Source organism: Macaca thibetana, chromosome 2 (genome assembly GCF_024542745.1).
Source record: "Macaca thibetana thibetana isolate TM-01 chromosome 2, ASM2454274v1, whole genome shotgun sequence".
Classification (NCBI taxonomy): domain Eukaryota; kingdom Metazoa; phylum Chordata; class Mammalia; order Primates; family Cercopithecidae; genus Macaca; species Macaca thibetana.
Window position 1 is genome coordinate 76080032 of NC_065579.1, and position 134276 is coordinate 76214307.

General features: G+C 42.1%; 1 protein-coding gene, 2 long non-coding RNA genes and 1 pseudogene across 5 annotated transcripts in view; 1 reads left to right on the plus strand and 3 right to left on the minus strand.

Annotated features, from left to right (window-relative positions):
• Positions 1-31072: 31072 nt before the first annotated feature.
• Positions 31073-69401, minus strand: LOC126948366 (uncharacterized). Its single transcript, XR_007723418.1, has 4 exons — positions 68395-69401; positions 67449-67569; positions 44234-44304; positions 31073-31238 (listed from the first exon to the last, which is right to left on the minus strand). It is a non-coding gene; the product is annotated as an uncharacterized LOC126948366 (long non-coding RNA).
• Positions 47627-80229, plus strand: LOC126948364 (uncharacterized). Of its 3 annotated transcripts, XR_007723414.1 has the most exons (4): positions 47627-48427; positions 67259-67386; positions 69422-69567; positions 79965-80229. It is a non-coding gene; the product is annotated as an uncharacterized LOC126948364 (long non-coding RNA). The 3 variants fall into 3 exon arrangements; XR_007723415.1 differs by lacking the exon at positions 79965-80229 and having other exon boundaries at positions 67256-67386; positions 69422-74705; XR_007723413.1 differs by lacking the exon at positions 79965-80229 and having other exon boundaries at positions 69422-74705.
• Positions 78584-79966, minus strand: LOC126948361 (high affinity copper uptake protein 1-like; annotated as a pseudogene).
• A 25799-nt stretch (positions 80230-106028) lies between the features above and the next one.
• Positions 106029-134276, minus strand: part of NCEH1 (neutral cholesterol ester hydrolase 1) — a 98414-nt gene continuing 70166 nt past the window's right edge. The window contains exons 2-5 of the mRNA XM_050780067.1: positions 125853-126081; positions 123283-123352; positions 111572-111743; positions 106029-109433 (exon numbers count right to left, since the gene is read on the minus strand). Of these exons, the coding sequence (XP_050636024.1) occupies positions 108816-109433; positions 111572-111743; positions 123283-123352; positions 125853-126081 (1089 nt within the window). The 3' untranslated portion in view covers positions 106029-108815. The remainder of the gene's footprint in view (positions 109434-111571; positions 111744-123282; positions 123353-125852; positions 126082-134276) is intronic.

Consider the following 134276-nt stretch of genomic DNA (forward strand, 5'->3'; position numbering starts at 1 on the left):
TCCTGGACATGTCAGAGGCAAATCTAGGGGAGGATCTAATGCTAGTAGGGTGGTTTTTGCTGTGAGTGACGTGCATATCAGTATAAGGAAGGAAGTCTGGGGCTAGCCTGGCTTCTCGATAAGTAAATCGCTTCCCTGAATTGTTTTGTGTCTTTCTTATGCTGTCACAAGAAGGGCAGAACATAGTCTTAGAGCCTGTCAGACAGGGAGAAGCACTGGTAGGCAGAGAGAGAACTTTTGCTTTTGCATTTATTTCAGTAATTCAGTATCTCAGTATTAAGAGGGTGCTTAGCAAATATTTGCAAAATTTGTAAATTCACAAATGCCTCTTCCAAGTTTCTGTAAGTTTTGCAACCTTTCTTCCTTCCTTGGGAAAGAAGACTCAATTCTGGGTCTCCTGTGGGGGCCTCCTGTCCCCGTTCCCTCTTGTCTTCACAGGACATTCACAGGTAGAATTTTAACTAAAAAGGCAACCAAAATGACAAGTTCTGTTCGACTTTCAAACTAACAAAGATACAGAGGTTAAAAGGTAGAATCCGTTGTGGGAGGAGTCCTACACACAGTGAGTTTAAGCTCATTTCCAGACAGTTATTGTTTGAAACTCAATTGTTTCAAAGAAGAAATCTAACTTAATTAATCTACAAGCAAGCAGATTAATTTTCCTTCTTCCCTACTAAAGTAAACATCTCTTCCTGTAGTACAAAGCAGCACCCTTGAAACTGCCTTTGTGAAATTATGACTGAGACAGTGAAAGAGATCGAACTTAACTGACTCCATCTTGCTTCTAACCTCCAAGCTGTCCTTGTTCATTCCTGGGCATAGGCTGAACTAACTTTGGGAGAAACTTAGTTTATAGTTTAAACAAAAACAGTCACAGCCCTTCCCCAAAGCACTTTCCCAAAAGACCTCCTTCCAGAGCCAGGGGACAGCTCTAGATTGCCTTTGTAGGACTAACATTAGCCACAAGATTAGAAATTATAGTTTAGGAGGCTACAAGATTCTGACCTTCCCTAAATTTCTCCTGAGATCAGTACTTGAGATACTTTGCAGACCCTGAACTTGATGGACCAGCTGGCCTCACCCAGATCAATAAACTGGCTCATCTGATCATGTGGCCCCCACTTAGGAACTGACTGAGCACAAGAAGACAGCTCCAACTCCCTATGATTTCATCTCTGACCAATCAGTACTCCTGGCTCACTGGCTTCCCCCACCCACCAAGTTATCCTTAAAAGCTCTGCTCCCTGAATGCTCAGGGAGACTGATTTGAGAAATAATAAAACTCTGGTCTCCCACACAGCCAGTTCTGCATGAATTACTCTTTCTCTACTGTAATTCCTCTGTCTTCATGAATTGGTTCTGTCTAGGCAGCGGGCAAAGTGAACCCTCTAGGTGGTTACACCCTCGGGCTGCAGGATATTTTCCCTATGAAGAAATATGAGAAAAAATAATTTAGAATGGTTGTTGTATCTAGACACTTTGTTGGTTGGTGCCTCAAACGCTTTAGTCACTCCTGTTGAATACAGAGGAAAATAGGGCATCCCTTCCTTGCCAAACACCTACTGCTTACTAAGCCAGAAAATAAGAAGACATGATCTGTTTTCACCTCTATTGTCTAACTAACGAAGGTCACTATGTCTGATGGAAACTAAAGCAAATCGTTCTGACAGTTATACTTGGGGAAATTCAGGCTAAATTTTTTTGTTTGTCCCTTGACTTATTTGGGTTGCTGGTTTTTCTCCTTTAGGTATGGTAGGCATTTTATTGTTTCCCAGAGGTTTCTTCCTCTTCTCCCCGCCCGCCCCTTTTTCTGCACATTATCTCGAGATTTCTTGCAAAGTAGCTCTACTGTTCTGCACAGGAATCAGTTTCTCTGTCATCAGGTCAGTCTCTTCTACTTGCCTACTAGAATCACTTAGCAAGAGATGACGCAAATAACTTACATGGAAGGATGGGAGGGGAAATGACCAAAAACTAATGACTATGCATTGAAAATTCTTTATTTTCAAAAGTGAGTTTAACTAACAGATCCTAACAATTCTCTACTTAGAAGAAATTCAACAACTCTAGCTTTTGTTTCTCAAATACTTATGATGCATGAAGTCAGGTTGACAGCACTTAAATCATGTCCAGTATCTGCATGACTGGCAGTCAATCTGTGTTTTTTCTAGTAGGGTCTTATAGCTGGTGAAGAAGTTAACACTGTATTACAGCTTAGAAGAAAATGGCCTGTTTGATGCCTTAACTATTAGTGTAGGCTGGTAACCAGGTTCCTCCCTGGGTTAGTGACCTATTGAGCCATCAATTCTTGGAAGGCATATGGGGTAGTGATAAAATTCATGGGCTTTGAATCAAGAGGGACTGGATTTGATTCTGGGCTCTGTGGTTACTTTCTCTGTGACTTCTTTCTGCTACCGTTTTCTTATGTGTGAAGTGGGAATAATACTAACATTTATGTCATAGAGTTGTATGGGCTGGGCACGGTGGCTCCTGCTTGTAATCCCAGCACTTTGGGAAGCCGAGGCAGGTGAATCACGAGGTCAGGAGTTTGAGACCAGCCTGGCTAATATGGTGAAACCCTGTTTCTACAAAAAATACAAAAATTCGCTGGGCATGGTGGCTCATGCCTGTAGCCCCAGCTGACTTGGGAGGCTGAGGCAGAAGAATTGCTTGAACCCAGGAGGCAGAGGTTGCAGTGAGCCAAGATCGCGTCACTATACTCCAGCCTGGGTGACAGAGACAAACTCCATCTCAAAAAAAAAAAAAAAATAGGGTTGTATGGAGGTTCAGTAAGACAATGCAAGAAACTGGGTTAACGCAATACCTGACACTAACGAGGGCTCAGCACTAGTTAACTGCTTTTAGCAGCGCTAACTTACCTATTAGGCACAGTAGGCAAAGTGGCTGAGGCCCACGAAACTTTATGACTTGATAAAAAAGGTTTAAATTTTAATTTTTTTAAAATCAGCTAAAAATGAACATAATAATAATGAGTATATAATAAGTAATCCAACTGGGGTTATATTTGTTTTTTAACCAATGCAGTCATAAAATATAATTGTTAACATATTTTATGGAAGAAGGGACTCTGACAAAAGGGCCTGGGGCCCATGAAACTCGTAATCGTGGATCTCACTGCTAGGAGTCATGACTGTGGTAGTATTCATTGCAGAATCCTCAGCAATAATAGTAGAGTGAAAAAATGAAATGTCAAGACTGAGTCCTTTACTGATCTAGTTGTAGTTAATCTCTTGATAAAAGAAGTTGGAGTAGGTTTGTCTAATAGTTGAGTATGATGTTTATTACTTTTCAGCCATCCCTTTAATAATAGATGAATGAGCACCTTTAAAAAGAACCGTGTTGTTTTTCAATACTACTAGACTATAACAAACATATCATCAATGTAGCAAATACGGTAATTGTAGAATCAAAAAGTTTTAGGTTTAGCGTGAAATAGCTCTAGGTGTGGTTGATTTTTTTTTTCTTTTGGCAGTATCAACATTGTGTTGATACTGAAGAATGCATTTTCTGGAAAGACAGGGATAATCAATTTTCTCCCAGGTTCAATGGGAGAAAATCATACTCAATATGAACTGTATATTGAGAAGTTAAACATGCCAAGTTTTTACCATATTTTGTTTTCACTAATATATATGTAAATCTTAATTTATTTTTAAAAGACACAAAATGTCTATATTTTATCCACATTATTCTTAGAATTGATCATGTCTGCCTTAACAAATTTCTATTTTAATAAAAGTTGGATTTCATAAAACTACACATTTTATAAAACAAAAATAATTCTTGCTAAACCAGCAATGAAGAAACATTTTTGTTTAGAAAGTATATGTTCAACTGAACGAATTAACTTGTCTCTCCATTGACCAAAGACAGGGTTATAGGTGTTGTTAAGATCCTTTCTTTTTTTTTTTTTTTTTTTTTTGAGATGGAGTTTTGCTCTTGTCCGCCAGGTTGGAGTGCAAAGGCATGATCTTGGCTCACTGCAACCTCTGCCTCCCAGGTTCAAGCGATTTTCCTGCCTCAGCCCCCAGAGTAGCTGGGATTACAGGCATATGCCACCATACTCAGCTTATTTTTGTATTTTTAGTAGAGACAAGGTTTCACCGTGTTGGCCAGGCTGGTCTCGAACTTCTGACCTCAAGTGATCTGCCCACCTTAGCCTTCCAAAGCACTGGGATTACAGGTGTGAGCCACCGTGTCTGGCCGGGATCCTTTCTAAACTTGTTGAATTTTGGCCAGGTATGATGACTCACTCCTTTAATTCTAGCACTTTGGGAGACAGAGGCGGGCAGATCACCTGAGGCCAGGAATTCCAGACCAGCCTGGCCAACATGGTGAAATCCTGTCTCTACTAAAAATACAAAAATTAGCTGGATGTGGTGGTGCACACATGTAATCCCAGCTACTTGGGAGGCTGAAGCAGGAGAATCACTTGAACCGGGGAGGCAGGGGTTGCAGTGAGCTAAGATCACACCACTACACTTCAGCCTGGGCGACAGAGCAAGACTCTGTCTCAAAAAATATAAAAATAAAAATAAATAAACTTACTGAGTTTAATCTTAGAGCTTGGCTAAATGACAAAGGAAGAGGATAAAGGAAAGGGACAATCAAAGACCAGGCCATAGCTTTAACCTCCGTGATGAGACAGCAGTGTTGTGGCAGGGTGTTGGAGAGGGGAGGAACTTGGCATTAATAATATTTGTAATTTGCAATTTTCCCCCAAAATATCTTTGGTTGATTATTTCATATAAGGTAACATTTTGACTTCAAAATAGTTGGCATCAACAGTATTTGTCAGTCGAGATTTAATCAACAGTTTTAAATAATTGGCTGGATTCTCAACCTTGGATCTTTTCCTAAAAAAATGTTTCCTTCCACATAGTGAACCTGATTTTGAAAAAAAGATATGGGAGATTATTTCTCCAGATAAGAAAGTCTTCTGGGACTCAAGTGTTTTTCCATAATATTATGCAAAATAACTAGGTAAGACATCTGGGTAGAATATAAGGAGTGAGAGTTACAGAATATAAGAAGGCAGAGTTCCTTGCTGGGCTAGAACTGTGCTGACAGCTCTTTGGTATAATTTATTAGCTCCTTTTAGTAACAAACAAATTATCACTGGAAGCATAGCTGTGTGCTACATGTTATAAATAACTAATACATTTGAATGCTCACTAAGTGCCAGGCACTCTTCTAAGCTTTGCATGAGTATTATAACTTCGTATGTCACAGTAACCCTATGAGGTCATATTACCCTCATTTTTATCAGTGAAGAAAAGTAATGTAATTGTCCTATGACATTAAACTACAAATTGGTGGCCTGAGAGTTTCAAGCAGTGCGACCCCAGAACCCGTAATACTCGAGGCGGGTCCATGGTCCAGCAGTCTCCGCTGCACCTGGGAGCCTGTTATAAATGCAGGTTCTCAGGGCCCCCAGATCTCCTGGGTCAGCATCTGCATTTTATTTTATGTATTTATGTGTTTATTTATTTATTATTACTATTATTATTTTGAGACTGAGTCTCGCTCTGTCACCCAGGCTGAAGTACAGTGGTGCAATCTCAGCTCATTGCAACCTCCGCCTCCCGGGTTCAAGTGATTCTCCTGTCTCAACCTCCCAAGTAGCTGGGACTGCACTTGCATGCCACCACGCCCGGCTAATTTTTGCATTTTTTTAGTAGAGACAGGGTTCCACCATGTTGGCCAGGCTGGTCTCGAATTCCTAACCTCAGGTGATCTGCCTCCCTCAGCTTCCCAAAATGCTGGGATTACAGGCATGAGCCACAGCACCTGGTCAACGTTTGCATTTTAGTAAGATTTCAGGGAATTCACTTGCACAGTAAAGGCTGAGAAACTCTGGTGCACTCTCTCCCTTTCTGATTGCATGAACCTGGGCAAGGCATTTAACTTCTTCAAACCTCAGGTTTCTTGTCTCTGTAAAACAGGGATAATAATGCAGACTTAGAGATTTGTTGTGATGATAACATGAAACTACGCTGTGAAGAATGTGGTGCTTAGAGAGTATTTGATGGTTGCCCAGTGTAATGGTGCTTACACATCACCCAGACTTCAAAAATATTCAATGATAGTATCCAGAGAACTTGAAAACATTCCTACCCCAAAGACACGTTCCACTGCTGAACAGTTAAGAGACTTAATGTTTGCAGAGACTTTCTTTTTTAACATTTGAATATTCAGTAGCAACTTCTGGCTCCAAGTTTAATACCTTTCTACTATATTGCGTTTCTTATTTTGTTCCTTTTAAAATTGTTTTTTCCCCCTAGTATTTTGTTTATTACTGAAGGAAAAAAAATCAGCAGGAAGTTCAGTGTGGCTTCAATAAGTCCAGATAGTTAGCCTTTAACATTCCTACTACACTCCAAAAGTTATTACTACAAATTACTGGTTGAATCTATCCCAAGGAAAAAGAAAATTAGGAAAAATAATTTAAACATTCTTCCAAACCACACATTTATGAGTATTACCATATTTCAAATGCTTGAAAGGCATGAATTCTCCATTAATGGAAAAGCATTTTGCTATTGGCAGCATAAAAACTCAGCTTTAAAATTTGAAAACTGTACTGTTTTGGATTCACAGTTAAGCAGTGTTTTTGTCCTTATAATAACGACTGCAAAGCACTTTATACTCACTTTCTTTCAGTAAATCTACAGAAAATCCCATCGTTTCCAATGTTTGTAATGCAAAATTGTTTTTGTACTTATAAAATACATCATGCCTATAGAAGATAATATAAAACATTTATATGTATAATTAAGTGATAATTATAAAGCCATGAAATTAACACCTAGGTTATAATTAGAACCTTGGTCTATTACAAGACCTTGGTCCAGTCCAAGGTCTATTACCTTTGTCCAGTCACTTGCACACCCCCTGTGTGCTCATTGCCCCCAGAGTGAATTGCTATCTTGACTTTTATTGTGATACTTAATTTCTTGCTTTTTAAAAAATAATTTTACCAACTGAATTCTGTGTAAATAGAATCACATGATAAATATTCTTTTATGACTTGCTTCTTTCACTCAGCTTTATTATTTGTAAAATTCATTCATGTTGACGTATAACGCTGTAGTTTGTTATAATTTTCACTGCTCTTCTGTACTCCATTGTATAAGTATTCCACTATTCATCCACTCAGCTGTTAATGGGCTTTTAGGAGGTTGCTCGATTTTTGAATAGTCGGTGTTGTGAACATTCTTATATATGTCTCCTGATGCACATAAACATTTACCTGCGTTGTAGATTTTGTTCATGTCATTTTACTGGGAAAAGTTTCCACAAGTTAGCACCAATTTGTCATCTTTCCAGCAGTGAGAGAGTTCCTGTGGCACTGCATACTCCCTTGGTATTGTAGGAGTGTTTTGCCAGCTGGTTAGTGTATAAGAGGATGTAATTGTGGCTTTAATTTGCATTTTCTTATAATGAGGCTTTAATTTGCATTTCGTTATAATATTCAACCTCATTATATTTTAAATATGTAATTGTTTTTTGATATGTAATTATTTAATTAGGGTTCCATCTTCCTGGCAGTAACTGTTCAAAAAATTTTTTAAATGCTTTTTTCTATTGGATTGTATTGCTGTTACCAAATGTGGAAATTCTTTTTTTGTTGTTGTTGTTTGTTTTCTTGAGACAAGGTCTTGCTCTGTTGCCCAGGCTGGAGTGCAGTGGCATGATCTCAGCTCACTGGAACCTCTGCCTCCCAGGTTCAAGCAATTCTCCTGCCTCAGCCTCTCCAGTAGCTGGGATTATATGCACATGCCACCACGCCTGGCCAATTTGTGGAAATTCTTCATGTAGTCTAGATACTTGTCCTTTGCTGCTTATATACTTTGCAAATAATCTAGTGTTTTGTGGATTTTCTTTGCACTCACTTAGTGGTTTGTTTTAATAAGCAGCAATTTTTTGTTTGTTTGTTTGTTTTTGGTTTTTTTTGAGATGGAGTCTCGCTCAGTTGCCCAGGCTGGAGTGCAGTGGCGCGATCATGGCTCACTGCAAGCTCCGCCTCCCGGGTTCACACCATTCTCCTGCCTCAGCCTCCCAAGTAGCTGGGACTACAGGCTCCCGCCGCCACGCCCGGCTAATTTTTTGCATTTTCAGTAGAGACGGGGTTTCACCATGTTAGCCAGGATGGTCTTGATCTCCTGACCTCGTGATCCACCTGCCTCGGCCTCCCAAAGTGCTGGGATTACAGGCGTGAGCCACCGCGCCCAGCCACAATTGTTTATTTTAATATAATAAAATGTATTAGCCGGGCGTGCTGGCTCATGCCTGTAATCCCAGCACTTTGGGAGGTCGAGACAGGTGGATCATGAGGTCAGGAGATCGAGACCATCCTGGCTAACACAGTGAAACTAAAAATACTACTAAAAATACAAAAAATTAGTCAGGCATGGTGGTGGGCAAGTGCAGTCGCAGCTACGTGGGAGGCTGAGGCAGGAGAATGGTGTGAACCAGGGAGGTGGAGTTTATAGTGAGCTGAGATCGTGCCACTGCACTCCAGCCTGGGCGACAGAGTGAGACTCCGTCTCAAAAATAAATAAATAAATAAATAAATAAATAAATAACAATAAAAAGCCTTCTTGCCACCTTCTTCAAGAAAATCTTGGATATTCTTCTCCTTTTGCTTTCTTACCTTCAAAATTAAGAGTTGTTACTAAGTCTGTGGTTCTCTCCAGCTCTAAAAGGTTTATTCTATTCTATAGCAGAGCATGATGTATAATCACGTGGTTGCTTTTCTTGATGATTCCATTGGGTCTAGACATTATTTTACCAAATTGTATTAATACTTGGAAATAATTCTTCATGGTTCTAGGGGTATTACATTAATACTTTTCTCTTTTTTAAGGTTTTTTTTGTTTTTAGCCTTTACCACCATTTTAGGGTAATGATATTGTTGCTATATGAGTATTTTGCTGTTGTTGTTTTGTATGTATGTATGTATTTTTGAAACAGAGTTTCACTTTTTTTGCCCAGGCTGGAGTGCAATGGCGTGATATCAACTCACTGCAACCTCCACCTCCTGGGCAATTCTCCTGCCTCAGCCTCCCAAGTAATTGGGACTTGAGGCACGTGCCACCAAGCCTGGTTAATTTTATATTTTTTAGTGGAGACGGGGTTTCACCATGTTACTCAGGTGATCTCAAACTCCTGACCTCAGGTAATACACCCACCTCGGCCTCCCAAAGTGCTGGGATTACAGGCATGAGCCATCATGCCTGACTGATATACAAGTATTTTTAAAGTATTACATGTGCCCAGCAGTTGTCTGGGGTTTAAAGGAGGTGGAAAGAAGCATAAGCCAATGTTTATGATCTGGAAGAACATGCTTGAGCTGGGGAGACATAACAATGAGTCAGTTCTACCTCTGGCTACCTGTGGATTTAGTAGGCTAATTGCCAGGACTTCGGTTTTGTTTTGTTTTCATATTTAGAAATGAAGGGCTTATATGAGATTAGTGCAAGGTCCCTTTTAGCTCTAATATTTTATGCATTGCTGGCTTAGTCTGTTGGGGTTTCTACAACAAAACATCTTAAACTGGGTGGTTTATAAACCACAGAAATTTACTTCTAACAGTTCCAGGGTCTGGAAAGTTTAAGATCAAGGCAGACTTGGTGCCTGTGAGGGCTAGCTTTCCCGGTTCAAAAATGGCACCTTCTTGCTGTGTCTTTGCATGGTGGAAGAGGTGACAAGAGGTGAATGAGGTCCCTTAGGCCTATTTTATAAGGGCACTAATCCCATTCACAGGGGCTTGGCCATTATGATCCAGTCACCCTCCCAAAGACCCCACCTCTTATTACCATCAGCTGGAAGATTGAGACTTCAGTGTAGGAATTGAGGGGTCAGGGTGGGGCAGACCATAGCAAATGACCACACAGCAGTTCTTTCTAGTCCCTGACAACGAGAATGCAGTCAAAACACAGAGAATCTACAAGATGATTTATTCATGTCACAGTAACAAAGGAAGAAAACACTGGGAAGGAAAGATTTTTTTTTTTTCAAGAAATATTTTGATGGGCGAAAGAGGAAGTCCCACAACATATTTGCAAAGGTGAAATATAAGTTTGTGTTTCATTTTTCTTCTGTTGAAATCAGTTTCTATTGTGAAGTTCTATTTTTCTATTTCCTGTTTAGGTAGTAGAACCTGGACTTTTGCCATAGTAATCTGTTTTCTATTTTGTATGACCTCTGAATGTTAGATTTGGTTACAAAATAACTGTGTGAAAATAATGAAGCACGTTATCTTTGGGAACTTTTTTTTTTTTTTTTTTAAGACGGAGTCTCTCTCTCTTGCCCAGGCTAGAGTGTAGTGGCCTGATCTTGGCTCACTGCAACCTCCACTTCCTGGGTTCAAGTGATTCTCCTGCCTCAGCCTCCCAAAGTGCTGGGATTACAGGCGTGAGCCACTGCTCCCTGCCCTTTGGGCACGTTTTGACTGTCAGTGAAAAATAATAATGAAATGGAACTTGTTTCCAGAGGTGAAGGCTACAGGCCAAATGTTGCCTTGCCCTAAAGAGGTGATATAACTTCCCTAGGATCACCTGACTAGTTAGAGATAAAACTATGACTAGAATTTTGGTTTCCAGACTCCGAGTTGGCTATTCTCCCATACAGAAGTGTATAGATGTGGCCCATGTAGCATCTGAGGGAAGACTCTGTGGGAGAGGAGATGTACTGTCTCCTAAATGATGAAATGATTTTATTTATTCATTTATTTATTTTGAGACGGAGTCTCTGTCACCAGGCTGGAGTGCAGCAGCACAATCTCGGCTCACTGCAACCTCTGCCTCCCGGGTTCAAGCAATTCTCCTGCCTCAGCCTCCTGAGTAGCTGGGATTACAGGCATGTGCCACCATGCCCAGCTAATTTTTTGTATTTTTAGTAGGGATGGGGTTTCACCATTTTAGCCAGGATGGTCTCCATCTCCTGACCTCGTGATCCACCCACCTCGGCCTTCCAAAGTGCTGGGATTACAGGCGTGAGCCACCATGCCCGGCTGATTAAATGATTTTAAAGTGATGATTCCCAATGCAGATAGCATTGTCCTAGGATTGGGAAGAGGAAGAATTTGCCTTGCCGGATGCCATAGAAGTAAATATGCAAAGGTACAAGATGTGAAAGCATTGTCTTAAAACTGTCTTGACTCCAAGGCTAATAAATATTTTCAGGAGATAGATCTTATGCCCGTTTGTCAAAAAACATGTTTGATGTATATTAATACCTGTTATAGACTAAATTGTGTTTCTCCTCAATTCATATGTTGAAGCCCTAACCCCCAGTATCTCAGAATGTGACTGTATTTGGAGATAGGGTCTTTAAAGAGGTAATGAAGGTCAGATAAAGTCATAAGGATGGGCCCTAATCCAATATGACTAGCATTCTTATAAAAGAGGAAGAGACACCAAGGGCATGTACAGAGAATAGGCCATGTGAGGACAGAGCAAGAAGCCAACCGTCTGCAAGCTAGGAAGAGAGGCCTCACCAGAAACCAACCCCGCCAGCACCTTGATCTTGGGCTTCTAGCCTTCAGAACTGTGAGAAAATACATTTTTATTATTGAAGACTGTTACAGCAGTCTGTTAGGGCAGCCCTAGCAAACTAATACAATACCTCTTGAATCTCTTTTTCTGAAAATGTCTCATTATTTTTCTGGATGTTTTATTGTCTGCACTCAATAAAAATATTCTGTCGGAAGCCTCTTGTGCATACTGAGCAAAGCATGATTTCCTTAACCTGAGCACTTTTGGCTCCAGCTTCTGGCTTTCCTGAGATTGACCCCTCAGCCAAACTCTTCCTTTGAGAGCAGAGCCTCTTACCCTTTGCCCCTCCGTGCCCCCTTAGGATTCCTCTCAGGAGTGCAGTGAATGCAGGAAAAGTGGGGTAACCCAGACCGTATCCTCCCTGAGACACAGGAGGATAATTATTTTCAAGTTTTGACACATAACCTGTTATTAACTAAACAAATGTCAAGAGTATTTTGGCTAGAACATCATGCAGTCAAGGTAAAAAGTAAATGTTGATTTGGAAAATATGCTCAAGGCACATACTTATTTTCTTAGAATTAAATTAATGATTCTTCTTCTTTTTTTCTTCCTTTCTTTCTTTTTTAATGCAGAGAGCTCTGGATTGTCATTAGGGGCATTTGCCTGAACTTATCTTGTTTAAATGTTTACACAGCTCAACTGCTTCAGATAATATTTGTGATGAGTAAGGATGGTCCAATTTCACTAAATCAGCAGTTTATAAAATGCATCTCAGGGTTTTTCTGTGTGTATTTGTGTGTGTGTGTGTGTGTGTGTGTGTGTGTAAGAAAAAGGGTTCTCCAGGAGGCAGAGGTTGCAGTGAGCTGAGATCATGTCACTGCACTCCAGCCTGGGCAACAGAGCCAGACTCCATTTCAAAAGAAAAAAAAGAAAAAGGATTCTGTGGTGAAGAAAATTAAGCAGTTCTTTGCCTCTTCACTCAACCCAAGGCACTTATTTTTATTTATTTTCTTTTTTTTTTTTTTTTTTTTTTTGAGACGGAATTTTGTTCTTGTTGCCCAGGCTGGTGTGCAATGGCGTGATCTCAGCTCACTGCAACCCCTGCCTCTGGGTTCAAACTATTGTCCTGCCTCAGCCTCCCAAGTAGCTGAGATTACAGGCATGTGCCACCTTGCCTGGCTAATTTTGTATTTTTAGTAGAGATGGGGTTTCTTTATGTTGGTCAGGCTGGTCTCGAATTCCTGACCTTAGGTGATCCGCTCGCCTCAGCCTCCCAAAGTGCTGGGATTACAGCTGTGAGCCACTGCGCCCAGCCTTCTTGTTATGTTTTATGGCATATACTATGTGCTTGGCACTGTGCTAAATGCTTTTTATGCATTCTATCATTTAATTCTTGTATTATGATGGTGAGGCATGTGCTAATCTATTTTGTGTATCGGAAACTTAGAAACAAAGTTAAATGATGGTCCTAATTAATGGCTTATGGTTGAGCTAGGATTTGAACACAGCTCTCCCAGAGGCATTTAACCACTGGCAGCACTGCCTCACAGTCTTTAATGGCTAATATGCATGGTGAATTTTCAAGAGTAAGATGTTTAATTCAGTACTTCTCAAATCATTTAACACAATTTTACCTTTTTTTTTCCCTTCTGAGTCCTAGATTATTTTGAGACACTTGCTTTTCACAAATCGCACCCTGGGAATCCTTAGAAACTAGAGAAAAATGGCCCAAATATATCAGTTTTAATTGGTGAAAAGAATCTTTTTACAGGAGTACAATTAAAATGTCACCAGAGACATCCAACTCCTTGAAATTAAGAAGAAAATATTTGTATATAAAATATTTAATTGTGACTGTTTGGGATCCCCTAGAAGCAGACTGTGAGATGGGGATTCTTGGGCAAGTGATTTATTGAGAGTGTGCTCTAAGGAGCAGGGAGAAAGCTAAGCAAGGATTATGCCTCAGTTGGAGCCTAGCTTCAGCCCCATCCCCTGGGCAGCTCTGGAGCATGAATTGTACCTTATTGTTATCGCACACTGGGGCTGGCTTTTGCACTACTAGGTTAGTCAGTCATTCCTGCTCCTGTGTGTGGCAAGGTCGGGGGTGGAGGGAGGGCATAAATTCTTGAGGTAGTTCTTGCTGATCAAAGGCAGTTCTCTGGAGAAGGAGCAGCCAACACAACGACTGGGTCATGACTTAGACCCTCTCAGTAGAGGGTATCTGTGTGAGGCATCAATAGCACCCACTGTATCCTCCTCATGTACTGGTCAGATCCACTTGCTTCTTAGACTAAGTTCACTCTATCTAGGCATATATTCTTCAGGGTTCCTGTTAGACCCAGTTTCTGGGGACATTTACAAGAAAAGATTTGGCAGGATGAATTATAGTCCCTGCTGCTGAAGTTGGTCCTGGGGTGGGAACTGATGCTCAATCCTCCTCTTCCCCTTCTTCCTCCTCCTCCTCTTCATTTTCCTCCTCTTCCTCCACTTGTTTTAGGTTACTATGTGTATTTATGCTGGTCTACTTAACTTGCCTAGTTCAGTCACCCTGGCCTTCATCCATGGAGTGGTCTGAGCCACTGGTTACCATGACCTAAACAGGCTGTGGTTGCTGTATTTGCCCATCTACAGCTAAAACTGAGTATGGGAGTGCTAATATATGCCCCAGTGGATCACCTGAGAGCCTAACATGTTCCTCTCTATCCCATTACGGGATATTACATTGCCTCTGCCCGTAATAGCTAGAGTGGCTGAGCAGATGCCCCTACCATTTCTGGACTCTTAAGATAGAATCAGTCAGCTATCAGTCACTGTAGCTGTAGCCACAGAAGCAAGATCTCAGATCTACCTTCTTGTGATCATCAGACACAGTTAGTCCTAATAGTATGCTGACTCCTTTTGTGCCTGTTGGTCTATCGACACAAGCAACCTAAAATTACCAGGGGACAGCTCTAGCCTTAAATTTAATGATATCTTACTGTGTGCATAGTATAATTGACACCCTTTTGGGAACCAGAATATTCAGCTCCACAGAGAGTAAAGTTGCAGGGATAGGAAGTATAAATTCCCCAAAGGATCTTTGAAAGTGATGTTAAGTGGGGCTTCTCCTACCTCTGCCTGTTGTTTCCCAGACTCTGTACTCTGCCTATTGAGTTCAGCATCATACACTGGCCATTGGTTTAAGGCAGTACTGCATCTTGAAGTCTAATGCCCATCACCATGTGGTGTTACCTCCAAGCTGGTGCCACAGCCGCAATTTCGAGAAATTATTCTATTACTCTGGTAGTGGTCAGCATCTCATGGATGGTGCAGTATGTGATAGGGTTAGTGGATCTCACTGTGGTGTTTCCACCAACTCATCTCCTGGGCTATAGAAAGGGTCCCTTGGTCTGAGGCAATATTATATGTGATCCCAGGTTGATAGATGAGCCTTTGGGTGGTGGTTCTCACAGAGATACTATAGGCAAGAAAGGCAAATCATTACCCAGTCAGGAAGAAACATCGCCCTTTCTAGAGTGGAAGGGATCTGATCTAATCAACTTGTGACCAAGTGGCTGGTGGGCCTGTTTGAGGAATGGTGACATGCCAAGGGCTCAGCATTCATCAGTGTGCTGACAGGATGGACATTCAGCAGCAGTCAGCCTTGTCAAAAGAGAGCCCGCGCAGCTGAGCACATGCATAACCTCCCTCTCTATCACCATGGCTACTCCATTCTGAGCCCAGTGAGCAAGCACTGGGGTGGCTGAGGCCACTGCTGGTGGACATTTGCAGGCTGAGCCCTCCTACCCACATGCTTATTTAGTGCCCCTTCTGTGACGGGTGCTCTCTTGGGGGCATTAACACATGACAGAAAAATCCTCATCCTCCCTCAGGTCCATCCACATGCCCCTTTCCTGGACCTCTTTAATCTTGACTTTACAATCTTGCTTCTTTCAGGTTCCCTGTAACCAGCTAAGCCACTTCATATTCTCAGGCAGTCAGAGTATATCCTTAATTCACACCACCTTTGTTTTCACACAAAGTTCATGATCATGTGCAGTACTGGAGCTCTGCCCATCAGGAAGATGTTCTCTCTCCAGTATTTTCCTAACACTCTGATGATCCAGACACCAAACCTTGGCCTGTGTTTTTAAAACCATGTTAAATCAGACAATACTATTCCCAAAAGTAAAAGTTGTGGTCTGTGTTTCATCATCAACACTGTTCATAATGAATATTTGACATTTTGGTTGCCCACCATCCAAACGCCCTTCTTAATTGAGGAGATTTCCAACATTAGTGAGAGGTCAGTTTTCAACTCCTGCTACAGAAGCCAAGAAAGATGGACATTACATTCCCTCTGCCCGTAACAGCTAGAGTGGCTGAGCAGATGCCCCTACCAGTTCTGGACTCTTAAGATAGAATCAGTCAGCTATCAGTCACTGTAGCTGCAGCCACAGAAGCAAGATCTCAGCGTCCAGGGCTGGAAGAGTTCTTCAGCACAGCAACAGTGAGAACAGAGTTGGCTGGCAGGAGGTGAGCATGGTGACAGCAGTTGTGATGATGTTCTGCTAGGCCATTCCTGTGACAAGGGCTCAGTTCTTGTATTTGTTAGTCAGTTCTTGCATTGCTACAAAGAAATACCTGACGCTGGGTAATTTACAAAGAAAAGAGGTTTAATTGGCTCATGGTTCTGCACTCTGCTAATGAGGCAGAGTGCCAGAATCTGCCTCTCGTGAGGGCCTCAGGAAGCTTACAATCATGACGGAAGGTGAAGAGGGAACCAGCAAATCACAGGGCGGGAGCAGGAGCAAGAGAGAGAAGGGGGAGGTGCCACATTCTTTTAAACAACCAGATCTCACCTGAACTCAGAGCAAGAACTCACTCATCGCTAAGGGGATGGTGCTAAACCATTCATGAGGGATCCACCCCCATGATTCCATACCTCCCACCAGGCCCCACCTCCAGCACTGGGGTTATGTTTCAGCCTGAGATTTGAAGGAGACAAACATCCAAACCATATCAGCCCTCCTAAGCTTCCATTGTATACTGCTGAGTCTGGATCTCTGGTTTTCCTTCCAATTCTGTCAGCAGCCCAAGGCTCTTCCAATAATTCCTTCTCTTATTAAGTTATCTCAAGTCAGTTTCTACTTTTGCAACCCAGAACTCAAGCTTATATATACCCTTTTGTTAGCATTAATCAAACATGTGGCATGGTGCATAGCACGAGGTAACAGACACAGAAAGATATAAACCATGGCCCCTAGAAAGACCAATACCAGGCTAACAGAGAGTAAGCCAAGCGTCAAATGAATCCATGTGACAAGCATTCACATAACCTGAACGGTTAGGTAAGGGCCTCACTGAGAGAGACACAGGGACTTGACCTATGTCCCAGGTAGCTGATTTCCACAGTTATTGAGGTTACTAAACAACCCTGGCACCTTATTTACCTCCATTATCTTTTGTTTGTGAGCTCCATGGGCCAAGTCCATCTAGGGTGACCTAGTAGGTCTCATTCTGTCAGTCTCCTGCCTCTCTTTCTCCTGCTATGAAACAGTTTGAAAAATGGAAATAATCATATCTGTACAGACATTCAGCAGTCCAGTCAAAATGTTCTTGTTTTCTTCTTTTCCAGAATAGTATTTTCTTTATCAGACAGGAGAATTTACTTCCAAAACATTATGAAATCCATTTTTCCTTCTTTCTTTCTCCTCATTCTTTTGCTCTGTCTCTCTCATTCTTCCTTCCTTCTTTCCTCCCTCCTTTCATTCTTCTTTTTTTCCTTTCACAACAACTTGCATTTTATAAAAGTTAATATGTCTTCAATTTAGGGGAATCAGAACAGGCAGAAAAATGTAAAACCAAAAGCAATAATTATCAACAATCACACTCCCCACAGATTTTTTTGTGTTTGAAATTTTTGGTATATTTCCTTTAAGATTTTTTTCTATTCATTCAAGTCTATATTAACAAACTTATGATTAGGAATTGATAATATGAGAAAATATTTATGTATATACAATATATGCATTATATATATGTATTATATATGCTGCTTTACCTACCTAACAATTTCATTTTCCATTTTATAAAAGAAAACTCATTAGAGATAGCATTTTTATGACCACATCATATTCTATCATACAATATGACTTTTTAATCCATTCCTGTAACAACATCTGGATTGCTTCCAAATGATACTACAATGATTGTGAATGTTTTACTTGTTCACAAATCTTTTCCTCCATAACTAATTGCCCTTTTACTTTAGTGGAACTACTAAGTTAAAAGATAAAAAAATTTTAAGTTTATTAAAGCATATTGTCAAGTTGTTTTCAGAAAGGTTTTACTAATTCACGCTCTCACTAGCACTTGCATAAGAGAACCAATCTTACAAGTGTAGTTTTTAAAAATGTTTGCTGATTTGAAAACTATTATTTCAGTGTTGTTTTATGAAACTTTAAGTTGTAAATTCTGCTCCTGCTTTGATCATCAGAGCTGTCACTTGTATGTAATTTCATATTTCCAAATGCACAACTTGGTAGGGAAGAGGTACAGAGATCTTTTAAATGTATTTTTATTTTTAAAAAAATCCATTATATTACTTATTCTAGGAAAAGAGAAGGATTATGTTGGCTGTAATTTCTTAATAAGACTTAATAACCCCAATAATGTATAATAGCTCAATAATGTGCATGTTGTCCATTTAAGGTACATGCAAATTGTCAGCATATGTTTTCTATCAGGTTGTAAATCTCCTATTTCAAGCTTTTCTTTCAAAGTTTGGTAGTTTAATCTGAGACTAAAGGCAACAGTCCAGCCTCGGTGGCTCACGTCTATAATTCCAGCACTTTGGGAGGCCGAGGGAGGCTGATCACTTGAGGTCAGGAGTTTGAGGCTGACCTGACCAACACGGTGAAACCCCGTCTCTACTAAAAATACAAAAATTAGCCGGGCATGGTGGCGGGCACCTGTAATCCCAGCTACTTGGGAGGCTGAGGCAAGAGAATGGCATGAACCTGGGAGGCAGAGCTTGCAATGAGCCAAGATCGCCCCACTGCACTGCAGCATGGGTGACAGAGTGAGACTCCATCTCAAAAAACAGATAAACAGATAGATAACATTTTTCCTTTTCACCCAATCAATTGTTACCTGTAGAAGAGTGACTATCAGAGTTCCCTAACATATACTTATACACACACTCATCTACGTGCACACATGTACCCACACCATGTCTCCTTCTCCTTTACTGCATCACCACTCTACATGGTGATTGGATTTAAGCAAGATTTATTGTCAAATCTACATTAAATAAAGATTTATGAGGGCTCTGGGCACATAAAAATATTGTTTGATAAAGTATAAAATGGAAGACTGTGCTGAAAGATAACCAATAGTCACATGATTTCATGGTATTTAATACAAAGTTTAACTAAACAGAACAATTGAGTCTTTAAAAAAAAACAACAGAGAAGATACCAAAGAGATTATAAATCAACATTATCTAGAAGGAAAGTTGGCATTTTGTATCAAAAGCCATAAAAATATTCATCCACCTTGGCCCAGCAATTCCACTGCTAGGAAAGTATTCTAAGAAAATAATCACAGTTTTGCAAAGAGATTTATGGGGAAAATGTTCAGTGCATCAATGTTTATAAAATAAAATTTGGAAATAACCTAAGAACCTAGTAATAGAAAAACACCAAGTTGAAACACTGAAATTAGTCATATTCAACTACGTTTACCTAGAAAAATAGCTATTAGGGGCGTGCCCAAGATGGCCAAATAGGAACAGTTCCAGCCTCCAGCTCCCAGCATGAGTGACACAGAAGACTGGCGATTTCTGCATTTTCAACTGAGGTGCAGACCTACACCTCACACCTCACACAGCAGGGTACACCCCTGAGACAAAGCTTCCAGAGCAAGACTCAGACAGCAGCACTCGTTGTTCAGCAATATTCTATCTTCTGCAGCCTCTGCTGCTGATACCCAGGCAAACAGGGTCTGGAGTGGACCTCAAGCAAATTCCAACAGACCTACAGCTAAGGGTCCTGACTGTTAGAAGGAAAACTAACAAACAGAAAGGACACCCACACCAAAACCCCATCAGTACATCACCATCATCAAAGACCAAAGGCAGATAAAACCACAAAGATGGGGAAAAAGCAGTGCAGAAAAGCTGGAAATTCAAAAAATCGGAGCGCATCTCCCCCTCCAAAGGAAAACAGCTCATCACCAGCTACGGAACAAAGCTGGACGGAGAATGACTTGGACGAGTTGAGAGAAGAAGGCTTCAGTCGATCAAACTTCTTAGAGCTAAAGGAGGAACTACATAACCAGCGCAAAGGAACTAAAAACCTTGAAAAAGGAATGGATGAATGGATAACTAGAATAATCAATGCAGAGAAGACCTTAAAAGAACTGATAGAGATGAAAACCATAACACGAGAACCACGTGACAAATGCACAAGCTTCAGTAACTGACTCGATCAACTGGAAAAAAGAGTACCAGCAATTGAAGTTCAAATGAATGAAATGAAGCGAGAAGAGAAGCGTGGAGAAAAAAGAGTAAAAAGAAATGAACAAAGCCTCCAAGAGGTATGGGATTATGTGAAAACACTAAATCTACGTCTGATTGGTGTGCCTGAAAGTGAGGGGAAAATGGAACCAAGTTGGAAAACACTCTGCAGGAAATCATCCAGGAGAACTTCCCCAACCTAGTAGGGCAGGCCAACATTCAAATTCAGGAAATACAGAGAACGCGACAACGATACTCCTCGAGAAGAGCAACTCCAAGACACATAATTGTCAGATTCACCAAAGTTGAAATGAAGGAAAAAATGTTAAGGGCAGCCAGAGAGAAAGGTCAGGTTACACACGAAGGGAAGCCCATCAGACTAACAGCAGATCTCTTGGCAGAAACTCTCCAAGCTAGAAGAGAGTGGGGGCCAATATTCAACATCCTTAAAGAAAAGAATTTTCATCCCAGAATTTCAAATCCAGTCAAACTAAGTTTCATAAGTGAAGGAGAAATAAAATCCTTTACAGATAAGCAAATGCTTAGAGATTTTGTCACCACCAGGCCTGCTCTACAAGAGATCCTGAAGGAAGCACTAAACATGCAAAGGAACAACAGGTCCCAGCCATTGCAAAAACATGTCAAAATGTTAAGTCCATTGATGCTAGGAAGAAACTGCATGAACTAGCAAGCAAAATAACCAGCTAATACCATAATGACAGGATCAAGTTTACACATAACAATATTAACCTTAAATGTAAATGGACAAAATGGTCCAATTAAAAGACACAGACTGGCAAATTGGATAAAGAGTCAAGACCCATCCATTTGCTGTATTCAGGAGACCCATCTCACATGCAGAGACACACATAGGCTCAAAATAAAGGGATTCAGAAAGATCTACCAAGCAAATGGAAAATTAAAAAAAGCAGGGGTTGCAATCCTAGTCTCTGATAAAACAGACTTTAAACCATCAAAGATCAAAAGAGACAAAGAAGGCCATTACATAATGGTAAAGGGATCAATTCATCAGGAAGAGCTAACTATCCTAAATATATATGCACCCAATACAAGAGCACCCAGATTCATAAAGCAAGTCCTTAGAGACTTACAAAGAGACTTAGACTCCCATACAATAATAATGGGAGACTTTTAGCACCCCACTGTCTACATTAGACAGATCAACGAGAGAGAAAGTTAACAAGGATATCCAGGAATTGAACTCAACTCTGCACCAAGTGGACCTAATAGACATCTACAGAACTCTCCACCCCAAATCAACAGAATATACATTCTTCTCAGCACCACATCGCACTTATTCCAAAATTGATCACATAGTTGAAAGTAAAGCATTCCTCAGCAAGTGTAAAAGAACAGAAATTATAACAAACTGTCTCTCAGACCACAGTGCAATTAAACTAGAACTCAGGATGAAGAAACTCAATCAAAACCACTCAACTACATGGAAACTGAACAACCTGCTCCTGAATGACTACTGGATACATAACGAAATGAAGGCAGAAATAAAGATGTTCTTTGAAACCAATGAGAACAAAGATACAACATACCAGAATCTCTGGGACACATTTAAAGCAGTGTGTAGAGGGAAATTTATAGCACTAAATGCCCACAAGAGAAGGCAGGAAAGATCTAAATTGACACCTTAACATCACAATTAAAAGAACTAGAGAAGCAAGAACAAACACATTCAAAAGCTAGCAGAAGGCAAGAAATAACTAAGATCAGAGCAGAACTGAAGGAGATAGAGACACAAAAAATCCTCCAAAAAAATCAATGAATCCAGGAGCTGGTTTTTTGAAAAGATCAACAAAATTGATAGACCACTAACAAGACTAATAAAGAAGAAAAGAGAGAAGAATCAAATAGATGCAATAACAAATGATAAAGGGGATATCACCACCAACCCCACAGAAATACAAACTACCATCAGAGAATACTATAAACACCTCTATGCAAGTAAACTAGTAAACCTAGAAGAAATGGATAATTTCCTGGACACTTACACTCTTCCAAGACTAAACCAGGAAGAAGTTGAATCCCTGAATAGACCAATAGCAGGCTCTGAAATTGAGGCAATAATTAATAGCCTACCAACCAAAAAAAGTCCAGGACCAGACGGATTCACAGCCGAATTCTACCAGAGGTACAAGGAGGAGTTGGTACCGTTCTTTCTGAAACTATTCCAATCAATAGAAAAAGAGAGAATCCTCCCTAACTCATTTTATGAGGCCAACATCATCCTGATACCAAAGCCTGACAGAGATACAACAACAAAAAGAGAGAATTTTAGACCAATATCCCTGATGAACATTGATGCAAAAATCCTCAATAAAATACTGACAAACTGAATCCAGCAGCACATCAAAAAGCTTATCCACCATGATCAAGTGGACTTCATCCCTGGAATGCAAGGCTGGTTCAACATATGCAAATCACTAAACGTAATCCAGCATATAAACAGAACCAAAGACAAAAACCAGGTGATTATCTCAATAGATGCAGAAAAGGCCTTTGACAAAATTCAACAGCACTTTATGCTAAAAACTCTCAATAAATTCGGTGTTGATGGAACGGCATCTCAAAATAATAAGAGCTATTTATGACAAACCCACAGCAAATATCATACTGAACGGGCAAAAACTGGAAGCATTCCCTTTGAAAACTGGCACAAGACAGGGATGCCCTGTCTCACCACTCCTATTCAACATAGTGTTGGAAGTTCTGGCTAGGGCAATCAGGCAAGAGAAAGAAATAAAGTATTCAGTTAGGAAAAGAAGAAGTCAAATTGTCCCTGTTTGCAGATGACATGATTGTATATTTAGAAAACCCTATTGTCTCAGCCCAAAATCTCCTTAAGCTGATAAGCAACTTCAGCAAAGTCTCAGGATACAAAATCAATATGCAAAAATCACAAGCATTCTTATATACCAGTAACAGACAGAGAGCCAAATCATGAATGAATTCCCATTCACAATAGCTTCAAAGAGAATAAAATACCTAGGAATCCAGCTTACAAGGGATGTAAAGGATCTGTTCAAGGAGAACTACAAACCACTGCTCAGTGAAATCAAAGAGGACCCAAACAAATGGAAGAACATATCATGTTCATGGATAGGAAGAATCAATATTGTGAAAATGGCCATACTGCCCAAGGTTATTTATAGATTCAATAGCATCCCCATTAAGCTACTGATGACTTTCTTCACAGAATTGGAAAAAACTGCTTTAAAGTTCCTATGGAACCAAAAATGAGCCTGCATTGCCAAGACAATCCTAAGCCAAAAGAACAAAGCTGGAGGCATCATGCTACCTGACTTCAAACTATACTACAAGGCTATAGTAACCAAAACAGCATGGTACTGGTACTAAAACAGAGATGTAGACCAATGGAACAGAACAGAGCCCTCAGAAATAATACCACACATCTACAGCCATCTGATCTTTGACAAACCTGAGAAAAACAAGAAATGGGGAAAGGATTCCCTATTTAATAAATGGTGCTGGGAAAATTGCCTAGCCATAAGTAGAAAGCTGAAACTGGATCCTTTCCTTACAAAAGGAAATTCAAGATTATGATTAAGGAAATTACTAAAATTAATTCAAGATGGATTAGAAACTTAAATGTTAGACCTAAAACCATAAAAACCCTAGAAGAAAACCTATGGAATACCATTCAGGACATAGGCATGGGCAAGGACTTCATGTCTAAAACACCAAAAGCAATGGCAACAAAAGCCAAAATTGACAAATGGGATCTAATTAAACTAAAGAGCTTCTGCACAGCAAAAGAAACTACCATCAAAGTGAACAGGCAACCTACAGAATGGGAGAAAATTTTTGCAATCTACTCATCTGACAAAGGGCTAATATCCAGAACCTATAAAGAACTCAATCAAATTTACAAGAGAAAACAAACAACCCCATCAAAAAGTGGGCAAAGGATATGAACAGACATTTCTCAAAAGAAGACATTCAAACAGCCAACAGACACATGAAAAAATGCTCATCATCACTCGCCATCAGAGAAATGCAAATCAAAACCACAATGAGATATCATCTCACACCAGTTAGAATGGCAATCATTAAAAAATCAGGAAACAACAGGTGCTGGAGAGGATGTGGAGAAATAGGAACACTTTTACACTGTTGGTGGCACTGTAAACTAGTTCAACCATTGTGGAAAACAGTGTGGCGATTCCTCAAGGATCTAGAACTAGAAATACCATTTGACACAGCCATCCCATTACTGGGGATATACCCAAAGGATTATAAGTCATACTGCTATAAAGACACATGCACACTAATGTTTATTATGGCACTATTCACAATAGCAAAGACTTGGAATCAACTCAAATGTCCATCAGTGACAGACTGGATTAAGAAAATGTGGCACATACACACCATGGAATACTATGCAGCCATAAAAAAGGATGAGTTTGTGTCCTTTGTAGGGACATGGATGCAGCTGGAAACCATCATTCTCAGCAAACTATCACAAGAACAGAAAACCAAATACCTCATGTTCTCACTCATAAGTGGGAATTGAACAATGAGATCACTTGGACACAGGAAGGGGAACATCACACACTGGGTCCTATTGTGGGGAGGGTGTAGGGAGGAGAGATAGCATTAGGAGATATACCTAATGTAAATGACGAGTTAATGGGTGCATCACACCAACATGGCACATGTATACATATGTAACAAACCTGTACGTTGTGCACATGTACCCTAGAACCTAAAGTATAATAAAAAAAAAAAAAGAAAAAGAAAAATAGCTATTAAAAGTAGTTCAACCTAAATATATACACTAAATATGTTAAATTTAGTTTAAGGGCCAGATACATCAATAAAGTGACATGATGTTTGGTATGTGGTATTGATAGAATACTTAATGATATGAAAAAATCAAAATATACAGTAATTAGATTTTTTAAAAAATCATATAACAAAACAGTGAATAGAACATGTCCTTTTAGTGACTTGGTGGATACCAGTTAATATCTACATATTGACATGATTAACATGCATTATCTCTGGCTGTGGTACTGTAGATTACTTTATATTCATCTTTGTGACTTTCTTTGTTTTCCGAACAGCTATGGCAATTTTGTATTATTTTTGCAATCATAAAAATAGACCAAATACTACATACACAAACCTCAGTAAGGAGAATTGGGCCAGGCGTGGTAGCTCATGCCTGTAATCCCAGCACTTTGGAAGTCCGAGGTGGGCAGATCACCTAAGGTCAGGAGTTTGAGAGCAGCCTGACCAATATGATGAAGCTCTGTCTCTACTAAACATACAAAAATTAGTTGGGTATGGTGGCATGCACCTGTAATCCCAGCTACTCGGGAGGTTGAGACAGGAGAATCTCTTGAACCCAGGTGGCACAGGTTGCAATAAGCTGAGATTGCATCATTGCACTCCAGCCTGGGCAACAAGAGTGAAACTTCTTCTCAAAAAAAAAGTTTAAAAAGAGAGAGAATTGGAGAATTGGCAGAGTATTCCTGCACCACTATAGCTCTGGAGAAGAAAAGACTTTGCTTCCTCTCACGACCTTCTACAACTCTTGTCATGGGTCCATTTTCATTTGCAATTGGGCAGATAATCATGGACGTAAAGCAATTTATTGTCCACCCTTAAATAAAGTTTAAACAGTTGACTGGGAGGTATGCCTTTAGCAAAGAGCATTCCTTGTGCTTCCCAGAAGGCTGAAATGCCTTTCACAGAGGAAACATTCAAAAAGGACAGGCATCTTCCCTGAGAGGGAAAATCATCATTAGGGTTAGGGGAAGGGCAAGGAGAAAGTACACAAAGGTTGAGCGGTTAAGGCCAACTTGGGAGCAGCACCTAGGGCAGGCAGTGATGGCTGAGCAAGGAAGAAATTGGTCTCAATACAGACCTACTCAAGTTCATAGTTGAGAAATAGGAAACCAGAAAATAACCAGAAGAAAGCAGTAGCTTTCTAATACCTCTTCATGCTGGACGTGAGTGGTGAATTAGAGAAAGTTTGTGATATTCCCCTGAGTACCTATGTTCAGAACCAACTGTTGAGAAATCTATTTGAACTCAATTTCACAACCTACTAGAGAGACTAAAAACATGTTGAAACACGAGAGAAAATGATTAAAGATATAAATAAATCCAGACTTGTTTTAATACATGTGGCATCTCAAAGTACAAATTTTGTTACTTCATATTTTGGCTAGTGAGTTTTTTTTTTTTTTTTTTTTTTTAAACAAAATAGTCCTTCACCAGATACCTCCAGATAAATGGCTTGGTGTACCCAGGATTCCAGAATTCTTATTCAATGATAATGAAAGGATGCTTCCCTAGGGTTTTATAAAACAAAGCATTGGGAAAAACATAAATGACGTTATTGGTAAAATATACAGATTTACTGACTAGTTCATGTGCACAGGCATTGTGAAATATGTGGGTGTCGTTTTGATGATTGAGTCCTCCACTCAGTAACTAGTCATAGCATGAACTCCAGAGCCAGGCTCTGGGCTTGACTCCCAGCACTGCCACTTATTGTCTATATGGCCTCAATCAAGTTACCTAACCTCTCTATGCCTCAGTTTCTCTATCTAGAAAATGGAGTTAGTAACAATAACCCCTTTGCAGGATTACTGTGAAGACTAAATTAGTTAAAATATGTAAAGCACTACAGCACCTGGACATGGCAAATAAAAGGGAGGTGTTGGCTCCCCATCTCTCAATATTCCTTTGTCTTCCACATCAGCAGTTATCAATCTTTCCCCCAATTCATCACGTTGAGAAATGTATGTTTTCATCAGTAATGGGAGCTTACTATGGCAGTGATTTTTAAGAGGAAGGTATGGAAACTTTCCTGGATGGGGCGAGGGTTGGAGAGTAGAGGACTCTTGTGGATGCCTTCACCTTGTAAATGCTCCCCAGATGACTTTGACATCCACTTCATTTTTTTTTTTTTTTTTGAGACGGAATCTCTCTCTGTCACCTAGGTTGAAGTGCAGTGGCATGATCTCGGCTCACTGTAACCTCTGTCTCCTGGGTTCAAGCAATTCTCCTGCCTCAGCCTCCCAAGTAGCTGGGACTACAGGCACACGCCACCACACCCAGCTAATTTTTTGTATTTTTAGTAGAGACTGGGTTTCACTATTTTCGCCAGTCTAGTCTCGAACTCCTGACCTTGGGTGATCCATCTGCCTCAGCCTCCCAAAATGCTGGGATTACAGGCGTGAGTCACCACACCCCACCATCTACCCCATTTTCGTGAGAGTCATGAAGTAGAATAGTCCATCCAGAGATACTGTTAGCATCAATTATTCTAATCGATGCTAACATACAATTTCTTTGATGACCTGCTGGTCCCTGACAGAACGATTCTCAGATCCTGCCTGCCCCTTTCTACCCACTCTGTCAAATTATCAGCATTATAGGTTTGCTTCTCTTTTTACAATAAGAGAATATGTGCATCCCACGCATCACCCAAACTACTCCGAGTTCTCGGACAGTCATGCTGCTTCCCTAAGCCGGAAGCAGCTGTCTACACTGGGGACACAAGTTATGCAACTATCCTGTGATTTGAAGTGAGGATCAATTTATGAGGGTGTTTTTCATGAAGTGTTTTAGTTTTGCTGTGGGGAAACCCAAAGAGGCCATCTCTCTGCAGAATTCTGTCTTCTAAATATTGTAGTCAGACTTTAAAAACTGCCAGCAGGTGGAACGCAAACAAACTAAAAACTGCCTTTCCCTGGGGCCACAGCCAGGGCTCTGCTCTGACTCTGATGGGCCTGGACACCTTTGCTTTGTAGGCCCCTTCCTCTATTAAAAAAAAAAAGAGGCCGGGCGCGGTGGCTCAAGCCTGTAATCCCAGCACTTTGGGAGGCCGAGACGGGCGGATCACGAGGTTAGGAGATCAAGACCATCCTGGCGAACACGGTGAAACCCCGTCTCTACTAAAAAAAATACAAAAAACTAGCCGGGCGTGGTGGCGGCGCCTGTAGTCCCAGCTACTCGGGAGGCTGAGTCAGGAGAATGGCGGGAACCCGGGGGGCGGAGCTTGCAGTGAGCTGAGATCCGGCCACTGCACTCCAGCCCGGGCAACAGAGCCAGACTCCGTCTCAAAAAAAAAAAAAAAAAAAAAAAAAGAGAAAAAGGTAATATTTTATGACTATGTTGGCATAAAAATGAATGTTTATATATTAAAACATTTTATTTAACTTAAAAGGTTAGGAGTTTTTATTTTAAAATAAATTAAACCCCCCAGCATTTTGGAAGGCTGAGGCGGGTGGATCACGAGGTCAAGAGATCGAGACCATCCTGGCTAACAGTGGTGAAACCCTGTCTCTACTAAAAATACAAAACTTAGCTGGGTGTGGTGGCACGCACCTGTAATCCCAGCTACTTGGGAGGCTGAGGCAGGAGAATGGCTTGAACTCGGGAGGCAGAAGTTGCAGTGAGCCGAGATTGTGCCACTGCACTCCAGCCTAGCAACAGAGTGAGACTCCGTCTCAAAAAAAATAAATAAATTAAATAAAAAAATAAATAAATAAATAAATAAATAAATAAATTAAAACCTTTTGATGGGTCCCTAAAAATACTCTGCACCATAGGTACTGTGCCTAATGGACAAGTTGTTCCTTGCCACAGTGGTTGCCTAGGGGCCATAACAGAAGAGTCTTGTCATTTTTTTTCTAGCTCCCTACAAGTGGTCACATTAACTTCAAGGCAAAATCTAGAAGGACCAGCTCAACAAGTAGAGAACTGTGTATATGAGTGTCTTGTTAGCAGATCTTGCCACATTTTTCACATTTTTTTTTTTTTTTTTTTTTTTTTTTTTTTTTTGAGACCGAGTCTCGTTCTGTCACCCAGGCGGAGTGCAGTGGCCCGATCTTGGCTCACTGCAGCCTCCACCTCCCAGATTCACGCCATTCTCCTGCCTCAGTCTCTCGAGTAGTTGGGACTATAGGCGCCTGCCACCACACCCGGCTACTTTTTTGTATTTTTAGTGGAGACGGGGTTTCACCGTGTTAACCAGAATGGTCTCAATCTCCTGGCCTCGTGATCTGCCCACCTCGGCCTCCCAAAGTGCTGGGATTATAGGCGTGCGCCACCATACCCGGCCAGACCTTGCCACATTTTGTCCTGAAGTAATGACAGTTACCAGTGTCTACAATGCATAACTGTAAATGTCAGTGCCTTGGGTTGTCAGTTGAATTGCATGAAAATAAACTACCAGGGGTAAAACTGCTCAAGTAAAGTGGCCAGGTCCAATCCACTGTCTGGATACCACCCAAGGAATGCCTGTGAAGTCTCAAGTTTTTTAATCTTATAAATTACTCTCATTCCCTGTCCTTTAATATACACAAGCATATACCATTATATGCTGCCTGGTGGGGCAGTATTGATTTGTTGCAATGCTATTTATCTCAGAAATAAGTTTGCCTAGTCTTTAGGATTTCTGCTTGCCTCGTGCTAACTCTAAGGGCAAATGGAATGTTCTGAGCACATGCTCTGAAGTCTAGTCTCACTAATTTCCTGCTATGTGAGTGGAAATCCTCACGTCCTTCATCTGTTTAATGGGAATAACCAGAAAGCAGATCTCATATGGTTGTTGGAGGATAGAAAGCAATAATACAAGTGCCTGCTATATAGTAAGCATAAACAATTATTTTTTTCTGGCAGGGCATCGTGGCTCACACCTGTAATCCCAGCACTTTGGGAGGCCGAGGTGAGCGGATGATCTGAAGTCAGGAGTTCAAGACCAGCCTGACCAACATGGAGAAACACCCGTCTCTACTAAAAATACAAAATTAGCCGGGCCTGGTGGTGCATGCCTGTAATCCCAGCTACTCCGGAAGGCTGAGGCAGGAGAATTGCTTGAACCCAGGAGGCAGAGGTTGCAGTAAGTGGAGATTGTGCCACTATATTCCAGCCTGGGCAACAAGAGCAAAACTAGGTCTCAAAAAATAAAAAGATATTATTTTCTTTTTGTTTTTGTTTGTTTGTTTGTTTGTTTTTGAGATGGAGTCTCATTCTGTCACCCAGGCTGGAGTGCAGTGGTGTGATCTTGTCTCACTGCAACTTCTGCCTCCTAGGTTGCAGTGATACTCTTCCTTTGGCCTCCCGAGTAGCTGGGATTATAGCGGTGCCCCATCACGCCTAACTGATTTTTGTATTTTTAATAGAGATGGGGGTTTCACCATGTTGGCCAGGCTGCTCTTGAACTCCTGACCACAGGTGTTCCACCCGCCTCGGCCTCCCAAAGTGCTGGCATTACAGGCGTGAGCCACCATGCCCAGCAATAATCATTTTCATGCCATAGCATCTACTGGCCTCCTCCTATAGCGACCAATGCAAAGAAGAGCAAACAAATCACTGCTTTGTTCATCTGTTAGCCTCAGAGCATGGCCAAATTCCTAGCACATATTAGGCAACCAAAAATATTTCTTGAATGAATAATCAAACAAATGAATAAATAGTTCCTAACATGTTTTAAAATAAGTTATTAACCTCGTGGCTAGCGGCAACATTTCCCTCTTTCCTATATCCTGTTTTTAATTAATAAGTTATTTTTCCTAACAGTAAATGTATTATGTTGTTGAAATTTTAGATACGACACAGAAAAGTGCAAAAGAGAAAATATAAAACCATGCATACCCTAAAGCCCAGAAGCAACCTCTGCTAATGTATTGGTATCCTTCCAGAGCTTTTTTCAATATATGTCTAGTACATCCTCCCACATTATAAATCTATGACTACTTGCCTATAGTCATGTGCTGTGTAACAATGTTTCCATCAATGACAGACTGCATCTAGGAAGGTGGTCCCATAAGATTATAATGGAACTGAAAATTTTTCTATTGCCTAGTGGCATCATAGCCGTCGTATGTTGTAGCACAACACATTACTTGCATGCCCTTAGTGATGGTGGTGTAAACAAATCTATTGCACTGTTAGTCATATAAAAGTATAGCACATACAATTATGTACAGCATACAATGCTTGATAGTAATAAGTTACTTTGTTACTGTATTTATTATATTATACCTTTTATTTTTATTTTAGAATGTACTCTTTCTACTTATGTATTTTTTAAAAAGATAACTGTAAAACACCCTCTGGCATGTCCTTCAGGAGGTATTCCAGGTGTTGTTATCATAGGAGATGACAGCTCCATGCACCTTACTGCCCCCATCTCCCTGCGAGGTAAGATGTAGAGATGGAAGACAGTGTTATTGCTGATTCTGACCCTGTGTAGACCTGGGCTAATTGTGTTTGTGTCTTCGTTTTTAACAAAAAGTTTAAAAACTAAAACTAAAAATTGTTAAAAATAGAGAAAAACTTATAGACTAAGAATATAAAGAAAGAAAATATGTTTGTACAGTTAGACAATGTGTTTCAGACTAAGTGTTATTACAAAGGAATCACAAAGTTAAAAAAAATTAAAATGTTTTTCAAGTAAAAATGTTACAGTACACTAAGGTTAATTTATTATTGAAGAAAGAAAAAATGTGGCCGGGTACAGTGGCTCAGGCCTGTAATCCCAGCACTGTGCGAGGCTGAGGCAGGCAGATCACGAGGTCAGGAGATTGAGACCAGCCTGGCCAACATGATGAAACCCCGTCCCTACCAAAAACATAAAAAATTAGCCAGGCGTGGTAGCACGCACCTGTAATCCCAGTTACTCAGGAGGCTGAGGCAGGACAATTGCTTGAGCCCAGGAGGTGGAGGTTGCAGTGAGCCGAGATCATGCCACTGCACTCCAGCCTGGGCAACAGAGCAAGACTTTGTCTCAAAAAAAAAAAAAGGAAAAAAAAGTTTAGTAGATTTAGTGTAGCCTAAGTGTACAGTGTTTATAATGTCTACAGTAGTGTAGAGCAATGTCCTAAGGCCTTCACATTCACTCAATCAATCATTCACTCTCCCACAGCCACTTCTAGTTCTGCAAGCTCCATTAATGGCCGGTGCCCTATACAAGCATACCATTTTTATCTTTTATATCGTATTTTTACTGTATACATACCATTGTGTTACAATTGCCTACAGTATTTAGTACAGTAACGTGCTGTACAGGTTTGTAACCTAGCAGCAATAAGCTATACCACCTAGCCTGGATGTGGAAGGCTATAACATCTAGGTTTGTGAAAGCACAATCCAATATTTGTACAATGACAGCATCACCTGACGACACATTTCTCAGAACACATCCCCATCATTGTTAAGCGGCACATGATTGTATTTCAGTATAGTCTCTGAAAGTGGCAGTGCTCTGGGAACACTTATGTATAAAGTCTCCAATACCTGGTATGAATGAGTGAGTTTGCCAAAGTGTTTTTACCATTGACTGAAAAGATCAGCATAACCTGAAACTCAGAGTCATCGGGGCAAATGGAAAACATTTTTGAGAAGGAGGAAATGAAGCTAAACTTTACCCATTGTAAAATTGAGGCTGGGCGCAGTGGCTCACGCCTGTAATCTCAGCACTTTGGAAGGCCAAAGCCGGTGGATCACCTGAGGTCAGCAGTTCCAGACCAGTCTGGCCAACACGGTGAAACCTCATGTCTATTAAAATACAAAAATCAGCCGGGCGTGGTGGTGAGCATCTGTAATCCCAGCTACTTGGGAGGCTGAATCTCTTGAACCCGGAAGGCGGAGGTTGCAATGAGCCGAGATCGCACTACTGCACTACAGCCTGGGTGACAAGAGCAAAACTCTGTCTCAAAAAATAATAAAAAGTAAAATAAAATAAATTGAGCCACAGCTGGCCTTAATGATGAACATCAAGTCAGTACGGCTTAATGCAGAATCCTAATAACAATGGTCCTGTCTTGCTAAAGAAGTAAAGCAAACAAAGACCCCGTAACATTACCTGCATTTATATGTAAGAAGAAGGACAAAGAGGTTTTTTTTTTCTCAAAAGTTGTTTTAAGATTCATAGTCATCCAGCTTTCACTTTTGAAATTAATGTTAGCTTGTTTCCACAAAAAGTGTGAGGAAATGAGTCAGGACAGAGTAAAAGGGTGGAGTGGGAGGGTTGGGGAGAGAGAGAAAGAGAAAGAGAGAGAGAGAGAGAACTCATCTGAGGAATAGAGGCAGGGTGATTATGTCTGAGTGGTTTTACTATCCTACACCTGGGTTTCCTGAGACTGGGAAAGTTCCAGGAATAGAAGCTGCCTTGAGAGCTTCCTATTGGCATTCTTTCCCATTAATTTGGCTTTTTGCAAGTTATTAGGCAACTTAAGTTGTTTAACTTTAACAGTGTTCTGTTTTTCTGTGGTTTCTGGATTATGTAATACCTAATCAAAGAATAAACAACCAAGGAAAATAAGTTTTTCTTCATACTTTGGCAAGTGTATTCAAAAGGCAAAGATCTAGATCTGAGAAACAGTTTGGTAAAAGTGAAGGTGCAATTAGAAAACTAAATATCACAGAAATGAACTGGCTGGCCTTTCCAGGGAGGTTTTCAAGGTGATATATTTTCAGTGAAATGAATCATACATGCTTTTATGGTCACTGGTCAGAGTGAAGGTTACTCGGTAGAAAAGCAGTGTTGTTTTGATTCTACTAGTCTGATGGTGAGAATGCCCTTGAATTCAAATTAAAGAAATGTTTATTGCTGGTGCCTACAGCACTGATATATGACTTTGTTTTGCAGTTAAACTCAGATCACTTTTCATGCTATTGCGAACTTATTTTTCAGCCCACAAGATGGAAGAACAGATGATTTAACTGATATTAAATAGAGGCTGTTATTACCTTTTGTATGGTCACTTTTTGACCTCAGTTGAACCTATGAGAAATGTAAACAAAACTGTGTATACATTTAAATATGAAGTGAATTCTTCAGGCAGAAAGCACAAGGTTATAGCCATAATGTAGAAGAAAAAACAATAAAAAGGTAACCCCAAAGCAGGTACCACCCTCATACCTGGTTTGATTTATGTGATCTTGGAGACGATTGCCACACCTAAAATGCAGATAATAATAAATATTTATCCTATCTGCCTCATGGAGACTCACACGAAGTACTGATGGGTGCACTTTCACAATAATTTGCCTTCTTTTCACCTCGCTAAGCATTATGCTAAGTGCATTGTATTTTATATCTATTCTTCTTAACTATTCTGCAAGCTGAGTGTCCTCTCTCTCCTCTCTCTCTCTTTCTCTTTTTTTCCCTCTCTTTCTCTCTGTCTCTCTCATAGAAGGAGAAATTAAAACTCAGAGACTATAAGTAATTTTTTCAAGGTGTAAATGAATGATTTGAGATCACAAGACTGAGAAAAATAGACTATTCTTTATGAGGAAATATAGGTCATGTAGCTTTGGATTGATACTCTTTTCACTTGGTTATTTTATCTGACAAAATTCAGATGAAAAAGCAGAGAGACTTACTTTTTCACCTTAAATCATTTTTTCCTAGGAAATGTTAAAAGAAAAATCATTGCTAAAAATAACTTTTTTTTGCTTTCATTTAAATGCTTTTCTAGTTTGTACAATACTTCTCAAACGTAAAAAACTGGAATGCTTTTTAATTTTTTACCTTTAGCTCCTAGCAAATATGAATTTGTTTTTTGTTGTCGTTGTAAGACCCAACAAAGCAAATTAAAATGTTAAGAAGAAATATACAGAAGTGAACCTCTACCACACCACCTTAGACAATTGGCCGAAGTCAGCATCACCAGCAAAGGGACGAATCAACATCATGTGCCTCCTAGCATGCTGCACTGAGCAGAACACAACAATACTTGAATGATATTCCTGACAAAGGTTGTATAACCTCAATCTATAATGGTCTGACAACCCCAGATTGAGGGACATTCTAGTAAATGACTCATCTGTACTCTTCAAAAATGTCCATATCATGAAACACGGTAAGACTGAGGAACTCTTTGAGAATAATGGAGACTAAAAGGCCGTGACGGCTGAATGCAGCACCTGATCCAAGACTTTCATTTGTTATAAAGGACATTATTGGAATAATTGGCTAGATCTGAATAAGGTCTGTACATCAGATAGTAGAATTAGATCAATGTTAATGTTTTAATTTGATTATTGTTGCATGGTTATATAAAAGAATATACTAAAATATTTAAGTACTAAAGGGTATCATGCCTGCAACTTATTCTCAAAGAACTCAGAAAATGTGTTGAGAAAGAAAAAAAAAAAAGCAAGCAATGCAGTAAAATGTTAATGTTTGGGTAATTCCAGATGGAGAGCACTCAGGGATTCTTAGTAATAATCTTGCAACTTCTCTGTAAGATGGAAATTGTGTAAAGTTCTTTTTTCTTTTTGAGATGGAGTTTTGCTCTTGTTGCCCAGACTGGAGTGCAAGTGCACAATCTCGGCTCACTGCAAGCTCCGCCTCCTGTGTTCAAGCGATTCTCCTGCCTCAGCCTCCTGAGTAGCTGGGATTACAGGCGTGTGCCACAACGCCCAGCTAATTTTTATATTTCTAGTAGAGACGGGGTTTCACCATGTTGGTCAGGCTGGTCTGAATGCCTGACCTCATGATCTGCCCACCTCGGCCTTCCAAAGTGCTGGGATTACAGGCATGAGCCACTGAGTCCAGTCAGTGTAAAAAAATTTTTAAAAACCTTCTTAAGGTGCGTATATGCAAATTTATCTTTTTATTTTTAATATTTTTAAATTCTTAATTTTTAAATTTTTGTGGGTACACACTAGGTGTATATATTTATAGGGTACATGAGATGTTTTGATACTGGTATGCAATGTGTAATAAGCATATCAGGGAGAATGGGGTATCCATCCCCTCAAACATTTATCCTTTGTATTATAATCAATCCAATTACACTCTTTTCATTATTTTTAAATGTACAGTTACTATTAACTATAGTTGTCCTGTTGTGCTATCAAAGAGTAGATCTTATTCATTGAATCTAACTATTTCTTTGGACCCATTAACCATACTCATCTCCTCCACCCACCCCCAAGTCCCAACTACCTTCGGAGCCTCTGGTAAGCAACCTTCTTCTCTGTATGTCTGTGAGTTCAACTGTTTTCATTTTTAGATCCCACAAGTAAGCAAGAACATGAAATGTTTCTCTTTTTGTGCCTGGCTTATTTCACTTAACATAATAATCTCCAGTCCATTCATGCTGTTGCAAATGACAAGATCTCATTCTTTTTTTATGGTGGAATAGTACTCTATTATGAATATGTACTACATTTTCTTTTTAACTTTTATTTTAAGTTCAGGGGTACATGTGCAGCATGTGCAGGTTTGTTATATAGGTAAATGTGTGTCATAAGGATTTGTTGTACAGATTATTTCATCACTCAGGAATTAAGTCTAGTATCCATTAGTTATTTTTCCTGATCCTTTCCCTTCCCCCACCCTCCACCTTCTGATAGGCCCCAGTGTGTATCGTTCCCCTCTATTGGGTCCATGTGTTGTCTTTATTTAGCTTCCATTTAGAAGTGAGAATATGCAGTATTTGGTTGTCTGTTCCTGTGTTAGTTTGCTAAAGATAATGGTCTCCAGCTCCATCCATGTTCCTGCAAAGGACATGAGTTCATCCCTTTTTATGGCTGCATAGTATTCCATTGTATACATGTACCACATTTTCTTTATTCAGTCTATCATTGAAGGGCATTTGGGTTGATTCCATGTCTTAGCTATTGTGGATGGTGCTGCAATGATCATATACTCATTCATGTATCTTTATAATAGAACAATTTATAATTTTTTTTTGAGACAGAGTCTCATTCTGTTGCCCAGGTTGGAGTGCAATGGTGTGATCTCGGCTCACAGCAACCTCTGCCTCCCAGGTTCAAGTGATTCTCCTGCCTCAGCCTCCCAATATCTGAGATTACAGGCATGTGCCACCATGCCCGGCTAATTTTGTATTTTTAGTAGAGATGGGATTTCTCCATGTTGGTCAGGCTGGTCTTGAACTCCCAACCTCATTTGATACTCCCACCTCGGTCTCCAAAACTGCTGGAATTACAGGAGTGAGCCACCACTCCCAGTCAACAATTTATATTTCTTTGGGTATGTACCCAGTAATAGAATTGCTGGGTCAAGTGGTATTTCTAACTTTATGTTTTTGAGGAATCACCAAACTATCTTCCACAATGAGTGAACTAATTTATACTCCCACTAACAGTGTATAAGCATTCCTTTTTTTCCACAACCTTGCCAGCATCCATTTTTTTTGACTTTTTAATAATAGCCATTCTGACTGGTGTGTGATAGTATCTCATTATAGTTTTGAATTGCATTTTTCTAATGTTCATTGATGTTGAGTTTTTCTTCATAGCTTTTTGGCCACATGTATGTCTTCTTTTGAGAAGTGTCTGTTTATGTCCTTTGCCCACTTGTTAATGAGGGTTTTTTTCCTTGTAAATTTAAGTTCCTAATAGATGCTGGATATTAGACCTTTGTCAGATGCATAGTTTGCAAAAATTTTCTCTCATTCTGTAGGTTGACTGTTTACTCTGTTGACAGTTTCTTTTGCTATGCAGAGCTCTTAAGTTTAATTAGATCCCATTTGCCCATTTTTGCTTTTGTTGTTGCAATTGTTTTTGGTGTCCTCATCATGAAATCTTTTCCCATGCCTACGTCCTGGATGGTATTGCCTAGGTTGTCTTTGAGAGTTTTTATAATTTTGGGTTTTACATTTAAATCTTTAATCTATCTTGAGTTGATTTTTGTATATAGTATAAGGAAGGGGCCCAGTTTCAATTTTCTGCATATGACTATCCAGTTACCCCAGCACCATTTATTGAATAGGGAGTCCTTTCCTCATTGCTTGTTTTGTCAGTTTTGTCAAAGATCTGATGGTTGTAGGTGTGCAGCCTTATTTCTTTGTTCTCTACTCTGTTCCCTTGGTCTATGTGTCTGTTCTTGTACTAGCATCATACTGTTTTGGTTACTGTAGCCCTGTAGTATAGTTTTAAGTCAGGTAGCATGATGTGTCCAGCTTTATTCTTTTTGCTTAGGATTGCCTTGGCTATTCAGCCTCATTTTTGGTTTTATATGAATTTTAAAATAGTTATTTCTAGTTCTGTGAAGAATGTCAGTGGTAGTTTAATGGGAATAGCATTGAATCTATAAATTGCTTTGGGAAGTATGGCCATTTTAACAATATTGCTTCTTCCTATCCTTCCTTTTCCATCTGTCAGTTCCATCTCTAATTTCTTTGAGCAGTGGTTTGTAGTTATCCCTGTATAGATCTTTCACTTCCCTTTACATTTTCTTTACCCATTCATCTGTTGATAGACACTTAGGCTGCTTCTAAATCTTAACTATTGTGAACTGTGCTGCAACAAACATGAGAGTGCAGAGATCTCTTCAATATACTGATTTCCTTTCTTTTGAGTATATACCTAGCAGTGGGATTGTTCTATTTTTGTTACGGTATGTTATGATAGCTCTATTTAGTTTTTTGAGGAACCTCCAAAGTGTTCTCCATAGTGGTTGTATTAATTTACATTCTCACCAACATTGTATGAGGTTTCCCTTTTCTCCACATCCTCACGAGCATTTGTTACTGCCTGTCTTTTGGCTACAAGACATTTTAACTGGGATGAGATAATATCTCATTGTAGTTTTGATTTGCATTTCTCTAGTGATCAATAATGCTGAGCACCTTTTCATATTCCTGTTTGCTATTCATGTATCTTCTAAGTAATGCCTATTCAAATCTTTTGGCCATTTTTTGATTGGATTATTGGAGTTTTTTCCTATAGAGTTGTTTGAGTTCCTTATGTATTCTGGTTATTAATCCTTTGTCAGAGTGGTAGTTTGCAAATATTCTCTCCCATTCTGTAGGTTATCTCTTTACTTTGTTCATTGTTTCCTTTGCCATGCAGAAGCCTTTTTTTCTTTTCTTTCTTTCTTTTTTTTTTTTTTTTTTTTTTTTTTTTGAGACGAAGTCTCACTGTGTCACCCAGGCTGGAGTGCAATGGCATGATCTCAGCTCACTGCAAGCTCCGCCTCCCAGTTTCACACCATTCTCCTGCCTCAGCCTCCAGAATAGTTGGGACTACAGGTGCCCACCACCATGCCCAGCTAATTTTGTGTGTGTGTGTGTGTGTGTTTTTTTTTTTTTTTAGTAGAAACGGAGTTACACCGTATTAGCCAGGATTGTCTCGATCTCCTGACCTCGTGATCCACCTGCCTCAGCCTCCAAAAGTGCTGGGATTACAGGTGTGAGCCACCGTGCCTGGCCACTGTGCAGAAGCTTTTTAACTTGATGTGATACCACTTGCTCATTTTTGCTTTGGTTGCATATGCTTGTGGAGTATTGCTCAAGAAATCTTTGCCCAGACCAATGTCATGGAGATTTTCCCCAGTGTTTTCTTGTAGTAGCTTCATAGTTGAGGTCTTAGATTTAAGTCTTTAATCCATTTTGGATTGATTTTTGTATGTGGTGAGAGATAGGGGTCTAGTTTCATTCTTCTGCATATGGTTATCCGGTTTTCCCAGCACCATTCATTGAAGAAACTGTCTTTTCCCCAGTGCATGTTCTTGGCACCTTTGTTAAAAATGAGTTCACAGTAGCTGTGTGGATTTGCTTCTGAGTTATTGATTCTGTTTCATTGATCTATGTGTCTGTTTTTATGCCAATACCATGCTGTTTTGGTTACTGTAGCTCTGTAGTATAATTTCAAGTAAGGTATTGTGATTCCGCCAGTTTTGTTATTTTTGCTTGGGAGAGTGACATGGTTTGAATCTGTATCCGCACCCAAGTCTCAGGTTGAATTGTGATCCCCATTGTTGGAGGTGAAGTATGGCAAGAGGTGAGTGGATCATGGGGGCAGATTTCTCACTTGCTGTTCACATGATAGTGAATGAGTTCTCACAAAATATGGTTGTTTAAAAGTGTGTAGCAGTTCCCCCACTTTTTCCTGCTTCAGCCATATAAGACATGTTTGACTCCTCTTCACCTTCCACCATGACTGAAAGTTTCCTGAGCTCTCCCAAGAAGCCTCTATGTTTCCTGTATAGCCTGCAGAACCATGAACCAATTTAACTTCTTTACTTTATAAATTACCCAGTCTTGGGTCTTTCTTTATAGCAGTGCAAGAATGAACTAATACAGATAGCTTTGGTTATTCTGGGTCTCTTATGGTTTAGTACAAATTTTAGAATAGTTTTTTTTCTATTTATGTGAAGAATGTCATTGGTATTTTGATAGGGATTGCATTAAATCTGCACATTGCTCTGGGTAGTATGGACATTTTAATAATGTTGATTCTTCCAATCCATGAACATGGAACATTTTTTCATTTTTTGGTATCTTCTTCTATTTCTTCATTAGTATTTTATAGTTTTTATTATAGAGATCTTTCACTTCTTTGGTTAAGTTAATTTCTAGATATTTAATTTTATTTGTGAGTATTGTCAATGAGATTACCTTTTAAATTTCTTTTCCAAATTGTTCACTGTTGGCATATATAAATGCTACTGATTTTCATATGTTGCTTTTGTATCCTGCAAATTTACTGAATTTATCAGTTCTAATAGTTTTTTTTGTGTGTGTGTGTTATCTTTAGGCTTTTGAAAATATAAGATCATATCATCTGCAAACAGAATAATTTGAGTTCTTCCTTTCCAATTTGGATGCCCTTTATTTCTTTCTCCTGTCTGATTGCTCTAACTAGGACTTCCAGTACTGTGTTGAATAACAGTGGTGAAAGCAGGCAACCTTGTTGTGTTCCAGACCTTAGAGGAAAGGCGAAAGCCTTTTCCCTATTCAGAATGATACTAGCTGAGGGTCTATCATATATGGCTTTTATTATGTTGAGGTATGTTCCTTCTATACACAATTTTTTGAGGGTTTTTATAATGAAGGGATGTTGAATTTCATCAAATGTTTTTTCAGCATCAATTGAAATGATCATATGGTTTTCATCCTTCATTCTGTTGATATGATGCATTACATTGATTGATTTGTGTATATTGAACCATCCTTGCATCCCTGGGATGAACTGCACTTGGTGATGATGAATAATCTTTCTAATGTATTGTTGAATTCAATTTGCTATTATTTTGTTGAGGATTTTTGCATCAATGTTCATCAGAGATATTGGCTTGTAATTTCCTTTTCTTGATGTGTTTTTTTTCTGGTTTTGGAATGAAGGTAATACTGGTCTCATAGAATGGGTTTAGAAGTGTTCCTTCCTCCTCTATTTTTCAGAATAGTTTGAGTAGGATTGGTATTAGGTCTTCTTAAAATGTTTGGTAGAATTCAGCAGTGAAACCATCAGGTCCTGGGCTTTTCTTTCCTGGGAGACATTTTATTATGGCTTCTGCAAAGTTATCTTTGAAAGCTTACCTGCCTTATGTGTCTTGAACTGTCCTAGACCCAGACATGGAATTGGCTATTTTTCTAAGAAGCCCTAGTTTGTTTTTGTGGAATGATAGCATTATAAACCTCATTATGAGTAAAAAGCCTACACAGTGTGTCCCATCTGCAATTCTATCATTAGTAAACTATTTAGTAGATAGTTCTAGAATATATATTTTTTCTCTTAGTGTCATGAGTTTATATGAATATTTCTAATTCAGTTATATGATTGTGTTTTTACTTATTTTCTATAATTGTACTTCCATTTCTCTTATACTGAAAAATCTTGATTTTTAACAAAAGAAACATTACTGCTTATTTGTTTTACATAACAATAAAAATAAAATAGTTCTGAAAAAATAAAACCATTAGTACAAACAATGAGATGATAGGATGAAGTTCAAAGTTTTCTTTTTTTTTTTTTTCCTTTTTGGTCTTAGAATGCATTCTACTATAGATATGTAGTCAACTTATTTTGGTCTAAAGTCACTTACAAGTCTTCATTTCCGTGTTCTATAGAAATGAGTATCTAATATATGATTGTTTCTATTTCTTTTTTTTTTTTTTTTTTTTGAGACGGAGTCTCACTCTGTCGCCCAGGCTGGAGTGCAGTGGCGCAATCTCTGCTCACTGCAAGCTCTGCCTCCTGGGTTCACACAATTCTCCTGTCTCAGCCTCCTGAGTAACTGGGACTACAGGCGCACGCCGCCCCACCCAGCTAATTTTTTATATTTTTAGTAGAGATGGAGTTTCACTGTGTTAGCCAGGATGGTCTCGATCTCCTGACCTTGTGATCCACTGCTTCGGCCTCCCAAACTGCTGAGATTACAGGCGTGACCCACCGTGCCCAGCCCTCTCTTTCTTTTTAATTTGAGGTTGGTAATATTCTTACAAATGACTGTTCTCAGGTTTTAGAAACTTCTAGTTTTTCTTCAGAGGAGGGCTAAAGTCCCATGGGAGATAGGAGGGGAAAAAAAGTCAGCTACTGAATCTCCACAATTCTTTGTGTTTCATGTAAGCACCAGTTGATCCCTCATCAGTAACTAAATGAATGGCATATGTAAGATTTACAGGCATGAGCTAGCAAAATAATTATGCCTTCTATTCAATAATCTTAAAATATATTAATATTATATTTAAGCTCCTGTGGAAAATATTTTTAAATCTATAAAACAAAGATTACCTCACATATAAAGACAAAGCCTGTTACCAGTTATACTTATTTAAATTTCAGTGTCAGTGTTTCCCGCTAGATTCAGATGCTTTCATTCAAATATAAGCAGTTGGCCAGTATGGTGGCTCATGCCTATAATCCTAACACTTTAGGAGGCTAAGTTAGGAAAGAGGATCTCTTGAGCCCATGAATTTCAGGCTGCAGTGAGCTATGATCAGGACACTGCACTTCAGCTTTGGTGATACAGCAAGACTCTGTCTCTTAAAAACAATAATAAAATAAATACATAAATAAATACAAGCAATAGCTTTATCTTCTGCCTTTTGCAATCTATCCTTACTCTGAGGACAGAGCTACTTCATGTTGACCTATTTCCAATTTCCAGCTATGGAGATCAAATATCTTGGATACTGAACCCCAGATGTTGATATTGAGTGGGCCCCCCCTAAGGTTTTTGGGGTGTTAGAGATAGTGCCTCGAGGACTCAATCTTATTATGAGGCAACCTGATTGATGGGATCCTGGCCTCTGCTGGCCTAGTGAATGGGGAGGCACATGAGGATTCAGAATAAGGAGCTTCTAGGGGATTTCATGGGCAGAAGAGGAGGGAAGCCTAATTGACTAGGGAATTTACACTCCTGTCAAAGGGGTAAGGTAGGGAGAGACATCAAAGGGTAAAATCTTGAGGTCATTTTCCGAAGAGGTTTTACAGGTAATTGAGGAGGCTTCTTACAATTTTTTTCTTAAAGTTCTTAATGAGGTCTTGAGTATTTGGTAGTAAGCTTCATCTCTATCTCACTCAACTACACACACAGGTAACACACACACATACACACACACACAATAAATTCATCTAGGCAAGAAGAGCATTTTCCATTATTTTCCTTAGATATTTCAAGGTCAATCCAAAGAAAACTATAGTTTGAGGTCATCTGTGGCTTTAGTACTCCAACTCTAAAATAGTTCACAAATTGTTAGCCACAGTGCCTGCATTGGCTGCAGGGTGAATCCATTAGCCATGGAGACTGACACACCACAAGGGGCTGGATTCATGCACTCCCTCTTCTCCTCTTGCTGTAAGTAAACAGTGTACCAGTTGAGCTGATGTGCATGTTGTCTGTTCTTAGAGACCTCTAGTCATGCACTGGTTCTTCCCTGGATAGCATTTATCTGACTTTTAACCTTGGCCACATTCATGTTGTTGTTTACCCTGCACACAGCCTGACCATCCAGTGGAGGGTGAAACAGATTTGGTACAGTAAGTAGGGTCTCTGAGAAGACACCTTGTCATGGCATAGTGGAAGTGAGACCCCATCCGGGGTGGTGCTGGCTCCTGGAGATATTGGAGATGATGAAGCTCTCAATAAGGCCTAGATACACTTTGATCTGCCAACAGAGGTAAATGGGATAGTGAGAATAGCCCTGAGAACCTTGATGAATTAACTAGATGGATGTGGGCAAAAATTAAGGAGGTGGGAAAGCCCAAAACCAGACAATCTCCTGGTTACTGACTCTCTGCATTTGTGCAGCCAGCCTGGGGCCACCTTGGCCTAAAACACCCCCCGACCAGTTACCCCCAGTCTTTACCTAGCAGTGCATTAATGACAGCATTTCCAATGCTGCCCTAGTTAAAATAAGAAGTTTCTCTGAGATTGAACTGGATAAAAAGAAACAGCAATATGACCAACAGCCCAGCAAATTCATACCTTCCTGGACTCTCCACTTGATTGATGAGAGAGCAACCCAGACTCTCTTCTCCTGTAATGAGTGGAGAAGCCTGGACCAGATGGGGGAGGATGGGATTCATTGTTACAATGGATCTTTGCCCACATTGAACAGATCAACTCCTCAGGATTGCACAGATGACAAAACTGGTGACAAACCAATCTGCTTGAAACCTGATGATCTTCCTGAATTGAAACAATTCTAGAAAGACTTTCAAGCAGCCATTGACTTGGTGAGAGCCCCGGGAGCCTCCCTATGGCTCTATCAATCCAGAGGGGGATTTAGACGATATACCACTGCTTGACAGCAAATACACAACTTAACAAAATGAGGGTGTCCAACAGTTGAGCTCCATTAACCCTCTTAGTCTCTCTATGAATGACTATGGGCGACATCGTTGAAAAACTGCACCATAATGTGCCCATGTGGGGCCCTGCCAAAAACACAGCCACAGTGGTGAGTGGTGGCCACTCCCTCATCACACAGCAAATGGGGCTCCAAACCACCATCAGGAGTCCACCAAAAGATAAAAGGAGCCACAGAAAAGGAAGGCCCCAGGCTGCCCTGGACCCAAGGGAAGAGTCATGTGGCTATGGCTGCTTAAGCACGGTGGCTGCTTAAGCATAGTGGCTAAGGAAGAGACCGATGGGATCCCTACTGAACACCTGAGGGATCAGTATGAGCTGAGGGAGGAACCTGAAATCTTTTGTTTTTATTTTAAATTTTTATTTTATTTTTTTCTCTTTTTCTTTGTTTTGTATATTTTTTATTTTAATTGTTGTGGACACATAGTAGGTGTACATATTTATGGGGTATGTGGGATGTTTTCATATAGGCATGCAATGCATAATAATCTCATCATGTAAGATGCGGTACCCATCCCCTCAAGCATTTATGGATCTTGAAATTTTTTTGTAAGGTTATCATGATACTCTTTTTTTCTTCTTCAACTTTTATTTTAAGTTCAGGAGTATATGTGTAGGATGTGCAGGTTTGTTACACAGGTAAACATGCGTCATGGTGGTTTGCTGCACAGATCAACCCATCACCTAGTTATTAAGCCCAGCATCCATTAGCTATTCTCCCTGATGCCCTCCCTTCCCCGCCCCCTGACAGGCCCCAGTGTGTGTTGTTCCCTGCCATGTGTCCACGTGTTCACATTGTTCAGCACCCACTTATAAGTGAGAACAGGTGGTATTTGGTTTTCTGTTCCTGCATTAGTTTGCTGAGAACAATGGTTTCCAGCTCCGTTCATGTCCCTGCAAAGGACATGATCTCATTCCTTTTCATGGCTGCATAGTATTCCATGATGTATATGCACCATATTTTCTTTATCCAGTCTATCACTGATGGGCATTTGGGTTGATTCTATGTCTTTGCTGTTGTGAGTAGTGCTGCAATAAACATACATGTGCATATATCTTTATACTATTAATAGAATTATTTATATTCCTTTGGGTATATACCCAATAATGGGATTGGTATAATGGGTCAAATGGTATTTTTGCCTCTAACTCACCACAGTTTCAAAATTGTTGAACGAATTTACACTCCCATCAACAGTGTAAAAGCATTCCTTTTTCTCTGCAACCTTGCCAAATCTGTTGTTTCTTGACTTTTTAATAATCACCATTCTGACTGGCATGAGATGGTATTTCATTGTGGTTTTGCTTTGCATTTCTCTAATGAATCCTGAGATTTTTTTTTTTTTGACACGGAGTCTCGCTCTGCCGCCCAGGCTGGAGTGCAGTGGCGCAATCTTGGCTCACTGCAAGTTCCGCCTCCTGGGTTCACGCCATTCTCCTGCCTCAGCCTCCTGAGTAGCTGGGACTACAGGCACCCACCACCACGCCTGGCTAATTTTTTGTATTTTTAGTAGAGACGGGGTTTCACCATGTTAGCCAGGATGGTCTCGATCTCCTGACCTTGTGATTCGCCCACCTCGGTCTGAAGTGGGAGCTGAACAATGTGAACACATGGACACATGGCAGGGAACAACACACACTGGGGCCTCTCAGGGAGTGGGGAAGGGAGAGCATCAGGGAGAATAGCTAATGGATGCTGGGCTTAATACTAGTGATGGGGTTGATCTGTGCAGCAGATCCAAAGTGCTGGGATTACAGGCGTGAGCCACTGAGCCCCGCCTGAATCCTGAGATCTTAATGTTAAATGCTTGGTTCAAGCAATTGAACAGCAAGAGGAACGCTTGTTTGACTGGGTTGATTTTGCTGACTGGTTCTCTGCCCTGCATGTTCCCACCAACACTTGAAGGGTACAAAACAGCAGAGACATTGGTGGGTGCCAGAGAGAAACTACTTGAAAAGGAACCACTTCCACCATTATATCTTGAGCTAACATCTTTGGAGAAGACAGACTAAAGATGGGACCAAGATTTGGGGCCACCAATGGGAACTGAACTCCTAGTTTCAGAGGTAGGGGAAAAGGGTACTACACAAACTTTTATGAGTCTCTTGGACACTGGGGCTTAGGTCACTGTCATTCCCAGTTGTGGGCGAGAATGACAGGTGACCCTGGGAGATTCAGAAATAACACTGTCACAGGGAGTCGCCATGCACTTAATTGTTGATTCCTCTAGCACCTTTACTATGGCCAGAGATTGTAGTTCCCACTGCTAAATGTACAATACTTATATAAAGTTTGACCTCCTGTACACAAGGCACCCATCGTGATTCTGAGGGTGTGCCCTACCAAATGGTTTCATTTGGATGAGCGTCATGGGATGCATCCTGTTTATATTTTGTTTTCCTGACCTTTTCTACGTCTTCCTCTAGTTCTCTGAGCATCTTTAAGACAGTTGTTTTTATATCTGGTAGATTCCCCAGCCATCAGGTCTTTTCAAGGAAGTTTCTGTTGATTTCTTTTTTTCCTTTGAATGGTCCATGCTTTACTGTTTCTTTGTATACTGATATGGTTTGGCTCTGTGTCTGCACCCAAAGTTCTTCTTGTAGCTCCCATAACTCCCACATGTTGTGAGAGGGACGCGGTGGGAGATGACTGAATCATGGGGGTGGGTCTTTCCTGTGCTGTTCTTGTGCTAGTGAATGGGTCTCACAAGATCTGTTGGTTTTAAAAATGGGAGTTCCTCTGCACAAGTTATTTTTTTGCCTGCTGCCATCCACGTAAGATGTGACTTGCTCCACGTTGCCTTCTGCCATGATTGTGAGGCCTCCCCAGTCATTTGGAACTGTAAGTCCAAGAAACCTCTTTCTTTTGTAAATTGCTCAATCTCGGGTATGTCTTTTTCAACAGCATGAAAATGGACCAATACATATACCTCGTGATTTTTTTTTGTTCAAAACTGAACATTTGGGTCTAGTAATGTGGTAACTTTAAAAATCAGATTCTCTCCCTTCCCAGAGCTTCCTGAGTCTTGTTTTCGGGTTGGTTTTTGGGGCGTGGTTGTAGGCTATCTGTATGCTGAAGATTAGCCTGAGGTGCAAACATAAGGTCTTCTTAAGTGTTTTCTGAGTCTGTACCCCTTTCCCTGGGTTTATGTAGTGACTTAATTTCCATTGTGTATGAGCTTGTTCCATATGTCCTAGTCTTTAATGTTTGGCCCCTCCAAAAAAGGAAAGAGAAAAATGAAAAAAAAAAAAGGAAAGAAAAAGCACTTGCCTTTTAAATTTCCCAGAAGTCACTAGATGGTGGGGGAAGTAGGGTTAGGTTGCAGGGGGCAACAATAGGAGAACATGCAGCAGTGGTTTCATTTTTCTGCACTTCTATGTTTAGAAGCAGCAATTTTGAGCACAGATCTCCAATAATTAGAATACAGCATTCCTTTGTCCACACTGAGCAAAGCTCTGTGTAAGCTACTCCAGGATCATCTGCACAGCTGCCTGCCAAGCAGCTGAGGGATAAGGGATGGCTAGAGCTGACAATGACTGAAAGTAACTGCAATTTACAATGTGATATTGTTTGGCTCTGTGTCCCCAGCCAAACTGCATCCTGAATTATAATCCCTATTTGTGTCGAGGGAGGAAGCTGTAATTCCCATGTGTCAAGGGAGGGAGGTGATTGGATCATGGGAGTGGTTTTCCCCATGCTGTTCTCATGATAGTAACTGAGCTCTCATAACATCTGTGGCAGTTTTTCCTGTGTGCTCTCTCTCCTGCTGCCTTGTGAAGAAACTCGCTGTTTCCTCACCCGCCATAACTGTAAGTTTCCTGAGGCCTCCCCAGCCATGTGGAACAGTGATTCAATTAAACCCCTTCCCTTTATACATTACCTAGTCTCGGATATTTCTTCATAGCAATGTGAAAACAGACTAATACAGTTAATTGGTACCAAGGTAGTGGGGTACTGCTACAAAAATATGAAAAATGTGGAGGTAACTTTGGAACTGGGTAATGGGCAGAGGTTGGAACAATTTGGAGGGCTCAGAAGAAGACAGGAAGACGTGGGAAAGTTTGGAACTTCCTAGAGACTTGTTGAATGGTTTTGACCAAAATGCTGATAATGATATGGATGGACAATTGTTGCGGAAAGTCAGAGACCCCAAACAGAGGGACTGGCTGGAGCTGTGGCACAAGAACATAAATTGTGAAGATTTCATTTCAATATGGACATTTATCAGTTCCCAAATGATACTTTTATAATTTTTATGCCTGTCTTACTGTAATCTCTTAATCCTGTTATCTTCATAAGCTGAGGATGTATGTCACCTCAGGACCACTGTGATAATTGTGTTAACTGTACAAATTGATTGTAAAACATGTGCATTTGAACAATATGAAATCAGTGCACCTTGAAAAAGAACAGAATAACAGCGATTTTAGGGAACAAGGGAAGACAACCATAAGATCTGACGGCCTGCAGGGTCAGGCCAAAAGAGCCATATTTTAATTCTTGCAGAGAGCCTATAAATGGACATGCAAGTAGGGAAGATATCACTAAATTCTTCTCCTAGCAAGGAATATTAATATTAATACCCTGGGAAAGGAATGCATTCCTGGGGGGAGGTCTATAAATGGTTGCTCTGGGAATGTCTGTCTTATGTGGTTGAGATAAGCATTGAGATACACCTTGGTCTCCTGCAGTACCCTCAGGCTTACTAGGGTGGGAAAAAACTCCACCCTGGTAAATTTGTGGTCAGACCAGTTCTCTGCTCTTGAACCCTGTTTTCTGTTTTTAAGATGTTTATCTGCTGGGCATGGTGACTCACATCTGTAATCCAAGTACTTTGGGAGGCTGAGGCGGGTGGATCATGAGGTCAAGAGATCGAGACCATCCTAGTCAATGTGGTGAAACCCCATCTCTACTAAAAATACAAAAAAATAGCCGGTTGTGGTGGCGGGCGCCTGTAGTCCCAGCTACTTGGGAGGCTGAGGCAGGAGAATGGCATGAACCTGGAAGGCGGAACTTGCAGTGAGCTGAGATCGCGCCACTGCATTCCAGCCTGGGTGACAGAGTGACACTCTGTCTCAAAAAAAAAAAAATGTTTATCAAGACAATATGTGCACTGCTGAACATAGACTCTTGTTAGTAGTTCTGTTTTTGCCCTTTGCCTTGTGATCTTTGTTAGACCCTTATTAGTAGTTCTGCTTTTTGCCCTTTGAAGCATGTGATCTTTGTACCTAATCCCTGTTCATACACCCCCTCCCCTTTTGAAATCCTTAATAAAAACTTGCTGCTTTTGAGGCTCAGGTGGGCATCACAGTCCTACCAATATGTGATGTCACCCCTGGTGGCCCAGCTGTAAAATTCCTCTCTTTGTACTGTCTGTCTTTATTTCTCAGTCAGCCAACACTTAGGGAAAACAGAAAGAACCTATGTTGAAATACTGGGGACAGGTTCCCCCACTAGACAATGAAGTCCAGGCAGAGGTGGTCTCAGATGGAGATTAATAACTTACTGAGAAATGGAGAAAAGTCACTCTTGCTATGCTTTAGCAAAGAGACTGGTGGCATTTTGCTCCTGCCCTAGAGTTCTGTGGAACTTTGAACTTGAGAGAGATGACCTGAAATTGGTACTATTGTTTGAAAGGGAAGCAGAGCATAAAAGTTTAGAAAAATTACAGCCTGAGCATGCAGTAGAAAAGAAAACCCCATTTTCTGGGGGAGAAATTCAAACTGGCTGCAAAAATTAGCATAAGTAATGAGGAGCCTAATGTTAATCATGAAGACAATGGGGAAAATATCTCCAGAGCATGTCAGAGACCTTGGCAGCAGCTCCTCCAATCACAGGCCTAGTGGCCTAGGAGATTAAAAATGATTTATTGGGCCAGACCCAGGCCCCCACTGCTGTGTGCTGCTTTGGGACTTGGTACCATGCATCCCAGTCACTTTAGCTCCAGCCATAGCTAAAAGAAACCAATGTACAGCTCAGGCTGTGGCTTCAGAGGGTACAAGCCCCAAACCTTGGTGACCTCCCTGTAGTGTTAGGCCTGTGGGTGCACAGAAGTCAAGAATTGGGGTTTGGGAACCTCTGCCTAGATTTCAAAGGAAGTATAGAAATGCCTGGGTGGTCAGGCAGAGGTCTGCTACAGGGGCAGAGCCCTCATAGAAAACCTCTGCTAGGGCAGTGTGGAAGGGAAATGTGGAGTAGGAGCCCCCACACAGAATCTCCACTAGGGCACTGCCTAGGGGAACTTTGAGAAGAGGGCCACTATCCTCCAGACCCAAAAATGGTAGATTCACCTACATCTTGCATCATGCAACTAGAAAAGCCATAGGCACTCAATGCCAACCCATGAAGGAGCCACTCAAGGCCATGGGAGCCCACCCTTTGCATCAGTGTGCCCTGGGTATGAGATATGGAGTCAAAAAAGATCATTTTGGAGCTTCAAGATTTAAGGACTGCCCTGCTGGATTTCAGACTTGCATGGGGCCTGTCACTCCTTCGTTTTAGTCCATTTCTCCCATTTGGAATGGAAGCATTTACCCAAGGCCTGTCCTCCCATTGTATTTAGGAAGTAACTAACTTGCTTTCAATTTTACAGCCTCATAGGTGGAAGGAACTTGCCTTGTCTCAGATGAGACTTTGGACTGTGGACTTTTGAGTTAATGCTGAAATGAATTAAGACTTTGAGGGACTGTTGGGAAGGCATGATTGGTTTTGAAATGTGAAAAAACATGAGATTTGGGAGGGGCCAGAGGTGGAATGATACAGTTTGACTGTGTGTCCCCACCAAATCTCATCTCAAACTGTAATCCCCACACCTTGAGGGAAGCACCTGTAATCATCACATGTCAAGGGAGGGAAGTGATTGGATCATGGGGCAGTTTCTCCCATGCTGTTCTCACGATAGTGAGTTCTCGCAAGATCTGATGGTTTTATAAGTGTTTGGAAGTTCTTCCTTCACTCTTCTCTCTCTTGCTTCCATGTGAAGAAGGTCCTTGCTTCCCCTTCGTCCTCTACCATGATTATAAGTTTCCTGAGGCCTCCCCACTCATGTGGAATTGTGTGTCAATTAAAACTCTTTCCTTCATAAATCATCCAGTCTCAGATATTTCTTCATAGCAGCATAAGAACGAACTAATACACAACCTAAACCTTCCTCTAGAAATTGCAAGCCTTGGATTACTCCAGACTTCCAAGACAGTTAAGTCATAGTCTGCCAATGCATTAGTTGGGTAGGTCAGGACAGAGATTCCTGATTCTTCCTACTCTATCATGTTCCCAGAATCTTCTTATTGTCTCTCTTAGTCTGTTTGGCCTGCTATAACAAAATACTATAAACTGTGTAGCAAACAAATAACAGAAATTCAGAAATTTGTATTATTGCAAGTAAGTGACAATTACCTTACAACCACATACCATATTTACCTGAAGAACTTAAAAACTCTCTCAAGTATAGAAATGCAATACCTTATAACAATCTTCTTCCTCTTTGAGGTATTTCTCATGATGAAACCACAGAAAAACAAAAGTGGCGCCTTAAAAGAAACTATGAAAAGAAACTTAAAGCTTCTGTTTGTTCCTGGAATAGAATTTGAATCAAATCTAGGAAGGAAGCTCTTCCTCTTGAAAATTAACTGCCTGAAAACAAATCAGAAGAAACAAAAGTCAGTTATATAATGTTGGTGGACAAGGAATTTAACCATAGAGAGGACAGTTATGCAGTTCATTTTACTTTATACTAAAATGAGACTTTTTTTTTCCTAAGTAGGGTAAAGATTTTCAAAGTTACATTCAAGGGCTTATACCATTTGTGATATATTGACTTCCTTTCAAAAATTACCTTATGAATTTCCATATGAAATGAATTTTTCCAGAGTCTTTGAGGGCCTTAACCTAAGATTTTCCCCTCAGTATACAACAGTGACTAGATTTTTTCTGCCTGTACAACACTTCAACTATGTGGAACAGGTTAAGTCTTGTTGGATAATTCAGATTAGTAAAGGTACAAAATGATCATGAACATGCCTGATCACCATACCTGAAACTCACCCTAATCCTATAAAATGAATACTACTTTCCTTCCTATTTCAGCCTCATCCCAAGCAAAAGAAAAAAATTTTTGAGGCACTACTTATTTTTTATTATACACAAAAATTTACGCAGAATTATACATGTGACAAATGTAAAATGACATGCATTCACCAATGTAATATCATTCAGAATAATTTCACTTTCCTAAATATCCTCCATGTTCTGCCTATTTATCCCTCCCTCCCCTCTAGCCCCTGGCATGTATTATAATAAATGTGTGCTTACTACCAGATCATCTAAGGCAGCACTAGTGACATGTGAATATACCTTTGGAAACAATGGACTAAAGTTGTGTTAGCCATGAACAAGCAGCTGTAGTTTATCAATCGAGGTAGCAGCTTGAATTTTTCTGAGAAAGAGGATTATTGTTTCTAAGTATGACTTAAGTGGCAGAATGTGAGTCTAGAGATTCTGATACCCATATGTCACTACATGGAGAGAGGTCTCATGAGAATGAAGTCAACATGGGGGTGGGAGATGGAGTGGAAGACTGAGAGACCGAGAGAGAAAGGAGATTGATTTATGACTGCATCTTTTAAGTATCTGGATTTAATTATGCCTGAATGCAGCCTTATTCTTAGTCCCTAGACTTTTTAGTTACATAAACTGATACATTCTCACATTCAGTTGAGCCAGCTTGAGTTAGGTTTCTGAATGACTCAAGAAGTCTACTGTAGAAATTAGTCTATGGAAATGAAGTTTTACATGGAACAAACCCTAAATTGGATTTGTACAAGACAAGATGTATCACAGTAGGGTGGAAACTTTCCTATCCTGGCTGAGAAGGGAAGATCCTTGATAGGTGATAGCAAAACAGTCAACTAAACTGTCACCTCTTGTTGTTGTTGTTTAGTATACCTTATTTTTTAGGTTCAGTTTTGGGGTCACAGAAAAATTGAGCAGGAAATAGAGTGCCCATATATTCCCTGCCCCTACAACTGCTTAGCCTCTCCCACTATCAACATGCCACACCAGAGTGGCACATTCTGGGTTATAATGAATCATTATCACCCAAAGTCCATAGTTTACGTTAGGCTTCACTTTTGGTGTTGTTCATCGTATGGATTTTGATAAATGCCTAATGACATGTATCCACCATTGTAGTATCGTACAAAATACTTTCAATGCACTAAATACCCCCTGTGCTTTGCCTATTTATCTCTGTCTCCCCACTAACTCCTGGAAACTACTCATCTTTTTACTGTTTCCCTAGTTTTGCCTTTTCCAGAATGGCCTATAGTTGGAATCATGCAGTATGTAGCATTTTCAGATTGGCTTCTTTCACTTGGTAATATGCATTTAAATTTCCTCCATGACTTTACATGGCTTGATAACTCATTTGAGTTTAGTGATGGATAATATTCAATTGTCTGGATGTACCACACTTTTCTTATCCTCTTGTCTACTGAAGAAAATCTTGGTTGCTTCCAAGTTTTCACAGTTACGAATAAGGCTGCTGTAAACATCCATATGCAGCTTTTTGTGTGGACGTGAGTTTTCAAGTCCTTTGGGCAAATTCCAAGGATATGATTGCTGACTCACATAGTAAGAGCATGTTTAGACTTATAAGAAACTGCCAAATTGTCTCTCTTAGTCTATTTGAGCTGCTATAACAAAATACTATAAACTGGGTAGCTAACAAGTAACAGAAATTTATTTCTCACAGTTCTGGAGGCTGAGAAGTCTAAGATCAAAGCAGTGGCAGATTTGGTATTGGGTGAGAACCTGCTTTCTGGTTCATAGATGGTGTCTTCTAGCTGTGTCCTAATATGGCAGAAAGAACTTGCCAGCTCTTGGGTCCTTTTTTTTTTTTTTTTTTTTTTTTTTTTTTTTTTTAACAAGGCTGCTAATTTCATTCATGAGGGCCCTGCTCTCATGATCTATTCACTCCCAAAGATCCCACTCCTTACCATCATCATGGGGGTTAGGATTTCCACATAAGAATTTTAGAGAGACGTGAGTATTCACTCTATTGTACTGTCTTTCAAAATGTCTGTATGATTTTGACTTCCCACCAACATTGCTCCACAATCTTGCCAGCATTTCGTGTCATTAGTGTTTTGGATTTGGGCCATTCTAATAGGCATGCAGTAGCATCTCATTGCTGTTTTAGGTTGCAATTCCTTAATGACATACAGTGTTTAATATCTTTTCATATGTGTATTTGATATGTGCATATCTTATTTGATGAGGTATCTGTTGAGGTCTTTTGCCTATTTTATTTAGTTATTTGTTTCCTTATTTTTGAGTTTTAAGAGTTCTTTGTAAATTTTAGATAACAGCTCTTTATCAAATATATCTTTTGCAGGTATTTTTCCCAGCTTGTTTTTAAATAAAATCAGACCATATCCTTATGCCAAGGCCTGATTTGGGGGTATTTAGTGGGGAAATATCAGGATATTATGTGTTGACCACTTTCTGCAAACATTGGTAAAGTCTTATCAATGACAAACATCTCTCCAGTGTGGCCTACCTGAAAGGCTAGTGGTAAGGGAAAAAAATTAAAGCTTTTGTAAGAAAGATACATCTTGCCTGTGTCCAGAAATCCAATGTGGTTGAAACCTGTATTCTTCGCACCAAGCTAAAGTAAGAGGAATCAAATCGGTAAAAACGTGGTTAGATACAAGATTGAGATCTGGGGATGTTTGATTCTTCAGTCTCTCGGTCTCCAACATATCCTTTGGGACTCTATTTATTGACAAAGTTGACAACTACCACCATTGTTAAAATCATTCCATGAAGTATAATGTGGGGTAGGGGAAAGGAGAACTGTTCTCCAATCCAGGCTACAGGTTTGCACTGCCAAGATGCCCTCTCCAGGTTGAATGCTGAAAACTTACAGAATAGACAAAGCACTGAAACTTGTTGGCACATGACAATCCCTCAGATTAAGCTCTTAATGCAAGAGTCATAACTAATCAGACCTGTGGAACTGAACAAACATAAATCAACAGAGGCTAATAAACTTTAAAAGAGATGTATTCCTGGATAAATTCCAAGCCTATTACTTAAGAAAGCAAAAACCAGAATGATGTGAACCTGAGAGGCAGAGCTTGCAGTGAGCCAAGATCTCGCCTCTGCACTCCAGCCTGGGCGACAGAGCAAGACTCTGTCTCAAAAAAAAAAAAAAAAAAAGAAAAAGAAAAGAAAAGAAAAACAGAAAAAAAAAATCTGCAAAAATACAGCCCCTGTTGCAAATCCCAACCCTTAGAGTTTACACCAACAGGAAACAGACTAATATATGCATCCCTCAGAAAATGAGTTCTCACTGGTGCCCATATTAGCTAAGATCAATAGTTAGCTTGCAGGACTGGGGAAAGCCAAGTTGGTTGATTTAGAAACTTGCTCTACTGTCTTGGCAGGATATAATTGCTATCCTCGTTTAGCAGCCATTATCGATGCAGCAAAGCAGTGTCCTTTGTATTTTGTTTCCCCATTTTCCTATTTGCAAAAGGAATTTTTATTGTAGTTATGACGTTTCCCCTCCATTATTTTAGACTGGGAGTACAGAGGATGAATAAATATGTCATTTAGTCCAGATGCCATTAACATAAAGTCTAGAGAGAAATGTGCATCTCCCAGAGATCCTGGAACTTGTATGCAAGAACTGGTGCAACTTGAGGCTATCTCCCTTCCTAGAAGAGAAACTCTGTGTATTTTTGGTTGTATGCTGATGCGTGAATTGTGTTAGTGGGGAGAATTCTGATGATTGTTTATATGAGGAAAAAGAAGAATGTGAAAGTTGGGCTGCTGAGAGACGCACTTAGTAGATATCTATAGTTTAGGTCTATCCAGTATCCATTCTCCTTTTTGGTATTCACACTTAGATTTATCTTTGAGGGAACCACCTATCCCCTATTTCATTCATGAAATTTCAGTGAAACTGATTCTATCCCCAGGTCCAGGCAGAAGCATTATTGGCTTAGGAATGGCAGGTAACCCAAATTAATCCAGTGAGAAAGAGTCAGCTCTGGAAGATTTGTTAGAGTCAGAAAAGATCATTTCCTTTCTCCTTCTCTGCTAACATGGTAGACTATAATCCTGGACTATAATGGCAATCTTACTCCTATTTAGGAAAAATCTGCTGAGAATGAAGCCAACACCGAGACATTCCTGATTTTATTTTTTTTTTTTTTTTTTTTTTTTTTTTTTTGAGACAGAATGTTGCTCTATTGCACAGGCTGGAAGGAATGCAGTGGTGCAATCTTGGCTCACTGCAACCTCCTCCTTCTGGGGGTTCAAGCGATTCTCCTGCCTCAGCCTCCTGAGCAGGCGCACAACACCACACCCAGCTAATTTTTGTATTTTCACTAGAGACGGAGTTCTGCCATGATGGCCAGGCTGGTCTGACACTCCTGGCCTCGAGTGACCTGCCTGTCCTGGCCTCTCAAATTACTAGGATTACAGGCATGAGCCACCGCACCCAGTCCTGATTTTATCTCTTGATCATCTGGATTACACTCTACCAGAAGGCACTCCTGGGACTTTTGGATTGCACAAATCAATAAATTTTTTCTTTTGCCTGAGTAATTTTGTGCTGGGTATCTGCTCTGGCTGATATAGTTATGTTAGACTGACTCTGTATTTAAGTGCTGGTAGTTATTTCCTAGTTAATAGACTATTAGATAACTTACTTTCAAGTATATATCCTTTTTCCTTTGTAATTTTGTCAAATCCTTTAAGTATTCATTTCTGATTCATTTCACCGAACGCTGAATCTTCTGGGAGGGGCTGGAAAAAGGGTTGTTATTTCCCCAGTTTGCATGCTTCAATAGACCAGGTGTTGACAGCTGCTGTCTGAGTCAATGCGTCTGTGACTATGCCCCGCCAGTTACGAAATATTTTGAATATCATATCTAATTGGTAGGGGGACACTGGTCTAAGTTGTTCTTTGAATATATTTTTTGTTTGTGGACAATAATCTTAATATAACTGACTCCCAGATGGCTTCAAGTGTAGTTATAACTTTAATCAAATAATAGAAGAGTATGGAATTTTACCTAACATTTAAATCCAGAATAAAGTTTTGCAAAAAGAGCTCTGTGTGGAACTCAGGAGGGCTCGAGCAAGCCACTAGTCCTAATTTTCTGGATCTGTAAAATAAGAAGTTACTATCCTTCAAACTAAATTTTTATGATTCCATTTGGAATAAGGAGAAACAAAAGTGAAAGCACTACGTTTAAAAAAAAAAACTTAAGGTCACTTTAGAACATAGCTACTTCTGGGAAATCAGGCACATCTCAAATTTGATAAGAAAGTCAAGCACATAAGCATGCAAACACTCATAGGAACACACAAATAAATACACATACAATGGGAAAAAAGCATTGCAGCATTGCAGGCTGTTCTCTAACTCCTGAACTTGTTTTATTTAAACATGAGGAAGGTATGATGGAACCCAGCATTAAACAGTGTTACTGGCATTTTTTTTTTCTTTCTGAGATTTGGACCTTAAGTACATCAATCCTTTTCAGACTATGCCAGGAATATTTAAAGCAGATTTTACCAGTTAATCTAGGCACACCCAGGTTTAAGTCTCTCTCTATTTGCTTACTCCAGTATAAATACATTCTAGAAGTTATTTTTTGTTGTTCTTTTTTGCTAGTTTGCTTGTTTTCCTCTGTTAAGAATTTTATTGATGATAACTTTTAGTAACTTGAGGAAATTTTTGAGTATTCACCTTTACTGTGGAGTTTTTCATGAACATAGGAATCTGGTGATATCAATTTAATCAAAATTTAAAACTCAGAGTACATATTACATCCCTCTTGACTTATTCCCCATCATTCTAAAAATCAGAGATCAGCCACTATGCAGTGGTGTCCTTTAACTTTTCAGTAATATAGATTTAAAACAATAAGGAAAATTCTCATATGAATTTGTGTTTATTGATGTTAATAGATGCACTTGGAGATTGGGTGGGAACTTTTCTAGCTCTGCCTTCTCTGTGTTTCATCCATTGTCATCACTTGGAGTTATTGAAGGACTTCCCTTCACGTCCTTTTATATTCTGATTCCTTATAAAACCTGAAGGTAATTTAAAAAAATTTTTTTTGTTTTCTTCTGGTTTTTTTGAGATGGAGTCTCGCTCTGTTGCCCAGGCTGTAGTGGCAATATCTTGGCTCACTGCAACCTCTGCCTCCTGGGTTCAAGTGATTCTCATGTCTCAGCCTCCCGGGTAGCTGGGACTACAGGCACGAGACACCATGCCCAGTTAATTTTTTGTATTTTTAGTAGAGATGGGGTTTCGCCATTTTGACCAGGCTGGTCTTGAACTTCTGACCTCAGGTGATCTGCCTGCCTCGGCCTCCCAAAGTCCTGGGATTACAGGTGTGAGCCACCGTTCCTGGCCTGGAGATAATTTTTAAAAGTCATTGGCTCCACTCACGAGATTTCTCTTTGGTTCCAAGATTATGTAGCCACTTTGCCCATAAACCTAAACCTACCACTGCCATCTATTCATGTCATTTCTTCATCTTTAAGGGTATTTGCTCACAATTCTCTGTATAACACAGAGCAGAGAAATAATGGAAAATAATATTCTATTTCTAATGCTATTGCCTGCTTAGATTTATTTCATTTCTTCTAGAACCCCTTCACATAGGCCAGTAGTTATTTCTTGCCTCTTATTTTTTCTTTCTTTTCTTTTTTGTTTTTTCTTTTCTTTTTTTTTTTTTTTTTTTTTTTTTTTTTTTTTTTTTTTTTTTGTTGTTGTTGTTGTTGTTGTTGTTGTTTTAGAAGGAGTCTTGCTCTGTCACCTGAGCTAAAGTGCAGTGGCCCGATCACGGCTCACTGCAACCTCCCCTCCTGGGTTCAAGCGATTCTTCTGCCTCAGCCTCCTGAGTCTCCTGAGTAGCTGGGATTACAGGCGCCAGCCACCACACCCGTCTAATTTTTGTATTTTTAGTAGAGACGGGGTTTCACCATCTTGGCCAGGTTGGTCTCGAACTCTTGACCTTGTGATCCACCTGCCTTGGCCTCTCAAAGTGCTGGGATTACAGGTGTGAGCCATGGCACCCAGCCTCTCTTTTTTTTATAATAACCTTAGGTTGATGGGTATGTGTGCAGGTTTGGTATATAAGTAAACTCTTGTCATGGGGTTCTGTTGGATGGATTGCTTCATCATCTAGGTACTAAGCATAGTACCCAATAGTTATTTTTTTGGATCCTCTTCCTCCTCTCACCCTCCACCCTCAAGTAGTCTCCAGTGTCTGTTGTTCCCTTCTTTGTGTCCATGTGTTCTCATTATTTAGCTCCCACTTATAAGTGAGAACATGTGGTACTTGGTTTTCTGTTCCTGCATTAGTTTGCTAAGGATATGGGCTCTAGCATCATCCATGTTCCTGCAAAGGACATGATCTCATTCTTTTTTATGGCTGCATAGTGTTCCAAGTGTATATGTACCACCTTTTCTTTATTCAATCTACCATTGATAGGCATTTAGGTTGATTCCATGTCTTTGCTACTGTGAATAATGCTACAATTAACATGTGCATGCATGTGTCTTTGTGATAGAACAATTTACATTCCTTTGGGTATATATCCAATAATGGCATTGCTGGGTCAAATGGCAGTTCTGTTTTTTGCTCTTCGAGGAATCACCACACTGCTTTCCACAATGGTTGCTCTAATTTACACTCCCACCAACAGTGTATTGGCATTCCCTTTTCTCACAACCTTGCCAGCATCTGTTATTTTTTCACATTTTAGTAATAGCCATTCTGACTGGTGTGAGATGGTGTCTCATTGTGGTTCTGATTTGCATTTCTTTAATGATCAGTGATATTGAGCTTTTTTTTCATATGCCTGTTGGTTGCACGTATATATTCTTTGAGACGTGTCTGTTCATGTTTTGCCCACTTTTTAATGAGGTAGTTTTTTCTTATAAATTGGTTAAGTTCCTTATAAATGCTGGATATTAGACCTTTGATAGATGCATAGTTGGCAAAAATTTTCTCCCGTTCTGTATGTTGTCTGTTTACTCTGTTGATAGTTTATTTTGCTGTGCAGAAGTCCTTAAGTTTAATTAGAACATATTTGTCCATTTTTGCTTTTGTTGCAATTGCTTTTGCTGTCTTTGTCATGAAATTTTTGCCCATTCCTGCATCCAGGATGGCATTTCCTAGGTTGTCTTCCAGGATTTTTATAGTTTTGAGTTTTACATTTAAACCTTTAATCCATCTTGAGTTGATTTTGTATATAGTTTAAGGAAGGGGTCCCGTTTTAATCCTCTGCATATGGCTAGCCAGTTATCCCAGAACCATTTATTGAATAGTTTATCCCCATTGCTTGTTTTGTCAGCTTTATCGAAGATGGTTGTAGATATTAGCCTCATTTCTGGGCTCTATTCTTTTCCAATAGTCTATGAGTCTCTGTTTGCACCAGTACCATGCTGTTTTGGTTGCTGTAGCCCTGTAGTGTGTAGTTTGAAATCAGGTAATGTGATGTCACCAGCTTTGTTCTTTTTGCTTAGGATTGCCTTGGCTATTCAGGCTCATTTTCGGTTCCATATAAATTTAAAAATAGTTTTGTTTTTTTTGTTGTTTTTTTTTTTTTAGTTTTGTGAAGAATATCATTGGTAGATTGATAGGAATAGTATTGAATCTATAAATTGCTTTGGGCAGTATGACCATTTTAATGATACTGATTCTTCCTGTCCATGAGCATGGAATGTTTTTCCATTTGTCAGTGTCATCTCTGATATCCTTGAGCAGTGTTTTGTAATTATCATCATAGAGATCTCTCACCTTCCTGCTTAGCTGTATTCCTAGGTATTTTATTATTTTTGTGTCAGTTGTGAATGGGATTGCATTCCTGATTTGACTCTCCAGTTGCCTGTTGTTGGTGTATAGGAATGCTAGTGATTCTAGTGATTTTTGTATGTTGATTTTATATCCTGAGATTTTGCTAAAGTTGTTTGTCAGCTCACGGAGCTTTTGGGTTGAGATGTTGGGGTTTTCTATATAGAATCATGTCATCTGCAAACAAGAATAGTTTGACTTCCTCTCTTCCTATTTGGATGCCCTTTATTGCTTTCCCTTGTCTGACTTCTCTGGCCAGGCCTTCCAATACTATATGTGGTTGATTTTAGAGTATGTGCCCTGTGGTGATGAGAAGATGGATATTCTGTTGTTTTGGGGTGGAAAGTTCTGTAGAGATCTACAAAATTCATTTGGCCCATTGTTGAGTTCGGGTCCTGAATATCTTTGTTAATTTTCTGCCTCAGTGTCTGTCTCATACTGTCAGTAGAGTGCTAAACTCTCCCACTATTCTTGTCTGGGAGTCTAAGTTTCTTTGAAGGTCTCTAAGAACTTGCTTTATAAATTTGGGTGCTCCTGCATTGGGTGTGTGTATATTTAGGAAAGTTAGGTCTTCCTGTTGAAATAAAACCTTAATCACTGTGTAACATCATTCTTTGCCTTTTTTTTTTTTTTTTAATCTTTGTTGGTTTAAAGTCTGTTTTATCTGGAACTATGATTGCAACCACTGCTTTTTCCTGATTTCCATTTGCTTGGTAGATTTTCCTCCATCGCTTTGTTTCGAGCCTATTTGTGTCACTACATGTGAGATGAGTCTCTTGAAGACAACATACCACTGAGTATTGCTTTTTTATCCAGTTTGCCACTCTGTGCCTTTCATTTTTTATTTTTACTTATTTATTTATTTTTGAGACAGCGTTTCATTCTTGTTGCCCAGGCTGGAGTGCAATAGTGTGATCTCAGCACACTGCAACCTCTGCCTCCCAGGTTCAAGCAATTCTCCTGCCTCAGCCTCCCAAGTAGCTGGGATTACAGGCACCTGCCACCATGCCTGGCTAATTTTTTGTATTTTTAGTAGAGGCAGGGTTTCCTCATGTTGGCCAGGCTGGTCTCAAACTCCTGACCTCAGGTGATCCACCTGCCTTGGCCTTCCAAAGTGCTGAGATTACAGGCATAAGCCACCATGCCCATCCTTTGTGCCTTTTAAGTGGGGTATTTATCCCATTAATATTCAAGGTTAGTATTGATACATTGGATTTAATCCTATCATTGTGTTGTTAGCTGGTTATTATGCTGACTTGCTTGTGTGGTTGATTTATAGTGTCACTGGTCTGTGTACCTAAACGTGTTTTTGTATTGACTGGTAATAGTCTTTCCTTTCCATACTTAATGTTCCTTTCAGGATCTGTTGTAAGGCGGGTCTGAACTCCCTAGGCATTTGCTTATTTGGCTATTTCTCCTTTGCTTATTAATATAGTTTGATTCTGTGTCCCTACCCAAATCTTATCTCGAATTGTAATCTCCACATATCAAGGGAGGGACCTGGTGGGAGGTGATTGGATCATGGGGGCAGTTACCCTCCCACCAATGCTGTTCTCATAATAGTGAGGGAGTTCTCATGAGATCTGATGTTTTAAAAGTGGCAGTTTCCCCTGCACACACTCTCTCTCTCTCCTGCTGCCATGTAAGATGTGCCTTGCTTCCCCTTCACTCTCCGCCATGATTTTAAGTTTCTTGAGGCCTCTTAGCCATGCATAAGTATGAGCCAATTAAACTGCTTTCTTTATAAATTACCCAGTCTCAGGTAGTATCCTAGCAGTATGAGAATGAACTAATACACTTAAGAAGCTTAGTTTGGCTGGATATGAAATCCTTGGTTAAATATGTTTTTCTTTAAGAATGTTGAATATCAGCCCCCAATCTCTTCTGGCTTGTAGAGTTTCTGCTGAGAAGTCTACTGTTAGCCTGATGGGGTTCCCTTTTAGATGACCTGCCCTTTCTCTCTAGCTGCCTTTAACATTCTTTCATTTCAAATTTGGAAAATCTAACAATTATATGACCTGAGGATGATCTTCTTGAGTAGGATATTGTACAGGTTCTCTGTATTTCCTGAATTTGACTGTTGGCCTCTCTGGCAAGGTGAGGGGAGTTTTCAGGAGTGATATGCTAAAATGTGTTTTCCAAGTGGTTTTCTTTCTCCCCATCTCTTTCAGTGATGCCAGTGATTTATAGATTTGGCCTCCTTACGTAATCCCATATTTCCTGGAGGTTCTGTTCATTCATTTTCATTCTTTTTTAAAAATTTTTGTCTGGCTGTCTTGTTTCAGAGAGCCAGTCTTCAAGTTCTGAGATTCTTTCCCCAGTTTGGTCTATTCCACTGTTAATACTTGCAATTGCATTGTGAAATTCTTGCAGTGTGCTTTTCAGCTCTATACAATCTGTTAGGTTTCTTTTTAATACTGGCAATTTTGCCTGTCAGCTCCTTTATCATTTTATCATGATTCTTAGTTTCCTTGGATTGTGTTTTGCTGTTGTCCTAAATCTCAATGATCTTCATTCCTATCTATACTCTGAATTCTATTTGTCATTTCAGCCAACTCAGCCTGTTTAAGAACCCTCATTGGAGAACTGGTGCTGTTGTTTGGAGGACATAAGACACTGGCCATTTGAGTTGCCAGAGTTCTTACATTGGTTATTTCTCATCTTTGTGTATGGGTGTTCCTTTAACTGCAGTGTAGATTGACTACAGTCAGAAGACTTTTTTCCTGAATATTTTCATAGGGCTGAGGCTTTGTGCAGGGTCTTTATTTGTGGCTGACTTCTTATGTTTGGTTTTACAGGGTAGGTATGTTAGTGAGATATTTTTGGTATTGAAGCTGTGGGGTGTGACCCAGTAGGTGGTGCTTAGGTGCTTCATGAAGGTCAGTGGGTGATACAATTTGATGACATAAGATTCAAAACTGAGAGGCTTTAAGGAGGAGAGAAGGAGATGAGGGGTTTTGTGTAGTGGTCAGTAGGTAGGCTGTTTTCCAGTCATGTGACTCCCCTGTATTTCCTCATGGTTGCAGCTTGGCTCTCTCTCAATGCTCTGAAAGTGTGGACTCCTCTCCCACTTGAGTGCTGGCTATAGATTGCAGCTTGGCACTCCTAGGCTGCCCACCACAGCTCTGGGGAGATCTCAGGGTTTATGTTTCCTCCCCAGCTTGCAGGCAGCAAAGGGAAGGACCTTAGCAGTGGTTGTGACTGAGGGTCTTTTACTTGTCTCCTGGGGACTCCACCCCACAGAGATGCAGGTCAGCAATTGCTGAGTGTGATCGACCCAAGATGGGGGAACTGTGCTGTGGGTCCAAACTGGGGGTTCCCTGCCTGGTGACAAGCAGCAGGGGTGGGCGGGACCCGTGGGAGATGGACTGGTCTCTTCTCCTTGGGTTAACTGCAGTGCATTGGGGGTGTGGATGATGCACTTAGGGTCTTTGCTGTTTAATTAGTCTAAAGGTAGTAGGGGTAGTACCACTACAGAGGCAGTGGCAGAGAGGCTTTTGGTTGCCTCTGGGGGCTCCAACCCCAAGAAATGCAGAGTCACTGCTTTGGGAATGTTCAACCAGTGAGGTGGGTGGCTGCATTGCTGGTGTGAGTTGGAGCCTCCACTTGTTGGGGAGCAGGGGTTCAAGGGCTCACTGAGAGGAGACACTGGTCTCTTCTCCATGTGGTCACTGTGGTGTGCTATAAGCTTAGGTATAACCCTCGGGCCCTTTGTTTCTTCCCCAGACTGAGGGGAGCAGGGTTAGAACTGCTGCTGTGGCAGTGGCAGAGGGACCATCATATGCCTCTGAGAGCTTTTCCCCTCAGGACACTACCTGTGGGTATGCTCAGCTGTGGGTGGGGTGACTGTTCCGTGGTCACGAACCAGAGGCCCTGCCTGGTAAGGAGTAGGGGGTGGGGGTTCCCGGGAAAAAGAAACTGAACTCCTTTCCGTATGGTGGCTGTGGTGTGCTAAAGGTGCCAGTGTAGTGACTAGGACCTTTGTTCCTTCCCCAGCCTGAGGGCTGTTAGGGCAGTAGCACTGCAACTGCAGTGGGAGGGTTTGTGGGTTCACTCTGGGATTTCCTCTTCGAAGAAATGCAGGGGTGCCTCTGATTGAAGTGGTCAGGCGGAAACAGGGTGGTTGTGCTGGAGTGCCCGGTTGGGCAACCCTACCCAGTGAGGAGAAGTGAGGACTGGGACTTGTGTGGGGAACAGTCTGGCCACTTTTCTAAGGTGGGTGCTCTGTGCCGGCTGTCCAGACCAGCCCCTGGTACTCAGGGAGGACTTTTCAGAACCTGGAGATAGTAAGGGCGAGGGCTGCAAGACAGCAAAGATCAGAACACCCACCCTCTCATCCTCCCACCCCCACACACACTGGGAGTGCTGTCCCAGAGAGTTGTTGAGCTGCTACTGGCTCAATATCCCTGGCAGGGGGTGGGTGGAGACCCAGGCCAGGAGGACTCACCCAGTGAGGAGAAGCAGGTTTGGAGACTTGTGTAAAAAAGCAGTCTGGCCACTTTTCCATAGGGCAGCTGTGTTGTGCTGGGGGTCCACTCCAGTCACTGACTGGTCACCTTGCACTCTCTAAAGCCTGAAAGCAACAAGGGCTGAAGCTGTGAAACAGTGAAGATGGCCGCCTACCCCTTCCTCTGAAAGCTCCCTCTCAGGGATGTGTAACGCTGCTACCAGTAGCTGGCTGGAGTTCTAAGCCAATGGGTCTTAGTCTGTGGCTTCTGAAGTGCTATGGAGGTGTGGCCTGCAGATCTTCGCTGCTCAGCTCCTTGGATTCAGCCCTTTTCACAGGAGTATGTATGGGGGTCTAACCTCCCACTTTTCTGGAGTAGCAGTTACTTGTGCCAGGAAGCCAGGATGCCAGGATATCTAAGGCTCCCGGGGCTCCGTGTGCACCTGAGCTAAGACTCCCCATAGCTCTGTGTGTGAGACTGAAGGCCCTAGTGGAGGGGGTTCATGAGGGGATCTCCTGCCCCAAGAGTAGCAACGATCCCTGGGAGAAGCATTGGTCCGCAGTTGCTCATTCACTCACTGCTTCCCTGGATGGGGAGGCTCCCCTGGCTCCATGTTGCTCCTGGGTGGGCGGCTGTCCTGCCTTGCTTTTCTCCCTTCTCCATGGGTCAAGTTGTTTTCTTGATGAATTCCAATGCGTGTATCTGAATGTTTCGGTTGAAAGTGCAGTATGTACTTGCCCCATCTATTCTCTCTGTGAGAGTAGTACACACTGCTGCTTCTAGTTGAGCATAAGAAAAATAAATACCCCTTTAATGTGTTTGCTAGAAGATAGAAAACACTGCAAAGAACAGAGTAGAATTCATATTCTTAAAAACAAATATGAAAACTTATTCTACTTTCCTTCTTTACAAATGAAAATAAGCATATTTATTGTCCTCAATGCACTTTTTCCTTTGAAATTATGATTCCTCAGAAATACCTTTGGGGTTAAGAATATCAGCTGTCACACAGAGCTAAATCCTTTTAATTGTGAATTTTTCCCCACAAAGCTGAATGAACTACATCTTGACAGGGCAGGCAAAGCATTAAAGTGAAATATTTTTTCCCTCATTTTCTTTTTGTTTTTCTTTCTTTTTTATTTTGAGATGGAGTTTCACTCTTGTCGCCCAGAGTGCAATAGCATGATCTCAGCTCACTGCAACCTCCACCTCCCGAGTTCAAGTGATTCTCCTGCCTCAGCCTCCAGAGTAGCTGGGATTACAGGCACATGCCACTATGCCTGGCTAATTTTTTTATTTTTAGCAGAGATGGAATTTCACTACATTGGCCAAGCCGGTCTCGAACTCCTGACATCAGGTGGTCCATCTGCCTCAGCCTCCCAAAGTGATGGGATTACAGGTGTGAGCCACTGCGCCCAGCCCCCACTTTCTGAGGTGAGATAAAGGAAGAGTTAATCATTCATACTCCTTTTCTTGGGTTCAGCTGCTACTGTTACCTCTGATGGAGGACCAGGGATTTCTGGGACTTGAACTCTTATTATAGAAGGTCAGATTAGCCTTATGCTGAACAGCAGCAGCTACCTGGGCCTTTCTCCCCTGAATAAAAGTTCTGAAGATCTAAAATGAAAATATGAAAGGAAAGAAATTATCAAGTTCTGTCTACTAAATATCTCAGTGGATTTCCTTAAACACTAGAGCCTCAACTGGCAGATTTGTCTTAAGGCCTTTGTTTGGAGTGTTTTCCTACAAGTCTCAATGTCTAACAAAGGCAGGCGTTCCCGGTCAAGCTCTGCCAAATTCACCATGTGACCTAGGACCTGAAGTGAACTTTCGTTTCTCCTATTCTCTCTCTTTCCGACCTTCCCTCCCTCCCGAGGCAATGCAGACAGGAACTCAATACATTTTGAGTTCTCCATAGGAAAAGAATTATTATTATTAAAACAATAAGCTATCAAGATAAATGCCAATATATAATGCATATATATTCATCTATACATCAATATATACTAGCTTTCATATCTGTATTCTCTTTTTTCTTTCTCATCCAGAACTCAAGAAGACATGTCTGTATCCCTTTTTTTTTTGAGACAAAGTTTCACTCTTGTTGCCCAGGCTGGAGCTCAATGGCATGATCTTGGCTCATTGCAACCTCCACCTCCCGAGTTCAAGCAATTCTGCTGCCTCAGCCTCCTGAGTAGCTGGGATTACAGGCACCTGCCACCATGTCTGGCTAATTTTTGTGTATTTAGTAGAGATGGGGTTTCACCATGTTGACCAGGCTGGTCTTGAACTTCTGACCTCAGGTGATCCACCTGCCTCGGCCTCCCAAAGAGCTGGGATTACAGGCGTGAGCCACCGCACCCCACCCAACATGTCTGTATTCTTAAGGCTGTGGAAGTGTCTTTACTATTTTGTTCTCTTAGGTGAGAATCCGGTCCTCACCCTACACTTTATTCCTCAGGTGAAGAGACTGTGTGTGTGTGTGTCCATTCAGGGAAGCATGAGGGCATTTGAATTCAGCTGAGCAGATTTAGTCATCTAGGAGCTGCTCCGTTAAGTGTTTAACACAATAGTTAACAAAACAAAACTAGCAGGAAATTAATCTGGAATTTCCCAGTAACTACATGTTTTAGATAAGTTTTTGAATTGAGTCCAAGATGATGTGATAGTGCATGTTCATAATTAACTAAGAAACTGGGAAAAGCTTTCTTAATCTAAAAACAAAGCCAAAAATCTTTCCATGCAAGGAAAGAAAATCTTAATTGATTAACTCATTAATAGAGCAGGGAAAAGAAAACAAAAGCAAAAGTGAAAAAACTAACTTGAGATCTGGCTGAATTCATAATGTGTATTTGTTTTATTTCCAGTTGCTGCTTACCCTCATTAGCTGTGCAAGACCGAAGGATTTTGTGCTTTCTCTTGCCTGGCAATTGTTCAGTCCAAAATTTAGCCATGTTATTTTTGTGTTATTATCAGGAGCAAGAGGACATGTGTATTGGTGACAGAAGAGGGGTGAGAGGGCAGGGATGAGATGAATCTGATTAACTTCAGGGCTTATTAGAATAAATCTTGTAGGCTTGAAGAATCTTGTAGGCTTGGAGAATCTAGAGAATCTTGTAGGCTTGAAGAATCTTGTAGGCTTGAAGAATCTTGTAAGCTTGGAGAATCTAGAGTTCTCTGAGAAATGGTAAACAGACTTTATAAATCCTGGCTATGTTGCCGCTATAATCTTCCCCTGACATAATCCCAAGAAATAGAAACAAATAGAAATAGAAATCTAATAGAAATAGAACTATTTCCCAAGAAATAGAAAGTAAAACTGACAAAGCCAATGGAAAGAAATCAGTTTGGAAGCTGTTAATTTTCACGGGATCTGTGTTCAGTAACTGCCCTCTATCGGCTCCCTGAATAGCACACTATATAGGACGGAGAATCTGAAAGGCCTTTTTGCTGGTTTTCTTACGAACAGAGAGTTCATAAGCCAGGACCTTCTTCAGCCTCCAAGGTAAAGAAATTTGTGATCTCCAAGCTCCCTCTTGTATGTATTGTGAACGCTACTGTCAGAAGAGAAACACCAAAGCTACTCACCTGGAAATGTTGCAGTATGAAGGCCAGGTATTTGATCGAGACTTTATTTAAATGTTAACTCTGTTAATGAATTTCTTTGCTAACTTCCCCTGCTTTATTTTCATGCCAAAAAACAGAGAGGTGCAGAGAACAGAACTCTGCACCACAGTCTAAAAGTGTTAGTTTCAGGCACAACACTGCTGTTTTTGAGCTGTGGGTCCTCAGACAAGCTATTTTAGCTTTCCGAGCCTCAGATTCCCACTTGCCTGCTTCTTCACCACTTCCTGGGGGGATAAGAGAAGACCAAATGATATGTTTGTGAAGGTGCTTTGCCACTGGTGTGTACCCTATGCAGACATGAAGCAATATTGGTAGTACTTTATAAAAGTAAGACGTCATTTTCTCATTCACAGGACTGAGGATTAGAAAGAATAATGCTGAGTTTCTGGCTGCCTCTGCTTTTGAGGACCTAGGAGGCATTCTGACCTAAAGAGAGTAGGCTCTGGGGTCAAACATAAATGTAAACACCGTTAGTGTGACCTTTGCAGATCATTTGTCTGCCCTGTGCTTCTACTATGCTATCTGTCTGCAAAGTAAAGAACTTCTTTACAAAATGCCTCATACAAGTGTGAATACAACAAATAATTTCCATCTCTAAAGTTCTTCATAGAAAACAGAATTATAAGATGCACTCACTATCCAAGAATAAACGATACCAGGAAAGGGCAAAAGTTAATTAATCCTCTTACGATAAAGAGCACATTTCAAGGTAAATAATAAAAATAATTATCTTAAAGTTAACAAAATGTATACGGTTATTTGCAACTATGCATTAATTCTTAGTCTGAAGAATGTTGAGGAGTTGATTTGGCATGAAGAGGACACATTTTCTTGGACAAAATTATAGGATGGCACAGTGCGACTTTTTTCAGCTCATACAACCTTTGTGTAAAACCATCGAAGGGGATCATTATACCAAAAACTTTTTTTTAGTCAACGGTTTTTATCAGTTTTCCAAAGGGATTTAAACAATTCTTTGACATTTAAGCTGGTACATTTTGGAAGTATCTCTGGTATCATCATCTTTACCCATTACTCTTCTTCAGTGTTAATTTATATGATTCCTTGTCTATTTTTTCTTCTTCAGTTTTCACCTAGTCATTGACACGTGACTATACTTGACATTGGAGCAGTTCTCCAACATTATTTTCATCAATTTCGTGAAATTCTGCATCTTTTGCAAGAATTACAACTCCACTTTACCATCTATCTGACTTGTGTTGTCAGATGTTTACAATATTCTATAAGTAGTAAGAGTTAGGCTGAAAAAGTTTTGACTTATGATCAGGGATAGTCATTCAAGCTAAGCAGAGAAGGTTGTTTGAAAGGGGAAAAATTTTATGGGTATTCAGTTCATCAGCGAATACTTTCATTTAATGGCAAATATTCCTGTATAATCATATTCTAGAGGAATTTGAGTAATGAAAACTCAGATAAGAAGGAGTCTCTGGGCCGGGCACAGAGACTGTAATCCCAGCACTTTGGGAGGCCGAGGCGGGCGGATCACAAGGTCAGGAGATGGAGACCATGCTGGCTAACGTGGTGAAACCCTGTCTCTACTAAAAATACAAAAAATTAGCCGGTCGTGGTGGTGGGCACCTGTAGTCCCAGCTACTTGGGAGGCTGAGGCAGAAGAATGGTGTGAACCTGGGAGGCAGAGCTTGCAGTGAGCGGAGATCACGCCATTGCACTCCAGCCTGGGTGACAGAGCGAGACTCCATCTCAAAAAATAAATAAATAAAATAAAATAAAATAAAAATAAAAATTAAAAAGGAGTCTCTGATAATGACTTTTTTTTATCCAAGAATTCCTTTTTGCATTTTCGGTTAAGTTATAGTGGATTTAGGCTGAACCACATTCACTCTCATAAAGGACCTGCATTTACTTGTCAGTTCCCAACCTGGGTGAAGGGGTGCTAACTTTGCCCAATAAGATCAATTTCATTAGCATGGTGTTCTAAATCAATGTCTCTTAAACTCCAGTCTGTGCTATTCTCTTTATTAATATTCTGCAAACATATGTAAAATAAAGCTATATTTTAGTAGTTTGATGTCAAACAAAATTAAAAGTGATGATTCATTGAATTCATTATTTCTACCAGTAAAGAGAACAGTTAATTTTTTGTTATGTAAAAAGCCAGTAGTTTAATTAAAAGACATCACTAAGAGTGAAAGACTGGGGGCCGCGCTCGGTGGCTCACGCCTGTAATCCCAGCACTCTGGGGGCCGAGGCGGGCGGATCACGAGGTCAGGAGATTAAGACCATCCTGGCTAATATGGTGAAACCCCGTCTCTACCAAAAAATACAAAAAATTAGCTGGGTGTGGTGGCAGGCGCCTGTAGTCCCAGCTACTCAGGAGGCTGAGGCAGGGGAATAACGTGAACCCGGGAGGTGGAGCTTGCAGTGAGCCGAGATTGTGCCACTGCACTCCAGCCTGGGTGACAGAGTGAGACTGCTTCTCAAAAAAAAAAAAAAAAAAAGAGTGAAAGACTGGGAAGAGATATTTACAATAGATATATCCAATAAAAGGCTTGTATCCAGATTTCTGCCTAATTTTTGATAAGAAAGACTGGGCATGGTGGCCCACAACTGTAATCTCAGCACTTTGGGAGGCTGAGGTGAGAAGATCACTTGAGCCCAGGAGTTTGAGACCTACCTGCATAAAATAGTGAAACCCCATCTTTACAAAAATACAAAAATTAGCCTTGCATGGTGGTGCGCACTTGTAATCCCAGCCACTTGGGAGGCCGGGGTGGGAGGATCACTTGAGCCCAGGAGGTAAGTGCACATCACTGAGCTCAGGAGGTCACCTGATCTCAGCTCACTGCACTCCATCCTGGGCAACAGAATGAGACTCTGAAACAAACAAACAAACAGAACTACACTTTAACAGGCACTTTACTGTATCCAAAAAGGGTATCCAAATGACCAATAGACATATTACCATCATTATTAGTCATAAAGGAAATCAAATTACAACCTCAGTGAGATACTGCTATACCTGTGGCAGACAACTAAAATTAAAAGGACTGACAATGCACGTGCTGGTAAATATGTCGAATAACTGGAATTCTCACAAATTGCTGGTGAGACTATAAATTGTAAACCTACTTTGGAATACTGCTTGACAATAACTATTACGTTGGTGCAAAAGTAATTGCCATTACTTTTTTATTTTTATTTTTTGAGATGGAGTCTCGCTCTGTCGCCCAGGCTGGAGTGCAGTGGTGTGACCTCAGCTCACAGAAAGATCCGCCTCCCAGGTTCACGCCATTCTCCTGCCTCAGCCTCCCGAGTAGCTGGGACTACAGGTGCCCAACACCACGACCGGCTAATTTTTTGTATTTTTAGGGGAGACAGGGTTTCACCATGTTAGCCAGGATGGTCTTGATCTCCTGACCTTGTGATCCACCCACCTCAGCCTCCCAAACTGTTGAGATTACCCACATGAACCACCGCACCCGGCCACCATTACTTTCAACGGCACAACCTGTAATTGCTTTTGCACCAACCTAATACTAAAGCTAAATGTATGTATACGTTATCATCCAACAATTCTACTTTTCAGTATATACCCAAGAGAAATAAGTGCTTATGTACACCCAAAAGGCAGGTACAAGAATGTTCATAGCTTCTTTTTTTTAAACAAAAGCCAAACTAGAAACAACTCAATACCCTAGAATGGATGAATACATTGTATTATTTTCATACAGTGGAAAACTACATAGAAGTGAAAATGAACAAACTACTGAGATATGTACCAATGTGGCTTTAAAAAAAAAACAGACCCAGAAATATATAATGTATGCCTTATAAGAAGTTCAAAGCAGACAAAATTAGTCAGTGGTGATAGAGAGAAAATCAACAATCATCCTAGATGGGGATGGCATTGGCTGGAAAGGGACACAAGTGAGCCTTCTGGGGTGCTAGAAATATTTTATTTCTTGATCTGCACGGTGGTTACATGGGTGTATATAAACATTCATTGAGCTGTACTCTGAAGATTTGTACATTTTTAATGTAAAATATATATAATTGCTATATCATTATTTTACATATAATCATATGTAAATATGATTGTATAATTTTTTAACTTTCAAGTTCAAGGGTACAAGTGCAGGTTTGTTACATAGGTAAACTCTGTTGTATAGAGTATTCATCACCCAGATTTTAAGCCTAGTATGCGTTAGTTATTTTTCCTGATCCTCTCCCTCCTCCCATCCTCCACCCTCCGAAAGGTGCCAGTGTGTATTGTTCCCCTCTATGTGTCCATGTATTCTCATCATTTAGCTCCCACTTATAAGTGAGAACATATGGTATTTGGTTTTCTGTTCCTGCATTAGTTTGCTAAGGATTATGGGCCCTGCATGCATTAGGTATTAAGCCCCACATGCATTAGGTGTTTGTCCTAATGCTATCCCTCCCCTTGCCCCCACTCCCCAGCAAGCCCCGTTTGTGATATTCCCCTCCCTGTGTCCATGTGTTCTCATTGTTCAATGCCCACTTATGAGTGAGAACATGTAATATTTGGTTTTCTGTTCCTGTGTTAGTTTAAGATAATGACCTCCAGCTCCATCCATGTCCCCAGGCATAAGCCACCACACCCCATTGATCTTGTTCTTTTTTATGGGTGCATAGTATTCCATGGTGTATATGTACCACTTTTTCTTTATCCGTTCTATCACTGATGGGCATTTGGGTTGATTCTATCTCTTTGGTATTGTGAATAGTGCTTCAGTGAACATATATGTGCATGTGTTTTTCTAATAGAATTATTTCTATTTCTTTGGGTATATACCCAGTAATGGGGTTGCTGAGTTGAATGGTATTTCTGTTTTTAGGTCTTTGAAGAATTGCCACACTGTCTTCCATAATGGCTGAACTAATTCACACTCCTACCAACAGTGTACAAGCATTTCTTTTTCTCCACAACCTTGCCAGCATCTGCTATCTTTTTTTTTTTTTTTTTTGAAACAGAACCTCACTCCGTTGCCCAGGCTGGAGTGCAGTGGTGCAATCTAGGCTCACTGCAAGCTCCTCCTTCCAAGTTCACACCATTCTCCTGCCTCAGCCTCCCGAGTAGCTGGGACTACAGGCGCCCGCCACCATGCCTGGCTAATTTTTTGTATTTTTTGTATTTTTTAGTGGAGACAGGGTTTCACCGTGTTAGCCAGGATGGTCTCGATCTCCTGACCTTGTGATCTGCCCACCTCAGCCTCCCCAGGTGCTGGGATTACAGGCGTGAGCCACCGCGCCTGGCCAGCATCTGCTATCTTTTGACATTTTAGTAACAGCCATTCTGACTAGTGTTAGATGGTATCTGACTATGTAAATTTGTGTAATATATAAATATATAATACAAATCATATCTTCTTAAATATAGTAAAGTGGGAAAAATTAGCAGTGAGTGAAAATTCTGTTGCTGAGAAAAATAACTTCAAATGTAAACATTTTAAATTCGTTTTTAATCACAAAATCAAAATATTTATTTTGTTCTTTTTCATATGACACTGTTAAAACATTCCTGCTACAGCAATAGTGCTCTCCAGAAGCTTACAATCTAAAACAGTCAACATTAATTGTAGACCCCAGTAACTAAGGCATTATATCAAATGCACTTTTTTGGGGTTTTTTTTTTTTGAGATGGAGTTTTGCTCTTGTCGCCCAGGATGGAGTGCAGTGGTGCCATCTTGGCTCCCTGCAACCTCCACCTGCCAGGTTCAAGCGGTTCTCCTGCCTCAGCCTCCAGAGTAACTGGGATTACAGGCATGTGCCACCACACCCGGCTAATTATTGTGTTTTTAGTAGAGGCGGGGTTTTACCAGGCTGGTCTCAAACTCCTGACCTCAGGTGATCCACCCCCACTCAGCATCCCAAAGTGTGTGAGCCACTGCGCCAGGCCCAGACTTTGTATCTTTTGAAGGAGTAGCTGGAGAGGGCAGGATCAAAACTGAATGACATGAAAGTGTACTCCCCTCCACCTGCTCCTTATAAAGAACCCCTTATGACTAGCACCCAAGACCAGTACCCACAGCCTAAAAGGGAATTTCAGACAACCCTACCATAGAAGTAGTGAAGAAACTTTGATTTCTAATCTCCTAGTGGATACAGTGAGGATTCCATTTATGGGCAATGGGGATGCTGGGAGTTCCTCCATCACAGACTAGAGACAGCACCTAAGATTCTGTAACTTTGGGAAGGGTACCAGCCTTATAGAAATTCCAGTGGCGCAATTGCCTCTTGAAGCATGCTTAAAGTCTCTAACAGATTTATAAATGCCAATTTCTGGTTGGTATTTATATCCACAGCATACCACTGTCCAATGCATCAGGAGGCCTACGGAGATTTAAAACAGTAGATGTAAGATCAAAAACACTGAAAGAAAAGGGAAAGGACAGCAGAGTAAGGAGGCTAAAGAAATGGTGATGCAGTCTTCTAAAAGATGTGAATGGGGAAGGAGGAAAAGAGAAGTTTAGATCCAAAACGAACAAAGAAGTCAAGCATTAAATTCCAAGTGAACAGGTATACAGAAATGAAAAGTTAATGAAATCATTGTATTATCACAGTCCAAGGGCTCAAGATGGAATTTAAGCTTTTTCTCCTTCACTGGCTTCATCTTTTGGCAGCCAGTCTAAGAATCTCTGAAATTCACATTTTTCAGGGGATTATCTCTATCCTGAATACCTGTATCTCTATCCTGAATACCTGTATCTCTATCCTGAATACCTGCAGACCTAACCTAAACTGCTATTTATTTATTTCTGTGAATTTCAAAGTCATAGCACTTAGTCTTAACTGGCCTTGAATTTTCTTTTCTTTTTTTTTTTTTTTTTCTGAGACAGGGTCTTGCTCTATCACCTGAGCTGAGTGCAATGGCGCAATCATGGCTCACTGCAGCCTCGACCTCCTGGACTAAAGCAATCCTCCTGCCTCAGCCTCCCAAGTAGGCAGGACTACAGGTGTGCAGCACCACACCCAGCTAATTTTTGATTTTTTATAGAGATGGGATCTCACTATGTTGCCCAGGCTGGTCCCTTTTGGACACAAGCCATCCTCCCACCTTGGCCTCCCAAAGTGTTGGGATTACAGGCGTGAGCCATTGTGTCTAGCTGGCCTTACTGATAAGGTTCTGTTGCTGGGAGGGTATTCTGTAGCAGTTCATGCTGAGATTTCTAGAGAGCACCAGTGTCACTACTAACTATTGATTTCTATTTATTTCTTATGGTTTTATGATTCCTTGGCTTGAGACAACAGGCTGTATTATATCTTTGTGTTGGACTTTGTCAGTACCTGTCATTCACTCTGCTCATGTTAAGTATCATCATTGCAAGGTGATGGAATGAGAGAAAAGCACAAAGCTCTAAATGTTGGTTCTTGGATTTTAACCTCAATCCAGTAGGCTCATAACCCTCTCTTGGTTCAAAGCCATACAAGTACACATTCCTTGCTCTCCAATATTTAACTGGCACCCATGGAGAAAGTACAAAGGCCAACAGGATAGCTGTGTTTTATTTCCTCTGCCCTGAGGCACAACTGGATCTAGCACCAAGGAGGGCAGGATTTAACAGACCAGCACAAGACGAATCAATTTAAAGAAGTAGTTTGAACTGGGAATAAGACTTCAGTGTAGACTATAACTGAACAGAATAAAAATCCAATGTGGTTCTTCATTGAGAATAGGGGTTTTGGCCACTTGTAAAGTAATTAAACCCTCACTAATAACAAAGATGCTTACATGGAGGATGAGGATCTGCTTGGTATGAACACAGTTGTTGGAGCCTGAGGAAAATCTGGCCATCAGCAAACCACACCCTGAGTCTTTCCAAAGAGAGAACTGGGCTTTTGCCCTTCTGGCCCGTGACTGGTAGATTTACACTGCAGATCAAAGGTCTCTCTCAACAATCAAACTACTTCCAAGAAGTCATAGACCTTTAAAAATAAGGACTAGTGACTTCATACAGGCTAGTAAAAATACTTTGGCTATAGCCCTTCACGCATGTGTGCTTGGGTACACATACACACAGGTGGAGCTCAACAAATGTGGAATGGTTAGGTATTGATCAACAGTATTTACTATATGAGTTAAGTCCAGACACACCATCTACCAATCAGCAATTCAAATTTCCATGCCCAATACCAGGCAGCCAATCCACCAGCTCATATTTTCTTAGTTTAAAGCAGAGATTCTCAAAGTGTGGTCCCTTGTAGCATCAGCAGGAACTCAGAAGTGCCACTTTGGGGGCTTTTGCATTGAGACCCAGCAATTAGTATTTTAACAAGCCCTACAGGTGATGTTGATGCACGCTAAAGCTTGAAAATCACTGTTTCAGAGGCAGACATGCGAAAACAATAGTGAGAAAAATAATTCAAATTCTTTTGCTTCACTTCAGCTGGGACAAACCAAGGTATCAAGTCAAAGTAAACTGCGAATGGTATTATTTAAAAATATCTATTTCTTTTTCCTTTTTTTTTTTGAGATGAAGTCTCGCTCTGTCACCAGGCTGGAGTGCAGTGGTGCGATCTCGGCTCACTGCAATCTCCGCTTCCCGGGTTCAAGCAATTCTCCTGCCTCAAGAGAGTAGCTGGGATTACAGGCATGCGCCACCATGCCCGGCTAATTTTTGTGTTTTTAGTAGAGGCAGGGTTTCATCATGTTAGTCAGACTGGTCTCAGTCTCGTGACCTCGTGATCTGCCCACCTCGGCCTCCCAAAGTGCTGGGATTACAGGCTGAGCCGCCGCACTAGGCCTAATAATATCTATTTCTATTTTCTCAAATTGATTGTCATTTTTTGATTGGCAAGTTCATGCTAATCAAAGTGTTAAGTGGGAATGCAAGTCGATGAGTCAGCCATCCAAGAATACACTGCAAGCTCTAAGCCTGTGTTTAGTTTCAAACCACCCCTCTGCACGCGACGAAGATTTTGGTATAATGCATCACATCAAGAGAAAGGCACAATGTATTTCCCACTCATTGAATCCAAAAGCTGTACCTTCTAATTTTTTTTTTTTTTTTTTTTTTTGAGACGGAGTTTCACTCTTGTCGCCCAGGCTGGAGTGCAGTGGCACCATCTTGGCTCACTGCAACATCCGCCTCCTAGGTTCAAGTGATCCTCCTGCCTCAGTCTTCTGAATAGCTGGGATTACAGGTGCCCACCACCACGCCCAGCTAATTTTTGTATTTTTAGTAGAGACGGGGTTTCACCATGTTGGCCAGGCTAGTCTCGAACTCTTGTCCTCAGGTGATCGAGCCTGCCTTGGGCCCCCAGAGTGCTGAGATTACAGGCGTGGGCCACTGCGCCCGGCCCTGGACCTTATTTTCTAATGTTAAGTTTGAGTTCTGGGTTTAGTTGGGCAAGAATTTCCTTCAGCTGCCATCAATCCTGGCTGAAGTTAACCCCTTTCAATCACTGACCCAGGGGGGAAAAAATACCAAATTTACTTACTATCTGTTAAACATTCAAAAAGGAAGCAGATGATCAAGTCAATGGACAAAAAGCTGCATGGATTAGACAAGAACATATAACTTGGCTGTAAGATGATGGAGAAGGAAAAGACATCTCATGCGGGCTTCTCCTTCAGAGAAATGGGAATCTCAGCTTACTAGCAAAAACAATTTGGGAGCTTACTACTTTAGCTCAGAGACTATAAACTAAATCTCTATTGAGCAGGTGTGTGGTGTGTGTGTGTATGTGCACAAAGAGGAGGAAGAAGGGATGATTGGAGCAGGAATCATGTCTTCAAGTGTTGAACAGCTTCCCAATGCAATCAATAAGGCCACACCATAGAGTCTGACATCAATGGCAATGCTCTGTGATGTCTACTACCACTGCCTTCTTCCAGCTGAAGAGGAAGTATCCTGTACCAGCCCCTACTGTTACTGCAAGGCAGAGGTACCCGTTGTAGGTCATGAAGATGAGCATGAGGAAGTAGCTTATGACCACCTGGATGATGTGCAGCACTGTTTGTAGGAGGTGAGGAAAGCTCAGCATCTGCTGCCTAACAGTTTTGTGTGTCTCCATAAGGATGGTTCCATTTGGTCCTGGGACAGGCATGGAATTGTAGCGAATGCTGACTTGTGACTTACACAGCAGGCCAGGCTGTCTCGGGCTATCTTGAGTCCTTCATAGAACATTGCTAGTAAAAACACTGCCACAAAAACTCCAGCCATTTCTCCAGCTGTATTGATCACCAAACCAGAAAACAGTAATTCTACATTCTTAAAGCCAAAGTAGAAGGTAATAGGCATCATCATCTTCATGTTGCTGTCTCCTCCATCATCGGAGTGTGAGGCTGAAGTGGTTGGGTGATGGTAAGAAGGCTGCATGGTACTATTGGAGCCCATATAGCTCATCCTCATATGATGGGAATGATTCATTTTTTCCAGGAAAAGTTGAGAGTCAGCAGAAGATTCTTCCCAGGTTGAGTCCAGCCACTAGCGCCTCTCTCTCGAAATCTTAGCCTGTCACCCCCTCCCGACTCCTCAAATGGCCCCTCCACTTCTACCCAGCTCAACGTGTCCATGACCGCCACTGAGGCTGAGGATTTCCCACCCCCAACATTCGTAATTCTTAATAGTGTAGCATATTTATAAAGATTGGAAAGACATTTAATAAAATGATGACATTGTGGGTTGTTTTATTGCCTTTATGCTGTTCAATATTTTTTCAGTTTTCTATGATGAACATGTCTTAATTTATAAACTGAAAAAAAAAATACATGAACAATGTTTTAAGGCATCTGCTAAAATATTAACTAAAAATAGTATCCCATTTTAAATTCAATTCACTGATTCATAATGTTAATATTAAATATTTTTTCTTTTGTGTACCTTTTTAAATAAAAGAGAATTAAAAATTATCTTTTCAGATTAATAATACTTGGGTAATATTCACAAAAGTATGTATTTTTTCTTTTATTAAAACCATATGCAAGATCATAGCATTCTTGCTTTATTTTAGAGCAGTTTAGCCTGTGTTAAGCATTTCAGCTTAAGTCTGGCTGCTTGAGTTTATAGACTTAGCTCTGCTACTTCCCAGCCCGTAACTGTAGAAAACGACTTCCCCTCTCTAATTTTTAGTTTCCTTTGAATTGGAATCTTAATAGCATCTATATTAAAAAGCTCATTAAAAAGCAATTTTATCATCATTGCCATTATATATGATTAACTTGTTTTTGATTTATGTCTCTGTGGGTCTAGCAATATTATTTAAAGAGAATTTTGAAGGCTGTTTTACATTAAAAATTATTTATGTTCTGAGCTCTGAAAAGTTAAATAGCATAGCTCTAACCAACTTCTCTGCCACCCAACATTGAAAATCAGTAATAATCTACATTATCTAATCATTATAATAACTTCATGAAGTCGGCAGAGTAGTATTTTCATTGTACATGTATGGACACTGAGGCCCAGAGAGGTGAAGGAAGCCTCAGAAAACACAGAGGATGCCAGAATAGAGCAGAGAGCTTCTGACTTGCAGACCACACTGGCCGCAGTGTGCACAGGCAATTGCTTTCCAGTTGAGTTTAACGTTTAATTTCAATATGGCCTCTCTGGTTTCTCCTCTGATCTGTGCTACGTCCATTATTCTATCCCAATCTCCCACACTCTTCCCATCAACAAAGCTGTGCTGTACCGTGAACTTTCCCACCAACAGACTTATGCTTATATTGGTGCTTTGCCAGAAATGACTACCATCCTTCAAGGCTAAAATCACCTTCTTCATCTTTCATAAAATATTTCCTAATTTACTTCATTTGGTGCTCTGTTTAATTTTACCCTGTTTTAAATCCTGATAATTCTTTGTTTTTCCCCTTACTCAGCACTTATACTGCTCCGTTTTGCATTTCAGTTATTTGGGTATTTGTCTTCTCTCAACACTTCTGCTATTTATCTTAAAACCCCTTAAACTACCCAGCATAAAAATGACTTAAAATGGGAGATGCCTAATGGACACATATTGAATGAATGAATGAGTTAATGATGCAGCAGGTAAATAAGTACATTTTTAAGATATTTATTTATGAAACAAGCTTGGAGGCACACATCATAATGTATAGGAATAACTCCCTTTGCCTGAGTATCTTAATGTAGCAAGTGACTTACAGATTCTATCTGCATTTCATTCATGACAATTTTTTCAGGTTTTAAAAATAGGAGTCTTGGGCTGGGCGCGATGGCTCATGCCTGTAATTCCAGCACTTTGGGAGGCCAAGGTATGTGAATCACGAGGTCAGGAGTTTGAGACCAGCCTGGCCAATATGGTAAAACCCTGTCTCTACTAAAAATACAAAAATTAACTGGGCATGGTGGCATGTGGGCCTGTAGTCCCAGCTGCTCGGGAGACTGAGGCAGGAGAATCGCCTGAACCTGGAAGGCAGAGGTTGCAGTAAGCCGAGATCACACCACTGCACTCCAGCCTGGGTGACAGAGCAAGACTCCGTCTCAAAAAAACAAACAAACAAAAAAGGCGGGGGGAAGTCTTGTTCAATTGTCCTTGAGTCTGATCTCATTAATATACTGAAAATGAATTTGCTCTCCTTTTCTGGCACATTAACTCCTACAGACCACAGAGATGAGGCACTCAGAGAGAATTTTCTGAATACCAAACAGATCAGAGAGTGAGGGCTGGAGCCCATTGTTGACAGATACGCAGCCAATCTTTTCCTGGTGAGTCAGGGTGTTCCTACCCAGGGCAACATCATATTCAGCTGATTTGTTTCACAGACCGCTCAGTATGGTTAGACAGACTGGTTGACAATGCTGTCTTACATATGGCATAGTGGATGATGTAATATTATGTAATGCAAAATGTGATTCTAGAAATTGGGAGAAATATGCATTTCAAGTTTTAATGCTCTTCACCATTTCTTAAGACATGGGTTTTATGTGGTTTTAGATAAATCTAAGTGGTTTGTGCAGTATATCTTATCGTTAAGAAGTCTTGAGCTTCTTGAATCTGTAAACTAAAGGTGTAAAAATAAATTCGGATTTTCAAACCAAAGAACCTGTGCCTTTGAAAAATAATTTGGGAAGGGGAGAAAATGGTGAGAGGTAGGTCAAACGATACAAACTTATGTAGTATTAATAAGTCTAAAGATCTAGTATATAGTAGAAGGATTATAGTTAATAGTATCATATTATTAACCACATTGTATATTGAAAATTTGCTGAGAGAGTTGATATCAGATACTCCTATGACAAAAAAGTAACTATGAAAAGTGAAGGATATGTTAATTTTCTTACTTACAGCAATTATTTCACTATGCACATGTGTAACAAAGCATTATGTTGTATATACTAAATATATACAATACAAATAAATAAATAATTTGAAAAATAAATTTTATGTTTACAATATTTTAATTTAAAAAATTAGAAGGCCTGGCTGGGCATGGTGGCTCACATCTGTAATCCCAGCACTGTGGGAGGCCGAGGTGGGTGGATCACCTGAAGTCAGGAGTTCGGGACCAGCTTGGCCAACGTGGTGAAACCCTATCTCTACTAAAAATACAAAATTAGCTGAGTGTGGTGGCGCATGCCCGTAATCCCAGAAACTTGGAAGGCTGAGGCAGAAAATTGTTTGAACCCAGCAGGCAGAGGTTGCAGTGAGCCAAGATCACTCTACTGCACTTCAGCCTGGGCAACAAGAGTGAAACTCTGTCTCAAAAAAAAAAAAAAAAAAAAAGTAGAAGGCCTTAGCTTTTTTGGATGATATAAGCTACTTTCTATTGTCTGAAATTCTTAGTAACCCCAATGTAAATGAAAGTTAACTTTGCCAAAAAGGAAGTGCAGTGGGAATTTCCAGAACATTACCAGCAATGAATGTGTCAGAGGTTTGGAGATGAGCCAGATGAAACTAAATTAACAGCTGGGTGATCTCAAAATATTTGATGAAAAGAGTTTTTAACAGGATCTCCCACACATCCCAAAACAATCAATGTAGCTCTTAAAGTTGGAGCTTGGGATCAGAAAACGCACCTCCTTGGGGTAGAGTGATGTGATGAAAAACTATGGACCTTAGAGTTAAATTGATCTGTATTTAAATCCCCCATCTCAGCTGCTTTCCAGCTATGTTGTGATGGTTAGTTTTATGTGTCAACCTGATGGAGCCATGGGGTGCCCAGACATTTGTTTAAACAGTATTCTGGGTATGTCTGTGAGGATGTTTTTAGATGAGATTAACATTTGAATCTGTAGACTAAGTAAGGCAGATTGCCCTCCCAGTGTAAGTGGGCCCCATCCAATCTGTTGAAGTCCTGGAGAGAACAAAAGACTGAGTAAGAGAGAATTCACATTCCCTGCTTGACTGCTGGGACATCAGTATTCTCCTGCCTTCAGACTCAGAGTAAACCTTACACCATCAACTCTTCTGACTCTCAGGCCTTCAGACTCAGATTAGAACTGTTACCATTGGCTCTCCTGGGCATCCAGCTTGCCAAATGCAGATCTTGGGACTTCTCAGTCTCCATAATTATATGAGCCAATTCCTCAAAATAAATCTTTTTATTATACTAAGATAAATATCTCTCTCTCACACACACACACACACACACACACACACACACACACACACACACACCCCTACTGGACCTGTTTTCTCTGAAGAACTGAGACTAAAACATATGTGATCTTGGATAAGCTGATTAATCTTTCAATTTCTGGATTCAAAAAGCACAAAATATTGCCAATCATTAGAGAAAATATTTGTGATGTACTTTATATGTATATATAGGCATCCAATATTTTAAATCTGTTATTGTTATTGTTTCCCTCAGGATTTAGAAAGCAATTGTTCCAAAAAATAATTATTTTGCTGTTTGTATTTTAGGTAACATAGAAAATAGTTTGTAAATGGAAGATGAGTCAAAGTAGCTTCAATGAAATATTTTTAAATATGTACAGTGTTCTTTCAAAAGCCCTGAAGTGTATCTATAACTTTAAATAATAAAGTCTTGAAAATTAAACCAAACTTTGACATTAGTACTTTATATGCTCCATGTTGCTTCATTGTGTGCTTTGATTTTGAGACATCCTGAATCTTCACTGGGTTTCTGTTTTACCAAACTTGGCAAGCTAAGTCAAGGAGGAAAAGGACATGTCTCTCTATTGATGGACAATAAAGTGTTCTCTCTTGTTTACAGTACTCTTTCTCTATTAGGTCATGCCTATTTGGAGACTGAAAAAAACATGGTATTGAGACTACTTAGAGGGCATTTTAATTTCGCTACATAGAACTTCATGTGCTATTCGGGGCACACATTGATTATGGCCCCAGTGAATAGAACAAATACTGACCACGAGGACAAATAGAACATCATTTATCACATTACACTGGTATCCAACTCTCACTCAGCAGCAAAGCTGGAACAAATAATCCAAGCTTGATTATAATTGACCTGGCTACGGACTCAACCCTAGAAATGAATCTTGAGGGTAGCAGTCACTGAGCCCATGGAGGCAACAGGGCCAGACCCAAGTGAAGTTGTGAAGCCGTGAATGTTGCCTGTTGGTGACCTTCATCTCCTATTTGTATCCTATTTTCCTCCTTTCCAGGCCAACTTTTATTATGTACCTGGTTTCTTTTTTGTGATCTCTCAAAACGCTTTATTCCTGTTGCAGTTAAAGCTGATTTATATTTTGGAATCAGTGGCTTAATATTTTATCCTTTCAGTTGTATTTGTCTTTTAAACAAATTGGCAGCTATAGAGCAATGCCTAGCATAAAGATGCCAATTTGGAGACTTTTAGTTCTATCTCTGCCAATTAGTCAGTACATAGCCTTTCTGGGTCTCAGTTACTTCTCTGTAAAAATCAGGTCAATAAAAATTACCTCCCAAGTTATGGTGAAAATTAAATAATAACAACAGTAAAAAATGTTTGGTAGGATTTCTAGTTTCTGACGCAGCATGTAAGGAGGTTGGAAGACACCACTCTATCCTAACAACAAGTAAAAAGCTAAACTTAAAAATCAACAGCTCCTCCTAGATCCACCAGATAAGTGATGTCATAGGGAAAATCACTTCCCCCAAAATTGGAGTGACCAAGAGGTGTACAGAGAATCACAACACGGCAAACAGAAGCTTGCAAGTAGCCACCCTGCTGGAACCAAAGCCAGAGTAGGAAAAATCTGAACTGTAACTGACGAATTGCTGAAAGTTCAGTGTAGAGAACTGATACGGTTCAGCTGTGTCCCCACCCAGTCTCATCTTGAATTGTAGCTCCCATAAGCCCCACATATCATGGGAGGGACCCAGTGGGAGATAACTGAATCATTGGCAGGCGGTGGGGAGGTTTCTGTGCTGTTTTCCTGATAGTGAATAAGTCTCACAAGATCTGACGGTTTTATAAATGGTAGTTCCCCTGCACATGCTCTCTTGCCTGCCACCATGTAAGACATGCCTTTTTACCTCCTTCACCGTCTGCTGTGATTCTGAGGCCTCCCCAGCCATGTGAAACTGTGTCAGTTAAACTTATTTTTCTTTATAAATTACCCAGTCTTGGATATGTGTTTATTAGCAGCATGAGAACTCACTAATACAACAACTTTGAGAATTAAAAACTCCAGAGGGACCCAGCTGGCAGGAGGGGGCCTACACTTTTGTTTGTCTCACCTGCAAGAGATCTATCAGGTCAGGAGAGTTAATATTAGAGAAAAATCCCCTTGTGATTCTGGCAGGAACAGGGGAGGTAAAGGAACCATTTTGAAATACACTAGAGCATTTTGTTCTTCTTAACAAGGTCTTTCCTCAGGATAAATAATTTAACGAGAGCCAAATCTGCGGGATTTTTATCAGAGCCTAACTGACCTGGAAGAAAGAAAATGCCCAACTCCAGACTGCTCTGGCCACCCTGTTCCACCAACGGAGAGGTGGGGAGGACTGAGAAGCATGCATGAAGTTCACAATCTAGAGGCATAGACTCACTAAAAGAGCCCAATCACAGGACTACAGAATGCTTCCTACCCCGCTTACACTTTACCACTACACTACTAAGGTCTTGTTTATAGCAGTTTCTTTCACCCAGTACTTAGTTTCTAGCTATCAAGAAAAAATTACACAACATACTAAAAAGCAAATAAAGAGTTTAAACAGGCAGAGCAAGCATCAAAACCAGAATCAGATATAGCAGGAATGTTGGAATTATCAGATAGTTAATTTAAAACAACTATGATTACTATGCCAAGAGCTCTAATGGATAAAGTACAAAGCATGCAAGAATAGATGGGCAATGCAAGCAGAGAGATGGATATTCTAAGAAAGAACCAAAAAGAAATACAAGATATCAAAACACTGTAACAGAAATTTTAAAAATGCTTTTGGTGGGCTTATTAGTAGACTGGACAAAGCAGAGAGAAGAATCTCTGAGTTTGAGGATATCTCAATACAAACCTCCAAACCTGAAAAGCAAAGAGAACAAAGACTGAAAAAAAGAGAATAGAATATCCAAGAACTGTGGGACAACTATAAAAGGTGTCACATATGATTAATAAGAGTCTCGGAAGGAGAAGAAAGATCAAACTACAGGACCCAGTTATATCTTGTCTATTGGAGGAACCAGCCCCCAGTATTTCAATGTACATTCTTTTCTATTTTCCCTAAGCATTGGCTGGTCTCAGAAATAAAGGGAAAGAGTACAAAAGACAGAAATTTTAAAGCTGGGTGTCCGGGGGAGACATCACATGTCGACAGGTTCTGTGATGCCCCTGAGCTGCAAAACCAGTAAGTTTTTATTAGCGATTTTCAAAGGAGAGGAAGTATACGAATAAGGTGTGGGTCACAGAGATCACATGCTTCAAAGGCAATAAAATATCACAAGGCAAATGGGGGCAGAGCAAGATCACAAGACCAGGGTGAAATTAGAATTACTAATGAGGTTCCATGTCCTGCTGTGCATGCATTGCCATTGATAAACATCTTAACAGGAAACAGGGTTCAAGAGCAGAGAACCAATCTGACTAAAATTCACCAGGCTGGAATTTCCTAATCCTAGCAAGCCTGAGGGCACTGCAGGAGACCAGGGCATATTTTATCCCTTATCTTCAACTGCATAAGACAGACACTCCCAGAGTGGCCATTTTCGAGGCCTCCTCCGGGAATGTATTCTTTTCCCAGGGCTGTTTCTTGCTGAGAAAAAGAATTCAGTGATATGTCTCCTATTTGCTTTTGCAAGAAGAGGAATATGACTCTGTTCTGCCAGACCCTGCAGGCAGTCAGACTTTATGGTTATCTCCCTTGTTCCCTGAAAATCGCTGTTATCCTCTTCTTTTCAAGGTGCCCAGATTTTCATATTGTTCAAACACACATGCTTTATAAACAATTTGTGCAGATAACACAATCCTCACAGGGTTCTGAGGTGACATACATCCTCAGCTTATAAAGATGATGGGATTAAGAGATTAAAGTAAAGACAGGCACAGGAAATTATAAGAGTATTGATTGGGGAAGTGAAAAATGTCCATGAAATCTTCACAATTTATGTTCAGAGATTGCAGTAAAGACAGGCGTAAGAAATTATAAAAGTATTAATTTGGGGTACTAATTAATGTCCATGAAATTTTCACTATTTATGTTCTTCTGCCACGGCTTCAACCACTCCCTTGGTTTGGGGTCCCTGACTTCCTGCAACACTTGTCTATAAGAAACTCACTTTAAATATAAAGGTAATATAGATTACAAGTAAGTGGATGCAGAAAGATATACCATGCTAATAATAATCAAAGGAAAGTAGGGGCACTATATTAATTTTAAACAGAGCAGACTTTAGAGCAAGGAAAGTTATCAGCAATAACTGATAGCAAAATATTAGCAGATTGCTAAGGAGTTTTGTATGTGTGTTCATGAGAGATATTGCTCTATAGTTTCCTTTAATGCCTTTGTCTAGTTTTGGTATTATGGTGATGCTGGCCTCATAGAATGAAATGGAAAGCTGGAGGTTGCAGTGAGCCAAGATCATGCCACTGCACTCCAGCCTCGGCAAAAAGAGGGAACCTCAGTCTAAAAAAATATATAAACAAATATTAGCAGATTGAATTCAACATTGTATAAAAAGAATTATAGGCTGGGCACAGTGGCTCACACCTCTAATCCCAGCACTTTGGGAGGCCGAGGCAGGCAGATCATGAAGTCAGGAGATCAAGACGATCCTGGCTAACATGGTGAAACCCTATCTCTACTAAAAATACAAAAAAAATAGCTGGGCATGGTGGCGGGCACCTGTAGTCCCAGCTACTCAGAAGGCTGAGGCAGGAGAATGGCATGAACCCAGGAGGCAGAGCTTGCAGTGAGCTGAGATCATGCCACTGCGCTCCAGCCTGGGCAACAGAGCAAGACTCTGTCTCAAAAAAAAAAAAAAAAAAGAATTATATATTACAACCAAGTGAGATTTATCCCAGGTGTGAAATATTGGTTCCACATTTAAAAATCAATTAATGGGGCCAGGCGCGATGGCTCATGCCTGTAATCACAGCACTTTGGGAGGTGAGGCAGGTGGATCACGAGGTCAGGAGTTTGAGACCAGTCAGGCAAACATGATGAAACCCTGTCTCTAAAAAAATACGCGTGTGCGCGCGCACACACACACACACACACACACATTAGCTGGGTGTGGTGGTGCACACCTATAATCCCAGCTACTACAGAGGCAGAAGCAGGAGAATTGCTTAAACCCAGGAGGGTTTAAAATCATTTACTATGAAGAGACTTCAAAAAGTTCATAGAAAAATGGAATTTAAAGATAAAAACAAAAGGTAAACTTTATTTCTCAACATAAGCTACATCAAGGTCAAGGCATTTGTGTAACCAATAATACCCACCATTTAGCTCATCCCTAAAGAACTGAGGGTACTGATAATTTAACCATGTCACCGTCACCATTTTTACATTATTAATTGAAGAAAAATGACTGCCCTTTACAGATTTTTTAAAGTTAGGAAATAAAAGAAGTCAGAAGGAACCAAGTCAGAACTCTAAGGTGGATGCCTAATGATTTCCCATTTAAACTCTCACAAAATTGCCCTTATTTAATGATAGTTATTCCTCTGAATAAGCAGGGGTATTGTTGTGGTGGAGAAGGACTTTCTGTTGAAACTTTCCTGGATATTTTTCTACTAAAGCTTTAGCTAACTTTCTCAAAACATTTTCATAATAAGCAGATGTTACCATTTTTTGGCCCTCCAGAAAGTCAACAAGCAGAATGCCCAGCACATCCCAAAGACTCTTGCCATGACCTTGGCCCTTGATCAGTCTGCTTGTGCTTTGACTGCAGCACTTTCACCTCTTGGTGGCCATTACCATGATTCTGCTTTGTCCTCAGGATCACACTGGTAAAGCCACAGTTCGTCTCCTATTACAATGCTTTGAAGAAATACTTCAGAATCTCGATCTCACTTTTAAAAAATTTCCATGGAAAGCTCTGCTCTGGTTTGCAGCTGATGCAGATGTTGCTTTTCTGGCCAGAAACGTCTGTGGCTGATGGCACCTTTGCCCAAGTTTTGTTCGGGCCTGCTGGGCTCGTTCCACCCACTCGGCCTGGCAAGTTGCATTCAGCTCACGCTACCAGCCTGGACCTCACCCCTCCAAGGAGACTGCAAGTCTGGTGTGGAATGGTGAGGGGTGTGTGAGTGGGTGTGGGGTCTGGCCACTGCACAGTCAGACATGCTGTTGCTGCCATGGAGCAGGCAGCTCCAGGTACCAGCATGGGTGTCAGCTCTCACAGCCTGGGGCAAGGGGTCCAGATCCTCACTGGGTCCCTCTCTGGCCACTCGTTCTGACCTCCTGCTCTGCACCTATACTTAGCAGCTGCAGGGCACCGTGGTCCCCGGTGGTCCTGCCTGAGGGGCAGGTTGTGATGCAGGCGCTGACACCAGCTTGAGGTGGGGTAGGGGTGTGGCCGAACTGCTGTGGCTGTGCCCTGGCTCCAGGAAGGACTACATAGCTCACGGGAGGACCATGGCATCCCCGGCCCTGGCAGCAGCAGCAGGCCTCAATGTGAGCAGCATGGGCAAGAGGGGCAGTGGTGGGGCACAACTCCTTGGAGACTTCCTGGGAGCCACTGCCATGCCCAATCATGCTGTTCTCCCACTGGCAGGTGGCTCAGCCAGCCCCATCATGGTGGCCCCTAGGGCGGCGGGCTCCTGGGGGACTCCCAGGGGCAGACTCCAGGGATTGTCTGCCTCCTCCCTGCACCCTCCCCACAGTGGTGACAGGCAAGAGTGGCAATGCAGGGCCAGGCATCCCACCACCACCACTGCTGCTCCTGCGGCCACTGCCCAAGCCTCCTCACTGCAGTCAACTGATGGCAGCTGCTGCGGGACGGCCCGCTGCTGCCATCACAATGGTTTTGGTACCCATTGAATGGAAAGTTTGCTCAACTTTAATTTTTCAGTCATTGTTGTGTAAACTAAACTAATCAAGATGTCTTTGGGGTCAGCTATTGTTCCTGCTGTTAAAATAGTCAGTCCTCTTCCACTGGGGCACACACAAGATTTTTTCTTTACAAACTGATGTGGATGGTCTGCAACTGTGGGCTTCATATTCAACACTGTAAACTACTAATTTCTTTGGGGGCATTGTCCCCATAAAATTTCCATGAAATATCAGTGATCTCACAATTCTTCCACCCAAACATTAACAGAAATTTGATATTTGTTCTTGCTTCAATTTTAGCAGAATTCATGTTGCTCTGACAGGGCCTCTTTTCCAACTGATATCTTATTCCTTCTTAGTGCCTCAAACTAGATCCTGTTTAGACATGTTATAACAAGTTAGTATGAGTTAATTTTGGTGCAAAAAAATTGAAATCCATGTGTAGTTTTTTTCATAAGATGCATTTCCCATAATATTTGTACAGTCCCTTCATTTATTTTGAAGTCTTGCATTGTGATGAACAGCTGCTTTCTTTTTTAGGGCATGACTCTTCCTGGAGAATACATTCACATTCATTTTCCACCTGGTGTTGCTCTTTTTAAAATTATTTTATGATTTCATATGCACTGATATGGGCATTCCCTATTAAATTTTCCATCTTCTGTGCCATGCTTCTATGTTGTTTTAGAGGCACAGCAATTCATTCCACATGCACTCATACACAGACCACAAATTTGCTGTAAACAGTACTGGAGAATGAACAGCAGCACTATTACATAAGTGTTTTCTTAGCCTACAGTGCACAGAATTATTTGTGAACCAGTCCGTAACTTTGCTGACTTCTTCGAGCAAATGTGGCATTAATTCATTAAGAGCTACTGGAGTTTCATCAGCTGGAAGGAATGCTGATGCAGATAAATAATGTGTTTTTAAATCGATGTTTTTGTCATTGCCGTATCATGTGGTCAATCCACTCATCTGAATTTTCTGCCAAACGCATTGGGCTGAATGGTAAAAGCATACTTCATTGGTGACACTCTGAAATTCACTTTTAGAGGCCTTGATTGCACCTAATTTCAAATCTGTCACTATGGTTTGGGGATTCAGTTAGAAATTGGGGATTTGGGGATTTTGACATTTGGGATGGTGGCATCTGGGATTGTGTTTTTTGGCATTACAATTGGCACCATCTCATTATCTGTGCTGGTGAACCGTAGGGGACAGAGCATGAGATGTGGGGTTCAGCCGACAGGCCCTGCAGGCTGGCTATCTTCTATTTGCCCTTCCAGATGCACCCCGCAGTACTCTGCCCTGCTGTGGGCCCAGAATCTGACCGATATGACCTGCATGAACAAGTTACCCTAGTTTCTGTTTAGAACATGGAGGCAATGGCAAAAGAATGAAGTCAGAAAGAGAATGTATTACACCATTCTTGCATTGCTATAAAGAAATACCTGAGACAGAGTAATTTATAAGAAAAGGAGTTTTACTGGCTCAAGGTTCTGCAGGCTGTATAGAAAGCATAGTGGCATTTGTGTCTGGGGAGGTCTCTGGAAACTTACAATCTCAGCAGAAGGCCAAGAGGCAGAGAGCATGCCACATGGCAGGAGTAGGAGTATGTTCGGGGAGGTGCTACACACATTTTTTTTTTTTTTTTTTTTTTTTTGACACAGTCTCGCTCTGTTCCCCGGGCTGGAGTGCAGTGGTGTGATCTCGGCTCATTGCAACCTCTGCCTCCTGGGTTCAAGCAATTCTCCTGCCTCAGCCTCCTGAGTAGCTGGGATTACAAGCACCTACCAGCATGCCTGGCTAATTTTTGCATTTCGGGTAGAGATGAGGTTTCAGCATGTTGGTCAGGTGAGTCTCGAACTTCCGACCTCAGATGATCCGGCTGCCTCAGCCTCCCAAAGTGCTGGAATTACAGGCATGAGCCACCATGCCCAGCTGGTGCTACCCATTTTTAAACAACCAGATCTCACAAGAACTCACCCATTATCACGAGAATAAAATCAAGGGGATGGTGCTAAATCATTCATGAGAAATCCAAACCCATGATCCAGTCATCTTCTACCAGGCCCTACCTCCAACACTGGGGATTATAATTCAACCTGAGATGTGGTAGGGAAACATAACAAAACCATATCGGAGAATGAAGTTTGGAGAATCTGTTTTCATGCCTCTTTCTCTGTTGGTTCATACAGCTGCCTCCAGGCTTTCCTCACATAGCTACCCTCCTCTCTTAGAGTGGTGAATAATTCCCTTCTTTGTCTTACCAGGCCTCGATGAGGTAACAGCTGCCTGTTACTACTAGTCACAGAGCATCGTACTGCCTCTTGTTGGTTTCCTTAATTGTGCCCACATCTCTGCACACAGTCCCTTTATTAAATGCTCCTCTTTGAGTTTGCCATCACTTTCCCATCTGGACTTGACTTATGCACCTCGTGTGCAGGGAGAATACAATGCACCTCAGGTGGGCCTTTCTATCTTAGATCCTTAAAAAATTAGGCCAGGCGTGGTGGGTCATACCTGTAATCCCAGCACTTTGGGAGGCCAAGGCAGGTGGATCACTTGAGGGCAGCAGTTTGAGAGAAACCTGGCCAACATGGTGAAACTCCTCTCTACCAAAAAATACAAAAACTAGCCAGGCGGGGTGACATGCACCTGTAGTCCCAGCTACCCAGGAAGCTGAGGTGGGAGAATCACTTGAACTCAGGAGGTGGAGGTTGCAGTAAGCTGAGATGGCACCACTGTACTCCAGCCTGTGCGACAGAGTGAGAACCTGACTCAAAAAAAGAAAAAAAGAAAGAAAAATATCAAAAAGCCATAATAGAAATCATTTTCTACTCATTTTTTCTGAGTAATTCACCAAGTACTGTGTGACATTTTTTATAGCTCTAAACCATTTTATAAATGTTTACATACATTATTTCCACCAATCCTGTTTATGAAGCAGGTGATCATCAGTAGCAGCTTCACATAACACAGGGGCTCTCAGAATACAGCAGCATGGGTCAGCAATATCACTTGGGTCCTTGTTAAAATGTAAATCATTGAGTCCCACCCCAGACCTACTGAATCAGAAACTTTTGGGGTAGGGCTAACAATCTGTGTTTTAAGAAGCCCTCCAGAGGATTTGAAAAACCACTGATGTAACATGATTACATATGCATTTCTATGTGAGGAACCCCATCCACTACCCCCTAAAACTCCACCCCAATGCAAAGCAATATTTTTTAAAAATTCAGTCCAGTGAGTCTCAAACTGGGGTATATCAATACATCAGAATGACCCTTGGAACTTGTTCAGAATCCCAGTGCTCAGGCCCTAAACTGGACTCACTGAGTCAGAATCTCTGGGGCAGCATCTTACCTGTGAGAACCTCTGTGATATGGTTTGGCTGTGTCCCCACCCAAATCTCATCTTGAATTCTAGTTCCCATAATTCTCACATGTTTTGGGAGGGATCTTGTGGGAGATAATTGAATTATGGGGGTTGTTTCCCCCAAAACATTCTAGTGGTAGTGAATAAATTTCACGAGATCTGATATTTTTATAAGGGGTTTCCCCTTTCACTTGGCTCTCACCATTTTCTCATGTCTGCCACCATATAAGATGTGCCTTTCACCTTCTGCCATGATTGCGAGGCCTCTCCAGTCACGTGGAACTGTGAGTCCTTTAAACTTCTTTTTTCTGTATAAATTACCCAGTTTCCTCTATGTCTTTATCAGCTGTGTGAAAACAAACTAATACACTCTGCTTACTCCATCAGCTCGAGACACCTGAAATAGATTACAACAAGCCAGAAGGAAGAATGCACATCATCTAAAGGGTTAACTGGTTACCACTGAGGATTGGGAACAGAGGTCCTAGGGGAAGATCCAGTTGCTTACAACAGAAAACCCTCTCTTCCCGTTCCAAACCTGCAACAACCTGTAATCGGTCTGAAGGCAGCGCCCCACTTTCCTCAGAGTTGTTGCAGGTTTGGAACAGGGAAAGAGGGTTTTCTGTTCTTCATAGCTGGATCATGTTTGTGGCAACTTTGGATGCAGATAAGGGTATAATGTTTGATCTATTTTGAGCTGCCTGCCCACTCATGTCTCTCATTCTGAGACTACTACCAACCATATCTCCCACTAATTGGGCATATGAGCAGTACCCCAAGCCCCGGATGATTGCACCCAACCAATTTATTGGCTGGCTAGCAACCAATCAGATTCCCTCTCAAAAAAAAAAAAAAAAAATGCAGTAAGGCCTTGCTATTCAAAGTATGGTCAGCTGACCAGCAGCATTAGGGGAATCCCTGGGAGTTTATTAGAAAATTAGACTCTCTGGCCATCTAGACCTACTGAATTAGAATCTGCAATCTAACAAGGTCCCCAAGTAATTCATATGCCAGTTAACCTTTGAGAAACACTAAGTCTGGGCAGCATGGTGAGACGTTGTCTCTACAAAATAAAAATATTAGCTGGACTGGGGGGGAAGGCTGTAGTCCTAGTTACTTGGGAGGCTGAGGTGGGAAGATTGCTTGGGTCCAGGAGGTTGAGGCTGCAGTGAGCCATGATTGCACCACTGCACTCCAGTTTTGATGACAGAACCATACCCTGTTTCAAAACAAACAAACAAAACAAACAAACAACAACAACAAACACTGGCTTAAGAAACAGACATGATAAGTCAGTAGTAGGTTGCATACCCCATCCATGATTGGTTTGTTTTTATACATTTTCGATACATGGAGAGAAAGAGGAAATAGCCTGGGTTCTTGAATTTTCTGTATCAAGCCCTCTGAGGGGAAAGCTTTCCTCTATTTTGTGATCTTGGATGTCCAGGAGATTTTTGGTTGTATCCCTAAGATAAACCTCTCTCTACTTAAGCTATCTTGAGTAAGTGTTTTTTGCAAGAGATAGCTTGCCAAGTGATGAACTAAATCATGACTAAAAGAAAACTAAAATGGATATTTTGAGTCCTTTTGTAGATTTTGTACAGAGTATTAGTTATGGGTAAACCAACTTTTCTTTCCCTTTTCAAAATAAGAAATAATGAATCGTCATGAAAAATTCAAAGCCAGGTAACAGGCGTGCACACTTGGCCAGCTACTGGGGAGGCTGAGGTGGGAGGTTCACTCAAGGCCACAGGTTTGAAGCTGTAGTGCACAATGATCATGCCGATGAATCATGACTGTGCTCCAGCCTGGGGAACATAGCCAGACACTGTCTCTAAAAAATTTTTTAATAAAAAATTCAAATGTTTCAGAGGGTAGCAAACTGGGGGAAAAAGTTTGTCTTCCCTTAGGATCTCTGTTCCCAGTCCTCAGAGGTAACAAATTAACAACTTTCTGTATAACTTTTAATAACTTTCTTGATTTTTTTTTTTTTTTTGACATGGAGTTTTGCTCTTGTTGCCCAGGGTGGAGTGCAATGACGTGATCTAGGCTCACCACAACCTCTGCCTCCCAGGCTCAAGCGATTCTCCTGCCTCAGCCTCCTGAGTAGCTGGGACTACAGGCATGTGCCACCACGCCTGGCTAATTTTGTATTTTTAGTAGAAACAGGGTTTCTTCATGTTGGTCAGGCTGGTCTTGAACTCCCAAAGTCAGGTGATCCACCTGCCTCGACCTCCCAAAGTGCTGGGATTACAGGCATGAGCCAGCATGCCCAGTCAATCTTTAATAATTTTCATACGCACCTCTAACATTTTCTTTTTTTCCCTTAGCCCCAATAAAAGAAAATCAGAAAGCAGATTATCTTATCATCAATACACATCTAGGGATATATATGATAATATCTAACATTTGAGTTTGCCTTAACTCAAACCTTTTTAAATTGCCTTTCTATGGCTTTATTTTTAATAGTCCTTAGAGACAAGTAGTAGGACAAACACTATTACTTTCATTGATTCGATATATGGTTACACTGATGTTTAAAGTCACATCCACAGTTCTCATTGAAGTTCATTAAATAAGTAGTTACATGAAAGTTCCTGCTGTATTGCTTTAAAATAATAGAGGACATTATTCAGTAGGTCACATGTCAGGATTTTCTTTTAGAATTTAGTGCTAAGGAAAGATGATCAATGGCCAGGCACGGTGGCTTATGCCTGTAATCCCAGCACTTTGGGAGGCCAAGGCGGGTGGATCACCTGAGGTCAGGAGTTCGAGACCAGTCTGACCAACATGTGGTGAAACCTCGTCTCTACTTAAAATATAAAAATTAGCCAGACATGGTGTCGCATGCCTATAATTCCAGCTACTCAGGAGGCTGAGGCAGGAGAAACGCTTGAACCTGTGAGGCAGAGGTTGCAGTGAGCCGAGATCACGTCACTGCATTCCAGCCTGCACGACAGAGTGAGGCTCTGTCTCAAAAAAAAAAAAAAAAAAAAAAAAAGAAGATGATTAACTCTGAGAAATTGGAAGAGTTCTTCCTGTCTAAAATAAAGACTGAGTCACTGACTATATTTTATACTTTCTGCCTTGACTGCCAGGGTCCTCAGGGTCAAACTGGAAGTTCAACCACAGAAACTGATTTTTCTAGTTAGCATATTTTTGTTCTTGTCTTTGGCTATGAGCCTGATATGGTTTGGCTCTGTGTCCCCACCCAAATCTCATTTTTAATTGTAATCCAAATTGTAATCCCCAGGTGTTGAGGGAGGGACCCGGTGGGAGGTGATTGGATCATGGGGGTGGTTCCCCCATGCTGTTCTCATGATCGTAAGGGATTTCTCCCACAAGATCTGGTTGTTTGATAAGTGTGAGACTCTTCCCCTTTCGTGCTCTTCTCTCCCTCCTGACACCATGTAGGATGTGCCTTGTTTCCCCTTCACTTTCTGCCATGATTGTAAGTTTCCTGAGTCCTCCCCAGTCACGCAGAACTGTGAGTCAATTAATCCTCTTTTGTTCATAAATTACCCAGTCTCAGGTATTCTTTATCGCAGTGTGAAAGCGCACTAATACAGAGCTACTATTTCTGTGTCACAATTTCATTATATTTTTTGTTTAATTATAAGCTGTTTCAAGTATTTAGGGGGAGTAAGAAAGAGGTTTAGATAAAATGACTTTTAAAATGGGGAACACAAAGCACCAACAAAAACTTAAATGTACCGAGATATTTACGGGCAGAGCTGGAACTGGAATTATAGTTTCCCAAATTTTAGTTCATGACATTTCCTCTCTTCTACATGAAATGAATGGTGAGGTTGTCCTTCTTAATCATTTTATGTGTGTTTTTAAAAATATGGCAGTTCCACAAACATCACGGCTGGATGTTGTTTGCTGGAACCTGTGCCCCAGCTTTTGAAGGCCACCCCTCCCTGCCTTATTTGTTGTTTTCAAAGGCAGTTTTTCTATAATGCAGTGCTGGGTGCCTGGGGTTTGCCGGCAAACAGAACGAAAAGATAAAGGTCATACATTTCCTGCTATACTAAATGGTCCTTCAAAAATGCAGAACACCATTGTTCTGTTAGCCTTTCTGCAAAGGGATGGCAAATATCTACCTTGAATAAAAGCATGTTTAAAAAAAAAAAACACTTTGGGAAGCAGAGAGGTGAGTCATATTTCAACAAAGGATTAATGCAAGTCCTGTTTTGTTAGTTTTGAGAACTCAGTTATTTTTTTAATCAGGTAGTTATGAGAATTTTAAATTCTATTTTATAAAAAACAACCCAACTTAATCCTGTGATGAACTATGACTTTTATTGAGCTTTTACAAAAAGTACAAGAAAGCTATTGATAAATCTTTTCTTTTTTGTAAAAAAAAAAAGAGAGAGGGAGAAAGAAAAGAAAAGAAAAAGAATCCAGACAAAACACAAAACACAAACTGCAGCGTATGTGGGATGGCGAATGCCATTGACTTTCAAGGCGCCCTCTACTGGCAATGGCTTTAAGTTTTTAAACATCTATTGTATTGTGGGCTTTGGAATTTCATTCTTTAACCAAATGAGATTTTCAGTACATTAGTAGAAAGAAAACATATGCAGGAAAAAAAGCCCCAGATATTTTCTCTCAAGAATATAAATAAGCAAATATATACAAAAGTATCAGGCATTATTTTACATAGCCTGAAAACTATGCGTTAATTGTTAACAGGAAGAAGAATAATACAGTCAGTTGTTCATCAAAGATTTATTGAGTTCTTACAAGGGGCACCATGTCAGGCATTGGGGTCACAGAGGTGAGGCTGACGTGACCCCCACATCAAGGGTCCTACTCTTGTGAGGGAGTCAGACCTACCTGCAGACAATTAGCATGTCATGTGTGGAGTGCAATGTGAGACCCCTAAATCCTCCTGAGAAAGGAGTTAGGAAAGGCTCCTGGAGGAGGCTGGCAAAGAAATACAAGAACATAGAAAGGCACTCTAAGGACAGGGAAGGGTGTTAGGTAAGAGAACATGATGTGTGTGCGGAACACAAGCAGAACCACGGTGATAAGTTCCGGGTTGGCTGGCTGTACACAGCACGATGTGTAGGGACGGCCAGGAGAGGATGCTATAGAGCAGCAGCTCTCAAACATTTCAGTCTCAAGACTTTACAATTTTAAACATTGTTGAGGACCCTTCCCCTCCCCCACGAAGTGCTTTTGTTTATGTGGGCTTCATTTATTGCTGTTTATTTTTATTTATTTATTTATTTATTTTGAGATGGACTCTGGCTCTGTTGCCCAGACTGGAGGGCAGTGGCGCGATCTCGGCTCACTGCAAGTTCCGGGTCCCGGGTTCACGCCCTTCTCCTGCCTCAGACTCCCGAGTAGCTGGGACTACAGGCGCCCGCCACCAGGCCCGGCTAATTTTTTGTATTTTTGGAAGAGGAGAGGTTTCACCGTGTTAGTCAGGATGGTCTCCATCTCCTACCTCGTGATCTGCTCGCCTCAGCCTCCCAAAGTGCTGGGATTACAGGCGTGAGCCACCGCACCCAGCCGATGTTTACTTTTAAGAAACTGTTGGATGGGCATGGTGGCATGCGCCTGTAGTCCCAGCTACTTAGGAGGCTGCGGTGGAGGGATAACTGGAGCCCGGGAGGTGGAGGCTGTTTGCCAAGATTGTGGCCCTGCATGCTCCAGCCTGGGTAAGGGAAGAAGACCCTGGGGGCCGGGGAGGGGAAGGAAGGGAGGGAGGGAGGGAGGGAGGGAGGGAAAGGGATTAAAACTGGTAAGTTTGAATTGTCGTTATCAATGTATTTAATTACATGTTATCTTAAGCTCTATTTTATGAAAGATATCCTGAATTTCTCAAATATAAATTAGTGAAAAATGTGGCATTGTATTACATTTTTACAAGTTTTTTTTTTTTTTTTTTTTTTTTTTTGAGATGGAGTCTTGCTCTGTTGCTAGGCTGGAGTGCAGTGGTGTGATCTCGGCTCACTGCAACCTCTGCCTCCTGAGTTCAAGTGATTCTCCTGCCTCAGTCTCCTGAGTAGCTGGGACTACAGGTGTGCATCACTACGCCCAGCTAATTTTTGTATTTTTAGTAGAGACGAGGTTTATCCATGTTGGCCAGATTGGTCTCGTACTCCTGACTTCAGATCATCCACCCACCTCGGCCTCCCAAAGTGCTGGGATTACAGGCGTGAGCCACCACGTCTGGGCCTACAAATCTCTTTAATGTCCAGCTTAACTAGAGACAGCTGGATTCTCACACCTGCTTCTGCCTTGGATCTGTTGCAACATCACGTGTCTGTAGCTGCTGGAGGACTCCACTGTGCACTCATGAAAGAAAAAGTGACAAAGGCAAATAACATAGTATTATGAAAATAGTTTAGATTTTGTCGGCTCCCAAGGGGTCCCCAGACCATATGTAAGGAACTACTGCTGCAGAGGTGGGCAGGGGCTAGGTCACGAGGGATAGCTGGGCATATAACATTAAGTGGCTTGAAACCTGCCAGCAGGCAAAAGGACTTGAAGCTGAGAAATATGTTTTCAGGTGTGAATTTTAATTCATCGTTTTTGCTGCTGTGGAGGGGATACATTTGAGGAACATGAAATTGAGGGAGACAAGAAAAGTAGTTAGAGAGTTATTGCAATTGATTGGGCAAGAAGTGATGACTCAAGTAAAACAGTGTGTCCAGGGATGGAAAAAAATAGGGAATGGTGTTGGGAAATATTTAGGAAGTAAAACTGATTGGGCTTGGTGATTGAAAGTTGAAGGACTGGAGGAAATAAATAAAACTTATAATTCTAGCTTGGGTAACTGAAGAGAAGGTGATACAATTAAATGACATAGGGACCGTATAATGCCATGGTACTGCAGGGAAGAAGGTAATGAATGCATTTAGATTGAGGCTTGCTGCCCTGGTGGGCCTAAGTATGGTTCAGGAGAGGCATCTGGAAGGAGGGTGAATGTGTGAATCTGAATCTTGTGCATGCACATATTTACCATCAAACTTGAGTTTAGGGCCCTTTATCTGAATAGGCCCCTTTTATAGGGACACAGGATACTGCTTTTTAAAAACACACATAGGTAAAAATACTTTTTAACTCCAGTTAGTATCACTGACTCTTCCCACCACAACTTCTCCTCCATTGTGATTCCCCACGTTAGATGGCTTGGAGTGGCTACAGGCATTTTGGGGATCCCCTAAGGAAAAACTGAGCTAGGGATACATTTAGCTTGAGTTTAGGATGTATTTGTTACTTGCAGCTGCTTCGGTTAAGTTATTGCTGACTTATCCAGTAGAGGAACAGCTTCCAGGAAGCTCCCATCCTATACTCTGCTGAAGTAGAGGGTGTATGTATTGCAATAGGAACTTATTCAATGGCACCCAGCAAAAGACATTTCAGCAGAGTGTAACAAAAACAATGTTAGAAATGTTTGGGGTCAGAGTGAATCTGAAAAATTCTCTCAATCATTAGGCATAAAAAATGTACAAAGAGAATTTTGTTCTTATCAATGACTAATCAAAGTAGAATTCTCTTCTGGAAAGAATTGTAGTGCATTAAAGATGGCTATAGGCCGGGTGCGGTGGCTCACGCCTGTAATCCCAGCACTTTGGGAGGTTAAGGTGGGTGGATCACAAGGTCAGGAGTTCAAATCAGCCTGGCCAACATGATGAAACCTCGTCTCTACTAAAAATACAAAAATTAGCTGGGCATGGTGGCACATGCCTGTAGTCCCAGCTACTCGGGAGGCTGAGGCAGGAGAATTGCTTGAATCCGGGAGGCAGAGGTTGCAGTGAGCTGAGATTGTGCCACTGCACTCCAGCCTGGGTGACAGAGTGAGACTCTGTCTCAAAAAAAAAAAAAAAAAAAAAAAAAGTCTTAATCACTCCCTCCATTGTGTGGTAGTGTCTGTTTCCCCTCTCCTTAAATCTGGGCTGGACCTGTAATTTGCTTTGATCAACTGAATATGGTGGAAGTGATGCTGAATAACTTCCATATCTGGACCTTAGAAGACAAAAAGCTTTTCGCTTTTGCACATTGAGAATGTTCTGTCTTGGAATCCAGATGCCATACTTTTAGAATTACAATTCAGAAGGGAAAGCCATGTAAAGGAGATCCAAGGCAGTCAACCAACAGTGAGCACCACTGCCAGCCTTGTAGTGAGCCATCATGGAGGTTCTAGCTCAGTGGGACTCCGAAGTTTGCAGTCCCAGGCAACACCAAGTTTAGCAGATAGTCTGCCAAGCTAAGCTTAGTCCACCCAGAATTCTGAGACAACAAATGACTGTTTTAAATTGCAAGTTGCATAATAATTTGTTGCTTGGCAATAGATAACAAAACCCCTATTGCATCATGTGTAATTTTAACAACTTCTTTGGTGTATGTGGTATGTGTGTACACACACAAAAATTTTTCTTTAATGGAAATCGCATGAAGTAGAATTTTGTGATGTTGATATTTGTCAACTTTTAAAACAATGGACAATTCAGTGTTTGGGCCAGAAGGAAAATAAAAGTCAAAGGGGAGTTTTTTGTTGAGAGGACAAATTTGACTATATTTATAGAGCTAAGAGGAGGGAGTAAGTAGAAACAGAGAGTTAAAGGTACAGGAGAGAAGGGAGGTACTTTAGCAAGTCCTTGAGTGGGACAATAATGAATTGGATTAAGGACACAAATTGAAATACTGACTTTGTCCAGAAGGAAGTTAACTTCATTCTGTGAGAGTGGTGGAAATGACGTAAGCAGGAGAGATGTTACCCAGCTTAGTAAACCATTTATCTTAAAGTACAATACTTAAAATAACATTAACCTGCAGCTAAGCAAAATAAGTATTATTTCTTGATTTCATGAATTTAACTGGAACATAAAACATTTTCTCTATTAAAAAAAATGAAAAAAGAAAGAGAAAACCACATCTTAAAAGTGGTAGATTGCTGTTGGTCAGGCATGGTGGCTCACGCCTGTAATCTCAGCACTCTGGGAGACTGAGGTGGGAGGATCATGAGGTCAGGAGATCAACACCATCCTGGCTAACATGGTGAAACCCCATGTCTACTAAAAATACAAAAAATTAGCCAGGCGTGGTGGCGGGCGCCTGTAGTCCCAGCTACTTAGGAGGCTGAGGCAACAGAATGGTGTGAACCTGGGAGGCAAAGCTTGCAGTGAGCCGAGATGGTGCCACTTCACTCCAGCCTGGGCAACAGCGCGAGACTCCATCTAAAAAAAAAAAAAAAAAAAAAAAAAAAAGGTGGTAGATTGCTTTGTCTGGTTACAATTTCTCAAACTCTAAAATTGACTTCAGGCTAGACACAGTGGCTAACACTGTAACACTATAATCTCAGCACTTTGAGAGGCTAAGGTGGGAGTATTACTTGAGCCTAGGAGTTTGAGACCAGCCTGGGCTACATGGTGAGACCCCATATCTTTAAAAAAAAAAAAAAAAATGCGGTGGAACACTTATAGAATGTTAGATAGGTCATTCTTTTAGTGCAGCTTACAATGGTTTATTCAACATAGCAAAAACTATCTGCTGAGAAAAATTTAAAACAGACTACAGTTGTGGAAAAAGCCAAAAGAACTTCATTCAAAAGCACTTTTTGCTTTAAAATTTGGTGGTTAAAAACAGGGCTTCCTTTCAGTTGTTTTTGTTTGGAAATATTTACTTTTTAGTCTTAATTATATTTAACATAACTTACTTCTAATTAAAAGAAGGGCAATAATACCCTAATTCTTATAAGTTTAATTTTTCTTGGTGAGGATTTATTCAAAATCAACTTTCTTTTTTTTTTTTTTTTTTGAGATGGAGTCTCGCTCTGTCACCCAGACTGGAGTGCAGTGGCACGATCTCGGCTCACTGCAAGCTCCGCCTCCCGGGTTCACGCCATTCTCCTGCCTCAGCCTCCGGAGTAGCTGGTTCTAGAGGCACCCGCCCCCACGCCCGGCTAATTTTTTGCATTTTTAGTAGAGACAGGGTTTTACCACGTTAGCCAGGATGGTCTCAATCTCCTGACCTCGTGATTTGCCCGCCTCAGCCTCCCAAAGTGCTGGAATTACAGGCGTGAGCCACTGTGCCCGGCCTATTCAAAATCAACTTTAAAAAAACCACTCAGGCCAGCTGTGGTGGCTCACGCCTGTAATCCCAGCACTTTGGGAGGCTGAGGCAGGTGGATCACTTGAGGTCAGGAGTTTGAGACTAGCCTGGCCAACCTGGTGAAAACCCATCTGTACTAAAAATACAAAAATAAGCCGGGCACAGTGGCACGTGCCTGTAATCCCAGCTACTTGGGATCCTGAGGCAGGAGAATCGCTTGAACCTGGGAGGCGGAGGTTGCAGTCAGCCGAGATCGTGCCACTGCACTCCAGCCTGGGTGACAGAGCGAGACTCAGACCATGTCCTCTCCCTCTTACTCTCCCAAAAAAGAGAAGAACATGGCAAATGGCAGTTACAGCGAAGCAACACACTCAGGAAGGAGGCTTCAAAATCATTTTTTCAAAGTCTACTGTGTGCCCTGTTCTAAGTGCTGAGAAAACAGGAATGGCCAAGAAAGACAAAGTTCCTGCCCTTGTGGAGCTTACAAATAAGCACGGGGAGAAAAGAAAACAAGCACATACAGACAGACATGATCATCAGAAGTGAGACGGAAAACAGCAACAATCAGTGTCGCAATCAGATGAGAGGGCTGGGGGATGGGGAGGGCGGTGGTGAGTGGGAGGGTTGGGCAGATTGGCTGGCTGAGGTGGACTTCTCTGAGGCAGGGGCATTTAATCGAAAATGCCAATGAGCCAGCCATGAGAAAATCTGGGAGAGTAGCCTTTCAAACGAAGACACGTGCAAATGATGTCGCCAGCCTCTCTCACTCTGATGACACAAAATGTACGGACAGCACTGAGCTACCATGTGTCCCTATTAGAAATCATATTTACATTTTCAGTCTTTGGGATTTGAGGCATCTGGTACTGATATCCGTATCTTCTAGATGTTTCAATAGGGGGTCCATTAGAAAATCTGGGTTATAAAAAAATTAAAAACATAGGGGATAAAGAGAAAATGAAAATAACAAGAAAAGCAATATTAAAACATACATACAGTTTACATTTAAATGTCCCAAAGGAGATGTGTTGGAGCTGTTTGTGGATCCATCCAGCCAAATAAAACCACACACCAAGAGGTTCTGTTAGGGAAGATGAAAGTAACTATAACAGAATAGGAAAACCAAATTTACACACTTGTATGTGGATCATTTAGAATATAAACAATTTACTCTGAAAAAAAGTTTTATAAATCCCTATGGTATTGACATAAACTAGGCATAATAAACTCAAATGTGAAATCATTAGATTTATTTGTAATGACAGGGTCAGTTTGAGAACCTGTGTTCAGTGATAGTGATGCTTTGGATGAAACAATTCAGCTCAAACTCTTGGCATTATGATCATCCTTTCCTAATATGTGTCTCGAAGGTCCCCAAATAGTCCCAGGGCCTGCCTGGCTTTTATGAATACTCTAGCCAGTCCAAAGTAGGGCAACACATACTGTATCCAGACATGAAACGAATGTCATCAAGGAGGCCACTGAACCACCTTTAAAGGAAAGACAGCTGGAGTACTCCAGTGGGTAGAAGATTTGGAGATAATTGTGGCTAGCAATTTGGCATGCAGAGAGAAGAGAAGAGAACACTGTTTTCAAATGGGAAACAGAAAATGAGACGGGGAAATGAAAGCACATTCCCAGATGGAGCGATTTTATTTCCAAACATGATTCAGAACAGATATATGCTTTGCTACCTCCACACTGGATTTTCATTTTATAAAATATATTTGCTATTAAAATCATTCATAAAAGCTACCTTCCCCTTCGTAGTGGGAAATAAGCAAAGTCAAAGGTTAAAAGGTCATGCATAAAATAGATCCACCAAGATAATTATATAATAGTCTTAAGTTCTTCACAAATCAAGAAAACATTAATTTATACTTCACTATACAGCACTTCAAGGTTTTTCTTTATATATTAATGTTCATATTTCACAGACAATTTTACAAAAAGATTATCATTTTTTTCATAAAATAGGAAAACAAAGCCACAGTACTAAAAAAAAATCAATCTGCAGACTGTAAACATTTTTTATAAGAATAAACACTAAAAGAACAATGAAACTCAAGTGCTTTATCAGAAACAGTGGTTGACCTCTTTTTTCCTTTACTCCCTTTTCATCTGAGAGAGCCTTTTAGAGATCGGGAATCATTTGTTGCCTGTAATTACTATAGGCTTTGGCTCACAATTCTCGGGAAAAATGTCAATTTAAGGAACCCTGTATATACATTTTATTTTCTTTTTCTTTGAGACAGACAACCTCAAAATAAGGTCCAAATATTGGTTCCTTCCAATATATGAGGAGGGTAGTTACCATAGAATAAGAACTAAAATCCCATTTTTTTTAGGAAAAAAAAAAGACCTTCGATGATGTAGGTGTCTGTGTATAAGGAACTACGACCTACCAAAAAACCACCACATAAGAAGAGGCCAATATAATTTGCCAGTCTGACAAGACAGTTGGTATTACAGGTGGAAGAGACCTCAAGGATCACATAATTCAGCTCTTTGATTTTAGAGGGAGGAAAGACGAGGCCCAGAGATGATAAGTGGCTTGCCTAAGTACATTAGCAAGTTAGCTTCAATGGTTATTTTTATACACACACAGGCACACATACATACTGTTGCACTGACTTCTGTTTTGTACATAAAATGCTACTGGCTCATACAATACATCAATAAGTATGCAAATTTTCATTTGTTATTTGATTGCTGGAAGTGGGAAATACTCATTCTTCCCAGGAGTGAAATGGTTCTACTTTCTGTCCGTGGTATACTGTATCATTACTCAGCTCTACTGCTGCTCTCTACAGCCCCTAACAGTAGCATGGATTGGGGAAGAAGGAAGGATGGCAGGAAGGCAGGCAGAGATCCTCAACTCAAATCAGAATTGGAGTGTCTTGTGTCAAAGATGTTCCCACTGGCAGTGAAGACTTTACATGAAGTTAAGCTTGAGCTGTTGAAACTTCCAGACCTGGCTGGAAGGAGGAAATGGGGGATCGAGGCACCACCAGGTACCAGTGTACGCCCTTCACTCAGAACATGAGTTGTGTTCCTCTGACCCTAAAAAGCAGAGATGAGCAGTGTGTGTCCTGCCTAAGCTACTGAACTTAGATGACTTTACTAGGTGCAGTCATAGTTTTTAATTATCTTAACTTGTATATGCATATAAACATGAAAATATTTATGCCTATGTTATAGTAGTATTAATAGCTATTATATCATTTCCACAAAATTACATGTGGTTATAACTGTAGGGAAGATTTTAAAACCCTAAGGCAATTTTGTAAAAAATACCATTGCTTTCGATATTTATTACGGACATCTTTCTGAAAAACCTTAAGTCTAGCTATGTATATTAACATTAAATAACTTAAAAAAATAAACAATACATTATATTGTAGCAAAATAGCTCCATTTTAACGCCATATAAGTGAAAAAAAATGAGTTTTCAAGAATAGACTAGACCTCTAAAGGTATTTTTCACAATTTTGAACTAATATTAAATATATTTTCTTTTTCGACTATGCCAAATATATTCACGCTGCTCTTGGTACTTTATGTCAGAAGTATTTTTATGTGAAACACTAGGTTGTTTCATTTGTCTGTTTTTACTTGCTCTATAATGAAAAGTTTACTCTAAATCTAAATAAATTTGCTCCCAAAGATCTCCCCACGGAGAAGGGGGACAGCATAACCAAAAAACAACAAAAACCTAATGATATACAGATATCCAGTGCATGCGACTTCATATTTTCTAATAATGGTAGTAGAAAGTAACTTTCAAGTATCCCTGTAATCCAACTGGACTTACAGATAGTGATCTCATAAAATGAATAGTATTCTAGAGGAAGGAAGTCCTTTAAGAAACTTGTTCTTCCTAGAAAACCTTTGCCAAAATTCCCATAGGAAACAAAACCATCCATTCACGAAAAAACAGAGGGTACTTGGTCCCCTGCACTGACCTGAAAGCGCGCACATTTAACACTGCTCTGAACTCAAGGTTAACGCTAGCAGAATTGAGGAGTCCTTGTTTTCTTCTTATTAAAGGTCAGTCTGTCATCCAGAGCTGGAAGAACTGCTTCTAAAAAGAACGTCTTGATGAAGGCAGGACCCAAAGTTATTTCCAGTTCCTAGTCCTGCTTTCTGTAGCTGTAGGTATGAGTATAGTTGGCTAAAATAACAAGAACAGAGAGATTGGCCCACTCTGGGAACCAAATTCAGATGTTTTGCACTTAAGTTAGTCAAATTCATTTTTAAAAATTAGGTTATCATAAAGACTTCAGTTATGGAATAGAGACTCCACAACTCACATGTAGAGGGGGATGAGAGGAAGAATTAGTCGGCTAAAAAGTGCACGTCTTTCCAAAGCAGGTGTAGGAGGTCAAGAGGGTCTCGAGGCTTCTGGAAGTTTTGCTCCTTTACAGGTTTTGATCCAGCCACTTGATGTAACTATTCCTAGTCCGGATTCCCACTGAGAAATTGGTGGGCCAGCTAGTGAAAATCATACATCCGTGAAAGCCATCCTCAAAGTGATCCAGGGTCACTTCCACACCGGCACTCTCCAAACGCTTGGCATACATGATCCCATCGTCTCTGAGGACATCATGCTCACACGTCAGAATGTAGGTCTTTGGGAGGAGCTGCAGCACTGCCTGGTCTGCAATGAGTGGGGCAGAGCGGGCATCCAGCAACTGAGGAAGCTCCTGGACAATCCTGGCATTGCCTGTGGTCTGTACAACAGGCTTGTAGTTCTTTGTGAAGGATGCAGGCAGGAGGGATGTCCAGTTTAGACGGGCCCTGAGGGTAGCAGCCTCTTCCACATCAAGTGAAGTGTGATTGTTAATGATCATTGCCTGCACAAAGTCATAGTTGCCTTTGAAGTAGTCCACCCAATACTTCACCATGACATAGCGGGGCAGGATTGGCGTATTCACATTTTGCTGATAAGATGGTGTGTTAAAATCTAAAGCTTGAAGAACCGGATAAATTAAAGCTTGCAGTTTGAGCTTATTTTTTAGGCTGGCATCTTGAGTAAACTAGAGAAGAGGAAGCAAATGCATTATTTCATTCTGCATGCCTTCTTTTATAGGAACCATACCCTATAGAGTAGCTTAATGTGTTGCTCTGAATCTGTCAATGGTATAAGTGTTACATTTCTACCAGGCACTGTATAAATAATATAGTTTTAAAAATGATTCTCCATCGTTACCATCACCACCCTATCAAGCTGCTAGATACTTAACTAAGAAAGGTATGATGTTTACAACTCATAGTTTTGAGTGAACCCTGTACTTGTATCTATCTTTAGGCAGTTAAGACACCTGGGTATTATGAATGGATAATGTATGAACCTTCTTTAATTTTTTATTCCCTACAAAACTCCCAAAAAAGGTCATGACTTCCTAGGGAGAAAAAAAATTAGTCCTACTCTTCCAGAAGAGAGGGGCAGAAAAAAGTTAAACAGATTATGAGACTCCTGAGTGTTTTAGTAGGACCTCAGGGTATGTCTTCTGGTAAGCATCTTCATGCTTGGTGAGAGAATTTAAACAGTTCTGGCAATGTACCCTCCATTCTACATAATGAGCATATGCCATAGAGTGAAGTTGTCATGGGAATGTGAATGAGTCCCCTACCTCAACAGATTTCAGTCCCCCCACGCCTCCCCATCGTGTTAATATTGCTCCATTTTGTAATTCTAGTGTGCAAAATTATGTATTTGTCCTGTAACATCTAAAAGAAAGCTAACGAGTCATGAAGCTTCATAGAAAACTAAATGATCTTCAAGGTAACTTTAGCCATACACTTCTGCTTCATACCTGGACTTTAGAAACCCAGGTGAGATGTGACTGCTTTCCAAAACATGAATGGTCAGTAAATAGTTCTTTGAATATGTGCCAAAAATTGTATACACATCACCTCGCCAAGTCCTTGCAACAGCCCTGCAATCAGATGACATCGTCCTCATTTTTCTGAGGCTCAGAGAAGTTAAGGGACTTATCCAGGGCCCCACAACACTCAAGGGTGAGTCCTGGGTTAGATTCCAGTGCTGTCTGGCTTGAAAGCCAAGTATGTTCTCTCCACTGAGCCAAGACTCTCTTGTGACCACATGTGGATGAAAACCTTGCCAATTCCAAATGGAAAATCAAGTTCTTGGCTGGGCGCGGTGGCTCAAGCCTGTAATCCCAGCACTTTGGGAGGCCGAGGCGGGCGGATCACAAGGTCAGGAGATCGAGACCACAGTGAAACCCCGTCTCTACTAAAAATACAAAAAAAAATTAGCCGGGCGCGGTGGCGGGCGCCTGTAGTCCCAGCTACTCAGGAGGCTGAGGCAGGAGAATGGCGGGAACCCGGGAGGCGGAGCTTGCAGTGAGCCGAGATCGCGCCACTGCACTACTGCACTCCAGCCTGGGCAACAGCGTGAGACTCCGTCTCAAAAAAAAAAAAAAAAAAAAAAAAAAGAAAATCAAGTTCTTGAATTACAACAAAAGAGTTAGAAACCAAGGTACCTCGTAATTATAATGACAGATGGTATTTGAGGACACCAAATGAAATTTGGAGGTGAGACGACAAAGATATCTTAAGTTATTTCATCCATAACAGGAAGAAAACGTGCTTTTTCCCAGCTGCCAAAAAAATTGGGGTGCTATTAGAGCTAGACATAGTTTTCAAAGAATTCAATCAGGTGAAACTCATAGTAACTTGTAAGATAATAGTTAAATGGCTGAATTGTTTAATTTTTTTTCTTTTGCATTAAGAAAAAGTTGGGGAAACAAATTTTAAGGTTTTAATGTGGCTCAAAGTTGTAAGGAATAATCTTAGGAACTGGAATTTAAGCAAAAATACTCTGCTTTGCAAGTCAAACATGAAAAAGGAGCAGGGGACACTTGAGTTCCATACATAGCCCTGAGAAGCAAGGGATGTCAGCCCTTCTCTAACACTGACTGTAATCAGGAACTTTACAAAGTCTCATAGGTGACACTTCCTCCAATGACCCATCTTTCTACTTCAGCAAGATCTCTGAGAGCTCTACAAGTGTAATCGCATGAACAATTTGGCCATCTAGTGACCAGCCCACCCAGCTATGCCTTTGCCACACATAATGGAGGGTGTGTTGGTCTGCTGGACCTTATCATGCACCACTCAATCCACCAGCACCTTAGGACAGTGGTGTTACCTGTTGTCCAAGGGCAGCAGCCAGATTTCCACCAGCACTGTCACCAGAAATGCAAATTCTGCCTGGATCAACCATATACTTCTGTAAGACTTCTGGCTTCAGGAAATACTTTGTGGCCCGTACAACATCATGAATTTGCTCAGGAAAATAAACCTTTGGAACTAGCCTGTATCTGTAAAAACAAAAGTTGTATTCATTTAAGGCCTTTGCCAAGTTTTGGGGACATTTAAAGTTTAGAGACAAACTGATTCTTTTAAATCTGGAAATAAATAGATAAGAAATTGATTCAATGGAATTACTGTATTCATATTACTGTATGAAAAAGAAAAAAATAATAAAATATAAATATAAACCATTTTCTTGCAAATCAAATACTTAGTTTAAAATGTGATGATTTTGTATTAGTAATAGTACTATTTTTCTTTAAACTATCAGCCACCAAACCAAACCTACTTACCACCAAGAACAACCAAAATAAAATTTCAAAGTAAAAGGTAAAAGGTGGACGGAGGTTCATTGCAAAGACATGGATAGCACCATAATAGATTTTAGAATTTTATTTCTGGAAGTCAGTGTTCCATTCATAATGTCTCTGGGTTAAAAGGTGACTTGGCAGCATTAACCACTTCATTGGTCTCCCATTTAATGGTCCATCATTTACTTCATGTAATAAAATTGTACTTCACTGGAGAGGTCCATACTAGCCTGACATTAAAACCAAGCAATGCATTCACTACCTGGAAGACTGTAACTAAAAGGCCAGTTGTTAACCTGCAAAAGGGAAGCTAAGTTTTCCATACAGCCTAGAGCAGGCCCTCAGGGATACTTCTGGGGCTCCTCCAACTGGCTCCACTTTGCAAGATCAGAATCCTTTGGAATCCTATCTGTACACCTAGCAGAATTCATATCCCTTTAAGACTCCCAAAAAGCTCTGGTTTTGTCAAATGCCCCATGGGGGGGGGGGGGGGGGGGGGGGGGGGGGGGGGGGGGGGGGGGGGGGGGGGGGGGGGGGGGGGGGGGGGGGGGGGGGGGGGGGGGGGGGGGGGGGGGGGGGGGGGGGGGGGGGGGGGGGGGGGGGGGGGGGGGGGGGGGGGGGGGGGGGGGGGGGGGGGGGGGGGGGGGGGGGGGGGGGGGGGGGGGGGGGGGGGGGGGGGGGGGGGGGGGGGGGGGGGGGGGGGGGGGGGGGGGGGGGGGGGGGGGGGGGGGGGGGGGGGGGGGGGGGGGGGGGGGGGGGGGGGGGGGGGGGGGGGGGGGGGGGGGGGGGGGGGGGGGGGGGGGGGGGGGGGGGGGGGGGGGGGGGGGGGGGGGGGGGGGGGGGGGGGGGGGGGGGGGGGGGGGGGGGGGGGGGGGGGGGGGGGGGGGGGGGGGGGGGGGGGGGGGGGGGGGGGGGGGGGGGGGGGGGGGGGGGGGGGGGGGGGGGGGGGGGGGGGGGGGGGGGGGGGGGGGGGGGGGGGGGGGGGGGGGGGGGGGGGGGGGGGGGGGGGGGGGGGGGGGGGGGGGGGGGGGGGGGGGGGGGGGGGGGGGGGGGGGGGGGGGGGGGGGGGGGGGGGGGGGGGGGGGGGGGGGGGGGGGGGGGGGGGGGGGGGGGGGGGGGGGGGGGGGGGGGGGGGGGGGGGGGGGGGGGGGGGGGGGGGGGGGGGGGGGGGGGGGGGGGGGGGGGGGGGGGGGGGGGGGGGGGGGGGGGGGGGGGGGGGGGGGGGGGGGGGGGGGGGGGGGGGGGGGGGGGGGGGGGGGGGGGGGGGGGGGGGGGGGGGGGGGGGGGGGGGGGGGGGGGGGGGGGGGGGGGGGGGGGGGGGGGGGGGGGGGGGGGGGGGGGGGGGGGGGGGGGGGGGGGGGGGGGGGGGGGGGGGGGGGGGGGGGGGGGGGGGGGGGGGGGGGGGGGGGGGGGGGGGGGGGGGGGGGGGGGGGGGGGGGGGGGGGGGGGGGGGGGGGGGGGGGGGGGGGGGGGGGGGGGGGGGGGGGGGGGGGGGGGGGGGGGGGGGGGGGGGGGGGGGGGGGGGGGGGGGGGGGGGGGGGGGGGGGGGGGGGGGGGGGGGGGGGGGGGGGGGGGGGGGGGGGGGGGGGGGGGGGGGGGGGGGGGGGGGGGGGGGGGGGGGGGGGGGTAGGGGGGGGGGGGGGGGGGGGGGGGGGGGGGGGGGGGGGGGGGGGGGGGGGGGGGGGGGGGGGGGGGGGGGGGGGGGGGGGGGGGGGGGGGGGGGGGGGGGGGGGGGGGGGGGGGGGGGGGGGGGGGGGGGGGGGGGGGGGGGGGGGGGGGGGGGGGGGGGGGGGGGGGGGGGGGGGGGGGGGGGGGGGGGGGGGGGGGGGGGGGGGGGGGGGGGGGGGGGGGGGGGGGGGGGGGGGGGGGGGGGGGGGGGGGGGGGGGGGGGGGGGGGGGGGGGGGGGGGGGGGGGGGGGGGGGGGGGGGGGGGGGGGGGGGGGGGGGGGGGGGGGGGGGGGGGGGGGGGGGGGGGGGGGGGGGGGGGGGGGGGGGGGGGGGGGGGGGGGGGGGGGGGGGGGGGGGGGGGGGGGGGGGGGGGGGGGGGGGGGGGGGGGGGGGGGGGGGGGGGGGGGGGGGGGGGGGGGGGGGGGGGGGGGGGGGGGGGGGGGGGGGGGGGGGGGGGGGGGGGGGGGGGGGGGGGGGGGGGGGGGGGGGGGGGGGGGGGGGGGGGGGGGGGGGGGGGGGGGGGGGGGGGGGGGGGGGGGGGGGGGGGGGGGGGGGGGGGGGGGGGGGGGGGGGGGGGGGGGGGGGGGGGGGGGGGGGGGGGGGGGGGGGGGGGGGGGGGGGGGGGGGGTAATATTATCTTACACATCCACATTGGCAATCTTGGTTTAGAGTTCCCTTCCACTCCCTATTCTCCCCTTTTGCTTATTAATTATCACTCATCTTTTAAGCCTTAACTGGAGGGTTTGGCCTCCTCTAGGTCACCTTCCTTGGTCATATCTCCACTTGCTTCTGGGCTTGAACTGGCTAATATTCCTTGATATTTCTATGTGCCAGGGTATGTCACTCACTGTTCTTACTGGTTTATTTGAAAAGTATTTGTGTTTTTCCTAAAGACTGTGTTCTCTGATATCAGGAACTATGTTTTATTCATTACTGTGTTTCCAGTATCTGCCAATGTGAGGGGCACATAATCATCCATCCAATAAATCTCTTTTGAGTATTAACATACCTTCGTTTTGCAAACGAAGAAACTAAGGCATACAAAAGTTACTTGATTTGTAAAAACTCAAAAACAGACCAAAATTAGGTAGGATAAAAGCTAATTACCTAATTAAAACCTAATAACAGTCAGTGAAGACTCAAACTTTTGATTTCCATCTTATAATTAGCATACTTATTTTCACAAACTAATTTTTTCTAAGCTACTCTAAATAAAGACATTTATTTTCTACCATCTAAAATCCAGCCAACTGGACTGGGAGCGGTGGCTCACATCTGTAATCCCAGCACTTTGGGAGGCTGAGGTGGGTGGATCACTTGAGATCAGGAATTCAAGACCAGCCTGGCCAACGTAGTAAAACCCCGTTTCTAATAAAAATACAAAAAAAGGGCCAGATGTGGTGGTTCATGCCTGTAATCCCAGCACTTTGGGAGGCAGAAGCGGGCAGATCACCTGGGGTCAGGAGTTCGAGATCAGCCTGACCAACATGGCGAAAACTCATCTCTACTAACAATATAAAAATTAGCCAGGCATGGTGGTGGGTGCCTGTAATCCCAACTACTTGGGAGGCTGAGACAGGAGAATTGCTTGAACCCAGGAGGCGGAGGTTGCAGTGAGCCAAGATGGCACCACTGCACTCCAGCCTGGGTGATAGAACAAGACTCCATCTCAAAAAAAAAAAAAAAAAAAAATTAGCCGGGCATGGTGGTGTGCACCTGTAATCCCAGCTACTTGGGAGGCTGAGGCATGAGAATCGCTTGAACCCAGGAGGTAGAGGTTGCAGTGAGCTGAGATCATGCCACTGCACTCCAGCATGGGTGAAAGAGTGAGACCATGTCTCAAAATAAAATAAAATCCTGCTAGGTAATTAAACATCTTGACATTCATAAATGGACAAATGTTTGAGAAATACATTGGTAAGTAGTGAATGTGGATCTGGTCACTCTGGAATTACCACATTTTGAAACTAAATGCAATAAAAAAATTCCCTTAGTGGAGGTGGAGCTTGCAGTGAGCTGAGACTGCACCACTGCACTCCAGCCTGGGCGATAGAGCGAGACTCTGCCTCAAAAAAAAAAAAAAAAAAAAAAAAAAATCCCTTAGTGTTTGCCATATAGCAGATAAAATAAGCTTTCAGATTTCTTATTTTTCCATCTGGGGTGGTCAATTAATCATGCAAAATGTTTTTTTTTCCAGTTGATTTTTCACTATATATGAAAGCTGCTGCTATATAATTCCATTTGAGCAAAAAAGTAGAATTACACAATTTTGTCCACTACATGACATAATTTCATATGATTCTATTTACCTCTAGTTCTTGGGGTGGGGGGGTAGGGTCTCAATTTTTAATCTTCAGTATTACCAAGCTGAACTTTTAATAAAAACAAATGTACTTCATGACTCAAGTTGTAAAAACAAAAGTTATTTCATTTCAGCAATATCCCACATATCACAATAAACTGGTTGCCCAGGTGGTCAGAACATATCCACTAGTATCCATACATCAAATAAGTTGAGTTTTTAGATGTTATTTCAGAAAAGGTCTGAGAGACTTTGATCAAAGGAAACTGGTAATCTAAAAAAAAATGCTACTGCTCAATCTTCTCAATTAATAATTGGCTTATATAATAGGATAAACACACTTAAAAACAAATAGGTTATGATGCAAGAGGGTTCCTGGTACCATAAAGATCCATGGCCTAACCCCTCCCCTTATCTGATTTCATGCTGGAAACATTCTTCAGTTTTACTCAGTAAAAATAGACACTTTTGGCGAGTCGCTGTGGCTCACCAGCACTGGGAGCAGTGTAATCCCAGCACTTTGGGAGGCCAAGGTGGGCGGATCACGAAGTCAGGAGATCGAGACCATCCTGGCCAACATGGTGAAACTCCATCTCTCCTAAAAATACAAAAATTAGCTGGGCGTGGTGGCGGGTGCCTGTAGCTACCCGGGAGGCTGAGGCAGGAGAATTGCTTGAACCAGGGAGTCAGAGGTTGCAGTGAGCCAAGATCGCATCACTGCACTCCAGCCTGGTGACATAGTGAGACTCTATCTCAAAAAAAAAAAAAAAAAAAAAAAAAAAAAAAAAGGAGAAATTTTGTAGACTGGAGAATACCCTGAAAGTAGATATTTATTAGGTTACCTGGTATAAGATGAACTTTCGGTCGGCCGCGTTGGCTCACGCCTGTAATCCCAGCACTATGGGAGGCCGAGACGGGCAGATCACGAGGTCAGGAGATTGAGACTATCCTGGCTAACAGAGTGAAACCCCGTCTCTACTAAAAATACAAAAAAAAAAATTAGCCAGGCGTGGTGGCGGGCGCCTGTAGTCCCAGCTACTCGGGAGGCTGAGGCAGGAGAATGGAGAAACCTGGGAGGCGGAGCTTGCAGTGAGCCGAGATCGTGCCACTGCACTCCTGCCTGGGCGACAGAGCGAGACTCCGTCTCAAAAAAAAAAAAAGGAACTTTCAAAGTAGCTTGAAATTCACCTAATAAGTATATCAAAACGTTGTAATATCTAGACACAGAAAGCCAAGGATCAGGAGGATATTCATGGGTGGTACAGCCAAATAACGCATACATAAATGTATCTGCTGTCTGCTGCTGGTGCTCAAAGTTACATCCCTGCAAAGTAGTGAAAGAGGGTTCTGATATTCAATGTTTAAAAACTGCAGATCTTAAAGCACCTGATACATAAATACCAAAGATGTCATATCATATTAATACTATGGATGCATATATATTCCTCAATTTGCCCAACTCACATCAGGGAGAGGATGACTCTGCAATGCCAAGTGGGTTATCTATTTTTATCACTGCATGTACCTCCCACTAGAAGAATAAGCTTTGGTGTAAATTCAGGCATGAGGTTTAATCAAATTAATGTGTAGAGTCTATAAAAATGACCATATTCCTGCTGGGTGACGTACGTTGCCAAATGTTCTACAGATGTATGTCGCTCAAATCTCAAGCAAACTTCTGGGTTTAAGGATGAGAATGTGAGGCTCAAGGAAAATGTGTAACTTGTCTATAACAGCTAGAAGTGGCAGAACTGGGATCTGAACTCACAACTGACTTCAAACCTATGCCTCTCTTCCTTTAAAGCCCTGAATGACACCAATGTGTTAAGAGGGTTGAAATGTGCATTCTTCCTCAAAATAACCTAACCTGGAAGCCACGTGTAAAACCTTCTGCTATGGAAAGGACACCAAGTTTTCTTCATATAGTGCCAGTTAGGTGAAAGATACGCGCGGCATTCTGGAATAAAATTATACTCCTATCAGATTCAGCAGCAGAGAGGATAAGCCTCACTCCTTTTCCAGCTTTTTTACTTTTCACCATCACCCAAGAAAATCTCAACAGATTCATTTTGGGAACATAAAAAAGTTAATATTCCCCACTGTCTTGGGGATATTTTTAGTAGTGGATATCCAAAGCAAATCAATAATTAAAACCAGATTGTGCTCTCTGAGTGAGACAACTCCAGAGGGAAAATCTATTTACTCCGCTAACAGAAGCTTCCTTTCTACTGTTGCATCAAGAGGTTTAAAAAAAAAAAAAAAAGCTTCCTTTCTTCCCTGCCCCCTTTATTTTTATTTTTTATTTTTTTGAGATGGAGTCTCACTCTATTGCCCAGGCTGGAGAGCAGTGGCGCAATCTCGGCTCACTGCAAGTTCCGCCTCCTGGGTTCACACCATTCTCCTGCCTCAGCCTCCCAAGTAGCTGGGACTATAGGTGCCCACCACCACACCCAGCTAATTTTTTGTATTTTTAGTAGAGATGGGGTTTCACCGTGTTAGCCAGGATGGTCTCACTCTCCTGACCTCGTGATCGCCCACCTCAGCCTCCCAAAGTGCTGGAATTGCAGGTGTGAGCCACTGCGCCCAGCCCCCTGCCCCCTTTAAGGGACAGTCTTGCTCTGTCACCCAGGCTTGAGTGCAGTGACATCATCATAGCTCACTGCAGCCTCAAGCTCTGGACCATAAGCGATCCTCCCACCTCTGCCTCCCTAAGTGCTGGAATTACGGGTATGAGCCACTGCATCCCACCCAGAAGCTTCCTTTCCATTGAAGAAACATATAATAAAATTGTGCTCGAGGGGAAGGAATGTGGATGAATGATTGTTTCTCCAAAACTGCACCACTGCACTCCACCCTGGGCAACACAGTGAGACTCTGTCTCAAAAATAAATAAATAAAAAATAAATAAACTAGAGGTAAAAAGGTACTCAATTATAGTTAAACTGCACCAAAGTTTGTGAATATAAAATAAGGCCTTTCTAGATTATATAAATGAGGATACACCTGCGTACCTTAGATATAAGATAAACATTGTAATGTATTTAACAAATACTTATTGTGCAATTAATATGTAAAAATAGCATAGCGTTGTAGAAACTGCTGAGTAGTAGGCATGGCTTTTACCTAGTTTTTGTAACTCAAGGACTTTACCTATTGGTTATTTGGTCTGTCTCCAGACCCTTGTGCCAGCATGAGTGACATGAATCATGGAGTCCCAACTCCTGGTGCTCATATGAGGTGATTACATTACCAAGGCTGCTGGAACTCCTGCCCACCAGCTTCCTCAGATAAGAACCTTCCCCAATGCCACAATCCACATGAAAGAATAGCAAAGCCATAACACCACTACCCACTCTAGAGGGCCTCAAGGCAAGGAGCTGCTGGCTCTAGACAGCCTCTCTTCTAGAAGGTGGAGGTCCAGGAGAACCAAGGGTCCACCGTCCTCCTAAAGACTCTCAGAAACATCCACCCTTACTTCTGTTTTCCTCAGTTGTCCCTCCATCTGTCTTCTCTCACATTTCATTCCCTCACTGCTCTCTGCCTCCTCCCTCACCTCTCAAGCCCTCTTATTACACCACTTTGGTTTTCCATGACCAATCCACTTCTCTAATGAGGTTCTGCTCATCCTTAGGGGTTTGATCCAAGCATCACTTTCTTTAAGACACCATTTCTGACCCTTTAAATGAGGTAAGATCTTGCCTGTTAAATGCCTCTATTACTACTTGCTCTTCTACTTCCCATCACTTATCACACTTTTAACATTACTTATTCAAGGTCTTTTTCTTCTAGATCATAAACTCTATGAAGGCAGGAATTAAGTCATTCTTACATTGTTATGTCACCAGAATTTAACACAGTAACTGACACAAAACAGGAATCCAATAAATATTTATGGAATAAAAGAAAGAAGAAAGAAGTGAGCCACTGAGATCCAGCTCTGAACATACTTTGCTTTTTTTTTTGAGACAGGGTCTTGCTCTGTCACCTAGGCTAGAGTGCAGTGGTGCAATCTCAGCTCACTGCAGCCTTGACCTCCCATGCTCAAGCAATCTTTCCAACTCAGCCTCCCGAGTAGCTGGGACTACAGGCATGTACCACCATGCCTGGCTAATTGTTTTTTAACTTTTTTGTAGAGATGGGGTTTTGCTATATTGCCCAGGCTGGTATTGAACTCCCGGACTCAAGTGATCCACCTGCCTCAGCCTCCCAATGTGTTGGGATTACAGGAGTGAGCCACTACATCTGGCCTGAACATCGTTTCCAAGAGAAACATCATGATCATATAATGTTGGCTGTACCTCAACTACAGCATAGGTTATAAAGTGCCCTTGGGTAAGCCTGAATCCTAACAAGGATTACTATCTCACTATTTCTCCAGAAAAAAAAAAAAAAAGTACTGTGAGTTCCAAACATGCTGATAAATAAATGTGTAAGTTGACCCTTTCATTCTATAGGCTAGATAGAGCAATAATCCTCCAGACTCACCTAGTGCTTTTGAATATCTGAACCCCTTTTATATCAATTGTCTAAAGTGATTCTCGTGACAACTCTCTGCAGTCATTATCCCAACTCAGCATGCATTTACCTAGCATGCACACTCCAAGCCTTGCACTGGGTTCTGGAGATGCAAAGGAAGGAAGACGTGATTTCTGTTTCCAGGAGTTCACATTCTTTTGTTTTTGCTTTTTTTGTTTGTTTTGTTTTGTTTTGTTTTGTTTTGTTTTTGAGACCAAGTTTCGCTCTTGTTGCCCAGGCTGGAGTGCAATGGCGCGATCTCGGCTCACTGCAACCTCCACCTCCTGGGTTCAAGCGATTCTCCTACCTCAGCCTCCCGAGTAGCTGGGATTACAGGCATGCACCACCATGCCCAGCTAATTTTGTATTTTTAGTAGAGACGGGGTTTCTCCATGTTGATCAGGCTGGTCTCAAACTCCCAACCTCAGGTGGCCTCCCAAAGTGCTGGGATTACAGGCATGAGCACCACGCCCAGGCTTTGCTTTGTTTTTTGAAAAATAGGGTCTATGTTGCCTACGCTGGACTCAAACTCCTGGGCTCAAGTAATCCTTGTACCTCAGCCTCCCAAGTAAGGTGCACCACCATACCTCGCTCTTTTCCCAGTAGCTCACATTCTAAACATACAGGAAGGGTTCTCAACCCCATTTTGCACATGAGTTTAAGTGACCTGCTTGAGGTCACAGTCACGAGTGATGGAACTTGACTGCCGTACGCTGATGTCTCCCATCTTGATACCACGTTGTAAAGATTAAGAACACTGCAAAGTTAAAATCAAAGCAATTCCTTCTAAATTTTAGCCCTTTTCAAAAAAAATCTTCTTAAACATGTCTTATTCTTCTGTGTCTTATGATAAGCCTGACAATACCCATTTTACTTGAGACAGATGCTGATAAGGGGAGAAGGGAATGGAGGAACGGTTTAGGGCATGTGGCCAAATAGTGATATTGAAGCCCAGAGGGTAAGCCCTGTGGTGAATGGAAAATCCGCATGATGCCAACTGAAACAGGCCCAGCTTCTCTCCTTTTCTCAGCCCTGCAAGGAGCTGGGGCTACACAAGAAACCAACTGAACGGCCCCTGAAGCTTGTTCCTCAACATCAAGCTGTACGGCCTTGTCTGCTTAAACATCCCCTGTGCTTTCCTCTGGCCAGCTGCCCAGGCCAGCTGCCCAAATCACTTCCTTGAAGGTTCCTGTATTACCAAACTGCACTGACAACACTTGAGTAATCTGGGAGGCCTCAAGGAGAGTCCGGAAAGGCCCAGGTGCGGTGGCTGCTTCCTCAGCAGATTTGGCTCCAGCTATCTGGACTCTAGGGCTTTTGGGTGACTCTAGGGCTTTTGGGTGACTCTAGAGCTTTTAGGTGGCTCTAGGGCTTTTGTCCACATGGTCAGAACTGTCTCAGTGACTCTGAGCAGTCCCTTCCAAGAGACTGCAGAACAGATCTGCTTAAATCTGGAGTAGGAGCAAGGAGGTGATGCACCATGAACAGGAGAGCAGCTGACAGAGAGGCAGAGGGAAGAGGAGAACTGAATGAGCCTGGGGCAAGGAAAAGTGGTTGATGTCATGGCCCTGCCACTCAGCGTTATAAGCTTCCTTCAACAGTGGCTTGAAACTGGATCAGAAAGGTCCAGAGACCTCGGGAACTATCTCACTTACTCCCCTACCCCATCTATGTGACGAGCTAGCTATCTGGCCTTATGCACATTACTTAGCTTCTTGGGTCTCAATTTCCTCACTTATGAAAAAGATATCAAAATATCTTGGATGTTTTATATGAGAATGAAGATGCTTCATTCGTTCATTCCATATTTACTGAATGCTCACCATATGCCAGGAATATTTCCAGGCACTAAAGATTCAGCAATAAACAAAACAAACAACAATCCTGAAATGTTTGCCTTTATAAAATTCATATTGTCTATTTCCACTTATTACAATAAACATGTAATAAGTCAAATATGTGATTTGTTGGATATTGATGATAGCTTCGGAGAGAAATGAAACAGAGAAATGTGGGTTGCAATCTTACAAAGGCTTGTCATAAAAAAGGCTTGGCTGAGAGGATGGTATCTAAACAAAGACCTAAAGTAGAAGAGACACATGTGCAAAGGCATTCGCACAGTGCCTGGCACAAAAAAGACAGCGTGATTTTTGTGTTGTATTATTATCATCATAATTGTTATAATTATTATTCACTTTCTTCTTAGTTGCCCAGAAAAGTGGCTTATACAGGACTGATAGAGACAACTCAAAACATTAATATTACTACTATTACTACTAACTACACCAAAAAAATTTGTTGAACACATATTTCTATTCCCAAAGTCCAAGTCACAGAACCTGACTCTAAGAGAGTAATTTTTTCAACTCTTGGCTATAAAAGAGATTCTCTTAAAATCCTTACTACTTTTTAGATTTAAAAAGTTAGTATTAAACTTATATGTTGCAGGTAACTGATTGCATACTTCTCTAGGTTTTTAGTTAATCCTTTTTTCAGAAGTTTTCAGAACTAAATGTGAAAAGGTAATTTGAAGTGTTATAAAGCTAGTTCAATAAATTTTGTTATATCAGAAATCATTTTTCTGATTATGCTGAGTGTGATTTTGGGCAAATCACTTTGCCAACTCGAGACCTTTATTTTATACTTTATCACTTGTAAAACAAAGTAACAAAGTAATTCTAGATAACTAAACAAAGTTATCTAGAATTCCTTCATAAGAAAAGTTTTCTATGACTAGCATTAATTACTTACTCAATGGAGACAATGACAGCATTCAATTCCTCAGCCATTGCTGTACACAGCTCATCATAATACCTGATTTCTAAAAGACACAAAGGGAACAATTATTACAAAACAGGTCATTTAATACTTAACACTTAAATTAATACTTAACACTTAAATTCTGCTAAGTGTTAATTGTTTTTAGGCTTGGAGCTAATACTGAAAACAAATAATAAAAACCAAATGTGAACAAGTGATAAGAGCTACATGTACACGTGAAAAATTAAATCTGATTTCTAATAACATGCAACTACTATAAATAACAGGAAATGCATAGTTTAGTTTTGAATATATTACCATCTAAATATTTATTTCATAATGGACTATATGAAATGCACCAAATTGATCCTGATTTTATAGCTCTTCAAATGTATATACCTTTCTAAAAAATCACAGCAAATAAGCAGTCTCTTCCTTAGAATCATGCAATTTTAGGCTGGGAGTGGTGGCTCATGCCTGTAATAGCACTTCAGGAGGCTAAGGAAGGAGATCACTTGAGGTCAGAAGTTTGAGACCAGTCTGAGCAACATAGCCAGATGCTGCCTCTATTAAAAAATGTTTTTAAATTAGCCAGGCATAGTGGTGCACGCCTGCAGTCCCAGCTGCTTGGGAGGCTGAGGAACTTGAGCCCAAGGGTTTGACGTTACAACGAGCTGTGATAGTGCCACTGTACTCTGGCCTGGGTGACAGAGTGAGATCTTATGACTAAAAATAATAAACCAATTAAAAAATGTTTTGCTCTTTTAACACTTCATTTGCTGCAGTTTAGTAAAGTGATCGGTTTGAAGAATATGGTATTCTCTTTAAATGAACACATTAAAAACCAGAATTTTAGAGAAGTCTTAGCATTTCTTAGAGGATCCAAAGGTCTGCAGTAACAGAACCAATTTAATATGTAAGAATTTAATCCTGCTGGGCGCGGTGGCTCACGCCTGTAATCCCAGCACTTCGGGAGGCTGAGGCTGGCAGATCACAAGGTCAGGAGACTGAGACCATCCTGGCTAACACAGTGAAACCCCGTCTCTACTAAAAATGCAAAAAATTAGCCGGGAGTGGTGACAGGCGCCTGTAGTCCCAGCTACTTGGGATGCTGAGGCAGGAGAATGGTGTGAACCCAGGAGGCAGAGCTTGCAGTGAGCCGAGATCGCGCCACTGCACTCCAGCCTGAGCGACAGAGCAACACTCTGTCTCAAATCCTTAGTTGCTCTCAGTAAATTGAGATCTATATTGTGCCAACTGAGAGACAAATATTTCCTTATTTACAGGGTTACCAAGGCAGTCTTAGAATCAGAAGTTTAAGAATTACATAGACACCTGTGACCTCCACCTGCTCAAGTTCTTCCTCGGGCAGAAGTGATCAGTCAAAATTATGCAGAAAAGGCCAGGTTGACTCTTGTAATCCATCCCATTCCTGGCACCCATACTACCTGTCCTCCAGTACAGTGTTTCTCCTCGCAAGCGTCCAATGCTACAGACTCAATCTCTTTGAAGGCAGAAACTCCTTCTTATTCATTTTTGTATCCCTACACCCGAGCATACCTTAGACGGACCAGTGGTCCAGACTTGCCCACAACTGTTTGAGCTTTTGCACTGAAAGATCTGCAGCCCAGCAAACCCCTTGGTCTCAGGCAAACCTATATACTCATGAACAATTATTGAAAATGTGAAAAAAAAAATCACTGAATAAAAGAAAAAACAATGGATATGGAATTAAATAAGATTACTAGAAAAAGTTATACCTTTTGACCTTTGTTGCTTTAAAAAAAAATGACATAATGATAAAATCAACAAAACAAGTTGTCATTGCTTTTAAACTAAGGGGATGCCAAAAGCTCTGGACTGAAGATGAGGAAGTAGCTCTATGACCATTATTAGCAAAGACAAGGCCCCAACTTCCGCCTTGGGAGGCTCTCTTCTGGGCGGCTCTGTTTGGCTGCCTGCCATTTTGAATGTGTTCTAGTCATGAAAATCATCCAAATCTAAAGAAAATATTCTTGAACTTTGCAAGATTGTTTCCTTTGAATGGTTGCATACATTTTATATTTTAACCTTTGCTTTCATAAGCAGATAAAACATTAACATGTGTATTAAGGAATACCTGGTCTATTTCATAGAAATATATCTTCAAAACACAAGTTGGCAAAAGAGGCACAGATAATTCCCCAAATGCATGCCTGGTGAAACTTCACCTTGTTTTGGTGCAGAAAGCTGTAACAGCACTGCACAATAAGTCTGTGATTTAGATCATAGGAAATATTTTAAAACAGTCTACCTGAATTAACAAACAAACCAACAAGCAAAGAACTTTTACATAGGATAACCATATAATTTATCACCCAAACCAGGACCCTTTTGAGAGTGAAAAGGGGGCACTAGTAATAATTTTGCTGAAATTAGGAGTAACAGGGAGTAACAGGGACCATCCAGGGGAACCAAGATAAATGGTCCCCTTCTTTCCCACTAAGAAAACCAAACTCAATTACACATCTCCCGCAAGGCCAACCAGAACAACAAACCATCTGAAGGTGACCAGGACGTACTTGCACTTGCCAAGGCCCAGCCTCCTCCGTGGATATAAACAACACTGCGTTTCAGCGGTTCTTCAGGCTTCGGAGGGCCTTCAAACACTCTGACTTCTACACCATCAAAGTCCGTGTCGGTCACCTTCACTTGGGCAGAAGACCATGCACTTTTTTTGCCAAAAGAAACAATGATAAAATTCAGTGCCAGCAGGTGATGGCTCAGTCCCAGGTAGTGGATCAGGTTACTCTGCAGGGCGAGGGAGGAAATAAAGAGGGAGAGCGCATGTCAACTTGGCATCACCAGAGCTGCCCTCACCAACCGAGTGTCTGATTTCCTACAAGCAACTTCCACTGGACTGGAGGGCTCATTGAGCCCTTTTAACACAAAAACCAATTGTATTTACCTTTTGCTTTTGGAGTTGACAAAATATTTTCATACACGAGATCTCCTCAGGTATTATCAGTCCCATTTTATTTAGAAGGCTTAGAAAACAACTATGCTTGCTCATTTCATTTAAGTGGTAGTTCTGGGACTCAAACCTAAGATTAGGTTTGAATCCCCGGATTCAGTACCTTTTTTTCCTAAGTAAGTATATCACAGTTCCAATAACATACTAGGAGTGAAGAAATAATATATTTTATTTCAATGCAAATAAGAGGAAAATTTTCTATTTACTTATTTCTTTAAATTCCTTTGTAACTTACATATTTGAGTGTGTCTCATTATTTAATTTCTTTAAATTGCTTTGTAACTTCAATATATTTAATTGTATCTTTAAGTGTGTCTTGTCCTTTTGAAAGGAGTGTGTGAGAAAGAAGAAACATGGTCAACTGAGGCCCTGGCATTTAGAAGCAGATCAGCTCAGATATAACCAGAAGCTTTTTAGAAATGTGCAGCAAAGACTCTACTGCCTGATGGTTTCTTCCCTTCTGAACCCTCAGGGTATCAAGCTCTGCATTAAGCGTTCACAGAAAGTTATTTGGTTGTGAAAGGACACAAAGATAGATGTGTACCCGCCCCCCACCCGCTACACCCTTGTTCTGCTCTCTAATCTTTGCACATACCAGAGATTTCGTAAGTTCTGTGAGTACCTGGTTTTCTGCACGTACCAGAGATTTTGTTTTGCACATACCAGAGATTTTGTAAGTTCTGAGGCAAGGTCACAAGACGTGTTTAAGTAAGATAAACTCTTGCTGCCATAAACCTGCTCTCCCGCCTCAAAGTTTGAACCAAAATATCAGAAATGGCAGGAACCAATCATAGTTAGCCAAATCGCCTTGTTCAAACACTAGCCAATCATATATCTGATTTGTATAATAACTCTATGCCCACTTTTCTTAGACTATATAACATTGTTCGGAGCTGAGTGGGGGAGCTCTCCTGCCCGTCTCGTTTCACGAGCGAGGGAGAGTTCCAGGTTCGAACCTGTAATAAAGATCCTTGCTGCTTAGCTTTGACTCTGGACTCTGGTGGTCTTCTTCGGGGAATACACGGTCTGGGCATAACAAATGGGGTCTCGTCCGGGATTTCCCCCAAGCCCACCAGACCCCCAAGTCAACGGATCTTAATCTGTAGGTAAGCCGGCTTTGTCACTGTCTCTGTCTTTGTCTCTGTCTGTCTCCCTGAAATTTCACGAAATCCGTAATCTGTAATCTGTATTGGTCTGTTCTGTAAGTGGCACGGTCTTGGCGGACGCGCTAGAAGACAGCCACTCGGGACTGGTGGGAGACGTTCCCCAGTGCCCATCTGGGGGCCTCCATCCTTGGTTGCCCCGTCTGACTCAGGTCGGAAGTCCGACACGCGCTCGCGAATGCTCATCGTTATTACTGTCTGTCCGTTATTGTTAAGTGTTAAGTGTAAGCCCAAAACGAAACATAAAACCTTTTCTTCCCCTTCCAGGACCGGACCTGTCGGATACTCCCCTCTGCTTCACACTCATTTTCGTCCCCCCCTTCTCTTTGTAGGAGCAGTCCAAAGATGGGCAACAACCAGAGCACGCCGCTCTCACTCCTTGTTACCAATTTTAAGGATGTGAAGGCTCGGGGGCGTAACTTAGGCGTAGAACTAAAGAAGGGAAAGCTAGTTACTTTTCTGCCGTTCGGAGTGGCCCTCTTTCGGCGTAGGATGGCCCTCCGAAGGAACTTTCTGTCTCTCTATTATTACTAAGGTAAAAACTAAGATTTTCCTGCCAGGGCAGTCAGGACATCCTGATCAAATTCCTTATATTCTAGTGTGGCAGGATCTTGTGGAAAACCCACCACCCTGGATAACTCCATTCATCCCTGAGCCCTGCAAAGTCCTAGTAACGCGACCTACAAGACAAAAGACTCCCTCTGCTCCCTCGGCCCCTGTACTGCCGGACAGCCAGGACCCCCTAACGTTAGAACCCACATTTCCCCCACCATATCCGCACCTTATCCCGCAGGACCCAGTCCCCCAGGGTGGTGCTTCCGTAGAGGGAAACCGAGAAGTGGAAGCAGCCGAGAGCGAAAGTAACCTGGGGGGGGCCGGCCGGCAGAACACGAGGCCGCGTACAGGGGGACCAAGCTTCCCGACTCCCTGACTCCACTGTAGCCCTGCCTCTCAGAGAAATAGGATCGCTCGATGATACCGGGCTCTCCCGTCTCATGTATTGGCCTTTTTCCACCAGTGATTTATACAATTGGAAGTCCCAAAATGCTCGGTTCTCAGATAATCCCAAAGATCTAACCTCGTTGTTAGACAGTGTCATGTTTACTCACCAGCCGACCTGGGATGACTGTCAACAGCTCCTCCGAATCCTGTTCACAACGGAGGAGCGGGAAAGAATCCAAGCTGAGGCCAGAAAACTGGTTCCAGGAGATGATGGCCAGCCAACTGCAAATCCTGACCTCATTAATGCGGCTTTCCCTTTGACCCGGCCCAGATGGGACTACAACACGGCAGAAGGTAGGGGACGACTGCTCATTTATCGCCAGACTCTAATGGCGGGTCTCCGGGCTGCAGCTCGCAAGCCCACCAATTTGGCTAAAGTATATTCTGTGTTACAAGGTAAGACAGAAAGCCCCGCTGTGTATTTAGAGAGATTAATGGAAGCCTTCAGACAGTTTACCCCTATGGACCCGGAAGCACCGGAAAATCAGGCAGCGGTAGTAATGTCCTTTGTAAACCAGGCAACACCAGATATTAAAAGAAAACTCCAGAAATTAGAAGGTTTAGAGGGAAAGCAGATTCAGGACCTCCTTCAGATGGCCCAGCGAGTTTATAATAATAGGGATACTCCAGAAGAAAAACAGTTCAAGGCAACCAAAGAAATGACCAAAGTAAGTAGCAGCTTTCCCCCAGGCAGGAAATGGCCAAAACAGAAAGCAGAAAAAGCAAGGCCCTAGGCAAGGATTAGAAAAAGATCAGTGTGCTTATTGCAAGGAACGTGGCCACTGGATTAAGGACTGCCCAAAGAAACGGAGACCAGCTAACCCTACCTCCGTACTCGTTACCCAGGACTCTGACTAGGGAGGACGGGGTTCGGACCCCCTCCCCGAACCCAGGGTAACTTTGCAAGTGGAGGGGTCCCCAGTTCGCTTCTTGGTCGATACTGGGGCGGAATGCTCAGTCCTAACCAAACCAATTGGAAAAACGTCTAAGAAAACATCCTGGGTGCACGGGGCCACAGGCATCAAAAAATACCCCTGGACAACCCAGAGGACTGTAGACTTAGGAACGGGAAAAGTCTCCCATTCCTTCCTAGTCATCCCAGAGAGCCCCTGCCCTCTACTAGGGAGGGACTTGCTGACAAAGATGGGGGCCCAAATCCACTTTGAGCCAGAAGGGCCCAAGATAACTGATTCCCAAAACAGGCCAATATCTATCCTGACTGTCACCTTAGAAGATGAGTACCAACTCCATCAAGAGCAAAAGCCCCCCAATCAGGGAATTGACTCTTGGCTCCAGCATTTCCCTGAAGCGTGGGCAGAAACTGGGGGCTTGGGTCTAGCTAAACATCGACCTGCCATATTTGTGGAAGTTAAGCCAGGGACGGACCCGGTTCGGGTTCGGCAATATCCTATGCCCCTGGAGGCAAGAGAAGGAATTACGCCCCATATCCGCCGACTCCTACACCAGGGAGTCCTACGGGCTTGCCACTCATCCTGGAATACTCCACTGTTACCTGTTCGTAAACCCAACAGTATGGACTAGAGGCCAGTACAGGATTTAAGAGAAGTTAATAAAAGGGTCATGGACATACATCCCACTGTGCCCAATCCATACACCCTTCTGAGTGCCTTACATCCCAAAAAACAGTGGTATACCGTTCTTGATCTAAAAGACGCTTTCTTCAGCCTTCCTCTGGCTCCCAAAAGTCAAGAACTCTTTGCATTTCAATGGACGGATCCTGAGAGGGGCATCAACGGTCAGCTAACATGGACCAGACTGCCACAAGGGTTCAAGAACTCGCCAACCCTGTTCGATGAAGCCCTTCATGAAGATCTGGGTGAGTATCGGCGGCAACACCCTGAAATAACTCTTTTGCAATATGTTGATGATCTCTTAATAGCGGCCAGGTCCCCGGAAAACTTGTGTTCAAGGGACTGAGGACCTCCTGAAGACTCTGGGGGAGCTAGGCTACCGAGCCTCAGCAACGAAGGCTCAGATCTGCAAGTCGGAGGTAACTTATCTGGGGTACCTATTAAAAGGGGGGCAACGCTGGCTAACCAAAGCCCAAAAGGAAACAGTCCTACGCATCCCTAGACCCCAGTCAACACGGCAAGTGAGAGAATTCCTGGGGTCGGCAGGGTTCTGTAGGTTATGGATACCCGGATTTGCTGAGTTAGCCAAGCCCCTATACCAGGCAACAAAGGAACGGCAGCCCTTCAATTGGACGGAAGAGGCTGAGCTGGCCTTTCAGCAAATCAAAACTGCCTTGTTATCAGCCCCCGCGCTGGGGCTCCCTGATGTCTCCAAGCCCTTCCACTTATACGTGGATGAAAGTAAGGGTGTTGCAAAAGCCGTGTTAACACAGTACCTAGACCCCTGGCAGAGGCCAGTTGCCTATTTGTCAAAAAAATTAGATTAGCAGTGGCTGCTGGCTGGCCACCCTGCCTCCGGATAATCGCGGCGACCGCCCTAATGGTCCGAGATGCTGATAAACTTATCATGGGGCAAGAGTTGCGCGTTATAACCCCACATGCCATTGAAGGCGTCCTCCGGCAGCCGCCGGACCGATGGATGAGTAACGCCCGGCTCACCCACTATCAAGGACTGCTGTTAAACCCCCTCAGAATAACTTTTCTGCCCCCAACCTCTTTAAACCCTGCTTCACTGCTGCCAAATCCAGACTTGGACGCCCCGTCCCATGAGTGCACTGAGATACTGGCTCAGGTGCATGGGGTGCGGGAGGACCTGCAAGATCGTCCACTCCCCGACACAGAACTCACCTGGTTCACTGATGGCAGCAGCTATGTCCACCAAGGCCAGCGGTATGCAGGAGCGGCTGTAACGTCAGAGACTGAGATACTTTTTCAGGATGGACAGAAGCGTTCCCAACTAAGAGAGAAACTGCTCAGGTTGTAGCAAAGAAAATTTTGGAAGAAATCCTCCCCAGGTATGGCTTTCCCGTCCAAATAGGGTCAGACAATGGACCAGCCTTCGTTGCTAAGGTAAGTCAGGATTTGGCTTCCATTCTGGGGGCAAATTGGAAATTACATTGTGCTTATAGGCCCCAAAGCTCAGGACAGGTAGAAAGGATGAATCGGACTCTGAAGGAGACCTTAACTAAATTGACCATGGAGACTGGCGCTAATTGGGTAGTACTTCTCCCCTACGCTCTGTTCCGGGCCCGAAATACCCCTTACAGACTAGGCCTCACACCATATGAAATCATGTATGGCAGACCCCCACCCCTGGTCCCCAGTCTAAAAAGATGACTTACTCAAACCTGAAACTGAAAATGTCTCTGAGCTCCTGTTCTCCTTACAAGCCTTACAGAAAATTCACCAGGAAATTTGGCCCAGACTACGAGAACTGTACGAGGCAGGACCTCCGCCGACGCCTCATCCGTTCCAGCCGGGAGACTGGGTCCTAGTCAAGCGCCACCGGCAAGAAACTCTTCAACCCAGGTGGAAAGGACCACTGCAAGTACTCCTGACTACTCCCACCGCTCTCAAAGTAGAAGGCATCGCTTCGTGGATCCACTACACACACGTCAAACCAGTGGACCCAACATCCGACCTTCTCGAGCCGTCTGGAGCACCGGTTACATGGACTGTAGACAAAGCTAAGAACAATCCCTTAAAGCTAACCCTGCGCCGTCATCCCCATAGCCGTAACCATGTCTAGCTTACCTATGCTTTTATGCCTTATGCATCTGACTCTCCTCACTGCTGCGCCGTCTAATCCCTATGTCTGGAGGTTCTGGCTCTATGAGAACAAAAACTCACCCCGGGGAAACCCCCAAGCGGGTAAACTGCTAGCTAGCGCAGACTGCCCCCCCTCAGGGTGTAATACTATAGTTTACCTCAATTTCACTAGGTTCCAGATTGCCCAACCAGCAATACCCATGATCTGTTTTGAATATGATCAAACTGAATATAATTGTAAAAATTATCGGTGGCACCAGAGTGCAGGTTGCCCATATAGCTACTGTAAGACGCACTCTGTCCGATACTGGAGAGAACGACAAGGGTGGTATTTTTACAAAACTGAGTGAGTCTCCCGTCACTTACACTTGGATAATTAGAGACCCATGGGACTCTCGGTGGACAACCCCACAACATGGGGGAGTATATTACTCATCAACTAGTACCTGGCCCAGTAGCCATTTATATCTGTGGAGAAGTCTAGTCCAGATTCAACCCTTAATCCACACACAAATCCACAGGCAAGAAACCAAGCTATCACAAGACTTGCAGCCCTTCTCCTGGCTAACTCTATTACGGGAAGGGCTAGCATTCGCCAACCTCACTGGTTTAGGTGACCTGTCCTCTTGCTTTATGTGTGCAACCCTAGGAAGACCACCATTAACGGCTGTTCCTCTATCCTCCCCTCCCACAAACTATACAGGTTTTAACTCATCGATAGTCACGATACCCGATGTGGCCCTGTACCGTGACCCATACCAAGAGAAATACCCCTATTGTTATTCGGCATTTAGCAACAGCCTCTGTAACCAATCGGCTACATACCCTAATAGTCCCATATATGCTCCCCCTGGTGTGTTCTTCTGGTGTAATATGACTCTGTTAAAAACTCTGTCCAAAAGCATCTCTGACAGACAGTTGTGTATCCCTGTTACCCTAGTTCCCCGACTGACACTGCTAACCCCGGCAGAGTTCATAGGCTGGGCAGGGACCGCCCCAACTAAAACTGCGCGACATAGACGAGCAGTTTTTCTACCACTAATTGCTGGAATATCCTTAACCACCTCTGTCGTCGCAGCGGGGTTAGCAGGAGGGGCCCTACAACACTCCATGATAGAAAACGACAAGCTGTTACAACAATTCTCTGTTGCTATGGAAGACTCCGCCTATTCCCTAGCCTCCCTTCAGTGGCAGCTCACCTCCCTAGCACAGGTCACCCTTCAAAACCGCAGAGCCTTAGACTTACTCACGGCTGAGAAAGGAGGTACCTGTATGTTCCTCAAAGAAGAATGCTGTTTCTATATAAATGAGTCAGGGTTAGTTGAGGAAAGAGTCCAACGCCTACACGAACTAAGCTTAGAAATGAAAAAGCAACAATTCACTACAGCCGCTAACAATTGGTGGAGCTCTTCAATGTTTTCCCTTCTGGCACCCCTTTTAGGCCCCCTAATGTCTTTACTACTTCTATTCACTATAGGCCCCTGTGTGGTAAATAAAATTTTACAATTTGTCAGAGAAAGGTTTGATACCATCCAACTAATGGTCCTCCGTAGCCATCACCAGCCTCTCCTGCACCCAGAAAGTGAGGCTATAAGACTCTGGAAATCCAAGATTGGACATCCAGTTGCTTATGAGAAGGGGGAATGAAAGGACACAAAGATAGATGTGTACCCGCCCCCCACCCGCTACACCCTTGTTCTGCTCTCTAATCTTTGCACATACCAGAGATTTCGTAAGTTCTGTGAGTACCTGGTTTTCTGCACGTACCAGAGATTTTGTTTTGCACATACCAGAGATTTTGTAAGTTCTGAGGCAAGGTCACAAGACGTGTTTAAGTAAGATAAACTCTTGCTGCCATAAACCTGCTCTCCCGCCTCAAAGTTTGAACCAAAATATCAGAAATGGCAGGAACCAATCATAGTTAGCCAAATCGCCTTGTTCAAACACTAGCCAATCATATATCTGATTTGTATAATAACTCTATGCCCACTTTTCTTAGACTATATAACATTGTTCGGAGCTGAGTGGGGGAGCTCTCCTGCCCGTCTCGTTTCACGAGCGAGGGAGAGTTCCAGGTTCGAACCTGTAATAAAGATCCTTGCTGCT